This window comes from Xiphophorus maculatus, chromosome 7 (assembly GCF_002775205.1).
Source record: "Xiphophorus maculatus strain JP 163 A chromosome 7, X_maculatus-5.0-male, whole genome shotgun sequence".
Taxonomy (NCBI): domain Eukaryota; kingdom Metazoa; phylum Chordata; class Actinopteri; order Cyprinodontiformes; family Poeciliidae; genus Xiphophorus; species Xiphophorus maculatus.
The window spans coordinates 16,648,286-16,770,181 of NC_036449.1; the positions used below are offsets into that span (position 1 = coordinate 16,648,286).

The window sequence follows — 121,896 nt, forward strand, 5'->3', positions numbered from 1 at the left end:
CTCCATGTAATATTGTACATTACGGAAAATACAGAATGTGTACTGTATTTTTCAGATTATATGTTGCTTTATAGTATAAGTCAAATCAGTTAAAAAATGCATTATGGCGTGGAATTTTTTTTATTTAAGTCACACCTGACTATAAGTCACAAGACCAGCCAAACTACGAAAAAAACAGCAACTTGTAGTCTGGAAAATACAATATATTTTATTCAGCTGTGATGGAGAAGGGATGCATCTAAAAGATGCAGGATGTTAGTGCAAGTTTAAAAATAGAAAAGAGGGAGAGACCAAGCACAACAGTGTCTGCAAGATACAATCTTTCTTCTTAGAGGAAATACAGAATATGTAAAGTACCACAAAGTCTTTCCCTTTCCTAAATGGGGGATTGGTGTACAATCCAGAAGCAAATCGCAACAGTTGAGTCTTGGAGGATTCCACACAGCATCACATAAAAGAGTCACATTCTACTGACATCAAAGTTTGGCCTGACAACCTGTGGACTGGAAGACAATGGGCATCTGTATCATACCATTTGGTTGTGGGCTGTGAAAGCAGGATGACCTGTGTGAAAACAACATCCTCTCATGTTCCAGGTAGCTCTACATGACTAGATTTGGGCACCCCTGTCCTACTTTGAGTAAATTCCTTCCTTTCTTTTGCACTGTCTTCCTTCCTTGTGACCTATGTCCATTCTTTACAACTGTCCTTCTGTGTTTTACTCTTTTTATCATTAATATTTGTCTTTGATCTTTGCTTCCTTCCTTTGTTTTCCTCTTTGTGTCCTTCCTTCTTTCATTTCATGTACTAAGTCCCTTTCTCTTGTCTTTCCTTCCTTTGTCATGTTTTGCTTCTTTCTTTTTAGAGGTTTTTCTGCCATGTGTCCTATCTTCTTTCCCTCTTTTTCACCTTCCCCCCTTCCTTCTATCCTCCCTTGTCTCTTTTTTGTGCCCTTTCTACCATCCTGTTTAGGATTTCTGCCTGTTGTATATTTAAAGCTTGCTAAAATTAACATAAAAACAGACTGAGAAATCTGGAAAGTTTAGTCAAGGAAAGTAAGAATAAAAACACATAAAAACTGTGTGAATAAACCTTGTCTATTGTACATATTCTCCTGTTCTTTGCTGGTTTTTTGTACAGCACCTCGGTCTAAATGGTTATCATCATTCTACTGGAAGGTAAATCTCTAACCTGGTCTTGAGTCTTTTTCTGCTACTAAAAGTGTTAAACCATATTATCCTCCTCATTCACTCTCACCAGCTTCCACAGTTTTGATAAAGAAAACCATCCCCACAGGATGATGCTGCCACCACCATTGGTAGTCGGTCCATGTTTGGGTGAGATGGAGAAGGGTGTCTAGGTGTCTCTTCAAAAAATAGATATCTCAGTAGAGATCAAACGTGAAGACCGTCCCTTTGATGTTTATGCCTTCACTCCAGGTACTAAACACTCACTGCAGTTCTTACTTTGAACAGAAGAGGTTGCTGCTGCGAAAATCTGATTGTATTCAACCACTCCAACAACAGAAATTGAGTTCATTTTGAAGTGAAATGCAATGTTTTGTAATTAATATTCTCTCTGTGTTTATGTTCAATCATGCATGTGCTTATAAAAACCAAAGTGCGCTGAAACTCTACATGACATGGCAGACATGCGTAGTATCACAGTGTAAAGACATTTTCTTTTTCATATTTGACACAATTTAGTGATTCAAGCATATAAGTATAACTGTGTGATACTGATTTTAAACACTATTTTTTTATATAAATTCTGAATTTTAACTCACAAACACAATGTTAATTTCCATTTCTGCTCAATAAAAGCAGCACCACAGTATGATGCTGCCACCACCATGTTTTACCATGGAACCTATGTGAAGTGTTAGTCTGGACATGAGACTCAGTGTTTTAAGATAACGCTAACCATTATTTTGCAAATTAATTCAATTTACTAACTCGAGCACATGAGTTTAACAATCGGATATTAATGTGATTAAAACATATTTTTGTCATAAAATTCATATAAAAGTATTTAGCGTTCAGATTAATGTTAAAGTGTAAGTCAGCCACACAATGATAATTTACAACAATAATATGCCCAGTGATTTGTTCTTTATTGCATTGTTTAACAACTCAGAGGAATGGATTTATTTTCCCCCTGATTTTACTGTCAAACACAATCTGTGATACAATAAAGCACAACTCTTTATAGTTTAAAGCCAAGCAGTTTGTCTAAAATATGATTTGTGCTGGTAAAATGAAACGAAAGGGCTACGCTGTGTGAGGAAATTGCTCAGCTAAGTGACTTTCCCCCCTCTCACATTGCCAAGCAGCATCTCACTATATAAATAGCCATTGTCAGGAACACACATCAATCTTGGCATGTACCACCACAGAGCCAGAAGGCGAGTCGTTGTAGACTGCTGCTACCAGTCAGAAAATGGGCCGGGCTTGTCTCCTCAAGCCATCCTCGCTCTGCACGGTTGAGGCACAAACTGTGGCCATTGTTCTGAAGACTGGCTACTTTCATTAGAGAAGTCATTAAAGGAATTACAGGAGCTCGGCTATAGATTTTTTTTTTTCCGGGATTATTGTGCTCATATTTCCCTCAGTTCATCAGGCACATAACTGAAAGGCTGAAGCAGCTGTTGCATAAATCTTTGTCTTTGTGTGTGGGAAAAACAATTCTTTTCAAAGGCGTGGACATGTCATTTGTCTTCAGATTTGACAACTTTAAAAATGAGAAGGAAAGCCGGTATTTAAATATAACCAAATGTATTTCTTTAAATATCAACTAATAGTTTGGTTTATACCAAAATAAAACTTTTACTTTTTTAACTAATGTTTGCTTATCTGATTCATATGTGCTTGAGCTGTTTTGATGTCAAACTAGCACTAACATTGATGTGGACAAAGACGAAACTCTGCTGTCTGTAACAAAAAAAATCAGTAAGGCTTTATTTGTACAGCTGTTTTCATTTGTTCACCATGATTAAATGTTCATTTTTGAAGGAGTTTAAACTTGTTCAGACTAGTTCTTTCACTCAGCACTTTCTGAGTTTCAAAACAAGAATGATGTTCAGTGGATCAGACAAGAAGGAAACACTGCGGAAATTTTCCAGATCATGTTCAATCAATAAGACAGATATTCCTAAAACGTGAACAGAGGAAGTGACAGAATGTCCAGGTGAAAATAGATCATAACATACTCAGCAGCTCTAATTTGAAGAAGAGCAAGTTGAAGTCAAGCATTTATTTTGATTATATGACACAACTTCATTTGTGGGTTTCTTTTTTATAATAACTTAAATCTGCATGTTGGAGATATAGGTTATTTTTAATAGTTTTATTTTCAAGTAAAATTTTTAAAACACTGATAAGTGTTAAAAATACATAAATACATAACATCAATTAGATAGATGTTTATTCTTCCTCAATAGCTGCAGTAACTTGCAAAATAAATACTGCCTGTCTTTTTTGCTATGGGAGGAGGCAAAGTACAGCTACTGTTGATCCTTCTCAACTTAAATTAAAATGTTGCTCTTTACATATTTCCTCTTCTCTACAGCATCCACTACACTCACATGCAAATTAGTTATGACATCAGTTAGCAACAGCCAATAGCAACATTCTTCAATAATACTGGTTAGACTCTTACATGTGCATCCTCTCTATAGGAAGATAAAAACTGTTTAAACCTGTAATTTTTTTCAACCACTGGTGAAAATAAAAATGGAAGATTCTCTCAAATCCAATCCTCTTATAAAGCACATTTAACAACAAATGGTACAAAGAAAACAAAAAAGCCTAAACGTTCAGAATAACAGATGCAGCAGAATGTTAAACAAAAAAGCTTCTTTAAGCCATTTTACAAAAATACTGTAATTTATTATATCTCATTTTATTGTTTTGTTCAAGCTATATTTTTGATTTCAGAGTAATTCAAATCAGAATTATAGCTTGAGCAAAACTAATAAAGTTAGTTGTAATAAATTAGTGATTTTTTTTTAAGTTGGTCCATTTTTTCAGTGCACTGACTACCCAAGATTTATTACATGAAAACTTCTCTTGATTGTCACCAGTAAGATCAGCTAAAATAAAAAAGTAAAGGAAAAACAAAACAGTGCTTACATGCAAAACATGCAACATAAGACATAGTGATGTTTTAGGGATTCTAAAAGTATTTAATAATAAGCATAATGTTCAGTTACATGTTGTAGTAACTAAACAAACTATTTTAGCAACATTAAACAATATTTTCTTATGCTTTTGCACATGTTGTTGTCTTTTGCACTTCAGGAGCACCATCCTGAATCATCACTTATTTAGAAATGGCTCCTAACTGATTACAAAATAATGATATCACCACAAATATTGAAATCATAATAATAAAACTTTAGATTAATTTGCAGGTTTGTTTGTCTGATAATGATCAGCTACAATATCTATATGTAGTGTTTCGCTATTTGCCTCTTCGTCTCATTTTTCATGCGTATGTTGTCATGACCTAGAGGAACGTGTATTCAGGCGGATGTTTCTGATCTCACGTCCTGAGCTGTGGAATAATGTAAGAGCACTGGTGTGTTGCTGCTGTGGCTGGGGGAGCGTGTTGCCATAAAATATTAACGACTTGGAAGCCCAGCCACATGACAAGATGAATGTAATTGGCCCTCGCAGTTCTATCTGTGCATGTTAATGAGATGGGATGGTATTTAAATCAGTTGCAAACCCCAGACAGCATGGCTGCAGTGTAGAAAACCACAAACAAAGACGCAGTGAGATAGACACAGAAAATGTCAGCACAGGAAAGCCTCCGCCAGCATTTCTTCTAATTAATATTGTTTGTCTGAGCAGAACAATGTTTTGCTGCTGAGCCTTTTGAATGACTTGACGGAAATAATGAAAGCTAAATGTGAGATTTGTTTCTTTTTTTTTTTGAGCTTTTGAGTGAGAATTTAGGAAAAAGTGGTAGGTTTTTAATGGGAAAGGTTAAACAAGATCTGGATATTAAACATCTACTACTTTTCAATTAAAACCAATTTTGTGCAGCACTATCCTGCCACCGTTTAATGAGACTTTGTCTGACAAAGTAAGTTAAAACTATTATTATGAACCTAGGATGCAACTGTGAGTGCTATAAGCCTGACACCCTATTGTAGTGATGTAATTTTATTTTCAATAAAAAAAGAAGTACCGTATTTTCCGCACTATAAGGCGCACAGCATTATAAGGAGCATAGAATAGACGCTACAGTAGAGGCTGGGGTTACGTTATGCATCCATTAGATGGAACTGCGCTAAAGGGAATGTCGACAAAATAGTCAGATAGGTCAGTCAAACTTTATTAATAGATTACAAACCAGCGTTCTGAAAACTCCGTTCATTCCCAAAATGAATAAACAGCTGTTTTATTATTTTCCCCGAGGTAAAGTAAGTGACGTGGTATTTTCGTGACACAGGTTATCTTTTAACAACTTCAAGGTATAACATATAGTGGAGGGGAACTTTTCCTCGATTCAATAAACACGTAAAAAACAGTCTGATACTGTTACGGTAAATCAAACGTTAGTGCAATCACAATATATATCCACTTCCGCACCATTGATTCGTTCATGTTAAATTCTCTCGCTGCTGCTCTATTCCCGTGTTGTACTGCATGACTGATCGGCTTGAGCTTAAATTCTGCGTCGTAAGCGTGTCTCTTAATAGGAGCCATTTTGGGGTCTGTACACAAAACCCAGCGTGCACCGCGCGCTTCTTCTTCTACAGGGGAAAATGAAGTCGGCGGCTGCTTACCGTAGTTGTGAGACCTGTTATGGCTCAATATTGGTCCATATATAAGGCGCACCGGATTATAAGGCGCACTCTCGGCTTTTGAGAAAATTGAAGGTTTTTAGGTGCGCCTTATAGTGCGGAAAATACGGTAGTTATTCAAAGTAACCTAATCCTGTTGACAGTGAACTAATGAAGATGTGTTGACAACTCTTCGTTACACAAACAATGAAAAAACCTCAATCCATTCAAATTGTGCATACAAACAATTTGTAAACCCTGTTAGAACACCTTCAATGCCTTGTAAGGATCTGCTTCAGAGCGTCCTCCATGTGCTTATGAGCTCTACTTAATTTTAATGAATCTTGACAGCATTTAATTATCACCAGGTCAAAATCTGAAAGACGTACAACGATATGATCCAAAATGGCAAATTCTTCACTGAAAAAATAATTATTTAAAACACTTTTTAAGAATTAGCATTTTTGATGTTTTTGGCATAATTGGGAAATTTTGAGTTAGACTAGAATGAAAACATAGTGATTACTTGAACCTAACCTGATGTCTATGCTTGCCACAGATTTTTTAAAAAGTTGAGAAAACTTTTGATCGACTCAGCAAGATGAATTATGGGAAACATTTCAAGACACAAGCAGTTCCTTTTTTTGCTGCTTCACACAAATACACAATTGAGAACAGGCTCAAGGGGAGGAACGCAGCTGGATTTGATATGTAAATATCACATGACATCATCCGCAGTCACATGAGTGCCTCATGTGCAGAGGTGTAAAGGAGTTTACAAATGTCCTTCATTTGAAATGAGTGACTGGTGACTGAATTCGATTCATCAAAAATCCCAAAGAAAAAAATGTTTCACCTTTAGAAGAAATTCTGGTAAATTGAACTGATAGAAGAAAAATTATAGGACGTACTTCTTTACTTCCAATATGCTGACAAACCTCTTGTGTGACAGCACTGTGTGCATCCTCACACATTCCACGCTGTGAAAACATACACACGTGTTCTCAGTTACAGTCATGCAAGACGGAGTGGACAAAGGTGTGCTGCATCAAAAGGTGGACAAAAATATGTCTGTATGTTTGTTGTGTTTCTAAGTGTGTGCATGTATCTAAACCTGTTTGTTTTTGTGCAGACTACGGAGAGACCTGACGCCTGACGAGGGATGGGGGGCAGAAGGACAGATGGTCTGCCTCATGGTGGCTGAAATAAAAGAGGGAATTAGAAGACTCCAAGGTGTACACTCTGACGGCAATTACAGCAAATAGATTGGAAGTGGACCTCCAGGCGCTCAGGGAGATCACTCTGCGGGGGAGAGCTCCACCTCACTGCATCTGGTTCCTACGCCCTGAAAGATTTAAGATTAAAAACACACACACACACGCCCACATGCCTCAAGTGTTCTCAGAAGAAGCCAACTATCAGCATACCTATGTCTATCCAAATAGTGTCAGAACATGAAAAAAAGCAACAAAGAGCAAAGAAAATAATCTTCATCTCCACATAGAGTTTGAAATGGATTTCTATATTACCATTTTTCTTGAGTGTAAAGTGTTGCTGAAGGATTTGCAAAACCAATTTCCGACATCCCTGGGAGCTGTTTTTGGTTAGTTATTCTGCTGCCTGCAGGAGTTTGAAAAACAGTCAATTATTTTTGTCTTGCTTGCTTCCGCCCATCGATTCTGAAACGATTTTCACAGCACCTCCAAGTAACGATATGCAGCAATTGAATTAAATAGACCCACCCAATCAATATAAAATACGTAAAACATTCACAGTTCTCTTTCATTGCCCGTGGAAATAAGAATTCATTGCAGATGAAAATGCAAACAAAGTGAAAAGATATGTTTTATGGATCTATGAGAACATTTATGAAGTTTACTGATAGCCATCAAATATTTCAAAGATAAAATATTTAATGTGTTTCTTCTGGCAATATTTGTGCAAAGAATCTTAAGCAGAGTTTGGGTTGCAGTTTTTCTTTCCTGATACCATTTGGAGCAGTGGGGATCAGTGGATTCCATTAGTCTTGCCCTGTGGCTGAATGAGTAAAGTACCATTTAGAGTCTGTAACCCCAAAACCTTGTGTTCCCATCAGTGCATAAATGATGAAGATGGTCTAATGAAACAAGCGGCTCCCTGCTACAGCCAGTCATAAAAAGAACATTCGGGTCTCTGAAACTTCAGTCCGTTCATTAATCTTTCGAAACTTTCACTGTATGTTCCAGCTCCTGAAGTGCAGGAAGACAAACTCAAGAGATTCAATCATCACCTTATATTTTGTGAATGCTATGGTGCCTTGCAAAAGGATTCACCCCACTTATTTATTTATTTTTAAATTTAGGCACAAAATAAGCACAAATCTCTTTTCTACGAAGGGCTCGGAGATTTGTTAGAGTAAATCAGGCAACAAAAATCATCATAAAGACCAAGGAACACAGTAGACTGGTCAGAGAAGTTATAAGTTATAAAACAATGTCCCCAGGTTGTAACATCTCACAGAGCTCTGTTCAATTCATCATCTGAAAATGCACAATTGCAAATCTGCTGTCCACCCAAACTCACAGGCTTGGCAAGGAGAGCATTAATCAGAGAAGCAGCCAAGAGGCCCAAGGTAACTCTGGAGGAACTGGACCTTTATCCATGCACTCCACAAATTTGGTCTTTATCTTGGAGTGGCCTGAAGAAAACTATTGTTAAAAGGAAGCCACATGTCATGTAGGGTGGAAACTAGTTATTGTTTTAGGAGTTAACTACTCTGTCATAAGTAGTTAAATAATCAACAATGTTTTTTAAATCTTCTGTCAGTGAATCTAGTGTTTAAAGTATGGCACATGTTACTGCACTTTTTTCAAATCCCATTAACAAAACCCAACATACAGTCACATTCAATAAATTACAACATTTCAGAGAAGTTTGTGTATTTTAGTAATTCTGTTCACTATGTGGGACACATTTTATAGATAAATTACACTAAAGTTGTCTGCTTAAAGCTAATGTTTTGTAACATTAAATTTATGATAATAATATTATACCAGAGAGTTTTAATGTGGAAATGGGAGCTCAATGAAAAGTATGTTCAATGCCTGTTGAAAGCAGGCATTGAACCATTGAACTTTTTGAAAACCTAAGCTCTTGTTTCAAAGGATACTTCTATTAGGTTTTACCAGTCTAAGTGTCTTAAATTTTAAATTTGAGCTAAGCAATTGTCACTAAAACTGTGAAATAGCCCTTCAGTAAAGTGCTATATTAGATTACATCACCTCTGTATTTTTCATAAATTTACTTTTGTTCCTAACATGTTAGCAACCTTGCCTGGAATGACTTATCTTTGTCTAATCAATGGACCTCTTAAATCATTTAGAGGACACTGCAAATGTGTATCTAACAAGAAAACCTGTTAGAAACTAGAATCTCCCATTGAAACAAGGCACAAGTTCACCTTCTTGTAGGACTATACTAAGCTTTACTAAAGGGATAATGAAACAACTGAGACTAAAAGCCTAAAATTCAAGTTTTACATCAAATTATAGATCTGTTTCAAGAGTTGAAAATTGATATTTCCAGATGCTCTTCATCTTAAGCCTGAGCTTAAGCCATTTCCAAAATAAAAAATTGGCAAAAATATTTAGTCTGTGAATGGCTAAAGCCAGCTGAGACTTACCCCAAAAGGTTCAACTGCTGTAATTACAGTGAAAAGTGGTTCTACAAAGTGATACAAGGGAGGCTGAGTATAAAAGGCATGTATTTTTATTCATAAAAAGTTGACAAAATGTAGAAAAGCTCAAGGGGTGTTAATGCTTTATCCAAGAACGACATTTATAATCCCACCAAACACTAAAAACATAAAATAGAATGAAAATAATTCAACTGGAACAATGTTTTCAAGTATACAGAGTCAGGTACACAGGTCTAAATAATGTAAATGTTCATTGCTGGCCACAAAAAGAATAAAGTTCTGCATGGTTACCAACTGCATGCATTCTTATGAAATGTACACACATGGCTTAACAAGAAAACAAGAAATCAAGATTGTATTGTATAAAATGTAAATAAGGCCAACTTTAGGCCCATGAGTTATGGTCTCCCGAAGAAGCTGCTTTCCTTTGTTGCATATATGCATGAACAGTATATCACTCGGCTCTTGGAAAACAAACAAAAAGTGGGAGAAACAAGAAAACTAATGCATTAAAGATAATTAGATAGAGAGCATGTGTAACCAACAAAAAAGAGTTTGATGAACAGAGAGAGAATAGCAGTAACAAACATGGTTTAAAATTTGCAAAACTGTTGTCTGCAAACGTCAGGGTTTTTGTTCACTCACAATTTGATTGCATAATTAGTTGGGGACAGATGCAGTTAGTTTTATGTGACAGTCATGAATGGCATTATGCAAGAGAAGCTCTGATTGTTATCATGCATCAATCTGAAAGATTAGAATGAAATTTTGTCTTTTACTAATATTACTATCGAAGAAAGTCAACATTGTATTTTGCAGACTTTTTTGTCATGTTGTATGAAAAATACTAAATGACATTCTATCCCTCATGTCTGAATATTATCAGTGACGCAGTGTATTCTTCTAGATGTTCAGATTGATCACTTGGCAGAAGAATCTGTGACGTCTCCTGAAACCCAAACAGCAGGAGTTATTCAAGCAATCTTTGCAACTTCTTGATGAGCAACCTGTTTGTGCTAGCCTATATTTAATATCTCCATGGTAAACATTCTATTCTATCGCTGCTTTATGTTTTAAAGATGCACCACAGCATCAGGATCTATCCCACAGCATTGAAAGAAACCAGTTACAACCTGTTAGTACATTTCACTGGCTTGAGTCTTTTTGTTTTTGCTATGGTCAAAAGCAAAAAGACTGCAGTGTCTGACATCTTGTTTCACATGGTACGTGTTTATTTCCAGCACTATTTAATCTCCATATGTGAAGCTCTTCACATATGCTAAGTATGAAGATCTTCATTGAAACAGCCATAAAATATTTGTGCATTGCAGCACATTAAGCCAAAACTTCTTTCTATAGCAGAAACAAAGCCTTTGCAAAGATGCACATAGCTATTCTGAATACTGTTCTATCGGTTGTGCTATTTTCTTCATGTCCTACTTCAGTATCAGTTTTAATATGTTTTAATGAAAAGCAATCCTGTAATGCAAGACACTTTCCTTCTTGTGCATCTTCCAATTTTTCCATTTCTGAACATAAACTACAAAACAGATAAATAACAAAATGTATATAACTGCCAAACAAAATCCCTAAAAACTTTAACACAACCCTGCCTTGTTTTTTTTTAACCCGTTTTCATGAGTCTTCGTGTATGCTAGAGAGGATGTGAGGTGGTTGAGATCAGGATTTCAGGTGACGATTGTCATCTGGGTGTGGCAACAACATCAAGATTTCCATCAAACATTTGAGGGATGTTTCCTGAACATTTCCTTTAAATCAAGACTAAAAACCCACCTCTTAAATGTCCCTTTGACTAATGATAACTGGAAGATTGATCAATATATTTGATGCATATGTGCTTGATGACAGCGTTTGACAAAATGTAATGTTTATTGCTGGCTTCATAATTGGTGACTGTATAATATTTTAATAGTAGAAAGCACTTTGAACTGCTTCAAAGTGCAGTTTAAAGCACTTCTGGAAAGTGGTATAAAAATAACCCTGATTTAAATTCTGGAACACAAAGGAGACAAAAGGGAAAGTAAAAAGGAACACGGAATGTGCCTGGTTTCCACAGGAGTGGCAGCCAACCAGCAGGCTCTTTGAGCTGCAGGCTTGATGAGTTGATTGGAATCAGGTGTGGTTGCAGCAGAGCGAGCAGCCCCACCCTCACAGGTAATCAGCAGCACACAAGGCAGGTCAGAGTGAGAGGAGGAAGTACACACACACACACACACACACACGCACACACACACACACATACAGACAACAACCAAAGGATCATGATAGAAATCTGCTTCTTTGTGTCACTCCCAGCTGTTTGTTACTATGTACTTGTCCATTCTTATGAAACCCCGCACCACATATCAGAATTTTATTTCTATTAGAAAAGTACAGTAGTTGTTTTTTAAAAAAGAAACCTTTACCTTGCATGAATGTCATTCTTAAATGTTTCTGTTTCACCATAATCAATATACATTTTACTTATCTACTCCCCCCCCCACTCCCTATTTAGTATATTTGGGTACTTCGGCAAGTACTTGCAGCTGATTCTTAACTTGGAGGGAAAGAAAATAACCAACATTCACTGTACATGACTCATGTGTTTGTGTTGGAATCGAAACGAGTCTGAGAATTAAATTGAAACAGGCTGTTGCAGTCAGCTCGGACGTGGTCATAAATCACTGTTAATATTTCTTTGAGCAGGAACATCAGATATGAGATGTTAAAAACCACTTTAATGAAAATCATCAAAGTGTAAAATCACCACAAAAAAAATCTGTTTTTCAGTTTGATACTATAAGCTTTTTGTAGGGACTACATCATGTATTAAAAGTAAATATGCAGAAAAGATAGTTCATCCTGTGCCTCAATGGCATCATGATGACATTTTGCTGCAACCATTCAGTTTTTTTTCCATTTTATTTGTTTGTACTCTTCCACATTGTATTTGTTTTTTCTTTTTTTTTGTTTGCCGCAGCTCAGCTTGGATCTGTCTGCAGCAACCATCTGGTAATTACTAACATAAAAAAGTCGCTTTTGAAGAGAGGCAAAGTAACTAATCACTTCCATTTAACATTCATAAATAAAGTAATATTCTTTAAAATCTATTCTGTCAGGAGGCACTTTTTAAGTAATCAATCTCGGCTTCTTTCACCTTTCATCTCAGATAGTTTATTCTAAACTTCTAAGAATCTGCAGCACAGAGTGATGACAGTATATCTCATTGGACCAGAATGTTGCCTACAGTGTGGACTGGTGATGATATTACTGAACAGATACAACTATTCATGAGATTGATGGATTGTTTTCCCACAAAACAAATGCATGATGTGCCAAACTAATAACCACAAGCAGCTGGAATCAACTCCTTTTTTGCCTCAGTGGTACTAATCATAAATAAAACATTCAATTAAATGAAAAAGATGTCTTATCAGATATTTGAAGTCTTTAAAGAACTATTCAATATCCTTCCTGAGTGATTTTAATAGAGTGAGTCATATTTCAGGTGGCCTGATTTTCAGATTGTATCACAGCTCAACATTTGTCACCTGTCAAATTATTTTCCCCCCCTGCATGTCACGTTCATTTGTCAAAACGCCATTGTTTAAAGTTGCCTTCTGCTTTTTGTCCAACTAAATCAGATCCCAGAGGATTTTTATTTGGATGTCACGCTTATGGTAATGCTACAATAATAAAATTGCACGCAATTTCAAATGCAATTCATCTAAGTCTTAACGTCTTTAAGCAAGTATCAGGAATAATGACGGGAGTGACAGTGTGAGAACAAGCAGTTGAATATTTCAAAAGGGAGCTTTGGTTCTGCAGAAATGGCAGCTATCTGCCGTTGCAGTGAATGAGTAGCTTGCTAAGGAGAAACTGTTATAGCTCTGTAAACATTTTGATCCATTCGACTCGATGTTAACGAAAGCTGCAAATTCACAGAGCAAAGAACAGCGAAAGCCAATGCTGTTTTCCTGTTTCAGTTTTAACATCTTTTATTTCTGTGATGTCTGCTGGATCCAAGGGAAAACCATTTTTCACCATTTTTCTAGCCACTCAGAGTGACGTTTGAATTACGGCCGGTGTATCCGATGCACATTTATTCTTCCTCCCTGACAGTTTTATGGAACTCATTATCTGCTTTGTGGCCATGGCTGTGAATGGGGAACTTGTGGGGGTTTTATGTGTAGCCAGTAGCTCCTCCACTGACCACATTTAATGTCCTCTTTCAGAAAATAAAGAAGAAAAGCTAGTGGTGTCCTGAGGGGGCATCGAAGCCGCTTGTAGGACCAAACCCTGTGCGCACACAGAGTTCCAGCACAGTATTTTTTTTTTTTTTTCTATTTTTTTTTTTTGATGAGAAAGAGAGCCAGACCGCAATTTTATTTACCTCAGGTGCAATGGCTCATTATAAGAGTGTTAATGAGGAGCAGATGTAGTGAAGACGGTGGAGGGGGCGGCTTCAGGAGCGAGGTGTGGTCTGGGGAGAGTCTGCATGGAGGTCTGTCAGGGGAGTTCCAGCCCCCCTCTCCTTTTCAGCTCAGCCAAAACACCCTTTGTTCACGTGTTAATATCTACTCAGCAAAGGATATTAGCACTGAGAAATGCCTAGCGCAGTGAAACCATCGGTATGCTGAGATGTGTGGAAGTCGCTGCAGACATAAAGGATCTGGGGATTTTTTTGTTTGTTTGTTTTCATACTGAACTCTTGTGAAAAAAACAGGCTTACTTTCAAATATTTATACAGTTACATATCATCCTTAGAAAGCCTAATGACACTCCTTTTATATAGATCTATATACACAGCAAATTCCCGTTTTGTTTATCTATTTTACCTTGAATGGTCCTGATTGGTGACCAATTTAACAGAAACACAAAAATCTGATCACACCAAGCACTGGCATATCACTCTCACAACAATACTCTGGTTACTTCTGAATGAGGAGTATAAAGCCAGAAGAAAACTCAACCTTCTTGAAAATATAGAGACATGTTTGTGGTTTAATCAGGCAGGGCAGAGAGCAAAACTTTCAGCAGATTGAATATGTTATTAGAAAACATTTCATTTTTATTCTTTTCATTTCCAGTTACTGTCTTTCATAGAGTTGTTGACTATCTTTTATAAATTTCCAAGTTTATGTAAGTATCTGCATTGTTTAGAAAGAACACACGGAGACACTGCTAATTTTAGATACAGAAGACCTTTTAAAATGTTAACTCCTGACACATTATGTTTATGTGACTGATTAAAAATAAGGCATGCAGGAGGCTTCTGGAATTATTTTTATTTAATATTATCTAACATAACATAATGTCAGGGCTAATGGTCACAATGTTTTATGTTTATTAGACAGTGACAAAAAAGTAATTTATGTCAATAAGGTATGAAAATGTAGATTTTTTTGTGTTATTATTTATATACATAGTTAATCACATACTTATGTTAAGTAGAAGAGTTCAAAATGGAAATGAAATGGAAGTATGAAGGAACAAAATGGCAATAGGTGGCTACAAAAAGCAGATGTGAATTATCAAAGGGGAAAATTCGCCAAGATTTACTTATAAGCTTTGTTGTCATTTTTTCCTTTTGGAATATTTTAATTCTTATAAAGTTTAGACAAAAGAAATTCTAAAATGAACCATACACACTTAAATCGAGGTTGTGGTGTCAGCATTTATGACCCTGACTCATGTCACATGGCATGACATTATGCCCCCCATTTACCATAATCATAAAACCAAAATCAACACATTTACAGCTCAGACCCACTCCCTTTCATGCATGTTTTCAATCTTTCTGTGGCAATTTTGCAATTTGTTTGCACTGAATAACAATGTCCGGTGAAGCCCTAAAGCAAACCAAAATAAAAATAGCTGTAAAAGATAATACAAACTGTTTATATTTGCATACTTTGTGAGATGTTAGTACAACAATGTCAACTTGGAAAAGCATTAGCTTTGAGTTTGCTTCTGTGACATCTACAAAGCTCTTTGGCAGCCATGGTTTCCTCAAGTCCAGATCTCTGCATGCCAGTGACAGACAATAACAGTGTTGTGCACCATGAACCCGCCTCCACTGGGGGAATCTCAGTGTCACAAAAACAACAATGCTGGGAGTCAACCCCACTGTTGGCCAGTGAGTCTTTTACGTTTTTATTGGCTGGGCCTCCCCCCTGCTGCTGAGCCAAAGTCAGGCTATCAAACAAAACAATTTACGGCCTTGTCTGCATTTGACCTTGGGCGTCCTGAAATGCCATTGCTTAGGAAATATGAAGCCCATTGAATGAATGCATATCTATATATGACATCATCTGGTTTCCTCATTAGCCTCTGAGTCTGCATCAAAATTAGATAAAGTAATGCCTTTCTTCTTTGTAAAGGTCATTGTAGGTGATATCAATATATATCTAAATCTGAATGAAAAGTTTACTTTTCTGCTAATTTGTTGTTTTATCATTTGAAGGAGACTCCCAGCCTTGAACCATTTCTGTCAGTAAGGCGCAAACCTTAGTGAATGCATTTATACCTGGAAAATTTATATGCAACATGAGCTCCAAGTTAATAGAAAATAATACCAGATTGATTATTGATAGATATGAGACTGAATAATCTTATGAAAGAGACTGATTAGATTGTTAACACAAAATAAACAAGAAGCTTTGTCAACTGTTTATGTATTGTTACATTTATCACAGTTATTAACAATTTGACAAAGTATTCCCTTATATTTACTTCCAGTGTTTCCTCAGCTGCTCTCTAGAAATGACTGGATTTATTTGGAATTGTAATAATATTTTGTTGTGCTATGTTTGCTTGTTTACTTAGTTTGATCTATTTTGCTGTGTTTCTTTATTTCGGTCCATCTGTTTTTATTTTCTGTAAAACACATTCTGGTAGACTTGTCATGATAAGTTTTCAAATAAAGATTACTTGATTGATTGGTCTCTGGTAGACTGTGACACAGTTAGTTTTGTCTTCTGGTTTGTGTGCAAAGCCACAGAAATCCTTATTTATTACATGAGTGTTTTTTGTCTTGTCTGGATCCAGCAGCAGTTTGATTTCTGACAACAAGCCGCAAAGCTTTGGTTGTTTATAGCCTCAGATTTTATGGTTCATCCTTGGTAGAAAGAGCTAAAAAAAACAAAAAAACAACCAAGCTGCTCATTTTATCAAGTCAGACTTTGTGATTTGGTTTGTTTTTCAAAAATCTGATTGTGTTTAATACATATATTGTGGATACTGATGTGTATATACAGCAACATAATACAAATTGAGTCCAAGAAAGCAAATAAACAAGCTGAAAAACATATATTAAATCACTCAAACACGGATACTCAACATTTGAAACCATCAACTAAAAAACTTTAAATACATATTTTGATATTTTGAAGCTGCTGTTAGTATCTTCTCTGTTGAATTGCAGACTTACACAATATTCGTGACTTCAAGACTGTGCATTTTCCTCCTGTTTAGAAAATAGGTCCAGGTTGATTTCAAAGTTTTATGATGGCGTTACTGCAAATCATGAATGATACAATTGGAGAAGAAAAGCTTTCCTTCTCTGTATGTGTTATGGATTCTTCTCACGCATTTCCCTCTGAGACAAGGGGCTCAGTAATCTGTATCCTTTAGTGAGAGAACCCCATGGAGATGCATTAAAGAGATAAATTGGTATCATCCCCAGTGTGACACTCTCCTCATCTGTCTCTGCTCGCCTCCATTGATCACAATTTATTTTATTTGTGTTGTTTCATTATTAGGCGGAAGAAAAGCATTGCATTAATAAAGCCCTGATTATAAAGTTAAGCATAAATGCTATACTGTTAGGTAGGAAGTCAGGATCAAGGCAGGAGTCTCAGGCAAGGCTCGTCCTTGTATCTCGATCACAGGTGGGACAGATCAATCACGGATGAATGTAATTCATTTCCCAACGATTGTCCAGCTCAAGACGTGAAACACTTCTCTAAATCGTTCGGTGAAATCCAGCATTTCCTCCCTGTCATCTCTGTGTGACAAAGCACAGCACTGAACTGTAATGATACCACTAATTACGCTGATGTATCTTTATAGAGAAAACAGTTGCTCAGGCTTGTCCTTTGAATATGCACAATTAACGTTCCAAATTTTACTACAATGTTAATCTAAATTAGATTAATCTAAATATAAAATATCCAAATGCGGCTTTTCATTTCTTGTTTTAGTTGCTTTGTACAGAGTTTCTACATGTGCAGCATTCAACTTCTATGCACCACAAATCTGGAACAAACTTCCAGAAAACTGCAAAACAGTCGAAACACTAAGTTCTTTTAAATAAAGACTAAAACCCCCATCTGTTTAGAGTTGTTTTTGAACCATAATAAAGAAAACATTGCACTCTTTGAAATGTAATGTTTGTTACTGGTTTTCTCAGTTGTTGACTGTATGGTGAATCTTATGACTTTGTATTTTTTGTGTTTTTAGGATGTAAAATAAAATGTACTATACATTTGGATTGATGATTTCCACATTAAAATGCCAGACTTTTCAGAGACTGAAAATTCCAAAATGGACTAATTCAGAATATTCAAGGAATAATTTGCTAAGTGTCTCCTTTTGTCCCTTGACTACATCATAAACAACTAATATAGTAGTATTTTATAGAGAAGTCATTTATTAGTAAAAAAATAGGAACAACTTTAGTATCGTGGAGTGTGGTTGTCAGACCGATCTGGTGGACCTCACCCAAGATGCATTCATCAGAAGCAGACTAGATCATTTTTAGGTGAGAGTCACGAGATACTTTGCATTAGACCACTTGTGGTTGTATGTGGAAGTGTAGGCAGGACTTTTTCCATAAATGTTGAGGTGCAGTTGTGATTTATGAAGGGAAGATTGATTCCTGGTGTTTATTCGTATTTGGCTTTTGGAGCTTATGTGCAGTTTTAGTACAGATCCAATGCCATGTTTTATAGTAGAGACCCCAGGACTTTTCTCTGGGATTTTGTGTCTTTCAAACTATTTAAATCGGCTTACAGATGCATGGCGTTGCTTTCTGTATATTGGCTATGACAATAAAGGACTCAAATGTTTACAATTGATTCTGGTTTTTTCCAACAGCTCAACTATGTACACCAATGCTACTTATAGCTGATTCTACCACCTTCGACCCAGTTGTTTAACCTGGCAGCATTAGTATTCAGTCTGACCTTTTTTCACAGTGGAATTAAAGTTAGTGCTGCTAAGTAAATATTTAGGGCAGTGAGGAATTGCATGTTTCATTAAATTAGGAAGAGGATAAAATAACCATGTCTCTCCAGTAAAAGCACAAGAGAATATCAAAATAACTAAGCTGCTCTTATGGTCATTAAAAAAATTATTCTAACAATAAGAAATGCGTTTTATGTCAGCAAATAATTTTGGTGAATTATGGCAATTATAATAATTGCAAACATTAAAAAGACTACAGGAGCCTCAATCCAGAAACAACACATCTGGGCTGCACAACTTGTCTGTGTCAAGAGGTGATCCGGTAATGGTCTGGCAGCAAAGCTTTCCAACACCATCTTACAAGGAGCTGACTTAATATTTTTCTTTGCAACCTACAGCACTGAGGGTTGAATACGGGCCAACTCCAACTGCAAAAATTTTGATTCAGTTCTTAACAGAAGTTCATGTTTCACTAAAATAATGGTGCTTTCTAAAGTCTAAATGGTTGAGGAACTACTTAGACATTTAACTGTTTGTTTGTAGTTGGATGGATTGCTGGCCTTCATCATTCCTTGTTTTGACTGTTTTGTTTTTGTTTGGTACCCAACATTTTCGAAAAGTTACGCTAAATATATTTCTTCTACTTGGGTAACTCAAACTTTAAGGTATTATTTGCATTTTATCCATGTGTTTAACTCTTAAGAATTTTGATGTAATATTGAGAGAAACATTAAAAGATTACATATCTGATTTGATCTTGGTTTGTGACCTTTCATATTTCATAAATGTCAAATGCACCAAACCTGATTTAGAACCGCAATCAACAGAGGCAGTGTAATATACATATTTTTAAAAAGTAATGTTAAATGGAATTTTGTGTAATGTAAACCTTTAATGTTTCTCTCAATATGACATCATAATTCTTAAGAGTTAAACACATGGATTCCCAAGATACAAAATGGTTTCTTCATGGGTTTAGAATGGAAATACTGCTAGTAGAAAATGAACATATTTTTAACTCAGTTTCTTTTGAACACTAGTCTTCAAATGTCATTAATTTGTATCATGATAAGAATTTGTTCACAATAACAATAAATGATACGATAAATTCAAAAAAAAAAAAAAAGTTTGGACACCACTGGTCTGGAATGCTTAGATGCTTCAGATTTGCATAATTTGCAGGCATAAAGAAAACATGCTGTTATTATTAAATTCTTATAAGGAACCAATTAAGGGAGAATCAGTCACAGAGACTGATATTCACAAATTGTTTGTTTCAAGGATTTTGACTTGCAGCGAGGAGAAAATACAATGAGTTACACAAAATTTGTTGGCCACATCATTCTCTGACAGACAGTAGAAGTGACTGACTATGTCAGTGTGATGGTGGAGATGGTGGTAGGGATTCATCCCATGATTGGTGGGTTGGTGGTTCGAACTCCACTCTGCCTGTCGTTGTGTCCTTAGGCAAGACGCTTCACCCACCTTGGCTGCTGGTGGCCAGAGGAGGTGGCGCTGGTGCATGGCAGCCTTGGTTGTGTCATTGTGCCCCAGGGCTAAACAAAAACAGGCTATTTACCATGTCTGTGCAACAATGCGACAGTGGATGTTTATGCAAATTTGCAGATGACATTTTTCACCTCATACACAGGAGATTATTAACTTATTTCTGTGAATGCTATAAATGTTACAGTGAGCAAAGTTAACTTCCATCAGTCAAATGTCTTCTGGTTCCAGCTAGACTTATGTCGGAAAATATAAGATAAAAAAGAACATAAGGTAAAACATGCAATAAATGATAAATGAAAAATTATTTATTCAATAAATTCCAAATTATCATTTGTATTATGAGTGAAATAGATGAGTAATATTTTAGCATATAAATAATAATAAAATATTGACGATATTAAGACAAACATTGTTCTAATACATACCCATGCTTATCTTTTCTTGCTTTTGTGTGTGTGTGTGTGTGTGTGTGTGTGTGTGTGTGTGTGTGTGTGTGTGTGTGCGTGTGCGTGTGTGTGTGTGTGTGTGTGTGTGTGGTGTGTGTGTGGGGGGGGTATTTATTTGGGCATTAATAATAAAATATTATTATTAATGTTTTAGAAGAACACAGTTAATGTGAGGAGCAACACTAATTTAACATGCAAGAAATTTGTCAAAATGCAAGAAAACAAGGGACACATAGTCATATGCTGTACTAAAAGGAAAATAAAACAATAAAAAATTTGAAATTCAAAGATAATAAAATTGAAAATGACATTTTGTAAAGTGAAAATTCAGTAATTCCCCTACATATTACAAGTCAGACCAGAATACCGTGGTGAATCCCAGCAGCATGCTGCATAAACCTTGTAATGGCGCTTCGTAGAAAATAACCCTTATTTATGTTCCTGTTAACTGTGCATCACAAGGGTCATAAAGACTTTTTTCTCACACTCTTACATCTAAACAAAAAACAAGCCAAAAGGAGACATTAGAGCCGGAATAAAATGGGTGAAATAATGGTAACATGCCCTGTGAGACTTGAAATGCGTATGTGTGGCAGAGAGAGTGTGACAGAACTAGACTGGGGCACTGTGGATGCCCACATGTCATGCGCTACACACCCACATACAGCAGGAGCTCCTGTTCGGGGTTATTTTTACTCCAGCACCTGGAGGTGTTGCAGACTTGCTCTGGCCTGCACATTCTTTTCCCTGAGCACATTCAGGTGTGAGAGCAAGCGATCTTCGTTCACCGCAATTAAGATTCTGCCTCTGTCTCCTCTTGGTACACAATTACTGCTCTGCTGCTGTTTGCTCTAATTGCTCTTTCTGCAGGGATTGGTGGGAAGCCAGTGATTGTGATGGGTAGAGGATTATCTCCTTTCTTTTACTCTGGCCCCTTAAAAAAATCATGTGTAAACTCCCCGGTGTAATTACCAAGCGCCATGATTAATTGTCTATTGAAATTAGCGCTGGTCTAGCTTTCATTTTTACTGCAGCGAATATTAATTAATGTTAACTCTCCCCTTTTCTTTTCCACCCTTTGTGAAGAACATCTTTTGAATATTCATTGAGGTCTTGAAAAATGGGCACAAGCTGGTAGTTTTAGCCAGAGAACTGACTCTTGGCCACCAGAAAAAAAATGCAAAGCTGAAAATTAAAACTGTTTTTTCAGACCATTAATAATATTTACAGGAGCAGGATGGGTTAGAAAGAGCAAGCCTCTGTTTAAATCACGTCTCCTCTGTTCGTCGAGAGGTCTCCGACAATATGCAAAGCAGCACATCGGCGTTTTGTTTTTCCTCTGGAGCAGAAGGAGCATTCACATTTAATTCAGTTTGTTTGCTTAACCCTTTGAGAAATGACAAGTTGAATAAGTGCAGCATAATCACATTCTGCATATTATTTTATTATAATATATAGAACACAGAGTGACCTTGAATAAAACATGCACCAGAAGAATATATCTGAGTGTTATGGTAATTGACTCTGAATCAAATCAGCGTTGGGATATCTTCATATGCTGCTCTGGTCTCACTGGGGTGGATGGAGCACAGGTTGACAGGACAAGGTCTTGTCATATAAGTACATCACTGAAATCAACATCAACTTCAAACATATCAAGTCAAGTTTAACTTGTTTTTTTTGTTGTTTTTTTTTACATTATTCAGAAGACGTACAAGTGCATCTTAATAAATTCTAATATTATGGAAAGGTTTTCTAGCAATTCAATTCAGAAAATGAAACTTTATTGTAAGCAGTCACCACACACAGTAATATTTCTCAAGTGTTTATTTTTGACATAAAGCAGAGAACAGATTTTTTTTTCAAGACAAATAGTAAAATATAGAAATGAGCACTCATCTCATGATCAACTTAGAATTTCTTTGAATGTTGCCACAGCTTGTTCACAACTATGTATAGTTTATACTTTGCAGCAAATAAATAAAAAAAAATACTTAAAGCTCAAATTTAGAAAATTAACTGATCTGTTCTTGTACTTATATTAGCATCACTTGGTTATGCAATAGGGTTAGGGTTAGGGTAGCCCCTACCTACACTGTCATGGACTGGGGTTGTTGTTGGAGCAGTGTGGTGGTTTTCACTGAGCATTATAGTGTTCTGCCTGTCAGGGGCAGAGCTGAGCAATCTGCACCTGGCACACCTGTTCTCAATCATCAGAGCTGAGGATTTAAGCAAAATGCTGAATTTCTCACCAGTATCATCTGTTCTCCTTCTAACGCTTGGTGGAACAGGCCTGAGTAAACTTTTCTATTGCAGTTGGTCCTGATCCTAACCTTCTCTCCTCAAACCATCATTGCGCGCCCAAAGCACTGACATTCATATTTAACATGCCACTCAATTCCAAAGCTCGCTCGACCTTATACAATGTAAATAGAGAAATGCAATGTGTTCCAGAGTTCAGATGCACCTTTCAGTTTAATCCCAGCAAAGCACACAGTTTTCAGTAATATTTTTATTGTTTTAATTAAATCTGATCCAATCTAGAGTCACTTACATACCCTTATTGATGTTGAATGCCAAAAACATGAAGCTGCAATTTACTTTTGTATATAAATTGTGTACGGTTCTTTGACAAATACAGATTTTGTCTTAAAGAGCCTGTTAATTGTGCAGTGACCCAGCTTCTTAGACTCCAGTTTGTGTTCTCTATGTTGTGTTCATGGTAGAAAGGCATGATATTAGGAAATCCTACAGGATCCTAAAGGATTTACATGGGGGTGAGAGAGCTGGGTAGATGTTTGTCCTCTAATATTATGTCATTTGTTTGGTTTTGGAGATTACACTAAACTGACATCCATGTTCATAATTAGGACTATTTCAAGTCAGTCAGGTTTTGTTTCTGTTTACCTTACAGCTATTGTCTATGTCCTGCTCAAATAAAGCCTGAACAGATGCATTTAAACTTATGCTTCATTTCCAATTTACTAACTTTCCAATAACGTCTTATGTTTTTTAGAGATGGACAGCCATTGTTTTTTATGTTCTCTAAACAATTTAGCTGTAAATGAGAAAATAAAATATAATTCATTATCTGATTGTTAAAGACCTTAAAATTATATCCATTCACTCATTTTCACCACTGGACTTTTTCCTGCCCTATTGTCCCAGTGTGAAGTAAAAAAAAATAAAAATAATCCAGACGACCTTCATCTTCCCTGCTTCAATCCACATTCAGATAAAGGGATCATACCTGGTATGTCAAACTAATGCCTTCAGCCCTCAGCATCTCTCTGATCTCTGAATAAAACTGCAGCTGCTGTGAAGTAGCTGTGACATAACTTGATCCCCATAGTGACAGCACACACCACCGCTTGCTCCCTGTAATATATCAGTGCCAGGAAACAGTGGACATGGAGACACACTGATTGAATCAGGGCCCACTAAGACCCTGGGGAGGGTTAATCTATACAGAACCAGCAGCAAACACACAAAAAACCCTCTAACTGTATCTGCTATAACAATGTTTAAGGACTTAGAGGTCATTCGTTCAACTTCTTTTCTCACAGAGAAAATATAAAGTCTTTTTATTGTCGTACATTGCTGAATGGCACTCAAAACAAACTATAGCAGAAGAGAATTTGTGTTGAAGGGATCATAGTGCGAGATTTTATTTGTTAGGAGCAGTTACCTTGCATTTTAACCATTTGCACATAATGTTCAATGGTGCGCAGTTTAAAGGAAGCACATAGGTTGATTTGATCAACAAAAGCATTACTTCTCAGATCTATGGTTTTAAAAGCATTTGATTTGCAAAAGCCGAGCATCGAATTTATTTCCTGTTATCATAAACAATTCACTATTTACGACAGCCACCTCATGCTCCAGTCTTTATGTTCTGATGACTCAGACTGTTACGCATTCATAGTACTCAGACGTATTATCATCCTCCAGGGATAAATGACCAATAACTTTGACAAAACATAGTAAAACTGTCTCTCAAAGAGTGATAATAGAAATCAGATTTTCAGATTTAAGTGGCTGTAACACAGAGTTCAGCAACTGTCATATTATGATGATTACATTAATGTCCAATAAAAGAGAGTGGTCGTGAGGTTGACAAGTACTGAGCTGTTTGGGAAGCAGTAAAACTGTTTAAGACTTGGCTCTGACAATAAAAACTGAATATGATTGTGCTCAGATGTGCTTTGACTGTATATGATCTGTGAATTACTTCTTTTTCTCTGTATAAGTTACTTGTTAAATGTTTGGTAGTTGTAATGTGTTTAGAGAAATCTGTATATATAGTAAAACAATTTATTATAAAATTTATTTTAATTCTGTATATAATTCTTTTTTCTTTATCTCTTTTGGTTTTTACTATATTTATGGCACTACTCTAGAAATCAGACTAAGATCATCTGAGAAGACACAAATTTTTCAGATGATAATTTAATTGGTAAATGTTAAATGACCTGTCCTTGTGTGGCACTTTATAAAGTGCAGAGGACTCCAAAGCTACATTCAGTAATTCACACACACAGCCACACGCCCACACCCCGGTGGTGGCAAGCTACTGAATTGTAGCCACAGCTGTCCTGACACACCAGGCCCTCTGACCATCATAAGCAGGCAACGTGAATAAAGTGTCTTGCCCAGGGACACAACAGCATTGCTGTTGCTTTACTTAGTCGGAGACACATTAACATAACAGTTAATAACTGTTAGGGCTAGCAACAGGGTCTCAGTGGACCCTATGTTTGAGCTGTGGGAGGACTCTCTCAGAGTACCCAGAGAGAGCCCACGTATGTACAGATAGAATATGCATACACAATGCAGAAGAAAAACAGGATTCAAGCCCAGGTTGCTTCCAACAACCCCCCTTTTCCTTGTTAGGATATGTTCAGCTGTAAACATCTGCTGAGTCAGCTGGGAAATTTTCTCCAAGACATCCGTTAACCAGTATACATTACCTGATCTCCGCTTGGCCTGGGCTTCTCTGGGGTTGCTAGGTGAGGGGAAGTGCCTGCTGATTTGTGACATTACATTGTGAAGATTTTTGAAACAGTTTTTTCCAGACACCAAAAAATATTAACTTATTGCCAAAACAATTTCTGAGTGGTTTTTAGAGGCAGTTGAGATGTAAGTAGAAGTACAAAAATATGCAAATGTGAATTTTGCATAATAAGTCCCCTGTAACAAATTTTGGGAACTTTGATTGGAAAATTAGCAGCCAAAATGAAACTAAATAGAAACTGCTTCTCAATACAGTTTTGGCATCCAGTTAAATACATACACTATACAAAAAAGCAACCTAATGGACGAACGGCTTAATTTATGAGTAATAGAGTAAATATTTAAGACCTGAGTTTGGCACTGGTAAGGAAACCATTTACAATGTAAGTCTTGCTAGTCTGAAAACATTGATTTGTGGAGTGCACCTTTGAGAAATTTTATTACATGACATGACATCATACAAAAGTTATTTTTTTGAATTTGAGTGATGCTGTAGTACATCTGCTGCCTTTTATTACCAAACTGAACCGTACATCCCATGAACATCTCTCTGAACATATGATAGCTATGAAACATTTCCCTAGTTTGCTAATTTATTAATTAAACCGTCGTTTCCCCGGATGAAATGGTAAAGCAAACTGATTTATAGGACATATTTACTTCCATAGATATTCCTGTGCACATCAGTCATGTTTTTGTGTCTTTTCTTTGTGAACAAGGACAAGTGACTTATTTTCCTTACAAATGTTCAAGCTCACCCCTCACTGGAAAAAGCAGGCCCATCCCATCTCCTGCACCGTGGTGACCCCGATCCTCCCAGGAGTTGCACAGCTCAGTACTACTATGGGTTGCTATAGCTACCTCCTCCTGGCTACTTTGTAAGGTCTCCAGCTCTGGCGAGCTCTTCCCTTGGCGAACAGGCCTAACTAATGTCCTGCAGGTTTGGCCTTGATGTAAATAGTCTCAGTTGACAGCCCACTGTACAAATACTCAATTACGTCTGCTTAAAGGAAATGATTTGTTGTAACAGCGAGCACTCAAGTTGTGCAACATCAGTGTTGCCAGGGAAATGGAGGCTGATTGCACAGGCTGGAATTAGGTATTGATCAGAGGAGGGGGCTCAGGCGCCAGTAAAGGACTGGGAGGGATCTGCTGCTAAGATTTACAGAGGATGGGGGCGGGTGGCCAAACCTGCACACTTCTCCCAGGCTCAAAGAGCTGAAAACCCCTCAGGAACCAATTTACACACAGCTACAGTGCAATATCTGAGGCAGTCAATAATGGAAATCTGATGCCCCCTCTGCCATCAATGTGACCGCGCCGCTCCCTCTCGTTAGAGCACCTTGAAAGTTCTAGGCCAATCCATAGACACAAAAGATTTCCAATTGTGTAGGGGCATTCTGACTTTGGTATTCTCTGTTTAATTACTGCTCCAAGGCTGCTTCAAAAAACCTCTTTTCTTTTGTTGGTATCTTAAAATATCACCCTTAGTTAATTTAAGTATTGAATCATTTTTGTTCTTCTAAAAGCCAGTGGCCATTAGCTAGGATGGCTCACAAGAACCACATTTATGAATTAAAAAATATTCAGTGAGTGCATGCACCTCACATTACATTTTACACTGTTGTCGTAAAAAATAATAGGAATTTTCTTGTATTTTTTGATCCTTATGAACATAAAAGTTACATAAAAGTATATTTATGAAGGGGGAGACCTAGCGTGATGAACGTCTTATAACAAGTTGTGAACAACAATTAGGCGGCGTCTTTCCCTCATGCAATACGGATCAAAAATATTCACCAAACGTTCAGTGCCTTGCATTCACATCCATTGAACTTATAACTTATAACTTCATTGTATTATTTTAGGATTTTATATGATTAAATCCTATAAATCAGTGATATGAGATGGCACTGATAAGAATTCAACACAGAGTAATGCATGTTTGTGAAGTGAAAGGAAAATTATAAACGTTTTTCTTTCTCATGCAAATAAAATTTTGAAGAGTGGCGTCTATATGTCATTGGCCTCTCTAAAAGAATTATAGAACCACCTTTTATTCAAATTATAGCTTCAAATCTGTACCAACTATGCACAACTATAATAGACACTTATTGCCCATTCATCTCTGCAAGTTAGCTCAAGCTTTCTCAGATTGGATGGAGAGCAACTGCAGACCCCAATTTTCAAGTCTTGCCATAGATTTAAAATTGAAGTTAGAAGTTAAATCTGGACTTTGCACAGTGGCGCAGTTGGTAGCACTGTTGCCTTGCAGCAAGAAGGTTCTGGGTTCAATTCCCAGCCCAGGGTCTTTCTGCATGGAGTTTGCATGTTCTCTCCGGGTAATCCGGCTTCCTCCCACAGTCCAAAAACATGACTGTCAGGTTAATTGGTCTTTCTAAATTCTCCCTAGGTGTGAGTGTGTGTGTGTGTGGTGTATGTGCATGGTTGTTTGTCATGTGTGTCTCTGTGTTGCCCTGCAACAGACTGGTGACCTGTCCAGGGTGTACCCCGCCTCTCGCCCGGAGTGTTCGTTGGAGATGGGCACCAGCACCCCTGCTGACCCCACTAGAAACAAGGGTGTACAGAAAATGTATGGATGGATAGGATCTGGACTTTGACTAGGCCATTTAAACATTTGAATATGCTTAGCTCTAAACCATCCCAATTTTGTTCTGGCTGTATGGTTTGAGTTGTTGTGCTGCTAAAAGATGAACCTGCAAGTATTTTCAAACTCTATTGGGTTTTCTTCCAAAACTGACCTCCATTTATCTCAGTACTATGAAGTGCCCAGCTTCTCTATTTCCCACTTACATTGGAAAATTAGCATATTTTACAAATAAAAGTGTATAATATGGAATAGTGAAGTGGCTCTTTCGCTACCAATTGGCTTTGAAATTGTCCTTTTCTTTTCTCATCGCTATTTGATGTAAAATATGGTTGTCACAATGAATGCGACAGAATAAAAAGCTAATTTTGTTTTCTATTCTGTTTTGCTCACTGAACAGTTGGACTAAGTGCAAAAGCCTGATGCAAAAGATTTATGGAGAAAGTGTCAAACCCATTCCTGCTTGAACTACATTATGGAGCCATATAACAATGCACCATTGTTGTATAGGAAAAAGAAAATCACCTTTTTCTAAACATTCCTTGTTTTGTCCAAAGCAATGTAACACATCTGAGAAAAGTTAACTCTTCAAAGTTCACTGTAGCCAAAATCTGAAAGTAGATGTCCATGCAACAAAAGTTAGGGTCAGTTCATTCCACAGGCCTGGAGCATGTCATCCACCTGTCAAGAAACAGGAATCACTTATGGAAAACATTTACCATCATTTCATAGATGCATATTAAACAAAAGCCTTGCAGGAAACTGAGAGGGGGGCTTTAATAAAACCCAGGTATCACTGACAATGAATTCCTGATCTGCAATGTAATGGAAAATACTGCTGAATTCTCTCGAAGCGCTTGAGTGGAATCTGAAATGCTGCTGTTGTTGAACTGCATCTGCTAGTCAGCAGCTAAATTCAGGAGTAAGGGGCTGAGGTCCCTAAATCTACATATTAAAACAGAATATCACCACCAAACCAATGGAAGGTTTTTAAACTGTCATTTAACCCAGATAAGATTTGATTTAATCTGACAGAAAACCTCAACCCTATAGGACCTATAACGGTCCAGTTTTCTGTTAGATTACATAACTCACAAGTCAGCAGTGATATATCTCCAACGTGATATGAGATGGCACTGATAAGAATTCATACCTCATACTTTTGTGTCCACTCTTTGAGAATCTAATCTATGAGGCACCATGAAACAAAACGTCTGTCGCGTATTTGCATTTATGACCATCGTCATCTAAACGCTAAAGCATCGATTAATTTTCTCCTGTTTGCATTGTTTTGCATTATTGCACATTTGCTGGCACTGCCGTTTTAATATGTTGTGCATCTTTTTTTGTCTCATCCCTTATTGTAGATTCAATGTCATCTCTTTGTTGTCTCAAAATGCAATCAATGAAGGTCTTCCCACCCCATCCACTGAAAGTCAAAGCCAACCTATCTGGGGCCACTCAGTGCTGTTCTGTCAAATCTGTGAATCAAGCCCATATTTCTTGAAGTCATGTTGTGCAAGTCCTCACTCCAGGTTGTGTGTGCTCTCGCACCTAATATACAAAGTATCTATTGAAATATGCATGAGAGCCATGATGCCTGCACTAAAAATACACTCAAGCAGGGAATACATTGACAGCTCTGTTATTGAGCTCTCCTTGAGCTTCTTCTGACACGGCAGCCACAGATCGCTCTCAAGGCTCATGTATTATCAAAAACATGCAACAACTCTCACGCATCGCTCTTCTGACACATTTCCCCACTCTTACCGACAGTCACCCTTTTTTTATCTTGATCACTCTGAAACCACAACACTTTCCAAATCAGCCTACAATAGTTATTAAATCAATAAAAACAACTTAATTTAAATCAATAACTTGTTGCTCCACTTTGAGAAATATGCACTGCAAAAAACTGATGGGTTAAAACATCAGTTTTCTGTTAGTTTTGTTAACACCATCCTGGGTCTAATATGGACTGGACAAGCCTGAGTTAATTACAGGAGGGTTTGTTTTCAGGTTTGGCTCAGCACACTGGATAAAGTTTTCCAACACAAAACATTTGTCGAAGTCACATCATTTGCAAATGTTTCACATCATCACTGACTGAGGGAGAAAAAGCTTACCTTATTGGAAAATAAAAGTTCTCCGGTGATTTACCAGGTCTTTTGTTCCCGTTTCATTGTGCAAACCCTGGCCTGACTTTACATCAAGAAATCGCTTGAATAGAACATCTCTAGCAACATAAAATAGATTGAAATGTCTTATAAAGCAACACATTGTGCCCCAAAAAACAACAGCACATGAGAAAAAAAGTAACTGGCACCTATCATTCTACAATGGGTTACAATGTCATTTCCTGGGGCTTTGGGTCTCCAGCAAAAATGAAAACATGGAACAATGGATAAACTTCTCAGGATTTACCAATCTACCAAAAGTACTTCAGGAGTATATCAACAACACATCCAGTAGGTCACAAAACAACCCAAAACAAATTTGCGTCAATGTTAATGATTCAGCAATAACAAAGAGAGTGGGCACAAAAGACATCCGAAACTTAAACTACTGATGACCAAAAAGAAGAAATGTCTGGGACAATATTGTGTGGACTGACAGGCAAAGGATAAACTTTGTGGAAGATGTGTGTCCTGTCATATCTTTAAAAAAATAAATAAATAAATAAATAAAAACAGAGAAAAAGCCCTTCATTTTGTGGGTTGGCTTGTGCATTTCAACACATCCACCTCTATATTAAAACAGAGTGCTTTGTATTGGCCTAGTCAAACTCTGGACTGAATTCCATCTGAGATGCTGTGGAATAACCTTAAACAAGCCTCCAGTGTGACACATTGGAGGAATTGATGGTCACAATAAGAGCAAGTTTCTATAAGCTCGTTAATAGTCAAGTCTGAAAAAATGCTGTATTAAATAGCAAAGCTTTCTTCTGGGCATTCGTGCACATAGCATGCGTGTGCATGTTCATGTTCATGCAAGCCTATATGAGTGTGTGAGCATGGTGATGGTGCGGGGAACAGAATTTTTGTCATTGCAATATCAAGTTTAAAAAAATTGAAAGTGTAATTTACTCTATTTGTTTCAGTATTTTTATGTGAGCTTCTCGTAGACTTTGTCCATATGCAAGTTTGCCCATGTTTTGTACTGCATTACAAAGCATGGGCAAACTTCCTTACACCAGGTAGGTGATCAGAAATTTCAAACACATTATATTATGTCACCTGCATAAATTAAGGTCAGATTGATTGATTGCACACATTAATTTGTTGACTTTCTTGAATATTTATAGCCAACGATGGTGCACAATTTAGTGGTTATAAGAAGAAGGGAGGACCATACTTACACAGGTTTAACTGCGGTTCAACCTCAAGTCAACATGTGTGCTATAGTAAAGGGCAGTTTGACCAGCCATCTTTATAGTACTCCCCTGAATTCTTTGTTAATGTGTGTGAGACCTCATTTTTACTGCCGTAAATGTTTTAGAGGGCAGAGTTTTATGCCACATTAGCTGCTGTTCTACCATAAAGGGCATTAAGAGGATAGACATGATCTGCATGAAAGGTCACCTTGTGTTTCAAATAAACTCGTATAAAAAACCAGGACTTTTGTTTTTCAAATCCTCCTGTATTATTGGTTATGTTACAGGGTTTCTTCATCATGATTAAATTTCTGTTAACTCCACTGTTTAAGCGAAAAAGTTTTTCTGTTTCAGAGTTCGGACTACATTGGAAAACGTCGGTACTAGCTGCACTTCTGTAATTGGTCAGAATTTAGAAAGGTGCTATGAAACAAATTCGTGTAACTTTAATAAGAGTCCATGGCTCCAGGTTGCAGCTCCCAAGGTGCTGCTCCGAGTTAGCCAACATTTATCACATAAACATCTAACACCACTCCTGCTAAAGCAGACAAATGCCTTCCTGCTCTGCAACCACTTCCCCAGCCATCAGAATCAGGCCAACAAATCCAGCTTTAATAGTTATCTATGGACTCTCTCGCATGTAATGAACACCCACATTTATTTCTCTGCTTTCTCCCGATGAGGGTAAGTGGATCAATTAGTGAAGACTACAAGTTCAGCATCTTTACACATAGTATCAATTGTTAAGCAGAGCAACAGAAGGTCCCAGGATTATCTCAGATCTGTACCTCCCCTCGCTCCCCAACCTTTCTCTGTTCTCCTCCAGATTTAAAGCCAGCCTCATTACAAATGATCCACTGATACACACAACCTTGGCACACACCTTAGCGCTAATGGCCCACAGATTGATTTTTAATTAGTATCACTTCTGGATGGGCGCCAATTCAGCTGGACTTTTATGAAAAACTGATCACTTTTTAACTTTAAGCCTTAAGAGGTGGAAATTAAATATTTCAAGGTTTAACAAAGTTCAAAAGCATGAAACAAATATTCCTAAAGTTTAAAATCCTTTTAAGTTATTGAATTTGAAGTGTTTCTTAAGCGAAAAACCCATGTATTAGTGCAAAGGTGACGCTAAAGACTTACAAAAGTTAAGAGAAGAGTGGCTGTGCAGTAGATGAAAAATGGGTCAGGTCAGATACTGTCTCAGGGTTGCTGAAAGTTTAGGGCCAGCTAAATGTCAGTTCGCATTAGCCAGAGTCTGTATCAGATGAGCTAAAAAGAGTGCACCCTTTGAGTTCAGCTGGCTCGCGTTCATTATTAAAGTGCGCCCAGCTTGTTCAAACTGGGCCAGTATTTATGATAGCAAAAAGAGAAATGAACAGCATCTGTAACATTTTATATCCAGATGGACTCAGTGGGGAAAGCTGTATGGACCCCATGACTTGTACTGCACATAAAATTCAGAAATAAATTATTTATATTGGGTTTTGAACAGATTTCCCAGTTCATCGATTTAGCTTTATCATAGGAATTCAAATCATCAAAATTATGAATGTACTCAAATAAAATAAGTTAATTAGCCAAGAAGGAAGGGCTTAATTTGGAGGTAGCTTAAAACATCCAACAGTCAGTCAAAACACAGTGCAGGCTTTGTAAATGCATAGACCACAATCTCAGAACATCAGAGTCCGACATGAGGACCCTTCGGGTTTTACATGACACAAGGAGGCCTTAACAGACTTCTGGCACTAGGGATATAGAAATATCCCAGTGGCTCAGTGTATGAAGGTTCTTGATACCTGGGAAAATTGAAGTTGTGTTGCAAGCAATCACTAAAAACATGATATCTGCATCTGTTATCTGGATATTGGATTCTTTACAACATACTGTCTTGTCTTAAACCATACCTCAAAAATTCTGCATAGAAGATGCACTGGTTAAATGAGACCAAAACCTTTTGGCCTGCATGCAAAACATTATGTGTATCACCTTAAACACACCATCACCCCATATTGGTGACAGCATCATTGCATGGGGATGCTTTTTCCCATGTGAGGACAGGGAAGCCAGTTAGAGTTGATGGGAAAATGGATGCAGTTAAAACTAACACCCTTAAATAATCAAATGGAATAGTTAAACATATATTTGTATATACTGCAGATGGTTTCATTTTTTACATAGAATTACATAAAAAATATATAGAAGCATGTGGTATTGAATGGATCAGACTCATTTTGGCCCAGTCAAAGTCCAGACTTAAATACATTTTTAACTTTATGACCAGAATTAAAAATCAATGTTTTCAGTTACAAAGAAAAGCTGAACAACTAGTCTCCAGACATGCTTCACTTCACAAGTTTGAGCTACTTTGGGTTGGTCTAACTCGTAAAATTATAAATAGTATACTGACTTTTGAAACTGTAAAGTGATGTACTATAAATTATACATAATCAAAAACTCACTACAAACCCTCCCCCCAAAAAACATAGATTAAACACTGGGTTAAACACTGGCGAGATTCCATCACAGGGAGCAGGTTGTTGAAAGAGGAGCTAAAATCTGTTTTCAGCTGTTTCCTCAAACTAACCCTGTCCTTTAACATCAGCTGAGGTCAAGGTCTTCAAGCCCTGTTGTCATTGCTTTCCAAGATCCAGCAGTTCACTGTGTTATTTGGCTGGTGAACTAATTTCTGTACTATAATGCTATCTACTCTTCTTGTACGCATTTTGTGCAAACAGTAATAATAACATGGACAAAGACATAAAATTAAATTATACAGCTTTTTCTTCTAAGCCAATTAACAGCTTGAGACTTCATATTTATTCTTTACTCTTTTTCATCTAGTGTAATGTTTTATATGTTGATAGCATTTTATCTTTATTATCTCGCAATTATAAGAAGTGTTCAATTGGATTTGTTGCTGCTGTTTTTTGGGGGGTAACTTTGTAACACCTGTCCCGGAACAAGGAATAAAAACTATCATTTGAATAAATCTAGAACATTTACTTTATTTAGTCACTAATATACACAGTGTCTATAGAGTCAGTAGAGACTAGTAGAGTAGAGTTAATTTAGAGATTAAAAAATTTACTAATATGAATAATGAAAACAATTCCTCTACAGTCAAAACAGATTCCTGCAGATCACACCCACTACACTTTGTACAGCTGAAGTTGATGAGCAAACAGCCTTTCAGCTGCTGTAGAGATTAATTTGAGGTTTAAATTGGTCCTTAATGTAAATTAAACTAAATTAATTTTCCCAAGAATCACTTCCATAACTCAGATATTCGTATCTTTATCCCACATGGGAACCTTCTTGAGAGTTACTTCACAATTGAGTATTTTCCGGGTGACATGGTTTCTTTTTAGGTGCATATGAACTATTTGGTAATAAGAAAATGCTAAAGGCAAGCCTGGGATTTTTTTTAATCAAATAAACCTTGTCTTAAATTATCAATCATGAAAATAACCTGTCCTGGTTGTTTTTAAATGTTCTTGAGTATAAGTTACATTACTTTCATTCATGCCGCATTTTCTGCAATTTAGAGTCTGTTTACCACAGCTGTTTACATTTCACGACAAATTTACTATATAGAACTGTGTACATCATAATGTGTGTTTTTGGTCCCCATGATGCCTTATGAAACAACAACACTGGTTCAGATTTATGAGCAAAACTGAACACTTTCAGCTGCTTGAGTTGCTGTGATTGAGATGGTGTCTCCTCTCCTCTTGGGGAAAGTTTAAAGACCTGTGCTGCTTCTGTTCTTCAGCTTGACCTACTAGTTTATCAACAACTTGTTTCATTTGCTGTATTTTCATATTACCTTTGTGGTCAGGTCAAAATAAGAAAGTGCTTAATTTTCCTGGTTAACATCTATGTACAAAATTATTAACACCTGTCATTCAGTCCATATAGTATTCTTTCATTCTCTTACTTTTAAGACTATTTTTTAAAGAAAGGGATGCAATTTTAAACTACCTCGTTACTGGGGGTAGTTTAGAATTGTCTGAGTGTACTGGGAAACCACACAGCAATGCATCCGACCTAACAATTCACTCAACAGTAATTTATTGGTGTGATCCATCATTATCATGTTTTATTATGGCCACCGCCAGAGATATAATTCACAAATAGGCACACGTTTGTAGAGATGACAGCAAGGGAGAAGAATGTCCTTTACATTCGTCCTCTGCAAGGAGCCTTCAGGAGTCTCTGAGCCCTGTTCTGCAAGAGAACCAAGCTTAGAAAGAGCAGGGTAGCCTGGGATCTGGGGAGCAGGAGCCAGGCCTGTTAGCCTACTACATTTTGGGCCAGCAGGACTCCCATTAAGTGCCAGTGAGGGCAGGAAAGAGAAAGACAGATAGAGCACAACACAGCAGCAGCATAGCTGTGTTGGTGCCACGTCACATGACCACCTTTTGTATCCTGTAGCCATAACTCACTGCCGGTACACAGGAATTGATCCCAAGCTGGACACTCCCATGAGGAGCCTTGGCACTCAGCGGACTTTGATTCGTCAGATTAATTCAATGGGGATTCCAGGCCTTTGTCTCCAGCCAAACACTTAACATCCCCCGAATTTGTATCCAGCAAAGGTTGGGTCCCATGTTTATTTGGGTAATGAATTGCTGTAATTAATGCACCTATTGATTCCCCCTCAGTGTCTCCTACAAAGGCCAGTCCGATTTCTAATTTAACGGGAGTAGGAGCGTTAGCAAGAGGATAAGGGAAGGGGAGGAGAGCCTGGTATAGGCAAAACAATTGCACTGTGTGCTCGTGGATTGGGAGTGTAATTGTTCAATGAATCACATTTGAATACATTCAATTAGATACGTTAAATTGTGAGTTTGATCTCAGTCAGCATGTCTTTGTTCCCCCTATCTTCTTGTAATAAAAATGTAAATCCTTGGAGAGCACCTGAGCAGTGGCGGCATTTGCCAGCCAGATAGCGTCTCAGAGCTCTGGGGTCATGCTAATAACCACAATGCAATTTTCTCACACAAACAGGCGAAAGTACATTTGCATATAATCCCCTGGAATTATGACTGTAGTAATTTTTGTCATTGTGCCCTTCAGAGTACGTCTGCACAAAAGATTTAATGACTTGACTTCCTCTGAATGAGATGAGAAAACAAGCATTTATAGGATTTTCTTTTCTTTTATGCAATATTAAAATTTTTGAAACTTACCAGTATGTATCTAGTGGAATTTTATGTTTAACCATTTTATTAGGTGTTTTATCTCGTTAAACCATTCGCATACATTGTGTTGACCTATCTCTGTTACAGAATATGTTTCTTTATTGTCTGAATGCAAAATGAAGGAAATGTGTTGTACTTGGCATGTATTACTAATAGTAGACAGTGCATATACCTATGTATGTGTGGTATATATAAAAATATAAGTACTTGCCTTGGAACACCTAATGTTTCAATTATCATTTTTAAAAAAAAAAGAGTAATTCTGGTGCCTTTAATTTTGTTTTGGCTCTTAAGCTTTAAACAGTGTATCAGACTCCTTGCTTTTTCTGATCCAGATCTTTGTGTGGCTCGTTTAAAAGCTGTCCATGTCCTACCTTGCCGTGAGGCTGTGTGGCTGTGCCCTGCATAAACACCTGGTCACTGCCACTATGCAACATCTGACCAAAGAACAATGGACAGCCAGCTGGTCCATCTATTATTGTTTGTTGCTGTTCACCTTAAGAGCTGCTTCTTTCCCCCTGTGAGTAATTACACAAAAACGAGCCTTTGACCTTTGATTGCGCATTGGAAAAAAACTTTAGGGGTAATATTGTCAATGTGTGCATTGATCAGAACCGTAATTACAGCTAAATACCTTGACAATCGAGTGGTGGGTGGCTTTTCTGTGGGCAAGAGGTCAGCTGGGGAGTAATAAATTAAAACATGGGACAAAAAGATAAGATTACTCTCATTGTGAAGTAGATTCATTCTTGCTCATGTGCAAGATTTAAATCAGTTTGATATTTAAAGACACAACTGCTTCTGTGAGGCCCAACAATGAAACAGACTTGCCTGTTCAACTCATTAATAATATGGTTTAACTAAATCATAGCCAGCAGTTCAGTCTATTGCTTGGTTTTCACCATTCCACCGTCAGCGATAATGAGTAATGATTCATTCTAACATCCCAGATTTTCTCAGAGCCTATAGCATGCTTTATTAAAGACAAAATAGGTAGAAAACTAATTAAGCTGACCAAATAGGAATGACGGCATGCCCAACTGCCAGAGCCAAGTAAGGGCTTGAAAAATGGCTCCCCTGCAATTTCAATTAATCAGTTGTATTTTGCTTAATTTTGTTTGACGTTGGCAGAGGATACGTCCTCCGGGAGTATCTGTCCTTTGACCGCTAATGCTTTAGTAATTCCCCCATCAGTGGAATCCATGATTGAAACAATTCAAGTGTGTGCCTACCCGAGAGTATGGGTGTGTGTGTGTGCGTGCACATTTAGGAGAGTTTGCACACAGGTTTTATCCTGCAGACCGTGACGAGTATGGAGGTTGATTGCAAAGCCCACACAACTGAGTGTGGAAGCTGATTAACCTTACAGTGACTCCAGAAACATGTGACCACCATCTTTTCCTCTCCTCACCAACCCCTAGCCCAGGAAAGAGATGTTGAACCTAACCCCTCCAGCAGTGATGAATTAACAATAGAACAATTCAATGCCCTAGTAATTACAAAACACTTTGGACAAGGCGACATTTTTCAGCTCTGCCACACAGGTTTTGTCGACATTGGTGGCTTTCACCTGGAATGCCGGGGCTCTTTCCTCTCCCTAACTTTGTTTTCTCTGACGCAGATTAGATCTGCCACCCCATTACAGATTCATTTTCCTAATTTTTCATGTCTGCGCCGCGCCCCATCTGCACAGGGCTGATAATTGTGGGGACCAGCCCTGGTGATTAACATCAGCAGAATTAATTACGCCCGCCATTAAGGCTCCAGGTTGCACACAATGATCAAGAGAAATTAACTTTCTCCCAGGCCCCTAAATCATCTCACCTTCAAGTGGAGTGATGGCAAAGAGACAGGCCGAGAGTTCTGGACCCCGAACAGCACCTTCTTAACCAAACACGAGGTGCGCATCCTGTCTCTAACCATAGAGATTATAGCTGCAGCTGATGTGTATCAATTACCCCACCGTATGTGATGGGATGAGCGAGGGGTGTCCAGAGCCTGGTGACTAATGAGCCTGGGTTACAGCCACCCTGCAACTGGAGACCAAAGAACGGACAGTTCCTTTGGCCCAAGAGTACCCACCAGATGCTAAAAGACTCTGTTTACTGGCCAGCCAAACAGGTATACTGTACCAACACAAGACTTAATTTACATGCTAGTGTGACTCTGAAATCTTTCATCCAAAAACTTGCTGAATTACTTAATTACCAAAGTCCTTGGTTAATGCTTAGTTAGTTAGTTAGTTAGTTAGTTAGTTAGTTAGTTAGTTAGTTAGTTAGTTAGTTAGTCAAAAATTGTGGCCTAGTTTTTTGGGTGATATAGGAAACTGTGAGGAGGTTCATCAAAGATTGCCATTTTAAATAGACTGATAGCAACTATTCAGAACCACCTACAAACCAATTTTCAAAAAAAGGACTTGTGAAAAAAATGCTGCAAGTAGTTGGCTTGAATTGACATGAAAGTGTATATTTGTCAGGATCTGTGTTTTTCTGTGTTTATTTAGAGTTTTCCTTGTCTTTGAGTCTCTTCGTTGTCCTGTCCTCCCCTTGATTGTTCCCAGGTGTGTCTCGTTCTGTGATTACCCTCCAGTGTATTTAACTCCACCTGTGTTCCTTGTTCCTCGTCGGGTCCTCGTCTCATTTGGCGTCTTGTCTAATGTGTTCCGAGTCCTTCGTGTTAACCATTTGTTTTAACGGTTACTACCGGCGTCGAGCCCTGGTTTCTGCTTGGCCGTGCTGCCCGTTGTATTGGTCCATGTTGGACTGAGTTGTTCTGGACATTATTCATGAAAATCATTCATTTATCGCATTCCTGGGTCTACAGTGTCTGCCTCACCACCTCTCACCACCCGCACTTCATGACAATATTGTACTTTTAAACAAGTAGAAGGTGGTGCAGAGGGCCTCTTCCCTGTCCCTAAGTTGTCACAGGCAACCTTGTGCTTTTTTCTAGTAAAACTAACATGTACGTAAAGTATTTGTGATTTGTAGAGTTTTTTTCTGTAATTGTAAAACAAAAAAATCTGTGACTAATCAGTTCCTTAAAAATATTGTTAAAATATTAGTTTGTCTCATTGTTGTTAATCCAGGGACATGTAATGTCTCCTCTTATATTGTATCATTATATCATTTATCGAGTTTATTTACCAAATTCATTTGTTTGTCTATAAATGAATTACACATTGTAAGTTTATTGTCTTTATTTTGTACCTCATAATTTTGAATGCACAAGTGAAATAAAAACTGAAAATCATATAAATGATTTGCAGTGTTTCCTCAGAGGCAAACTGTGAGACTTTTCTTTTTTATGCTTTTCTGGGACTTTTTGTTTTTATGCTTTTCTTAGTGTGCAGTCGCACCTCTTACCCAATGAACGCTGGAGATTTCAACCAGCCCTGTCAAACTACCCTGCAAGGATAAAATGGGGACAGAAAATTGGTGGATTGAAGTTACTTCACAATTAATGTAATAATTCTACATAAGTTTCTGGCTATTTCAACCCGCTCTTTGGAAGATGAGAGGGGAAAACACATTAGAAGAATCAACTATTGTCATCTTGTTTAGATTTTAATCTAAACAAGGGTTGCTTAAATTGTTTAATAAAAAAATTAGAATGGAATTTTTTATGCAAGTTTTTTAAGTCTAACCAAATATCAGGAAACAATCTTTTTCATGTCAAAGAAAGCCAATTAGATGGCATGACTTATTTCTTAAGCAACGGGGTGTTTACTGTATGTGTGCTCTTGTGTATACTGTATGTGTGCCTCAATAACAGAAAGCAATCTGTTTGTAAACTATGCTAATGGAGAGGACCTCATGTCCCCCACAGCAGGGAGAACAGTGGTAATGTCAGGAGGAGATAAGCAAATTGCATCTGTATTGTATTGACTTGTCAAGGTTAAGCAGTATGAGTAGGAGGAAGGAGTAAAAGGTGAAAACTCTGCAGCGTTCTTAGCCATTGGTTTTTAAGCTGAACAAGAAGACATGAAAGACTATGGGAAGCTGGTGAATATAAACTGGAACAAGAAAGGACAAAGTGATTCTGCTTTGATAGAACCATGGTTCTGTACTGCAGACTGAGTCCTGTTGTGATAGCAATCATGTAGAGCAGACACACGTTTGTTTGGGGAGGGTTCAGCTCTCTGCTCTCGTTTAGACTGATTTGATTTAGCTCCACAGGATCTAATTAAGCTCCAGCCCAAAGCTCTTCAGAGTTGCAGCAGTCATATTGTGAACATCAGGTTTTGAAAAATGGCCACGAGTGATTAGACCTGTTAATGTGTGTGTTTTTTTTTTGTTTTTTTTATGAACAGGCATCAAAATGATAGAATAATAGCTGTCAATAGATATGTGGCAATAAAACTGACAATTGTCAGGCAGGAGGATCGTATAAATTTAAATGATAGGAAAGTGCAAAGGAGGGCTGTAAAAAACAAAAAACAGAAACTGTAGCAATAATGACTGTGCCAAGTTAACTTGGACAAAAGTGCAAAAAAATCAGTGTGTGCATAGCCTGAGGTTCATCCCATGGTGATTGTCACAGTGCCTCCTTTTCCCTCTAATTAGCTGTTGCAGCTTTGCTTGAATTTGGTGTATAATCCCCTGGATGAGGTGCAGTCAGCATCTTTTCCTTTTCCTAAAAGCATGAGAGGTGCAGTATCATCAACTCTATCTTCTCTCCAACACCGCCTCTGGATGATTTAATAAGGTTAAAAGACTAGTCAGCAATTACCCCCTGCTCAGTGGAGGAAAACTCTGAACGCACAATTGCATTACAGCTGTAGATAAATGCCAGACACTACATCCACAAAGAAAGTGGCTATCTCCTCTTTTAAATAGCTTTTTTAGTTTCAGGGAAACTGATGGGCTATAGGACTTCTGTTAACAAGTTTTATTATTTTTAATTCCCTGAGTGTGGTGGTGTCTCTGCATCTGAACCTGATAATGGTCCAAGTGAGACAGTCCAGAGAGTGTCATGGAGTGACATTTATTGCCTCTGCTGTGTGGAAACAGGTAAGCAGAGCACACCATCTACAAAGTAGTCCCCTTTGACACCAGCACTCTACAAATCAGGGCTGAAAGGGGAGCTGCAGGCCAGAATGGGGGCACTGACACAGAGGTCCTTTAGAGTTCCACCATGACCCAGGAATGTAACGAAGCAAAGGCAGAACAAGCAGACATCTGGGATTTGTCTGGCAACGCGTTAGATTTCACTAACTACACCTACAGAAGGGAGAGATGTGTCCAGTCTCTGCCTGTCCCACAAAACTTACACCAGACTCTCTTAAAAGCAGTAAAAGTTTTTAACTGGGTTATCCTCACAACCGCAAGAAGATATGAACGGCCGCGTGGTGGGGGGTATCGGCTCCATTGAAATTAGCCCTCCTTGTTGCTCCCATTAGATAATACTTCCTGTATTAGTGGGGCAGCACTGATAGCAGGCAGATTTACAGCTCTCTGCGGCAGGCAAGCTCACTCCAACATGGGGTCGTGCTCATTAAACAGAGGATGTCATCACTCTACGCCACCGCTGCATGTTACATGTCACACACATCCTCAGAAAGGCCAGCCTTTTGTCCACCTCCGTCCACAACATCCTCTAAATCTGTCACTGCCACCTGGACGAGGGACGTGTCACCGAGGCAAACCCTCTCCTTCTTCGTACCGTGGACATCGAGGGAGATTTGCAGATGGAAGCTCAAAACAGCCAGTCTGCTTTATGTGTGGACGGATGTGTGGGAACAGGGTGCCAGCCCATCCACATGGGGCGAGGTGTGGGCGTGACGCTCATTGCAAAACCCAACTCTGTACACCGGCCAGATAAGCAGAACAAGACGAGATAAGAGAGCATGGCTGAATACAGCAAAGCACTGCAGATACTCTGATTCTGCCGTCAGATCAAGCAGCCTGTGCACCCCGTCTAAACATTTACACCACTGTTTAGCCATGAGTATATGAGTTATGATAGCGTGACTTTAATTAACTACTTGCTGTTGTACTTTAGTCACCACAGGAGAAAGTTGCTTAAATGTTGGCTTTGCCAAATGCTCCATTTCTACTGTTATGTCTCTAAGAGAGCCAAGCAGCTAAAGGCTGATGTCACTATAAGAGATTTTTAAGGATTTTTGAAGTGTATCTCTGTTATAAGGTTATGGACAGTAAATTATTTTTTACCTGCAGTTAAAAACTCTTGGCATCTTCATTTGGTATAAATCCAGAATAAAGTATTAGAAAGGTTGAAACTAACAGCCAGCCAAAACTAAGGTCAGAATCACCATAAATCAACTTCCACCTAAAAGATATTATAGCTTTCTGTGTTATTTTATTAATCTTTAAACAATTACTGTATTCATTTTGTACATTCTATTACAAAGCTAGATCTGGAGGCTAAAGCTAATTGTTAATCCCAGAGGAACTGAGACCACAGGTGACGTCTACTTCCTTAAAACAATATTAATTGTTTTGAGAGCATCCTCATGTTCTCCTTCTGATATGTAGCATGTATCAACATAGATGAATTTGGCGTTTCTGCATTAGCTTTTACAAAATAACATTGATATAGCGCTTTAGTGCCATAGGATTAGCACAGCTAACTTTTTAGTTAACAGTGCTTACCACTGCAGATAGGGATGGTAAAAACCAAAGATATTACAGCAGTAAGTCCACAGGTGTGGTTGTGGCTCAGTCCTGCATTTGGAAAATGGTAGGTTTTGATTTCTGCTTCTTCCTCTGCCACATGTCGATATCCTCCTAAGTAAGGTACTTGATCCAAGGATGCCTAGAAGTTTGTTTTTTTATTGGTCTGTTGATAGCACTGTTACCTTGCAGCAAGAATCCTCTTTATCCAAATCCTGCCCTGGGGTGTTTCTGCGTGGAGTTTGCATGTTCTTCCTCTGCATGTGTACGTTCTCTCCAGGTACTCCAGCTTCCTTCTTCACTCCAAAAACTGTTCGAACAATAAAGTGCGTGTGCATATTTCTTTGTCCTTTTTGTTTTGATGTTCTCTTTCACTGGATAGGTGACGTGTCCAGGGCGAATCTTGCCTCTTGCACAATGACTGCTGCAGATATGCACCAGCCCTGAAACTTCGTAGGCAGTATAGACAATTGACGAATGTTTCTGAGTGCAACCAGGTCAATGTGGCTCTAGTGTAAATTGCTTTGAGTGGTCACCATACCAGTAAATGCTATAAGTAGAAGTGAAGTAAAAACAAATCAGATAAAAAATATTTATAATTGGAGCTTTATCCTATTATTTTAAGTTGTGTTAAATGTAGAATGCAAAAATGATCAAGATCAATATTAAAGGGATATACTGTACAGTAAATGGGGCTGCTTTGGCTGGTCAGACCTCAGAATAAAGTCTGCTAAAGTCATTTAACAGTATTGAATTGGCTCTATTTGAAGCAATTCAAATAAAGTGTAAATTACACAGCCTTAATTTTCTCTTGACTAACTATTCTGGTGGAAAACCCTACATGTTATGTTTCAATGCATGTTTCAAACATGCATTGAAACATGCACAAACTAATCTGAATTTATGCTAAATGAACATACCACAAGAGCTACCTACAGCAGGTAAGATAGTCCTGCTTATAACCTATTAACATCTCATTTTAAAATCACAAACTAGACACACTGAAAGGTCAGTGTTATTAATATTTCATTTAAAAAAAGATCATGTAGCTCAAGATAAAGAGAAAAGTGAATGGTTTCTTGAGGCTTTCCCTCAATACTCAAAGACAAGTAAAAGAAATTAATAGTGAGCTTGAAGATCAACATCAGGCTTAAGGCTCCCTCCAAAGTTGAATTTAAGCACTGCATGCGGATTCTGAAGAATATTGCAAGCCACCCCTTTGTTTTGACCAGAGCACCTATCAGAGAAAAAATTCAAGACAGAAAATGTGAAGTTATGTCTTGAATAAGTTCTGTCAAAAGCATGCGATACGTTCAGGAAAAATAATTGGTGTCATATTTTTGTTGTGGTGTTTTAGAATCGATGAGGCTTTCCTCTTGAAATCTTTACAAACCTTGTTTGGATTTTTTTTCTTATGAGGACATAATGAAAACTGTTTTCTATAAAGCTCACTGATAGTAATCATAATCTAACTAGATAAAGGGCTGTGGAGTATTTGCCTGGGTTGACTTGCAAAATGACCCACGCCAGCAGTGGTTATTATACCGCATTAGTCACCGACTCCTGGGACCTTGCAGGCCTTACGCTCATTCGTCCTTAAACAGACTATTATCTAATTCCAAACATTGTGAAAACGCATGCCTCTTCTTCCTGCAAATTCTTGACTGAATGAGAACTGCTTCATGTTTAGGAATCCATACACCAGTTTTATAGATTTTTGAACATGCCCTCATGTCCCATGAGGTGCAAAGGTCATATTTCATCTGCTTGATAATGATGCAGATTGTATATATGGAGTCCAAGCAGTGGCATCAGACCTCATGTTTACAGAAATGTAGCTGCTCTCTCTCATCATCAACAGCACAATCATTCTCAGAGACGGTTAAGCGCAGGGGAAAGAAAAGGAGTCGACCCTTCAAGATGGATGTGTGTTATTGTTTGTGGGATGACAGTTTGTTTCAATCAGGTCCTTGGTGCTCTAATCCCAGGTAGGGCTCTTAAAGTGCTGAGTCAGTTACTGCCTCATCGATCCATCACAGTGGGTTAGTGGTGGGCAGGTGTACTCCGCAGTACTCCCAGGAGACAGAGGAAACACCTGCCCTGTGCTGCTCGGGACTTCATCATCCCGCCGTTCCTTTGTCTCGTTGTGCCTGGAGCTCAACGTCGGGCCACAGAAAACTGTGAAAGCAGCACTTTTGTGCTCGTTTGTTGCTCCGTGCACAGGAATTAAGGGACGGCAAAGATGGTTTTCCCCTGTCTCCCCCATCCTTCCCCCCTTACTTATTTCTCACCCAGGAAGAAGGGACACGCATTGAATGGACCGCACACAATTGCCTTTGGGCTGCACAGATCACTACGAGCTTTTAAAAAGATTAGTCTTACAGGGTGGCACAGAGGAACAAACTGCGCCTTACCCGAATAATCCTCGTACTAATAAATACATCCAGAGTAATCAAAAGGAATACTTCTTAATCTTACATGTGTAAAGGTCAATGAATTTCAAAGTTCAATAAGAGATTGCATTGTGCTTACTATTACATCTGAGACAAGTGTGCTGGAGAGAGGCAGGGAAGAGAGTCTATGTTTCTCCTGCTGCAGGCAGTCAATTAGTGCCAGAAGGAAACACAGCACTCCTCTGTTGCTCTCAGCTGAGGAGCTGTAAATAAAGACTTTTATTACTACACACTATCTGTGTCTCTTCTTTGGACATCAATAGGCCAGTGCACTGGACGGTTTCCAGGCATAATAAACTTCTCTCTTTTTTTGTTCTTTTAAAATGACATAGAAAGTTATTCAAAAGTGAGAAAAAAAAACTAATATTTGATTTTTTTTTTTTGTAATTGTATCAGAATTAATCTCAGAAAATCCATTTCATTTGGAAAAGGAAATCCTGCAAATATGAGCTGTTTTTTTTCCCGTTTGGATCATCATTTCACTACATGCATTCATTATTTTTTAATCAAAAATGTTGCACACCTTACAGAGATGCACATAATTTTATTTGATTTAGATATATTTTGAATTTTTCCACCATTGGTGTACAGTACATGAATCCTTTAAACCCTTGTAGAAGATTTAAATAAAAACAACCAGGAATTTTGGTTAATAAGAAAGGAAGAACCCCAAGAAAACAAAAGAAAGCAACCTAACTCACTGGAGTTATATTGGTGACCCAGTCCCTGGTCAAATATGAACTCACAAAGCCCTGACAGTATTTAACACAACAGGACTGGATTATAGGTATGACACAGTATACAAGGTTATGCTAACCAACAAATGGCCAACAAATGTCAAAAATTAATGTATTTTGTTTTGGAATGGAATGGAAATGCACACAGAAGGAAGGTAACTTAATGAAAAGCTTAATTTAATAATAGAAAGTTCAACAAACCAGCATGGCTGAAATACTGGGAGGTATATGAGGCAACAGGAGTGGCAACAGGTATGGAAACAAGCAAATCCAACATTGACTGAAAACAAACCATGAGAATGAATACCAGGAGTGACTACTGGGACAACTAGCAGATGAGCGTGATTAAATGATTCCAAAACCATAGAAAGTGGCTGTCCATGGGGAAAAATACATACACACGGTGACTGAAAGAGAACACAAATATGAGTAAACACTCACTGTACAAAATCCAGATAACTAAGCTCTGAACCAAAGACAAAACGGAGCCATTTTTTATAGTGGCAGTCAAGGCTACCAGCATTACACTGAAAAGAAATAGACATTTCCAAAATTAGTAAGCAAGAAATATTTGGGTTAAATTGATCCTATTTATTTAATATTTTTGACTCAGTTGTGCATAAAAACGTGTGCTTTTATTGATAAATTAACTTAGCCATGAACATTTATAATTGTAATACTGTAATTATAAATATTCGGTGTTTTTTTTGGGATGGGGGGGTGCATGTTGGACTGCCTAGCATTAGCTTGCACTAACTACTCAGCTAAATGACTAGTTATTTTTCATCAACACAACCTATTAGCATGATTATACATTATTCTACCATGTTAGCATTCATTGCTGTGGACGAGGTTCTTTGAACTCTGATCCAATTACATTTGAGGAGGCTCCTGCTGTGCTTTAAAATTTAACACAAAGATTACATTGAATCCAAAGTTTCTAAGCTAAAGGACGTGAAGAAAATATGATCCTTGGTTCAATATACTTTAGATCATTGAGGCTAATCAATGCAATATATTTAATTTACCTGAGTAAATTAAATATTACTCATGTAAATATGAAATAATTATTTAAATAATTTTTTATTATTTCTCCTCGTACAGCAGGTACAAATTTGGGTGTCTGAAAAACCAAAACACTGTGGAACAGCAACCAACTTTAGCTTCTGAAAAATGTAATCCTGATTCTATTTATATTTGGTGTGATTTACACTCTGTTTCCTTCACACAGAGCAAGAGAGCAGGAAACAGATGCTAGGAATTGTTCTGTCCCTAAATTCCTCAGAGAGAAATTCTTGTCAACACCAACGTGTGAGGCTGGCTTTGTACTTGCATGCGAAAAGGTAGTAGACAGTGACTAAATTGACTCCATGGTTTCCCTGCTCCAAATGTCCATTTCCTCACAGTTTTCCACTTGCGTACGTCCGTCCGTCCAAGCCCAGGTTAGAGGCGACACGGTTCCCCAGAGGAGTCATGCAGCCAGTCTATGCTTTCTCAGGACAAGGTCAACCTTAACGCCCTCAGGCACAAATAGCAGGGAGGGAGGCTGTATTTGAAAAGAGCATTAGGTTCACAACATCATCTCAGTGACAGAGATAACAGTAACAAACAGTGCGAATGTTTTTAAAGCTAATGAGCAATACTTTAAATGAATAAATCATTTGCAGGCAGTATCCCTCAAAGGAGGATCCGCAATGCAACAGCTAATAGGTCAATAATAAAAATGAACTCCCTCGTAATTATATTAATGGCAAAAAACTAATAGAACAACTTTAATTAGGATTTGGAATTATTGCACATAATCAAGTACCCAGACATTTGACACAGGGGGAAACAGTAATTTCCTATCAAAGAATATTGTTTGACATTTACAAGGTGATATGATTTGCAGCTGGAGGGCCAAAGGTTTCATGGACCATGGCGCCATCTAGAGGACATCCAAAACAAAATGTGGTTCTGGAACAACTTTGGTGTTAGTTAAGAGTTTATCATTTTTGCAGGGGTTTTTTGTTGTTGTTTGAGTTACATCCTGAAGTTTGAGTTTGAGGAAAGGTTGGTTTATTGGTTCTTAGTAACCAAGTAATGATGAATGCTTAATCATGTCTTAATACTGAATATGGATTAACCTTTGGAGATTTTGGAGTTTATCTTTTCTTTTTTCTGTTTTACTTTTTGTCACAAATCTATCAGATTATCAAACAAATCTTAAAAGCTGTATAGATAGGCAGATGAAATATAAAAAGTAGAATTCAAATGATGGTTTCATTTATTATGGCTCTCCAAATCACCTTAAGTGGAAAACGCAATTGCCCTAGAAACCTTATGACTGAATGTGTCTCTCTTGGCAGCAAAACTGCCATAAACTTTTTGCAATAATTTATTTAAAATATTTATTTCTCAAATTGCTTTGGAAGACTCTTTACCCAATGAAGATTTTCTATTAATTCAGCCACAGTGAGGTCATATGGGAATGAACTTAATCATACACAGCATCTAAATTAGACCAAAACCTGGACTTTGACTATATCACTCCAAAACCTTAAAACATATATATATATATATATTTTTTTTTTCAGTTATTCAGAAGTGGGCTTGATAGGTCGCTTTGAATCACTGTTCTGCTGAGGTTCACCTTATGACTTTAATTAACCTGGACTTTCTGACAGAATCTTCTGTCACAAAGATGAACTCAACTACAACAAGTTGTCCAAGTTCTGAAATGGCAAACCTGAGCAAACTTTGCCCAGTTTTGTCTCTTCAGTTCACTGAATAACTTTTGGGAGTCACTGTGATGTTTTTGGCAAATAGGAAATGACTCTTTGGTTTTTTTTCTTTTTTTTCTTGCTTGTTTGTTGTGTTTGGGTTTGTTTTGCTTTGGGGGTTTATATCAGAAGTATTTTTAGCCTTGGAATCTTTTTTCCAATTGCTCAATCAGAAGCATATGCTGTAACTGAAGCAAATGAGGCTTGCAGCGCTTTAGAAGCTGTTCTGGATTATTTTGTGGCATCTCAGATTCAAACTGTTTCATGATTTCTCCAATTGTGGAGAATAACTTAGACTGGGGTCTTAAAGCCTTAGAGATGATTTAAAACTATCTGTTTCAGACAGATAGAAGCCAATGTTTCTCATTTAATCTTAGATTTATTTTGATTACAGTACAATGTGTAGCTTTTTGAGATCCTCAAGCCTACTTCATGCTGTCAGACAGGCTCTATTAAATCTATTATTTTTATTCAAAAGGTCTGTCATTATCCCGGTCTTGATTTGGTAAATGAAATGGACCACAGGTTTTCAATGGATGTGATTAATCACAGCTATCTCGTGTTTTAAGAAGGGGAGGGAGCTATTTATATAAATTAAGAAATTATTTGAAAAAATATTGTCTTTCAGATTATCTTCGTCTTGTATTAAAATCTAAGCATTCATAAGTATATAAGTAAAACAATATTTTAAAACAATTTAAAATGTTTGTCATTATGCTGGTATTTGGACAGCTTAATATTTCCTGAGTGCTTGCATGATATAGTTTCAGAATCACTTATATTGAGAATGATGATTTGGTGCCACCTACTGTTGGATAATTCTCTCTGTCAACAAAGTGAAAAGGTAATCAAAAGAGCCTTCAACACAAAGACCAGAGCTTCTGATTTTTACCTTGGCCTCCTGATAAGACTGAAGGGGAAAAGGTTATATTCACCTCAAAGATATTTTGCAGTCACTGACTCCTCCCTCTAATGATTTACTGCACTTGAATTTTTTGCTGACACGGTTCTCTATAGCTGGCTTTGCGGATTTATAGCAAACCATAATTTGTGGGCATAAAATAGGAATAAAACCCTTGTTAATTATTTAATCGTGGTTCTGTGGTAAGTACTGCCTTTCGGCCCAGGCAAGGATATCATCCCTCTCTATCTCAGCGGGACATTATATCACTCATTTGTTGCTGAAGAAAATTACTGCCAAGCCCGAGACTGTAGGGTTTTATGGTAAATTGGGGCAGAGAACACTTTTATGAGCATAATTAACCAACAATTTTGGTCATTTTCTTTTTTATTTAATGCAAATGAACTGCTAATTGAACCTAAATCCCACCTCGGAACACCCGGGATACACATTTGTGGTGTTAAAACAGTGGCTGTGTGATTTGGAAAAGTAGCATCATGTGCAGCTGTTTTCCTAAAATGTTTTCTGAAAGTCAAAAGCAACCTCCACAAGAACACTGAATCGAATTGTCCGTGGCCAGCAGAGATGTGTGGGACCGGTGATGTATCTTTGTGTCAGGGGGCAGTTAGGCATAAAGACTGAGGGGGTGTGATCAACAACCAAACAAACATGTTGTGCCGAGGCGAGGGCGAGAAGGTGTACGCCGAGCATCCATCAAACCACATCTGTGAGAGGCTGATACTGCCCTGTTTACTGTTGCTGCAGTCGACTCGCTGAGCTCATCTCCCCCTTGCAAATCCCACACACAGAGTCTCAGCAATGAGACACTGCAGCAATGGCTGCTGAGCGTGGGTTTGTTGTGGGCACTGGTGGCTCTGGGATGTAAAAACAAGCCACCGGGTTTGTTGTGTTTGATTGTCCTACTGGATGCCAGACCAAATTCGTAGAAGGACCTCTACATCCAGCCATAAATGTGTCCAGTTTTTATTAATATAATATTAACATAATTTGAAGGTCTTATATAAAACATTGAAATATGTTACAAATAGAAGCAGACAAAAGACATTATAGAACATTACCTACATAGCTTAAAATCACACTACTGACCATATTTGACAACTTGATTTTTTTAATCTGATCAAGTTGCTTATTCTGATTTACATAAGAAGCAGATAAAATATTCCTCGATAGCTAATCTTCATTAAGATGTCACAATTTACAACCTTGTCATATTTATTAGACTATATTTGCAAGCAGCCAGTTCAGATTATAGGGTTGAAAGGTCAAGCTTTTGTCTTACAATGAAATGCATTTACAAATGGTTGAGCAGTACAATCATAGAACTCATGTGGCTTTTTTTTATTATTGTGAAGGATTTCACTTTGGTTTGATTCACAATGGGTTAAATAATATTTGAAATAACAGGTCTCAGTGAAACAATAATTATCAGAGTTTTTAAGTCCCAAACACTTAAGACATTGTTCTATATAGTTTTACTAAATGAAGATCTTCATCCTGCTCTTTCTGTATAGCAGATATAATGTTGTGTCCTCATCATTATCATAATTTGAGTTGCTATAAACTTTTTAATTATTGTTTTCAATTAAATTACAAACAAGGTTTGGCAAGTAGCTTTTCTTTCTACCAGTTTCCTTTATTATCAAAAACTAACTTATTGCCTTACTTGAATTGCATGTTTCTTGTGTTCCTGTGTTTATGCTCCATTACTACTTAATTAAGTTTGAGCATAGAGATCATTTTAAGAGCTAGAACTAATAACTTAATCCTTCAGTTCTATTGTTCTATTGTTCTGGATTTCAATGGTTATGCTGCCTTTCATTTTAATAACTATTTCTTAATGCAATATTTATTTTTTCTGCTGAGGCAAGGCCCTGCAATTAAAAGTTACATTTTTTGATGACCACTCCAAAAACATTGACTATGTTTCCTCTACTACCTAACTAATTGATCAGTATCCTTAGATATAACTATTGGCTTAATCAAGACAGAAAGTTTAAAAGTAGACAGGTGTGTCTGACTCATAAACTAAAACTAAGAACTGTTTCCACAGAACAGGAGTCTGACAACTTAAAGTTCAGCCTGCCATTCTGCTTTTAGAGACTTTTTATTAACTACCAGCAAACCTGCAGTCTGAGGCCGAAGTGCTCTGCTAGGAATATATGAAACAATCAGATCTCTGATGTCTGACGGAGCTTAATTACTAAGGGCGTTATATGTGAGACTACGGCAAATATGTGAGTGATTTATTACCATTAAAGTCTCCAATACATTTATTATCTAGTAACGGTCAAACAGGGTCCTGTTTAAGCCAAAGATAATGTTCACATGCTTATGCAATACAATACTTTGATATTATATAAGTACAAATATTGTACTAAACAATAATGCCTCAGTGTTTGGGCAAATGAAGTAATTGCAGTGGACTAAAAGAATCAAATCAGACATGCTCTTAAATTTGAACTATGGACGGATCATAAATAGTCATCATTAACTGTGTCAGAGAAACATTACCCCTTTTTATTGGGGCTGTATTTTCCTCACATACTACTATAAAGTTAATGATGGACATTGTTTAAACCGTAAAAGTGTCATATATTTTGAAGATGCCAGTCAGCTTCAACAAGGCTAAGTAGCATCTGGCTCATGCATCATATTTTTTCCAGTCGAGTATCTTTCTTCAACCTGTTCTGAAAATACAGATGGAAAAATATTATGCAGAACTGCAGCTAAAAAGAATGTAAATGTTTTCTGTCAATTTCATCGGATTTGCAATTTGAAGAAATTATTCCTAAATCCCAATCTGCAAAGAAGTTGGGGGGGGGGGGGTGGGAGAAAGTTCAGAAACGGATATAAAAGTCCCTTTCAGTGCAAATTATGTAAGTTTTAAAATTAAAAAAATGAGGTTTGTGTTGTTTATTTTGGAAGTACAAATTAATGTCTAACATGAAAAAAATGCAGAGGGAAACTGGAATTTTGCTGTAGTTTAAAGTCATGGGGGTTTACTGGCAAGTTACAGTACTTTACAAAGAAAAAGTCTGAACATGTATTTTAGTTTGTGTTGCATGTTGTACTTTCCTCCATCATTTTTTATGGTACTAGGATTAACAAATTATCTATTAAATTTCAGCACACTATTGCTGTTTGCACTCAGTACATTAGAAGCAAGTTCATAGAGTTCCATAAAGTGCCCATGTCAACTGATTAATGCTGCCTCAACTTATCTCTAACATTTTGTACATATGTCCAAAGTTATCAGACTTTTCATACTCATAGAGTCTGATAGCTCCTCAAATATGCATCACAGGTGTAGCTATTGACAAGGAAACAGTAGATAAACTAGCTTATTCATACATTTTAAGAGCACAAAATAGAAGTGTGCTTTATTGTCCCATGAGAAATTCAGGTGTACCAGCAGCAAGTTAAAGATAAATAGGAGTGCACATATTCAAACTAAAGTAAAAGATATTAAAAAAAAAAGTATGAGACTGCATAGTAAGGGAAAGTTTACAACATAAAAATATACTGTAAAGTTATTAAAAAATAGCATATTCTGTTTCAAAGAAATGTGCGTGTGCAACTGAGTACTGTCATTTAAAAAAATTTACCAAATGTGCATGTATACTTGTGCAATAAAAAAATATTGTATGGATTGTCAGTAATTAACTCGTGAAAAAGCTGTGTAAATGAGGCTGATACTTTACACATTTACAATTCTGTGTAAATGACAGTACAGATATTTGAAATTATAACATCCCTGCTTTATCAGACTTTTCCTCTTCCAATTCACACAATAACAGTGGAAGACACTTGTGACAAACTTTTTTTAAAACCAAAGTAAAGCATTAAATTCAAATTTCAATTAGAGTATAATAAAGGCAAGAAAAAACCCAGCAATTGTAAAATTATATTCATCCGTTTATATTATATTCATCCACTTATGAATGCATTTTTATTTTTACATAAAAAAATATAACATTAGCAATAATTCTAAAATTCATTTTAGTTTTTAAATATATTTTCTGGAAAAGAAAAAAAAAACGTGGATATTTCATCTTTGAACACCACCGCTGTTTACACGAGACACACTCAAGGTGTTTTTCATTTTTAGCCAGAAGGTGGCGACAATTCTTATTTTTAAATGACCACAAAATAGCAATGACAAGGCTACCAATCATCATACTTCAGTTTTAATTGAACTGAAGTCAAATGGTAATACGTATAACAATTTGTGCAACTTGCTCAATGCATAAACCAGTCGTTGTCGTCTATATTTAAGGTTTTTGTTGTAAAACTTTTAGAGAAGTACCACAAGCTAACGTAAGAAGGTCACGTGATACATTTAACGTCTCCGCCCTGCATATCTGCAAAATGGAGGTAAGATGCTGTTAACCATTAAAAACAGACATATACATGCATAAATATTTAAAGCCACTGTTTCTATTATGTTCAACAAAAATGTAAGATTTAAGAAAAGGCTGCATGTCTCTACCCGCGATTTCACTCCTTCTCGGTACCTCACTATGCCTAGCAACGTTGTTATTAGCTAGCGCTAATGCTAAGCTAACTTCTTCATAATTACTACAGCTAGCAGTGTACCTAAAATAATGATTATTTCCTGACTTTAACGCTTAAAACGGACTATAATATGTCTCTTTATATATGTGTGTATCTGTTATATATTAGTATTCTAACCCGCAGCTTTCATGTTTGCAGCAAAGGGATGTTAGCTACTGCTCTTACCGTGCTATTCTTGTTGCAGCAGCCATTTTGACATGAAATACGATGTAAAGGCAGGTGACACTTCTCAAGCTAAGCTATTAAGATTCTTCAACGTAATATCTGAGAGTCTTACTCCATAGTGAGTAAAAAAGTAGCTGATTCCCATTAGTTTTGGTTGCCTTATTTAAATTTGAAGGACTTTTTCATTATGGGATTCTCCCTGTCAATAGTCAAAAACAAGTACTATAGGCAGTTCCTGCAAAATATTTGTTGAGATTTAGGTTGATATACGTTTGTCCGCTTTTGCTTGAGCCTCGCAGTGATTAAAAAAATGACCAACAACAGTGGGGTCTCTAGTAAAGTTCTAGTGTTCAGCAGGCACCCTATTTTGTCTGTATATATGTTATTGCATTACTTTTGATTCATCTTGACTATTCACTGAGCATACTTACATACACCATAGTTCGTAGTGAAACAAAATGTGTAAGAAAAACATGATCACATTTAAAAATGCTTTCAGTTTTTCTACATAAGATTTATGATAATAATGACACATTTTTGAGAATGTGTCATTATTATTCAAGTGTTTACTTTAAAATAAATGTTCAAATGTAATTCATATTTTATTACCTGTGTTATTTTTTTATTTAAGTTTCTATTGAAACAGATCCCATCATAGAAAGTAGACTTTATTTGAAACTGTATCCCTATAATTATCAAAAACATTAAATCTAAAAAATATGTCATAACAATTTTTTGGCTATTTTCTTAATACTAGAAAAAAACTATATGTCAGTTTAATAGGTATATGCACGTCCAGCAGATCAGGCATGCTTTTGAAAAAAAAATTGTTGCTAATTTCAATCCATAGTGAGTAAAAAAGGATATTGGAGGGAATATTATTACCAGATTGCAAAATCACAAATTGCTACATCCACATTTTTTTGTAATAGTGAAAACTTTATTGGAGTCATTATGGTCTATTACTCTTCTTACACACAAGAAAAGTTATAATTTGTTGAAATGTAAAGAAACTTTAGTCACATTTTAAAGATGAGCTTCTGAAAGGGTTAACATCAACATAAGACTGTATGATAACAGCCTCACACACACATTGATATTTTCAATGTGTGTTACACCGCAACAGTGTAAAGTTGTTGCTGTGCAGCAACTTTACACTGCGTTTAAGACATCATAAATTTCACCGTTTACTCTTGTGATAAAGTATCTTGCAGAGGGTCAGCACAGCTGGGTGCCTTTTTTCCCTTCCAGACAAACAAAGAACAGTGTGCCTGTTTCAAAATATTCTGATGCCATCTTTTCAGATCAGTGTTTCTAGAGCAAAACGTTTTTAAAATGAAATTAAAATGAAATTCCATCCTGTAATTTGATAGCACGTGATGCACTATTTGCTGCATGAGAGCACCTGTAAGATTCAGCAACTGCAGTAAAGCAAAATGTTGTGTGTCGACTTGGAAAATAACAGGCTTGTTTTGTTTTTTTTTGCTTGTTTATCAGTCTATGTAATTATAATAATATTCCTATTTATAATGTGAAAATGTTTGTTTTAAGGGAAGGCCCAGTTATTTACAGTTTGTTCATGTCTGTACTCTTGCATTTTTTTGAAACACTAAAAGTGTCATGTTTTGTTTTTCAGCAACTGTCTCCACTTGTATAACTTTCTGCTGCAATTCTTCTTGTGTTTTGCTTTGACAGGACCATGAGGCGAAAGAACCAGAACAGCTCCGAAAGCTGTTTATCGGAGGTCTGAGCTTCGAAACCACAGAGGAGAGTTTACGGGCCCATTTTGAGCAATGGGGATCTCTGACAGACTGTGTGGTTTGTAGATTCATCATAGTGTATTAAAGACTTTCCCACATAGTAATAACACAAGCAATTTACTTGCACACAATTGAGTCTGTCTATTTTTATATCGCATTTAGGTGATGAGGGATCCTAACAGTAAACGATCCAGAGGGTTTGGTTTCGTAACTTACTCCTCTGTAACTGAAGTTGACGAGGCCATGAAAGCGAGGCCTCATAAAGTCGACGGGCGAGTTGTTGAACCCAAGAGGGCTGTGTCCAGAGAGGTAAAAATCTACACCTCAAACCAGACTTCAGATGCTACAGCTGTGTTGGTGTGGTTGGCACTCAGTCGATGTTCTCTTAAAGGACTCTAACAAACCTGGAGCACATCTGACAGTGAAGAAGATCTTTGTTGGTGGTATCAAAGAGGACACAGAGGAGCACCACATTCGGGAATATTTTGAGAAATACGGAAAGATTGACTGTATCGACATCATGGAGGAGCGATCCACAGGAAAGAAGAGAGGATTCTGCTTTGTGTCATTTGACGACCATGACACTGTGGACAAAATCGTCGGTACGCACTTGTTTTAGTTAGAAAATAAATTTTTTGTAAAAAAAAAAAAAAAAAATCTGTCTATGATTATGTGTTTTTGTTTTTCCATTTTTCTTACAGCGCAGAAATTTCACACAATAAACTTTCACAATTGTGAAGTCAGGAAAGCGCTATCTAAACAGGAAATGAATGCTATATCCAGTAACCGAGGTGAGTTTGCTAAAAATGTAAAACTGCAGCTATTTATGCCCGAATTGTAGGTGGCAAGTCAGCTGTGTAATGAATGTTTCTAAAATGTCACCCATCAGGAAGGAGCGGAGGATCAGGAAACTTCATGGGCAGAGGTGGAAATTTTGGAAGCGGCGGTAACTTCGGTCGAGGTTTGTATATGTCAGATGTTATGTTGTTGACTTTAATAATGATTTGGAAAGAACCTACTTTTGTTTAGAGAAGGTCCGATATGTGAAGAATTTAACCTATTTTAAATGCACTGTCTGACAATTATGTGCTTTTTTGTCCTAGATGGCTACGGAGGACGCGGTGGTTATAATGATGATTTTGACAATGGTATGAAACTTAACTTTAGTCTCATTTAGAATTAAATTAGTACCACTGCCACCATTATTTCTGTGCAAAATGCTTGAAGTGCAGCTTAGAATGTTTTTAAATGAAGTGCTGTGAAATTAATATCAGTAGTAGCTCTCCTCTCTGTATTACAGATGTCATCATGCAGTGAGTTTTTAGAGAAGTGATTCAATCTCCAGGGCATTGTAAAACTAAAACCATTTATAACTTGTATCAGCCCCCTGATCAGCTGCATATTAAAAACCTAACATATAAGAATGTGAAATATCATGGTATTTGATCTAACAAATCGGGAGGGTTCCAACTTTTCACAGACGTTTGCAGTCAAAGGGAGTCAGTTGTAATGAACTCCCACTCAGACCGCTCACTTAGTGGGAGAGACCTGAGGACGGTGCATCATGTTCCTATTAACCCGTTTATGATTAATTATGTCATGCAAACAGTAAACTTAATTTATGAAGCTGGAGAAAAGCTCTTTTTATAAGTTTTGTTCTCGTAAGTTTAAATTGAACTGAAGAAAGAACATTTTATCAACAAGTTATAAAAACAGCTGGAGGTTGAGGGCCAATGTTAGTCTGTGGTGTCTGAAAATAACTGTAGTGTGAAATTATTTTTTTTTTTGAGGAACAAAATGGTTTAATCTAAAAAAAAATGGAACCCTCAGTACAGACTGTAACAGCTTAGGGTTGCAAATATTTGTATGCATAATGTACTATTTCTTTTCTTCGAAGGGTTTATATATCACCAATTGCTCTGGATATTTTACTTAATCTAGAAACAGAATTAGAATTAGACCTATATATATAAAGATTAGGATTCCCTGATGTGTATTAACTGCTAATGCAGGGTTATATTTCACCAACATGACCATAATTTGAGTCGTTTTAAAAAGTTAAAATCAGGGATGGTAAGTAACTTCATTAATACCCATAGGTGGACTGGTCTTGTAAAAAAGAGAGACCAGCTTCTGTTTAAAATGGAAGTAAAGAAAATTAAAAATTTTTACAAGCTAGTACTACAAGCCTACGACAGTTAGATGAACTATTATTGCCTACACCGTCACAGAAATAAGAACTAATCCTTTATCATTTTGATGATGTTGCAGAATAAGGTTGTAAACGGTAAGGCAGTACCGAATTGGTCATTCTTTACTTTCCCAGGTCCGGGAGGAAATTATGGCGGTGGACCTGGTTATGGAGGTGGCCGAGGGGGTTACGGTGGTGGCGGACCAGGCTACGGAAACCAAGGCGGTGGATTTGGTGGCAGCGGTGATGGAGGTTATGGAGGCAACCGGGGAGGTAAAAATGTTATCCTCTCAAAAACAAATGTGCCACTTGCACTTTGAATGTATTACTTCAAATTTGAGTTACCTTTTCAGGATATGGAGGGGGTGGAAATTACAACGACTTTGGAAATTATGGTGGACAGCAGTCAAACTATGGGCCAATGAAGGGAAATAACTTTGGTGGCAGAAACTCTGGTGGACCATATGGTGGTGAGTTCTACCTTTAAAAGTCTGCATAATCCAGACTTTTAAACACATATCTGGATTAAGAACAACATCATTTTATGGCGATAACTCCTTAATTCCAGGTGGCTACAGCTCCGGAGGCAGTGGTGGAGGCTACGGCTCACGGCGGTATTGAACGCAGCATGTTTTCGGTAAGCGGTGTTAAGTCTCACTCCAGCCTCGTAGCACAGTACAGAGTGAGCCTCATGAAAGTGCAGATTAACTATTTGTTCTATCCTGTATCCATTCAACAGGCTTCAGTTCTTAGCAGGAGAGGCGAGGAGGTGAGCAAAGGAATTGTCAGGAAAGCTGCAGGTTACTTTGAGGCAGTCATCTGAAAGCATTAGAGGAACACAGAAGTCAGACTTAACTGCAGCTAAGTCGGAGAAGTTAAAGGAAGAAGGACTGTAAGAACAAGACATGAGTGCAGATGATGCCCTTCCCTAATTGTGCTAGATGTTTCCCTGCTGAGAAAGTTTTTCCTTTTTTCTGCGTCTAAAGTGTGTGTGTATTGTGCCTATGGTATTGGGGATAAAAAGCAAAAAAAATTTAAACTTCAGTCCTACATTTTTTTTTTACTTTAATTTTTTTATGGCTTGGTTTTCTGCCAGTCAATTATTTGTCTTTAAGTTGTTTTTTGTTACATCAGGCCTTTAGATGAGCTAGAATTACTTCTTTCTGAAGTTATTATGATTTATTGATTGCAAGTGTCAAGTGTATTTTAATTTTTGTATGTAAAGCACAGTATGTAAATCCTTCGTAGTACCAGTGTACAAGTATAAAGAGCCTAGATTAGAACCAAGAGAATCCCTTACTCCTTATGTTCCCAGCAAACCAGAATCTAGATTGTTCACATATTTTCATTAGATAAAAAAAGACTAAATAAAATTGTGTAGTAAAGTAACATGAGGTTCGGTGCATTATTGGTTCAGCAAAGATTTAAATAAGCCACAGATTATTGTTTTTCCATGTCAATGAAATGTTGGTGTAGCCTGTCGAAATTAACTGTGGAGGTTTTATAAGTAGTGTTTTCTTTCCTATTTTGTCCCGTTACAACTACGAACTTGCATGTATTTTGTTGAGATTCTGTACTATACACCAACACAAAGTAGTACATAAGTGTGAAGTGTAAGAAAAAATATTTATGGTTTTTGGGAAGTTTACATACCAAAAATCATTTTGAAAATTGTGGCATTCTTTTGTGTTGAACCCCATCTACTCTCAGATCCTTAAATAAAATAATCGAGTTCAAGCCGTTGCCTTCAGAAGTCACCTAATTAGTAAATAGAGTCCGCCTGTGCCTAATTTAATCTCAGTATAAATCTAGATGTTCTTTGATTGACTCAGAGGTCCGTAAGGAAATATTTGTGATAAATCAGCATTATGAACACCAAGGAGCACAACAGACAGCTCTGGGAGAAAGTTAGAAAACAACCCAAACTTCTTCTGGAGAAGAACTCTTAAAATCTTTATTTCAAATTAGCAAACCAGTTAAGATGTGGCAATTCACCTGAACTATTAAGGACTAATGAGACCCATGGCTACTCTGCAGGAGCTGCAGCAATCTATAGCCCAGGTGGGATATCTGTCAACAAGACAACTATTAGGCTACATTCACACTGTAGGTAAAAGTTACCCAAATACAACTTTGACATCCTGAACCTCATAATTAGATGTTCTTCAATTAATCGTCAAAGTTTCACAATAAGGTAGAGAGCTGGAAGATCAGATGTAAACAGACAAAACAGGTTTGGTAGGCACCACTGATGGAGCTTATCAGGATGTTGACAGTTATTATTGTGCAACGTTTTCAGATTGTTGTAGAGTCACGATGTGTACTAGCCATCTTTTAGAATGCAGGTCACTTGAGGAATGTTCACACTGAGTTCTGATGGCAGCCGGATTAGAATTATAACATGTACAACGACTCGACGAGCGCTGTTGTTGAAAATAAGCCATCGGAAGTCTCATTTGTAGTTTGCCTTTAGCCATTTAGCATGTTGTAAAAACATAAGTGCAGATAACACATTGTGTTCACATTCAAAACCACATATGTGGTGTATCACCGTGAAATGTGGTGGCAGCATTATTCTGGGGTGACGCTTTTCTAAAGTGTTTGAAAGGAAGTGCTGTAGAGGGCTACAAAAGGCTCGACGGTGGTTTACCTTGTAGCAAGACATTAACCCAATAACATACAGGTAGAGTAACAATGTAACAACTTACATTAAAGCAGAATGACCAAAGTCCAGACCTTAATCCAGTTGAGAAACTGTTTTCTAAAACTTGAAAAATTATGTTCACAGATGCACTCCATGGAGTCGGAAAAAGCTTGAGCTTGATTTTCAGTATCTAGATGCTCAAAGCTGGTGGATATACTGTATCGCAAAAGACCTGCTGCTGTAATGTCAGTGAAATGTTCTTCTGCAATCTAAAGACTTGGGGAGGATAAATACAAATGTACTACACTTTTCAGATTATTTGTCAACTTCACCATTATGAGTAACTTTGTGTTGGCCTATCAGCAATCTAATATATTTACTCTGGAATTTGTTGTTGTAATGAGACAAAAAGTTCAAGGAGTATCTCTTTGGGTGACTGTGGTGTGTATGTTTCCATACAGTATGTATTTCCTTCTTAATGTGTATAGGGTTAATGTAAAGGGAGGTTCTGACTCTAGAAAACAGCTCATACAAATGACAGTGTTTGGAGAGGGGAATAGGACTGAAAGCTACAACCTCCTGCAGTTGGGCCCTCAGCATCGCTAGTGTGGAAGGATTGCAGATGACTGTCAGACAGAACACCTTCATCCCCCAGCACAGTGGACCAGTCAGCAATTTGAGAGAGAAGGGAGAAAGCAGCACGGAGCACAACACCCACGGAAGAAGCTTGCAGTGTCGTTCCTGGTAGTGAGCATCTATCTCATTTCCAAGGCTAGCTAAGCTCCTCAGCAGATGGTGCTAGCGAAGAAAGACTTAGGTCCTGGACACACTCGAGATCCTGTTGAGTGAGATACAGAAGTTTAACCTTCAAATGCTAGATGTCAGACATTAACAAGAAAAGGGAAGCGAGTATTTCACAGAAAAAGCTGATTCGAGAAGAAGGAGCAGGTAAGAGTAACCACTTTGCTTGATTTACAGATGTGGAAATGGGCATTCTCTTCTTGCTGAAATGCTGTAAAGGCCTGATAACATGGGAGGTTCTGGATGGGTAAGACATTTTTTGACATTATCAAAGGTTTTCCAATGTCATGTATTAGTGCTACTTGTTCTGACTAATCATCTTATATAAAAATGTGTCTTAAAGAATGTTGCCCAGTGTTTGACTTTTGTTCACCAATTCTTGATGTTTAATTGTTTTTTTATTGCACTTTAATTGTCAGAGATCCTAATAGCGATGAAACACATAATTTGTTGGCCAAAAAAGGATACTTTTCTTTTATATTCAGTCAACTTTATCACAATTGTACAAAAGAGAACATGTTTGAACAGATTAGCTTACATTTTGCTAACATTTGCCAAGGTACAGTTGAGATTAAATACACCATGAGTATGCTCAGTCTTTATGTGTTTGGTCTAATTCTAAAAGCATGTTTTAGTTTAGGATGTAAACAGCAAAAGCATCCCGGTAAAGTACAATTTTGCAACATAAAAACTAGTTAAAGAATCAAAAGGTCTACATAAGTGCATAGAAAAGCAATGGACAGCATCAATCTTATTACAGTGTGATATATAAGGGAATATCTATCACACTGATATAATGTATTTTGTTATATTGGCCAACCCTACTCAGGTATAAGAGGCAACAGTTTTTGTTGTATAGATGGATAACAATTTCCGGGGAATGTTACTTCTAGGTATTATTATTAAAAGATGTGTTTACATAAGTAATGTTGAATCTTGAGTTGCAGACCAAACACATCATGCATTTAAAGATTGTCAGTCTTTGGAACAAATTAAGTAATTAAATTTGGTGCTCAGTTTCACTTAGCTGGCCAAAAACAGCACTGACATATTTGTATCTTTAAGTTCACAATAATCCCTAAAAGAGCCCTGAAACATCAGTATGCCAAACAGGTCCAGACTGATCGTTGTTTTGACAAACCTCTACATGCAGCTCTGAGTCTGTGCTTTTAGAGCGCTATCTGACTGGAACAACCTGTTCTCTTGTTACCAACAATATTTCCCAGCTCCTCAACAGCACGACAGTGTTTATCAACCGCTCTGATTTTCATGTAAACTGTGATGTGTTGTGTTCATCTTAATAAAAGGTACTTTTTTTCTATTGGTGGTTGTTTTTATTTATGAATTGGCACCCAGTGTGATGTCGTAGAAGCTCCTTTATAGTGTGAATAATGCTTCATGATATTTCATTCATTCATAATTTATGAGGTTTAGGTCATTCCGCAGACATGTGCGAATCAACTTTCACCTAGAAAACGAATTAAGCTTTAAACAAGTCGCAACTTTTCAGCTTTAATTTTTCTGCTGCATGTTTTTTTCATTTGATGGTGGGGTTTTTTTCGACCTAAGCTGATGACATCCATTACATTGTTAAAATGAGACATTTCCAATTTTTTTGCAACTATACCTTTCATGCCTCCCTACCAACAATAACCACAAATCAACATTTTATAGTTAACAATGTTGGACATTTTTGTCTTCATTTGCATAGTGTGACCTTCAGCTTTGACATTGACTTGGCTAGCTTTAGCTCCAATATGTTGAAACCAGGTATGTATTTTCACAGTAGGGAAAAAAAAACCTTTTAGTATGATATTAAATCATACTACAGGTACATTTTGTCTTAGTTAAGATTACCAAATGATTTTTTTAGGGCAGAATATTTTTGTTTGTTTCAGATTTACAGATATACATACATTTTCTTAGGAATGTGGAGCATTTTTAATTTTATGACTTTGGATTCTCATCTAAAATCCTTGAGAAAATAGTTGCTAATCAAGTGTGTGTGCATCTAAATAGAAATAATCGTTTTGAAGAGTTTAATCAAGTTTCAAAGGTCATCACAACACTAAAACAGTATTTATGAAAGTTACAATTTTCTCTTGGCCTCAAATAAGGAACTTTTGTCTGTTCTGGTTTTGTGAGATCTCAGTGCTGCTTTTGACACAGTTGACCACAATATCCTCTTAGAAAGGCTTGAACACGTAGTTATCAAGGGAACAGCACTAGTCTGGTTTAAATCTTACGTTTCTACTCATGTGAATAATAAATTTTCATATTCCAGGGTTACTGGTGGAGTACTACGGGGCTACGCACTTGGACTATTTCTCTTTATTATTTATGTATGATTCCAATGGTTAAGACAGTGGATACATTTCCAACCAGAACCTTGCTGATGATATTCAGCTATGTCTTTCAATAAATCCTGATGAATGCAATCTGTTAGGTAGATGACACGCATGTTAAGACATAAAAAACAGGATCCTTTTAAATTCTGACAAGACAGATGTTGTCTTTGGACCAGAACCTCTGAAAAAGAAACTGCTTAGTCTACCACTTTATCTGGATGGCAATAAATTGGCCTCCGATAATAAAGTAAAGACACTTGGTGTTATTTTTTACCTGGTTATGTTCGCTAAATCCCATATTAAGCAGATTTCTTAGATTTCCTTCTTTCTTCTCTGGAATATTGCCAAAATTAAAAATGTCCTGGAGTGTTACTGAAAACCTATTCCATGAATTTTATACCACAAGGCTGGACGACTGTAATTATTTAATATTAGGAAGTCCACAAAATGAGGTCAAACTCCTTCAGCCGATTCAGAACACTGCAACAAGAGTTTTGATGAAAATGAAGAGAGATAATATTTACCCTATTTTAGCTTCCCTTTATTCTGTTAAATTCACAATATAGTTGAAGATAAAGCCCTTAATAACCAAGTTCAATCATACATCTTTAGGTCTTATGGTTCTACAGTATATGTTTCTAAAACAACAGTTTTTCTGACTCCTGAATCCTATTCCTCCTGATAGAATTGGTGTAACTAAGTCACAATGTAGGCTGCTTTGTACACACACACTTTTTCTGTGCTGCCCCAAAATATGATCTTATTAAGATCAGAGTTTTGTGATGACATCTCCTTGAGTATACCTCTATACCAGACTGTTGGGATTGTGTTTCCAGACTTGCTAGGATCCAGTTTTACTTTCAATTGTAAAAACAATCATTACAGCCAAACATTTAATTTTTTGCTTCGTCAGACAACAGGGCACGTCTCCAAAATTAAGGTCTGTCCCAGACACTGAGTGCATTTACAAACTCTAACCTGGTTTTTAAGGTTAGAGTGCTGAGGTGTGGCTTCTTCTTCTCTGAATGGCTTTTTAGCCGTTGCTGTTACAAGACTTACTTCATCCGGGATCTTCCAAAGTTTTTCTGCTTTTCCGTAGGCATTGATTCACATATTTCACACCAAAACACATTCATCACTGGGGAGCAGAATGTGTCCCCTTCCTAAATGGTATGACAAGTGGATATGTTTATGGTGTTACAAATGACTGAACATATGAACATGGCACCTTCAGGCATCTGTGAATTTCACCCAAGGATGAAGCAGACTTTTGAAAGTCAATCAATCAGTCAATCAATTTTATATCATTAAATAAATTTGACTGTATCGAGGTGAATCATCCTTATCTAACAGGACATACAACATAAACATACAATAGATCGAATGTGATTAAAAGTGACCAGGTAATAGAAATAATAAAACAAAAACATCATATCTGAACAAGATAAGAGAAAAAGAATAAAGACAAAAACTGTTAAAACTACGCTAAATCAAATTTTGGAGACTAATGGCATCAGGGACAAAACTGGGTTTATGGCTTAGTTTCATATTTAGAGGTAAAATTTCTGTGGAGGAACATGGCCTGAACTTGCATTGCAGAGGGTGAGACACGGTTTCTAAGATGAACGCAGATCATTTCTCTACCTTCCTGAAATATGTCTCTGGGTGTAGTTGCATCTCACCCATCCACTTTCTTCTTCGTATCTTGGCTGATGTCTCATGAGTTTCCATGATGTCACACGAGAAAGTATGTGAATACATTCACAGGTGAATGAAAGCATTCAGAGTTCATTAAACTCAACCATCCTAAATTAACCTATCAGAAGCTTGCAAAGTCATGACATCATAATCTGGATTTTCCCAAGGCATGCTAAACTTCTGAAATTTAAGAAAGCAAGTTTAAAAATCTGAAAATCCGAACTAAAACAGGAAATTTGTCTGATTTGATGTCAGACAGTAAGAAGCAAGGAAATTCCATCCACCTTACTTCCTCAGTTTGATAGTCCGCCATGTTCAGTCCTAGCTCTGCCTTTTTGAACAAACAGAAGGTCGAACTATTCTGCTTATACTCTAGCTGGTTTCTAGAAAGATATTGTTTGATTGTGACACTGTTTACAGTCAATCCCTGTGAGGATTTATGCGTGTGGTTTTTCAACTAATTTGAGCTTCTCTGTTCATCTCAAAGCACTCACTGCATTTTTGCAGGTAAGACTCTTCAGTTTTATAACAACAAAACTGATTTCATTAAAGTGCTCTTTTCTCCAGATAAATTTATGTGCACAAGCTGGGCTTGGTGATCAGAGGTTCTGTAGTATCTGAGTGTGAAAGTGTGATCAGGGGTCAGACTGATTGCATAGGCTTTCACCTTTGACTTTGCCAGCTTATTGCTCAATTGTGGAGCTGTCACGCAGGTAATCACTCTGAGCATGAGCTCATCTTGCTAGCAGTTGTGCTCTTTGTTGCGCAACATAATGACTGGGGTGGGTATGATTTTTAGGCAGGAGCAACTGAATCAAGAGTCAGGTTACTGTCAGATAAAAGCTTGATCTGATAAAAGAAAACAGACTGGCGCAGTTGCTCTCTTGTTTTTCTGCTAAATTCATCTTACTTGCTGCTTCTTGTAAAGGTTTGGTAAAGCTTCCAAGTTCAGAACTGACTTTTACCATGCGGTGTGTTATGCAACAGTTTATTAGACTCTCAATGCATCTGGCATCCATTTGTGTCAGCCTGTGCCCCGAGCGCGAAGTTGTGTCTAAATCACGAGAAAACAAGATGTACACTTTTATATTTAGTTTATTTAAAAGCATAGAAGACAGGGTTAAAAAAACTGGGCAGCAAATCAGAGGGAAGTTACAAAAGAAATATGATTCAAACAATCATGAGCATACAGAAATATATTTATATATTTATATGTACACACACACACGATATATATATACAGATACAGTAACATTCCTAATCTCAGAAGCAGGTAATGTTTATATTTACAAACTATTGGTGAAGGAATCTGTGAGGATATAAGAGTATAAAAGTAAAATATCAAAAAACATTGGAACGTTCAAGAGGAGTAAGCAGAAATTACAACAGTTCTGTCAAGCTGCTAAAGTTTAAAGCTGAGTGAATACAAAGTTATTGCATAGTATCCTATAATGATGCAGTACCAGGTTACAAGGGAGACAAGTGTTTTTTTTCACTCCTGAAAGTCTTTTTAATGCGAGGGACGAGGAAGACGGTGCCATCTGTCGACTGCTGCAGAGAGTAGTCCGACGAAGAGTACGAATTTCCCTTCTCGTCTCTCAGCATGCTGAAGACCTCCAGGTACAAGCTGTTCAGCTGCCGCTTCATTTCCTTCAGGCTCGTCATGTTCTTGCTCTTCTCGTTCAGCAGATGATCTCGCTCCTCCTTCAGCGAGTCCAGTTCGCCCTCCAGGCCCACGATGTTCTCCATCTTGCGCTTGCGGCAGTTCTGCGCGGCCACCTTGTTCTTGCCTCTGCGGCGGATGTCACGGACGAGGGCCAGCTGGGCTTCATTCAGTTGGTGCTTAGACATGAGCTCATTGAAGTCATCAACGGGCAGGTTGATTATCATGTCAACGGTGAAGGGGATGTTAAGGGACTTGGCCCTCTGCTCGTCTCGAGTGAGACGCACATCTGAGCGTTTTTTGGGTTTGTCTTTGGTGAAAGGAGCACCGTCATGGCCACTGTCCTCTGCCAGGTCTGCATTGAATTGTTTGGGTTTCTTTTCATGCTCTTGTGGCTGCTCGGTCATTTCTGACACTGGTTCTGATACCATAAAGTGATCAGGTTCAAAATTCAAGGAAAACATCTCAGAATAGTCAGACTGTACACTGCCGGGGTTCTGGTCCATCTCTTCCATCTCTGAATCACTGTAACCGAAGGACCCGCTTCCGTACATAGATCTGCCCGGTGATCTTTCATTTGGACTGCCATTAGTGGAGACTCCTGAATCCGAGTCTAGATGCTCTGCTGTCAGACTCTGTTTGCTTCCGTCGAACGAATCTCCAGGGGAGAGGCTGTAAAGTTCCATTTGCGTAAAGGCGACTTTGTTTGGAGAGTCACACATTCTTTCATTTTCTTCTTGGCTGTGCTGACTCCTGCACTCATCCTGCTCAGTTGTAGGATAAAACACCCCACCAAAACCTTCTCCACTGAAGCTTGTATCTAGCTGGGGGGTGTCCACTTTGATTTCTCTGAAAGCATTTGACGGAGCCACGCTGGGAATGGAGCCATCGAATGTATTCATAAACTCTGCGGGGCCAACATTCAGGCTGTTTGTTTTGACATTGTTGATGCTGTTTAGGGGGTTAAAAATAGGAGCTTGGACTTGGGGATAGTTTGGGTAGCTTGGAGTCTGTGCTTCAGGGTTGGCTGGGAGAGGGTATGTTGTGGTCTGCAGCGTGTCTTCCATTTGCATGTTCAGACATTGCTGGAGGGAAAAAAAGTCAGATGAATTAAGAAAACAAACTTTTAAGACAGAAATTAAAGTTAGATATTGCTAATTTAGATGCAAGGATTACTTCTAAAAATGTACACATTTATGCAACTTTTTGCCTTGAACACACCATCCCCATAATGCTGCCACCACCACAGGCAATAAAAAAATAGTTACAGGCTGCAAAAGACTTTAGACTGAGAAAGAGTTTCCAGAGCTACAACAGTAGTTTAGAGTAATGTATCTGTTAAATGGCCAACTCAAATTCCAGACCTAAATCCAATTAAAAATCTGCAACCATACATTAAAACTAATGTTTATAGATGTTCTAAATCCAATCTGATTGAAGTTGAGCTGTTTTTTGCAAAGAATGCAACAAACATTTCAAAACTTGAAGCTGTAATTGGAGTGACAGGTGGGCCAGTATAGAAATGACTCAGAGTGGATGAATATGCATCCTACACTTTCTGGAGTTCTATTAGTAAAATCTTTCTGTAACCATGTATCATTTTTCTGTAGTAGTAGTCAAAGTCAAAGAATCCAAATATAGTAGAATAATGTTTATGCTGGGAATTTGGCTAACTATGAGAAATTTTATGCAATGCATTAGCTGATTTCTGTTTTTATCATCACACGAGTGTTTACAGTTTACGGTGTCTTATCTAAAGCCATTTTTGGGTAGTGAGACCTGAACAGGTTCCACAACTTCACTTATGTCTGACAGGAAACAGCTGGTGAAGCTAATTTTTACCACATGCCATCCAAATATATAGAACAATTTAAATGACAAAATGTCATATCTTCAAGTGTAAAACTTTCAAGAACTATAAAAAGGTATCTCCTACAGTGTAACCTTTGTCACATAAGTGTTACCAGTAGTTCAACAGATCTGGGACATTACATTGTGATGTCACATTGAGTAAATTAACATATACCTCCCATGAGGCTCGCTTGTCACATTAAAATTACCTTTTAAAAATAACAGGTATAAAACATACTTTTAATTTGTCCCCAAATTATGTATTAAAATTTTTTTTTTATTGTTCCGATGTAATATTCTTATCTGAAATGTGTTTTAATAGCTGTAATTAACAGAAATAAAGGCTTTAAAGCATAAGTCTGTGTGTAATTAATCTATATAATGTGCTTCATTTCATGAGTTACAGAAATATGTGAACTTTTCAGTAATACGTTGCTATATTGACTGTATGGTAAAGATATTAGCTCAGTCTACTGATTGGCATGTCGCAGCTGCAACTGCCAGTCTGCTGCACCCATTTGCTGATGCAAATAAGTGGTGCAGCTATGAAAAGGTACAGTACGCAAATCTTCACCTTTCCACCAGTGAGCAACGGCTACACGTCTGCCTCTCCCTCTCTGGTTCTACAACCTTAAGCCAAAAGCTATTAAATCAGTTAAGCTACACTGCAATGTAAGTATATCCATCTCTACTTCTTAAAGGTCCCAACAATGAAACCTGAGCACGGCGGAATGAGCTGTGAACACGTGACTTATATAACCCCCACCTCCATGCAAAAAAAGCATTTGTCCCTTTAATACCAGGCTCTGGCTACTCATGCATTCTTTACTTTTTTGTTCTACAACACAGGCCTGCGGTGTTACAAACCCATGTACTATAGCTCATGTATTATACCTGCAGCTCAGGGAGTGACAAAAGCTCCATCCAAGCCTCCTCCAGATCGGGAGACATTCTCTGTGGCGGAGTCGGCTGACCTGAGGACAGGGTGGCTGGCAACAGAACCGGCTGCTTTGGGGACATCATCATGGGTACTGAAACAGCAGGAGCATCCAGGCAAACCGGGGGAGTCTGTGAGATTGGAAAAATGTGTTAGAACCAACAATTCTGCTTTAGGCTGAAATTTTGGACTTATGTATGTCTCTGTTCTTACCGGAGTTTGCTCTACGGGAAACGTCTCTGCCAGGAGCTGCAAACACTCATCAAATGACATGCTGTCACCTGTGTCCTGTGTGAAGCCGGCATTCTGCAACAGAAGTTGGCACAATAGGCTGTTAAATTCATTGTGGGACAGCATCTATTTAAAGATGATTTTGCTTTTAAACAGTTTAGGTCTCCTTAGAGAAGCCTTTGGATCACATTACATCGATGCAGAACTAACAGACCCACCTAAGTGGCATTAATTATGCTAGAAGAAGAGGTTACCAAGCTACAGCAGAGGAGCAGCCTATCAGATGAGGTGGGAGTGTCACACTCCTAGAATGAGTGATGATGGTATTTCTTGTACCTGAGTAACCTCCAGGGGTGTGATGGTCGGCTGCAGAGGGGCGCTTGGTGGAGGGCGGGGTATGTACTCTCCCGTTTCCTCATCCAGCTGCAGCTGTGCCAGCAGGGCCTTCTCCTGCTCCTGCATCAAGTGCAGCTTCTTCTCCTCCTCAAGCTCACGCTGCTTCTGCAGCTCATGCTCTTTCTGGCGGTGGTTGATGTCGAACACCTCCCGCCTGGCGCCAAGATCGATGTCCTGATTCCACAGAATGTCTATCAGGTCCATGTCCTGGGAAAACAAACACAGATCACCTGAGAGTGCTGCGAGCCTCTCTGCAGTTCTGCAGCGATACCACAGGCTGGAGTGGAACAAAACCGAGTCCCTGCTGTGATATACGTGGCTGCTGCTCGTGCCACACCCTGTCGCCGTGTATCAGCTCACCGACAATAGAGCTGGCACGAGTGTCAAGGGGAAGAAGCCGAATGAATAATAAATGTACTTCTCTGTTTCCACTGCTGCCATCAGACACCCTTGAAATCTGAATCTGATCCTCGTATACCCATCTAATTATACAAAGGTGTGAATCCTCTTGTTCCACAGAAAAGCTGATGTTAATGCCATAAATGTTTTCAGCAAGGTAGAAGCTAAAATGATAACCATGACTATATTACATATTCAAATTGCTTTACAGATATAATATATGGATTATACATATAATATAATATAATATAATATAATATAATATAATATAATATAATATAATATAATATAATATAATATAATATAATATAATATAATATCTTGGTAAATATAGCATTTATTATTTTGTTATAGGCTTCAGCAAAAAGAAAATAAATAAAGACTTGCTTTCATGCTTAGAATTGTTCAATATGGTCATTTTCAGTTAGATTTCTTGGAGCTTTTTTGTATTTTCTATGGTTTACGTTTACGTTAGAATAAAAACATTAAACATTAGTTGGACAAAACCAAATCATCAGATCAGACCTAAAAGAAAACTGGACAACTAACTACCATTACTTTCTGCTGCGACAGAGCCGGCAGTCGGTTGCTCATCAGACCTGCCACTTGTAGAATTAACCTAATGAGAATGGGAGCTCCTTTAGTTTACACACCATAACTGTCTGCACTTGTCTCAATTGAAATAATTTCTAAACAGGTGAATTTGTGTTTTTGTAAATGGGGAAATGTGCATCAACAAGTAGAGGAGAGGAGAGGCAACCTTACTCATCTAGTCTTTTCATACAGCCTGAAAAAACATGATCACCCCTGCCTTTTCTCTTCATCTCATTAAAAAGACTTTAAACCCAGAGAACCATGTCATAAAATTTCATAGAGCACCTTAATTAAACAAAAAGACACTAATGTTGAGTTTGACTATATTCAACTCCAAATTGAATAGTCCTTTTATTACAATGTCAAAAAAACATGTCGTGACTAGAGTTAGCAACTGCTGCTTTACACTGCATTTCCCTTCCCCTATATGTTGCTGCGAACTGTCAGCTGGATGAATGAAGGCTAGTATATTTTGAAATATTTCCAGTCTTGTTAAATACAGGTGTTGTTTAAGTATAAAGTACTAAAACTATTATTAATATATGTTAGAAGTAGCATTAGTAATATTGTAAAACATTTTTGCAGCAGTAAGAATAATTTTTGCTTCTTCTATTTTAAATAAAACTGATTTGATCTTGTTATACACAAACATTTAAAACGTTTGTGATTCAGTAAAACATCGTCCTCCTGCTATTTTTACACAGACAAATCTTTTCCCCATGATTATAGTCACATCAGCCCACGTGAAGCTCAGCAAGACAACAACCATGAGAATAAACTGTTTCCTGTAGATTTCTCCCCTCATGGCTGGATGTTATTTGGCCATTTTTTTAAACAACGGTGAGAAAGATAAATTATTCTGCAGCTCTCCTTGGCTTTTTCACTAGACTTTATTTACAGAAGGAAACAGTTTCACCAAGCTTCAGGATGTTGCATAAACACGAGATAGGGGCGTGCATGGAGACCACTGAGCATGTGACTGATTTGTTCCTCTGTTTTGCTTATAAAAACCCACTTAAGACTTGAGCTACTTATTATTCTGTTATATGAGCAGGAAAAAGGAAACCGAATGTGAACTAAAACAGAACAATGGCCTGTAAAGAGGGTATTGTTATTATTATTATTTTTTTTTGCTTTTGACAAAAGCCTTCTTTCTCTATTAATGAAAACCAAAAGATAAGTACCTCTATATATTTTTGGACACTGTTGACACACTCTTTCTGACTTTGGCCTTGCAAAATAGGAACCCTCTAACCCTCTTTGCCTCAGTGTTGCATCAGAACCATGACCGCTAAATGGATTACACATTACCATGGCTGCCTTGTATAAATCAGACTGCTGGACTGAAAGGTGAGAGCACAACCAGAAATTATGGCATCTACCAGAATTAGGAAGTCCACTGAAATGTGTCTGCAGGGTATCTGAAGGCACAGTTGTGGTTGTTGATGTTTTTCCAAGCTTGAAAAAAAAACAGTGCGTTCTGTTCAGTTAGTCATGCCTTTCAAGCACATCAAACAGGTCATACAAGTTCCTGAAAAACACCCTGACCTAAAAAGCTTGCTTACACAGTGGAAACACTTCACACTTTTACTATAAATGTGCAATTATACAAGTCCACCATGTCAAACATTTCTAACAGTGTATTCCTTATGTACAGCACATGAGCCAGATACAGCATTTGGCGGTAAAGACGTAAAATACATTCATTTGTGACATAGATTTCCAATCTGGCACCAGAATACGGAAACGACTCAAATTTCCTAATGTCTCTCCTTGACAATATGCAGCCATACCAGTCAGGCAACTATTCCCAGGGATTAACATAGGAAAAGGAAAAGTACTATTAAAATACTATTCACATCAATCGATTCGTTGATTATTTTCCACGTCAAGTCTACGTATTAATTGCCTTTTTTAAATTCATTTATCTAACCACACAGACCTCAAACGCTGATGGTTTATTACACCTAATTTCATTGCAGCTCGATGAATAATCCACCCTTAGACCCACAGTGATGAAACTCAGTGAGCAGGGGCGGCTCCAGAAAGTTTTTAAAGGGCCAGCTACTGATGATCTCAAGTACTGAAAACCATTATACAATTCCAAGAGTTTCATCATGTGTAGGTGTGGGCAATAGCTCTTAAGGAGTAGGTCACTAAAATTAACTGCATTTAATTTATTCAGAAATCTGGAAAAATATACCTAGTCAGCCTTTTCATGGATTATGGGTTTTATTCAAACTGTGTTGGTACTAAAGCCAGTAAGGACATTTTACATAAGGCCATTGAATGAAACTGACTATCACAAACAGTACCTCATTTCCAACACTTAACAGACCCATGTCTATATATTGGTTTAGAAAGTAAATAAATGTTACAAATGATTGAAACTAGTCTCTTTCTTTCCTAAAAAGACCAAATATTTTTCATATATTTACCAAGATTTTTTCCTCAGTCTGGATCAGTCCAAAGTGGGCCGGGGCTCACTTCGTTTCCTACAGGACCTACAGTATTTAGGTTGAGTAAATGCTACCCACCTCAGCAACACCAGTGGGGCAGGCTAGGTAGTGCTTAATTTCAAATGGGCATTAAAAAAAAATCATCTCAAAATGTGCAAAACATCCCGCTTTTATACAAAGTTGTTCTGATCAAAACTTATAAAAGGTATGTAACATAGTTTCCTTTATCCAACCAGATACAACATGCGGCCAGCTGACAATGCCATCTGGGGCTCATTATTTAGCCCATTTCCTACCTATATGGGTTCCATAAGTAAGTGTTTGCCTAAAAGATCTATGAGGCTATAAGGGAGGCCAGCAAATTTATAGGGGTGGCTACTGCCCCCCACCACCTTTCTGTCATCACTCAGCACAAGTTCCAAAACAACCTTTTATGGTTTCATCAATCTAAATAAAGTCAATTTAAAAGCAAAAATAGCTCATATACACAAGAAAAAAACGTCTTCAACAACACACATGTAAATAATTGTGTTTTTGTGGACTTTTTTTTTTTTTTTTTTTTGGAGTTACAAAGATCAGCTTAAAAAAAAGCTGAACATCAAAAAGATCATATGCTGTAAAAGGAAAAAAAACCTACACTGTGGTTAGAAGAAGCTTGTGTGAATCAGATATGGGATCACATGCCTGAAGGGGAGGAAGGGGGAGGAGGGAGCATAATTATGAACAAACACTCGGAGTCCAGGTTGTCTATTTACCAAGCTTCACCTCAGCGAAGAAGAGGATACATAGAAAGACCATATATTTAAAACGCCCGAAACCCTAATAAGACCATATATGTATTTTTATTTTTTTTAATTTCCTGTCGGGGAATAAACGTCACAAGAGAATGACTCGCAGAACTGAAAGTGCAGCTTATTTTAAACTATCATTTACTTTGACAGCGATTGGTTTTATATTTATACATTACTAGATCATAACTAAGAAACAAGTGAGCAACCATGTCTCGAATAATTAATTGAAAGACAAAATAAATAATTACTTTAAACAGTTTAGCAGATTGTATAAGAAAGGAAGTTGGGTGGGAAGGTTTATCTCAAGTAGGAATCAGTTTATTATATATATAATTTTATTTACCTTCTGAGTTGAATGCATCACTTCCATTTCCATCATCATGGAGAGTTGTCCTGTCTCTTAAAGAAAAAAAACCTTGTGACCGATAAATAAGCGTGTTAGTCCCCAAAGGCCAGGTTCAAAAATGGCGAGCGGTCTAGAGCCAGTCCTGTCCGCCGGGGCCGCCGCAGCTGACTTTCGGGAAACCTTGCTTCCTCCGAAGCTTGTGAATATTACGGAACCGACGGTCCTGCCCACCGAGCTACGGCGCCGGGATCGTCCCACTCACGACGACCTATGAGGCTGGAGATAATGACTCCGCGCGCATGCGCATAGAAGCGACTGCTAAATTACTGTTTAACACACTCACTGCCAAGCAGTGATATTATAATATACAATTGCGTCTATTTTTAACTTACTAACAGACTTTAACACAATAAACTAAATAAATAATATGTCGTCTGTATCAAATAATGTTTTTTCTAACTGACTTTGAGAAAGCTCACAAAACAACTGGAGGGTCTGTCACATTCTTACAACTCTTTCATCATGCAAGTATTATCTAGCACAATAGCCCCCCCTGCCGGTGAGCTGTTTAGAATGGAAGTAAACGCCTCGGGGCTCAAATGGCCTCTGAAAGTCATTCAGTCGCTCGAATTTTCTTTTGCAAAGTGGCACAAGTGTGGCAGCTCATTTTACGTTGATCCCGCTAAAAAGAAATGCGGTGCAACAATTGCCCTCAGACGTAGAATTAGAATCAACCTGTGTCTAATTTAATCTCAGTATAAATGCAGCTGTTCTGTGAAGTCTTTAAAGTTTTTGTTAAAGAACATTAGTGAAGAAACAACATCATGAAGACCAAAGAACACAGCATGGCACAACGGAAAATAAACCATAAACCAAGGTATCTTGGCAAAAGTATTTACACGGCCTGAATTTTTTTTCACAAGTTGGCATGTAAAAACCACAAACATCAACGAATTGTTTTTTATGTGTTAGATAAACAGAGGTGACCAAGAAGTTACATTTACTCTTTCACAGTTACTTGAGTAGCATTTTTGGGGGAAAAAATACTTATTTATCCAAGTAGTTTTACTTAAATAATATCATTTTGAAGTACTATTAACTGAAAACTATGTTTGACTACTTTACCCACCAGTGATCATTTTACAGAGTAAAGAAAAGGCACATTTTAACCAAACACGCACAGGCACACCTAGTTTATGGTAAAGTGATACTCCTTTTATGTTCACAAGCAGTTTTGTTCAATGTTATTTTGTATCTACAGGGCCTCCGGTGCAAATTGACCTTATAATATTATAGTATTTCTTCTCTTCTTTTCGCTCTGGAAGTATTTTGAATTTTTGTAAGTTTTTTTAACACCAGAATTAACACATTATTTATATCTTTTTCATCTCATTACATAATGTTTAAAAAGAAAAACTAGCAGTTTCTCAGAACTTGATTATTCATTTCAGTAAATATTTTTTTACTCTTCCTGAGTCATTTTGAATGATTAGCTTTTACTTCTGCTTGAGGAAAGTATTTTAAAGTAACACTTGCCTTACTTGAGGACAATTTCTGCATATCCTACCCATATCTTAACAACACAAAGTTGTGCTAATTATTAAGTGGATCTAAACTGATATGAGTGTCTGTGAGGTTTAACTTTCAAGTCTTGCCACAGATTTGGAATTGAATACAAGTCTGTACTTTGACTAGGTCATTGCAGCACATGCATATGTGATTTGATTTAAACCAAACCATTGCTCATTCCATTTTTCATTGTGAGGTAAGTCATTTCCCACCTTTAACAGGTTTTCTTCTTATGTAGTTCAATCCATCTTCCTGTTGATGCTGACCAGTTTCAGTATCTGCTGAAGAAAAGCATCCACACATCATAACTCTGCCACTACCATGTTTCACTGTGCAGGTTCTATGTTCAGGGAGATGTTGTGTCCCCTGCTGTGTCTAGGGGAGACACAGTAGGTCTCTGTGTCTCCCCTAGAGTAAGTACTTGGCAACTTCTTTGATCTTTTTGCTTGACTTGTCATTTTAGGTGAGTAGTTGTTCCAAAGATATTGTTTTAGAACTTAAACCACTCCATAACCTTCTGACCTATCTGCTGGGTGATATTCATGGTGGAGTCATGGAGTCTCCAACAAATCTCTCAGGGCTTCAAATTATACACGGGTGCAGTGTATTAACTACTATTATTTGCTCTTTTGTTCCTTCATTTCTTCCTTCCCTCCTTATTTCCTTCCATTCCCTTCTTCCTCCTTTCTGTCCTCCCTTTCTAGATTCTTTCCTTTCTTTGTTCCTTCCTTCCTTATTTATTTCCTGCTTTCTTTCCTACCTCACTTCCTCTGGAATATGAAAAGGTATGGATTTGTTTTACCTTGAAAAAGTATAGGAACCCTTTTATCTTATCTCAGTATTTGGTTACAGGAACATAAAATGACTACTAAAAAGCTTTAAAAGACAAAAATAAAACAAATCTGAACATAAAAACAATGACAATGCTTATAATAATAATAAACACAACACCAAATCAAAACAGGGAAAAATTGAAGTCATTCAATGATTGATGCTGTTTATTCTAAATTTAAAAGGATACCAGTCACAGTTCACAGTTCACGCTTGTGGGAAAGAGCCCCTTGTGTGCCTTTCTTGTATGATAAAGCTGTTTGAGCCAGGGGAAGTTATGCGTAAAAGGTGCTTTACAATTACAACTTGATGCTCCACTAAGCGGAACTACTAGATCACTAAGCACCCAAGGAGCCTGACCATAGACATTTAAAAATACAAAAAAAAGAAAAGAAGGTAACAGTAACACATTGTGAGCACAGTGTCTAATAACTGAAGCGGCAGATCATATAGCCTTCTCCATTTCATGATTGCTGCAGGTTGCATGTTACACAGTAAATAAAATGAGAAAGAATATTGCTGAAAGCATTAGCAGCATGAAATGGTAGATAGTTCCTGATCAGTCTGTATGTATGCAAGTTTGCTTTTGCAACTCTGTTCAACATCTTGATATGCTTGTTATATTAAGTGAAACTGCAGCATGAACTCTACTTCTGAGACATGTTTGATGACTTGCCCATTTATTTTTAGATATTAATCATTACTGTCAAAGATTTGACCTTTTGAGGAAAAAAATGAAAACTGATAGTTTTTAAGATTCAGTGATCTTCAGTAAAATATCTAAAACTTACTCTGCATTTAGCTGTATTGGGTTTGCTCATTGTCAGAACTGGATCTATCTTAATTCTTGCATTTATGATCTTAGTTTGTGTATGCGGTTATTTACTCTGGTTTCCAGCTAAATTACACATTGTTTATAGAGAATAATAATCATAATCATTGCTGCAATGGTGGCGTATTAACTTCTTTTTAAGGATGTGTTTCACAGAATTTTTTTCTGATTTTCTTCATACCTACAATCATAATATCACCAAAACTTTGATGTATTTTCTTGGTACTTCAAGTAAATCAATACTTTACATAAATGTCAACATCTCATAGAAGAAAATGTATCCATCCAATTACATTTTAGATATCTCTTTCATTTAAAACCTGAAAATAGAAATAAAATTGTAGTTCTTCAAAAATGCAACACATTTCCTTAAGTAGATTCTTTCTGAAAAATTATATGTTGTCTTTTTTCCAAAGGTCATGTAACAGTTTTGGCTTTAAACAAGTTCTATTTAGCTGGACTCAGGACAAAGATGACATTTTGGATTGTAAACATCAGCACCATGAATACCTAAAAAACACAATGGCCACTTTTACTCACTATGCTTCTGCTTCTGTACTCTCCAGTGCTGGATTATTTGCTGTTATGAAAACTTTTAACTTCATGTTTTTTTCTTCACAGAAGCTCCACTTGGTCTGCTGATCTGTTTCTCTGTGACGCCTTCCCGAAGGAGGGCATCAGTTGTGCTACTGCTGCCAACAACCCAGTGTTCTCCTTTGTTAGATGATGCACTTGGCACTGTCTTTTAGCATCTAACCTTGTTTCTCTCTATGGCTGTTGGTTGAACTTTTACTGCAACTAACTCTACAGAATATGCTCTCTTTCATACTATAGACTTGAAAACTTGGTAAGAGCTTATCTGTTTAACTGTACTTTACCCTAAATTAAGCCAGTTACTACTGTCATTGACTTTTTACTTTTCTTTAACATAAAAGTAATCCTGGATCAGTGCTTCTGCTTTCTTTTGTGTGTGTCTGTCTTCTCAAACCTCCTATCACTGGTGGCACATGGCCACTCACAATGAGCCAGTTTCTGTTCGAGGTTTCTTCCTGTTTAAGGAGAGTTTTTCTCTCCGCTGTCGCTATATGCATACTCAGTGTGGGAGACTGCTGCAAAGTTAACGACACAATGCAAGGGATTGTTCACTGTCGGCACATACTCATCCAGGAGTAGTGAATGCTATGCGTCTCACCCAATGACCACCGGAGATAGGTACCACTGTACAGACAACTGAAGGCTGAATTAAACACATATGAACTTCCCACAAAGCACTTTTAATTTCATCATCTGAAAATAGAAAGAGTATGTCACAACTGTAAATTCTGTGAAGACATTCACTTAAACTGACAGGCCGGGCAGAAAGAGCATGAAAGAGACAAGAGTCCAATAGGGGCTTATAAGGGGGCTACAGAGACCCACAGCTCAGGTAGGAGGAATTTACATGGCAACTGTTTGTTGTGCACTTCACAAATCTGACATCTAATGAAGAGTTACAAGAAGAAAGTGGTTAAGGAAAGCCATGAAAAGACTGTATGAAATGTAAACATCTGATTAGATGTGACCAAAATTTAATGTTTTGGATATCAAAAATGCTACATGTGGCCAAAGAGTAAAATCCCGAACACCCCATTCCCTCAGTGGAATATGGTGGTGACAGCATTATGCTTTGGTGATGCTTTTCTTGAGCAGTGACCAGGAAGCTGGTCAGAGCTGATGGGAAAATAAATTGAGCCAAACACAAAACAATCTTGGTAGAAAACTTGCTAGAGGCAATAAAACTACATTCAGATGGAACTAAAACGGAAGCATATTCTTGTATTAAAATGAACAAGTCAAAGTACTTACATGAATTGGTTTGAGACTGTGTGGTAAGATTTAAAAAATCAGATGGCCTCTGTCCAACGTGCAAAACTCCTAAATAAATAGCCTGCCCAAATCTTTGTTGCCAGATTTGCACTAAAAAGTGATTTTACAAAGTAATAATTTGGGGAGACTAAATACATAAGAGAAGGTTTTTAGATATATTATTCTACCTCTACTACACAGTTGTGCTCCACTTTGTATTGGTTTATCACATACAAATCAAGTAAAATACACTGAAATGTATTGTTGTAACCTGAGAAAATACGTAGAAGTTCAAGATTCATGAATACTTCTTAACTGACACGTATAGTTGTTGGCTATATTTTACATTTCACATGTTAAAATTATATTTTGCATTTATAAATAAATTCGTCCACCACTTTCTTCGTTGTTTTTCCCTTATACCAAATAAAATTACTCTTCTTGCTTTAGTTACCTATCTCATGCTCCACATTCCAGGAATTATAAGGATGTAAAAAAAAAAAAGTAATTAAACATACAAAAAAAAAAAATCAGTTATTTGCATCTGAGTTTTTCTGACTCATCCGTGTAAGAAGTGAGATCGAAAAGCACCCAAATAAAATACCAGGTTTCTGAAACATGCCTGGGTAAAAAGAAGGACTTAGTCTTGGATTTAGCACTCATCTGTAAAAAAAAAAAAACTTCTCACCAAAGTGCAGCTCGCTACGCGGCTGCGTGAAATTACCCTAAAAAAAAGCACCCCTCCTTCCCTCCTCTTCTCTCCTCTCAGTCTGTGTGGTGCGCGCTCCTGAAGTCGCGTTCACGTTTGGCAGCTCCACGTCGACATTCTTCCAGCTGCATATAGTGAACTGCTCAGCACAGCACTGGGGGAAGAAAAGGTAAAAGCGGAGCTAGTCACCTTAAGATCAGAGCGCTGCAAGTCCACACTCGGACATTTACCGCTCTGAAAAAGGGGGCTTTGCATGCAGTGAATCTCTAGCTATGGCTCAGCTCGTTTTCAGTTTTCTTAGCTTTTTTTTTTTTATTTATGAGCTTATCTAGACCACCTCGTGTTGGATTGCAGCTGGTTCATGTCGTCTACCTATTTCAGGTACAGTATTGCTTGCAGAACTAACAAATTTATGCATCACATACTTTGGAAATCATTGCCATGATTTCTGGTTGAGACATTCTGCTGTTTGTTCTATGATATGATTTTTGCATAATTGAAGTTGCTGCCAGCTGATAAGTCTCCTAACTATACTCAAACTGAAACAACTTGATACTCTTGACCTTCTTCAGCCCATTTTTCTTCCTCTGTCTAAATTGTTTGGGGAATAGCTCATTTTCAGTGGCTTTTCTTTAGTGTTGAAAGTTGGTGAAGTTCAACAGGTTGAGCTGTGGATACACAAGAATCTAATAATAATGAGAAAGACATAAGCAGACTCTTAAAATTTGAATCATACATGCCAGTGTAGAGATTGTGCAGATGTTAAGTTTGCAACCACCCAGATGTTCAAGCCTGATGCACTTTATCAATGACGGGCCTTGATGAAAACTGTGCAAACTAAAACTATATTTAGATAACTTATTTCTGTAAAAAGATCAAACCTGTCTGCCATCACTGCGTGTGTGTGTGTGTATGTGTCCATAGGGTAGCCACATTGCAGCTATGCTCCGCAGGCCCTGCTTCTCCAAGCCCTTCAGCTACATTTTGCTCCATATTTCTTCACAAATTACACAGGACAGTCAACATGACTGTTCAGCATTACTAGGTTTTTTTTCTTTTTCTTTTTCTTTTACCTGCAGGTTGAAGGAGCACCTAGTAGTGAAGAGACTAAGGTTCCACACAAGGACAAACCTGTGAGGTGGCACTGCTGTGGCTTTCCAAATAAAGTTCTGTGATACACTCAGACTCTAACTCCCTGCAGTCAGTGCATTACAGAACTTTGTTTTGGGAGTGAATGCATCTGCAAACATTTGGACATTTCACTTTCCAGTATAACATGGTGTGATTTATATGTTTAACATGTTGATTTATTAAAGTTTTCCTAATGTCTTATGTCTTTTTTGTGTTCTTAGTCTTATTTTTTATGGAGAGTTGGGTCGGTTCTGTGCTGTCTTTTTATGTGTGTTTCGTCACTTAAACACTATAAGCTTATGTTAAAGTATTACTTAAAGGAGAGGGAAGGTACCATATGGAAACACTAATCACACTGCTCAGGTGACTGAGGAAAGGTGAGGCAGAAAGGTAAACAGTTCTGCCACATGTTTCAGAATGTAATGATTCTGAACTAAGTCAAACAAATGTAGATTTATTGGGTTCGGTTAGGACTTTATTTTCATAATCTAGTATTATACGTGTCAGTTTCCATTTACATTCCTGATAATTGTGCCCAGAAATAATTTCTATTTAAACTGAGTTAATTTTGAGTAAAATATCTTGACATCTGCAAACTGGCTGTAATAGAAATTCCAGTCTCCACAGTCTGTGGAGCATTTTCAACCGGTAATAAGTAAGCAAGGCATGCTGGGAAGTGGTGCCTTCAATGGTCTGTCTCATTTGCTATTTAAACAAAGTGTTAGTTTTACATCTGTGAGGAAACTGTTGCTTGGAAGAGGAAAAACCCTAAATTGTAACTCTTTGATTTTGGCAGCTACAGTAATTACAGGCACAATTGAATTTCTGTTATGTATAGTATCCCTTCCCAAATTAAACACATCTAAAAAATGCAATATCAAAGAATACAAATCTACAAAGGGCTGGTGCATTCATCTATATAAGATAATTTCCAGTGCTTTAAGATGTGGTGTTGTATATTTTGAAATTTACTGCCAAAAGATGACAATTCTGACAATTATGTCTCTCTTTTTGCCTGCACAGACCATATCTACAATGCCTTTTTATTAAAAAGTCTTAAAATAGTTAAATTAGTATTTACAATTGATTAGAAAGTATTTCAAAAACAATGAGTCAAAATTACAGATGTGCATTTTTTAATGTGGCACACATATTTACAAATACTTACAGTTTTACGAGGTAAATTAGACTTTCATTGAAATTATAACTATAGTAAAGCAAGCATCGGACAATTCAAAGTGCTTTATCTACACTCAAAACAAAGGAGACAAAATAAAAATGTAACATAGAAAAACTATTTAATTAAAATAAATGAGATTTAAAACTGAAACAAAATAATTATTTGCCTTCATGGAAAAGTTTAAGTAAAAAGTAACATTTTTTTCCTGTTTAAAAGAAGCTTTGGTGAAAGTTGAGGAACTGGTCCCGCGTAGATAATGATCTAAGTCCTTTACACTGTTCATTTTGTCAAATTACTATATAATAATATTTATATTATTTGAATATATTGGTAATCATCTAAATTTACTTTAAAAAGTTATTGCATTGTCTCCAACATCAAAGTTACAAACATATATTATTAAATGTTTTTTTTATATCTTTGCTTTGTTTCATTATAAAAAGTAAAATATTAAACATTGAAAGGCCATTTTAAAAATAACACTATTAATAAGATCAAAATTTAGTGGCTTAGTTTTATATCACCCTTTATATCAGAAACTCAAAATGGACAAGCAAGTACAGCAAAACAAGAGTTTTACTTATCTGTGAATGTTGTTCACTAACCCAGCCCAATGAATAGCACAGCTGTAGCCCATATTCCTGTTACATCTGTTTGTGGTGACTCTTTAAGAACTGACTTTGCTTTGTAAGCTAAGCCCGTTATCCCTGTTAGTTGTGCACAGTTTTCTGCCATACTTTTCCCTTCCACTCAATCTTCCATTCTTAAGCTTAGAGAGATTTATCTTTGGACAGTCATTCAGCAATAACTTTTTGAATCCACCGTACTTGTGAGAACTGTCAGCTGGGTAACAAGTAAGCTGTTTTTTTCATGTAAGATAACATTTCTGTAATTAAAATCCTTTTTTATTAATTTTAGTTAGACGTGAGAAAAAGCTTTCAAATTAACAATATACAGAGGTTTGAAATATATAATCTTTATGTAATAAACATTTAAATATATGGATTCACTTCAGCTCAATAAAATATACTTCAAGCCAAAGGGAAATTAAATGTTGCAGCAACACATCTTCCAAGTATCTTCAAATAGTCATTGTGGGATGCTGTGGCTAGGATGGATCTACAAAGGCGATCAATCTTGCAACAAATTTTGAGAGGACATTGTTGATGTATGGCAGTCTCAGGACTGTCAAAGCATGCTAACAGATCAATATTTGGGCAGTGAGGACAATGCTTCACAGAAATATGTTCTGGATGAAACCATCAATTGTTGACAAGCACTGCTAATCCACCCCATTTGCTGTTACCACTCCTCTTTAAATGTCTTTCTGTCCGTATAGCTGGAAAGCAGGACAGAGAGAAGTTGGAGTCGGGGATCTGATCCTTTCCCATTATGATTGATGGCAGACTTCTTTTGAACTTTCTCCTCTCTCTTTTTGACCCTGCTCAGCATCAATGAAGCTTCCTGTTCAACTCCCCTGGGATTTGGAGCAGATACTGATCAGTTGCTCCTAGTTGTAAAAACAGTAACATGTTGTCCGCGGCTGTGCATTATAACTACTGTCTGACAGAGTGAAAATCTGATTTTTTATTTATTTATTTATTTTTATTGAATGCACCTTTAAATGCCTTGCCAACGTAAACATTGTGGCATGAAAGCGACATTTCCTGCATGATGTGAAGGCAGCACACTTTCTCTGCGCTGACCTCTGACAGGCGAGCTCCATGAGATCAGTTCCCTCCCTCCACAACACGGAAGCAGCATGGCGTCCAACAGCAGCGGAGACGAGTCCGGCAGGCATCAAACAGCACGGCACAGACTAAGCGTTATCGCCGGGCATCTACAGAGACCCTCAGACCGTAATGCGGCCCTCCTAGCCGTGGACTGCAAAGCCCAGGGGAGCAAACCGAATGTCAAAACCAGTGACAGGGACGAGGGGAGGACGGTGCCTAGGAGGAGGTACAAGGCTGTGATGGAGCGGTCCAGCTACTGTCCATCCTTCTTAGCTTCTGCTTGCTGTTTAGTTTAATTAACATGCTAGATAAGACATAAATGTGCATCGCTTAGCCACAGACTGATGCACTCTTCCTCTCTGGACTTAAACAAGGCTGACGAATATTGATAAAGCGGATATAGGTTAGCTTGACAGGCTAGGCTAACGCGTCTCTACTACAGAGAAGCCATTCATTTGCTAGTGAGTGGGTGCGGCTTGGAGTTTGGTGTAAACTCTCCATGAGCTTATTATATGGTTTAATTTGTCATGTGAGACTCCCTCGGAGTCAGCAAAGTTGTCCAAGCCTGCGGTATATGTTGACATAACGGCTTATTCCATGTTTAGCTCCCGAGATGGCAAACATTACGAAACTAGTAGGCGGAGTGCCACTTAAACCTCCCCAACTGGTTCAAACATTGAACGTTTACTTAAGCAAACTTTTTTATCTTTTTTACCTTCAAATAATTTAGGACTAGCTACGGTATTTGTTTTGTGTTAATTTATTGGGTGCTTTATAAATGTTTGTTGTAAAATATGTCAGCAATAATTATGTATTACAACATATCGCTCATATGAATGTCAAAAACTTTAGTCCTCTCCAATGATCTGATTGGCCAGGGCTGGTGGTGGCCTGACTTTCAACCTATTATCAGCTGAGTTTCTGCTGAGGAAATGCCTCCACTATGTGCTGACATCTAGTGTTAGTTTAGGATAATGATTGTGACTCCAAAATGTCATAAATTGGCCTTGGTAGAGAGTACTGTCATCATGTTGTGACCCACATGAAACTGATATTTTTTACAATATTTTGTCTTCATCCCTATCTGTTTTTACACTGCGATAGCTTGACTGTTACAGAATTTGATTAAATATTTGTTCATTAGTGCTGATATGTTTCTTTAAAAACAAGATTTTATTAAGCCTTGAGATTGTGTCAAGCTTTAGTGAGGCAATTAAGTTAGCCGGGATGGAAAAACGATACATCTTCAGTTAATTTAAAATTTTAGTAATCCATATACTCTCAAATCTAGACAAGTTAAAATATATTCATGCAGCTTCTGCATGAATATATGTTTGCATCATTGAAGACACTGCTCCAATCTGTCTATCTGTCTCCCGCTCCATATACACGTCTCAGTATTATTTGCATAAGTATTAATAAGTTGCAGAGAAACCACTTTTAAAGTCACCAACCAGGTTCCAAACATCTGCACCACTTTTCTTTTTGTCACAAATTGATTTATTCAATTGGTGTGTGTTTTTCTGAACATTGACCTTCAAACCTAGTGCTCTCAAACTGCAAGAGTCCTGCCACTTTTAGATCTGTCCCTTGTCCTACACACTTGAGTTACATGATGAAACTGCCTCACTTGCATGCAGTCATACTCTACTGAGCTCATGAGCTGGTATAGGAGCCAGGTGTGCTGAAGCAGAAAGACATTTAAAAATTGCAGGGCCCTCGAGGACTGCAGTTTGAGACCCCTGTTCAAACTTTTGGCAAACAGTACCTGTTTGGGATCTTCTGTTAATTCTAAGATAAAATAAAAATGCTGAACATAAAAACAAAATTGGCTTATAGAGCAAAATTCTAAACTTTTGGTGGACTACCTCCATATTCATGTTGAATCAACAAGTAGGAGGCGGTTTAAACATTGGGTGTTTCAACATCGCAACGACCCCAAACACATCCAAACTTGTTTCGGAAGGGAGAAACCAGGTTATCTCAACGCCTCTATTATTACCCTAAACTTATACCTAAACTGTTTTGAAAGTCTATGAACAATGTTTAAAAGCCAGCTCCATGGCTAAAAAAAATATTTAATGAGCTTTGCCCTTTATGAAACGAAGAGTGAGAACATATCTATACCCGTAATTTGTTATGCCAGGAGCATGTTGATGGTTACACACAGGGTGTGGTTTCTCTGCAATGTGCTAAAGGACATTTAAGCTAATATCAAATTCATAGTGGAAGTTATAAATTTGAGGTCTTTGTATAATTTTGACAAGCACTGAAACAGATTAAATTTAAAATTCATTCAAAATTTTCACCCAAATTCATCTTTTTGATTTTTATTAAAAATTGTTTGCTGTGTAACTATGGCATCAACATGAATGTCGCTTTACATGCGTAACTAAAGTTAACCTAAAATGAATGCAGATGATGAGTTGTTGGAGCCTTAGCTGTTACGGTGTGTTCAGGTCCACGAAGCAGTTCTTGCATACAATCTTTCCTCTTTGGCTTTTGCTTAATTTTGCATAACCAAATACCTCTCTGTGATCGTAAAATATGTTTTGAGATATATCCTTACTCGGACTGTTCTTGCATTGTTTCTTAGATGCTTTCAAGCTAAAACAATCCTGAATTGCAGGGTGTGCTTGCTGTTGGAGTGAATGCTTCAGGCACTGCAACTTCCACTGATGCAGTGTTAATGGGATGCTTCCTTTGCCAAAGTCAAAAGCTGAAGGCAGACATAGGAGTTTAAGAGCAACGACTTGCTTGAACTGAACTATGTTACAGTAAACCTGGTAGATAGAGGAAGTGGTAGTTTGATTTTGATGCAGCCTAGACTTAAAGTGCAAAGGAAAGCACTGAGAAGTACCTTGGAAAGGATCCTTCTGCCAGATGCTCACGCTGAGCCCCATTTGTTAACGTTCCTTCATGTTGTATCTAATGATTAATTACTCTTCTTTTTTTTGTCATTAACAGCACAACACCTGGCATCCTTTATTTTTTTTTTACAGCTTAGAAACAACAAACCGTGGTGAAGGATGGGGTGCATAAACTTCAAGAAGAAAACTTGAGTTCACATCTCAAGTTGCAGAACCATGTGACATAAACTTGCTTATTGGTTACTACACAGCTATAACCCAACATTTTGGCAGAGACACACAAATGCAGCTTTCAGAGCTCAGAGTTTTTTTTGGCTTCATTAGCTTGAACAGAATTATCAGTTAACTTTATGTCTGCATTTTATAATTGGAAACACACGCAAAGTAGGGAAAGACATCAAACAGTAGCTGAGCTCATAAGAAATACAGCAATCATTCAGGCAAGGATCAGAATAAACCCATTTTCCCTTGACTGGCATTGATTGGTCAAAAGCCAAAAAATCCCCATTTCCGCTCGTCACTAGATACTGAAACATTATTTTTAGTCCAGATGCATTAACCAACAGCATGGATTTTTAAGTTCAGTTTCATTTCATTTGTATTAATGAACATTTTGAGCAACATTCTACACATGAACTTCACATTTCTAGAGCTAATTAATCTTTACAGTCTTATGATGGGGTCAGTTTGTTTTGACTGCAGCAATCTATTTTTATTTCCACAAACAAAGCTTTGAATCAGATGACCTGTGCCAAAGTAATTTGTCAGAAATGTGAACCGACGTTTCTCCTGACAAAGTTTACTAGTTAAATAGTAAAAATAGTAGAATAAAAATCTAAAACAACCATTTCTTGTGCCATCGTTTTGTACAGTATGAGGGTAATTACACTGAAACTCTGCAGGGCACATACTGTAGTTGCACAGCTACACTGGCTGATTTTTGGACTTCTGTAAACTGACTTCATAATGGTCTTAATGGTTGGCTGAGAAGGTCCTGCTAAATTTCCCTCAGCTTCAGGTTTGGCAAACAGGTACATGAACAAGATAAGCAGTGACAAATAATCTCCCTCTCATAAGTTTTCACTCCTTTTTCTGTCACTTTTCAGTACATTGCCTAAATCTTCAGGTTTTCGGGAAGTCTTTGCTAAAATCATAAGGATTAGAGTTGATATTTAAGTGTGCTTCATGTTCCAGTGCCTTCTGGGATTTAAGGTTAGTTTTAAGTGGTTTCTGTTTAATCTGGTGGCCCAGATAAACTCGTGAGCTGTGGACCTTGAGCTTGACGCGTCTGCAATGAAGCATCACCTTCACATGGAAATAAATTGATGTTTACCTCAAAAGATAAACATCTGTCTCGACCCTTCATGGTTCCTTTTTGAAGAATGTAGAGTAAGAAGAACTTTGTACTTGGAAAACAAGACGGAGATAGAGGAATTTCTTATTAGTTTAGGTCAAAAATAGGTAACATATTAAAAAAAAAGGCTTAATGAGTAGGCATTAGGTTCACACAGTATAACAACTGCAAATGAAAATACTAAAATCGCAGTATTTACTCTAATTAAGAATCATCCAAGTCCTTTTTGTTAGGACTTAAAACAATAATTGTTCAGACTTCTGCCACAATAATGGTTTTGATTATTGCATTTTAATTATATCTGGTCAATTATTTCAGATATCTGCTCCGTTACTCAGTCTGAAGTTATCTGCTTCACAGAAATGGCACTTGCAGTTTCAAAACTGCTTTACCATGATAACAGTAATTTATGGCATGCACCCTAACTGTTTTATTTGTTTTTTGCCACCATTTAAGTGTTTTTGAACAGCTGGATCTATTTTTATCATCATGGTTGAACTGTTGCAGCCTTATTTTAGCCATCTGAGTAGCAGTGCTCATGTTGAGGAGAGGCAGTTTTTGTGTTACTCTTTGCTCTAAGCAGCTGTAGAAAGTTTTGGTTCGTCAGTAGTGTGTAGAGTCATCATTTTCTCTGTAGAAACAGCATGACGAAAGATTTGAGCATTTATGAAACCTTAATTTTGCATAACCTCAGTGCCAGGACTAACTCATCCCAACTTACAATTCAGACAGCTCTTTCTGTAGATGGATATTCTGTTTTCATGCGTTTCCTTGGTATTGTGCTTTTATAAAGCAGTGTGTAAAATATTTTTGGTTTGATAGCCACCCAGAGGATATAAAATGTTTGCCTGCCTGCCAGATGCAGCCTCCTTCACTAATAAAATGGCTCCTAGTCGGCCTGTTTTTAGATGAATGGAGAAGGTTTCACCAAATTTCCAAGACTGTAATATTTTCTTAGTTCGACACACAGAATTAGGGTTTTTCTGTTGTCAAAATAGAGATTCAGAACATATACAGTTATTTGTCCGTTTTGTTTAGAAGGGAAGAAGCTTGACAGAAATGTGTGGATCCATTATTTATTTAAAAGATTGAAGATTAAATAATAATATGCAAAGGTTTTGACAGGTTAAGGTACCTTAAAATAACCGTCACATGTTTTTTTTGTTTTTGTTTTTTTGTTTAATACAATCTGCTCTGATACTTCTAGATCAAGCTGAAGAGGACAAGTGGCTTTACAAACCTGTGCCAATATTTATTTTTCCACAGGCAGGAGATTATGAAATGGAACGGCTGGGGATACAGCGACTCCAGATTCCTCTTCAACAAAAAAGGCCAAGCAGAATTTACTGGGAAAAGGTAAAATGGAAAACAAAATCCATTTCTCTGATCATTCTTATCAGTTTGCGACTCAGAGAGCCATGTTTGCTCACTTTATTCAAAATTTTTTAAGCTTCCTTTTGTCTGTGTATGACTTACAGCTGAAGCAGTGCAGTGATCTCTTTCACAGTCCCAGCTTTGAACTCAGCTTGTGAAATTAATCAAGTTCCTCCTTCTCTCACAACAGCGTGGTGCTTCTGCCACCTAGTGGTTGGCATTTAAACGGCTCATTGTCATTTGAGAAGGTCATCAGTTGTGATTCTTCAGCCTTCCTAAACTGTTGCTCATTAACAAGAGCGACCTCTCACCCTGTTCAGTTACTAATCATTTGGTATTGGGTGAAAATATTTAGTTTACAGGAACAAAGTACCAGTTTAACTGGATGGAAGTGGACAGAAATGAACCCTGTTTATCCTAAATGTTTAGAGTAGAAAATGATAACGTATTCAAAAATCTACGTGCCTTCTGCAGTGTTGGCAGAATTGGAGCTGCTTCTTGTTTTTGTGGTCAACATGGGCATCTTTTGTTTTTTCCAGGCAGAAACGAAACACAGAACTAGAATTACATACAGAAAGATGTACCTTCATTATTATCTAATCAGGATGTTGCATTTCTCCTTTCCTGCTGTCGAAGCACGTCCACCTCTTCTCCTATTCACCTATCTATGACCTGTTACAAAAATATTTACACAACCTGGATATTTAGGGTCTTAATCTTACTGGAAGGTGAACCTCCTCCCAAGTCTTAGTCTTTCCAACCTCAACATTAAGATCTGGTCTCCTGCTCCTCGGTGTTTGCTGTGACAGAAGGTTTATCAGGATGAAATCTGCTCCTCGGCGTCTTGGACTCTGCTGCTCCCTGATGGGCTGGCCCAGTCTTTGCCAGCAGCTCAATTATGCAAGGAACAGTGAAGGTGATCAGAGGAGCAGGACTGTCACTGCTGTTCTGCCTGTCTAACCTCTCTGGACTTGGTACTCTTTAATTAGTCACCGACTCCCCCCCACCCCCCACTCAACTAAGCCGTGAATGCACAGTGCTCTGGTGAGTTTATACTCGCATTGTTTTTTCTAACTCAGGTATAGACTGAGTGGGATGATCATCCCTGGCCTGAAGGACTGGATGGAAGGCACGTTTGGTGCCAATTTGCAGCATAAAACTCAAGCAACAGTGAGTCCAATTCTTTTTTTTCCCCATTCTTTCCATTGTGTCTCCAGTGAATAGAAGCACACAGCAGCTGAAACCACAATGTTTTCATTTGTCTCAGCCTGTTCTGAATACCAGTGCTGTGCAGCCTCCTATGCTAAATGAGGCCTTTGTGGAGGAACTGAAGTCCACAGGTATTCCCTTCTCTCATGAAGCAGAAGATCGGGTGTTTCGTGCCCACGGTAAGAAAACTCACTTTACCATTTCAATTTTTGGTGTGAAAAAGTTTTATTCATAAACGTCACACTTTTTTTTTTTTTGCTGCAGGCCACTGCCTACATGAGATCTTTGCCCTGAGAGATGGAAAAATCGGCCGTGTTCCAGATATGGTTGTGTGGCCAAGTGAGTGGAAAAGCATCATTATGGGTGGGAGGTTGTTTTTCCCTCCACCCACCTAGCATAACTGATCCTCCTGCTGGCTTTGGTGATTTAAAGGGTTAATCTCTGCAGAGGCAGGAATATTAATATGTATGAGTGGAGGCTTAATAGGAAGCGTCAGGGGGGAGGACTGTTGTCATCCAAGCCTCCACAGTCTGGCCCTCCACACTACAATCATGAATTATGTTTCTCAGATTGGTTTTCTCTTGTTATGGCTGGCACTATTTTATCATGCAAATGAGTGTTGACTGATGGCTGGAACTTGATTAGCAACCTCCCAAATGGGCAGCAAATCACGAAGAAACTGCACCCAAACTCAGATGGAAACTGGTGTGGAATATTCACTCTCCAGCCCTTTGCAGCATGCGTAGTTATACGATTCAAATGATTATGCTTGATCTATGATTTTTATTCAGGGTTTCTCCTTACATGGAGCAGCGTATTCAGTCAAGAAAATTATAGGAATGGAAGCATTTCTCATCACCTTTTGAAGCACTCGAGGGCAGTCGAGCAGAGACATTAAAAGATAGCCAGTGTGACTGCTGGTTGCTTGATGTAATGATTCAGGAAATATTGAGTAAATTTGTCTTATTATGTCGTAGTTGCTTAGCATGATGATTATGTTTCTGTTGTTTCGACTGGTGTTTTTAAATAATGGTTACTTTTCTTTCAGATTGTCATAATGATGTAGTGAAAATTGTGGAGCTGGCTTGCAAACATAATGTTTGTTTGATACCTTATGGAGGTAAGTCATGGAATCAAAAGTCTCCATCAACCTTGTAAGTTTTTGCATTAGTTTATGCTTCTGAAACATGTTTCAAAGGCTTTTTTTTTTGGGAATCTCTGAGATTTTCTGAGATTCCGTAAAACAGACTGAATGTCTCAATTGCATGCAAACTCTCTACACATAACACTGTATATAAAGTATACCAGCCATCAAATACTGCATCTCGTGTTCTGAAATATTGTTTTTCATTGATACTGTGATGCCTTTTTTTGCGATACCATTGTGCAGTCATAGAAATTTTAACAAAGTTGCAGAAATAAATTGGTAAATTGCTCTTCTGACAGTGTGTTGTTAAAATAGTGGCGCACACAGCGCGGCTATTTTGCTATTTTAAATTATACTAAATATTTTTGGTACATATTCCTTTAATGTATGAATTGGAATTCCATGCTTTTGTATTTCCAAAAGAAATTTTCTCCACAACTCCCCCTGGATTTTTAATGGGCAACAAAAATGCACTTAACTCAAAAGGGGCGTCATACCTAAAGTTATAATATCCAAGACATTTGAGCAAAGCATGAATCTAGAACTTTTGGACACTGGCCTTCAATCACAGTTCACAGCTTATTTAAGAGCTTCTCCCTCTGACCTTTTATGTGAGAGTTTGTCTCGCAAAAATATTTTATTGAAGATGGCTGTATTCCGGTCAACAAAAGTTTTTCTTTTCTAAATTTCTGTCTAATGTAACCTAAACAATCCCTGATTCCACTTGCACAAGCCTTACTACGACAAGACCTGTATTGAGAAAAATGTGTGTTTTTAAAAGTGTTGTTTGTCTCTCTCAGGAGGGACTAGTGTGTCTAGTGCCCTAGAGTGCCCACCAGAGGAAACTCGATCGATTGTCTCTCTGGATACATCACAGATGGTGTGTAATTACTGGCCTATGTGTATGAAATAAAACGCACCACATATTGTCAGAACTATTTAAGTAAATTGAAATTTCAAATCTCAGATGAGTTTGGCTAAACAGTTTTGAACAAGTTTTTTCAGTTTGTCAATAAAATGTTTGCTCACTGTATGCAGTAAGGAAATAAGAGTTGATTAATTAGGAAATAATACTCAAACAAATGCCTTCAATAAAATACAACGTTAAGCTTTTCAGCTGTCACATATTCATTCACGTGCTTTTCTAAGGAGGGTTTTGGGGCATCATGCATAGAAAGAAACATTTGGGTTTGTGACCATTTTACTTAAAAGGAATTTCTCTTCACCATTTGCTGAAGAGAAATGTATAAATATTGCTTTTTAAAAGTATCCATTCCCATTGAATTGTTTCAGATTTTGAGATGGTACAACCATAGCCTTTCAGCCTTTTATAGGAACACTTATTGGGTGCTGTTTTGCAGAACAAATAACAATCCAAAAAGTGTGGCATGCATTTGTAAACAAACCCATTTGTTTTGGGTTTGGATGGAACCAAGATGTCAACCTAGAGATTCTGTGAGAGGCTCAGAGGTTTGTAGGAGAACAATAGTGAACTAAGATCATAAAAACCAGGGAAACAGCCAAGAAGGCCATCTCAAAAATGGCCGCCATGTAAGCATGGTGAGACGAAAGCCAGTATTGTCTTGTCTTCTTTAAAGTTTGCCACAAATCATGTGCAGGAAACACCCAACATGTTTAATAAGGTGCTCTGGTCAGATCAGATAAAAAAAAAGAAAAAAATAATATCCCTAATACAAAACACAGTATGTGGAAGGAAACTTAACGGTACAAATGGCCCTGATCACGGCCCTCTGAAACCTGGTGGTGGCAGTATCATGCTGTGGGGATGCGTTTCTTCAGCAGAGATGTAGAAGTTGAATGGAGCTAATTAAGCTAAAGCTTTTTGCAAAAATGGAAAAAAATTGCCTCTAGATTTGCAAATCTGGTTCAGACATGTCAGAACAAACTTGCCAGCGTAACTGCAGTGAAAGGCTGTCGGTCAAAATTCCGTCTCGGGCATGAATACAAATGAAAACCACATTTCTCAGATTTAGGTCTTTTTAAATGATCCAGAAGAAGTCACTGTAGCCATGATAATGCTTTATATTCCACTATGTAAAAGCGCACTGCAGCCCTTTGATCCAGTGGTGATATACAAGCTGTTAGGATGCTGTTAGAGTTGTTTGGTTCCATAGACAGCAGTGATCAGTGTTGGGTGTCAGGGGCCAGAGGTAAAGCGGCAACCATGAAATCACATGAAAGTAGCAAAGTGATAGGAGCATAAAGTTTATTACCTCTGAGGAGTGATTGATGGCAGAAATGACATGACTTCCTGCAAGTATGGCTGAGCTGCATGCCCAGGGGACTGAACAAGAGGCTTGTATTTGAATTCAAATGCTAACTTCAATTAAGAGAACTGTTATCTTCATCCTGTAGCACATCTGCATGCTGTTACCCTCAAATACCAGTGGAGAAAATATGAGCATCGTTTAAAGAATGGTGTTAGCCAACTCTTTCTAAAGAGTTGACCAGGTCTGAGGATTCTTAGTGGCACTTTTGATTACAGCCATTTAAATGACACAAAACCTTTTATATTTGTTTCTTAAGGTTAAAGAATTTGTTTAAAATTTTTAACTTCCTCAATAATTTCCTTGTTTCTTCCAGAACCGTATTTTGTGGATCGACGAGAAAAATTTAACTGCCCACGTGGAGTCTGGGATCGTTGGTCAGGATCTGGAGAGACTGGTAAATACAGTTTATCCATCTGTAATGATTCTCACAAAGAGCTAAGACAGAATACACCAGAACTACACCAGTGCCCCAGCTGTGTCTCCTTTTTGATGCTGCTGGTTCTTGCCTGCTGACCTTGGCTCTCTTTGCTCAGTAGATTTCCTGGGATTTAGGAAGGTAGCAGAGAACAGAGTGCTGAAGGAGGGAGATTAGTGAGTGAGACGGTGGTCGTGAGCAGATGGCACCATCAAGCTAATTCAGAAAAATGGAGCGGGAGCAGGCGTTTGATGTACAGGAATGCGTGAGCAGCATCTAAAGCAGACGCCACCCCAGCATTTAGACTGAACTGAGGTGATGGAGCAGATGGGTCTGAAATATAAACTGCTTTCCAGAGGGTGACTGTGATAAAACAAAACCTGACTTTCCTTTGGTGCTTCTGGGGAGTATTGTTCTTATTGTTAAAGGTCTTTGTTCTCATTACCGTTTACAATGATGGCTTAGATATTCTCCTAATGACCTAAACAATATCTTGAGGGACCATTCATGAATACCATCAGTGGTTGTTTTTAACCTCTCTTGTAAGGTTTGCTTTTCACAAATCAAGTGCATTTTGAGGTGCATTATAAAATTGCGCATAAAGTTTACATTGCATTAATATAATAATCCGTCAGAAAAGGGACATTAATATAGAGGGAGAGAGATTGTCCACACCCTGCCCAAAATTTTGGATCAGGGTCCTGACCTATGCCTTTTTACATGATCATTATGGGAGTCCCAGCAAAAACAGTTGTCATGTTTTATTACATTCAAAGAAAAGATTCATCTTTTAAAGACAAAAACTTTCATCTGTAGTTTTTGTCTTTAAAAACACTCAAATATTCTGTTTTAGACATAATTATCCCCGAGGGACAATTAATTTACAAAAGAATAATTTAAAACAGAGTAAACATGGTGATGTCCAGACACGCACAAAGTCTTTGTTACTAGAGGTGATTTTATTGAAAGCTTACAATGTATTTTTTATGTATTCTTTTGATTTATTTTATTTTGTTTTTACACATCAAGCTTCAGCTGTATGCATTAGTCAGATATATCTTTAGAACCATAAAGGTATTCAGTTCAAACTCAAAATATCTGCAACTGTCAAGAAAGAGCCATACTGGTGCACCCATAGTACCTCTAGTGAATGAGTAAAGTGAGATGCAATCACCAAAGTAGTTTAGACCAGGTAATACTGAGGAAATAGTGCTTAATTCTATTGCGCTTCATCGGTAGTGTTTTTAAATGTTTACGTACCATTGATTTTTTTATTATTATTGAGGCTGAACATGTTTTGCTGTAGGTTTATAAGAAAGTCCAGTTTAAAGCCTTTGTTTTATATATTATATTAGTGCTACATGAAGACTGTTATTGTTTGCTTTTTTTATTCCTCTTGGGTGACGTGAAGTTGCTGTAAAAATCTACAGAGCTATAAAGCCTAAGTTTATACATTGCTGTTTAACTATAATTGCAGCTACAGAGCAGTAATTATATTTTCCCCCTCTGCTTGCTCTTTTTTTTGTTTGTCATAAAACTTTCTTGTGGCTTTACAGCATCAAATGTTTCCAAGCATTTTTTGCTTTTTTTTTTTTAAACTACCACAACAGACACATGCTCCTTCACTTTTATCGCAGCTTAATGAGAGCGGCTACTGTACGGGGCACGAGCCCGACTCCATGGAGTTCAGCTCCCTGGGGGGGTGGGTTGCCACGAGAGCATCGGGCATGAAGAAGAACATCTATGGCAACATTGAAGATCTGGTGAGTCACCTCCCTTCCCTTTTGCCTTGCTGTGTGTTTGATCCACACCACGCAACGAGGGAACACAAGTTACTGCGCAGTAATTAGAGAGAACATAACTGGCAGCAGGGTTTTTGACTCAGCCTTCACTTCTAAACTTATATTTTGCAGTAGTTATGGTATAAGTTATGAAAAACACACTACATGAGGGGTTGGTACACAGTCTGGGAAAGTGATATTTATGGAAAAAATAGCTCCTTCATGCTTTTTTTTTTTTACTTCCCTCTAGTTTTTTTTTCTCCTTCCCTTTAGTCCTTGTATCCTACCTCTGTTTCCTTCCCTTTGTCCTGCCTCCATTTTTTCCCTTCCCCTCATTCTTTTCTTTCTTTCTTTCTTTCTTGTTTCTTTTCTTCCTGTTTGTAGTTTTTCCATGTTCCAATCCTTCCCACTAAGGAAATGGCCATTGTTTCATGCTTAAATTTTCTATTTTCTATTTGAAAACAAAGAAAGAGAACATAAAGCTCTGCAAAAGTATTTGATTGTTTTGATGTCCTCTGATTGAATAGGTCGTCCATATTAAGATGGTTACTCCTCGAGGCGTGATTGAAAAGAGTTGCCAGGGACCACGGATGTCCACGGGTCCAGACATTCACCACTTCATCTTGGGCTCCGAAGGTTTGCTAACTGGCTTGCGTGTTCTCAGTACACATTAACTTGTGCATATCTGTGAGGACTTTGAGATAAAACAGTAACACCAGGACAGTTCTCAGGTGTAGCATTTTTTTTTTACACATTTACTAGCTTTGGTTTAAACTCATCTGAAGTGGTATATGTAAGGAAACAAGGGGAGGGGGTTGTAAGCGCTGCTGCACTCCATCTGCAGTGCCCTGTCCTTGTGAATGCCCACAGAGAATAGTGCCATATGCCAAGTTTCCCTACATAATGAGGGGGTTCAGAGAGGCTTGGCATTGCTATGTTAAACAGCTGTGGATACCAACTTTATATTGGCTGTGCAAAGCTCAACAATCTGCTGCCTGGTTTGGCTGCGGATTGCTGCATAAGTCTCAATTTGTGCTGATTGGATGTGCAAAGCAGTATGTAGGATCGAAATCACAGAAATGTAATTTGACACGGTACATTAGTTTAATACACAAGTAAATCAGCTCTGCTCTTCGTACAATAATATAGCGGCGATACAGATAGACTTGTTACTTTACACATTTGAATAGCCAGGGTTATTTTTTCTCTTTTTTTGCCAGCTTTACTTTCTGTATCCTGATTGTGATTGGTTGTTTGATGCCAACTCCTCCTGCTTTATATGCCCACACACACACACCCACACACACACATGTACACACCCTCACGCACACACACACGCATTTAAAGGTTGGCAAGGCTGCTTAGCCTTACAATTTAGCAGCCTATTTATTGTTTAGATACTTAAACCAAATAATTTCTGGGTACGTGAAATGGGCTACTTATGGCCCTTTTACACCGAGAGCTACAACCTAGGTTGGTGCAGCTTGGTACACTATTTTGTGGTCTGACGTAAGGGTTGGCAATATGGACTTAGTTTTTTTTGGCATATTTTGTGTTGCTATTGTGATAACAACAAAACTAATGACAAGAACTACCCATTACTTCTATTTTAGGTAACTGTATGGCTGTAAACGTGTGGCAGAGCAGTCATATCCCCACAAACACAAATACTGCTCTTAAAAAACATTTTAAAAAATTTAATACACCTTTTTAGGACACTAGTTAAATAAAGAAGTGGGATTTGTACCGCTAGCCTGCAGACAGTAACTGCACTTAGAGTAAGTGTATTTAACCTCCTAAGTTTGTATCATTCATCTTTCCATCAACTCTGACCAGCTTCCTTGTCCCTCCTAAAGAAATGCTCCCCCACAACATGATGCTGCTACCACCGTGTCTGACAGTGGGGATGCTGTATTCAGGGTGATGTGCTGTCAGTTTTCCTCAACACTGTGGTTTTGCACTTTGTCCATAATGTTGCATTTTGTTGTCTTCTCACCTGAACACATTTTTGCACATGCTTGCTATGTCCCACTCATGGCTCTGGAAAACGTAAACAATACTTTTAAAAGTATTTTGTAAACAATTACCTTCTTCATTCCACTCTTATATAAATGCAAGATCTTCAGAATGCAGGACTAGTAGTTGTCCTGTTGAAAGATTCTCTCTTCTCCTGAGCTGGGGATTACTACCGCTCCTCCTAAGTTACCATTTGCTTCTTGACTGCTTCTAAGATGAATGGTTTTCGTAGCTCTGCAGTTATGGCCATACTCTTTCCATTTAAAGATGATATATTAAAGGTCAGATTAAAGGTCACTTAATCTCAACCTGTCTGCTGTGTTCCTTGGTCTTCTTGATGCTGATTGTTCACTAATGTTCTCCTGCAACTTCAGAAATCTTCCCACATAAAATCCCAGCTGGATTTATACTGAAAATAAATTACAGCCTCAGTATAAGAATATAATTTATGTGGACTGTTAATTAGGAAACCTCTGGAGGCAGTTGCATGCATGGGATTAAATTTAGGGGTATCAGAGTAATTCAGTCCTGAAAACAAATGCTTGCCAACTTCTCAGATTTTTATTTGTAAAAATCATTAACTGATTTTCCACACGCTTTATTGTCAGACAGAACTTTGTGTTGCTCAGACACATAAAATGCCACTCATATATAACTACAAACTACATAGAAGTTTGTAGTTACTTTTACAACAACTACACAATATTTGCTCATATGACAACTTTATGAATCAGAATTAAAATCATAAACAACTTTTATTAATGCAAATCAGCTCATCACCTCCACATACATCCCAAGTTTGGGTTTGAACTTAGAAAAACCAGTTGTTAAGTTGAGGTAGAAAATAAGCTGGCTAAATGGGGCCAGTGCACAACATAGAGATGGAACAGGACTAAATCACGTTTCTTGGACTTTGTGTCTCTCTGGGAGACCTAACATTGAAGCTAAAGGTCAGCCCACCATGTAGCCTCATTAAAATGATCAACCTCCTCAAGCTAAGAACGCCTTGCTGCAGTGTGACCGTAGGCCACTTAAACAGCAGCTACTCTGCACCAACTATGCCCTGCATGCTAATAGCACCACATCCATTTTATTAGGAATTTGTCTGGAAGCTTAATCTGCTCATTCTCTGCACAACAAAGGGAACTGTTTATCTCTCTGACCTTGGAGTAGCCTGAATACAAAGCAGTTCTTCCTCCTGGTTTCAACCAGGAGGAAGAAGTATTGGATTGATCACTAATCTCTCCAAAACTCCTTTCAGTGAAACAAATGAATGAGCTAATGCTTGAAGCCAAATGATTATTACATGAGGGGAGGGCGTCACTGAGGTGATTGTTATGGAAAATCTTGTAACACTTTATTTACAAAATGTTGCTGCATCACAGCATTGGTTCTTTGTATTCTCTCTCATTTACCTCCTATTTATCCTCACTCCCACATCCTCCTTCACTTTGTTGCACTACAGCTCCTCCCCACCTCCTTCCATTTGCCCTTTCTCTAAATCCCAATCCATGCTCTGGCGCTCCTCGTGCCTATGAGGAGGAGCGATTGAAATCATATGTTTTCCATTGGGCCACTAGAGAGCAGCGTGTGGCATATATATCCACTTTACAGGCACCGTAAAAGCCACTATATGATCCAGAATGCCTAGTTATCTGTAATATAATTTAGTAATATGGAAATCAATATATCCATCTAAATAAATGTGTTGTATTTATTACAGACTGAGCCAGAGTAGAAGAGCAGAGAAAAGTAGGGACTTAAAGATAAGCGTTTGCTATGAGCCCCTGAGGATATGTGTAAATTTCCACACTTATGTCAAAAGAGGATACATAACCGGCAAAATAATACAAAGGACTCACCAAAACTGTAACAGATTGACAGATTTCCAGATGTATTTGATGGCTTGCTTGTTAATGTGTATCAATCTCAGAAAAAATGATGTCTGAAGATTTAAAAGGCCAAAATATGTACAAAATGGTGTACATTCCAATAATTGGTTCCTAATTCATTATTACCATAAATGTTGACAGAAGTTATGATTTTATGTCACACTATAAGCTATTATAAAAATACTTTATCTGAGGGACCATGAAAAATATTCTGCAAGTCTAATTGATATGCAGAAACTTTACCATGGTTGCTGAACATAGGTTTAACGGTAATAAAATTCTGAAATGCTTAACCCTCTGAGATTATTTTACCATGGTAACCATTCCTAATCCTCTGAATCCGGTGTGTTTATGTGTTGTATGGACAGATATGAGGTTCTCTATTCTCAGGGATTCCTATTGCTGCAAATATAACCCAACATATACATTACAATTATTTTAATGCTCTCCACATCACAAGCTTGTCATTTTATTACTTAGTGATAACATGTGGAGAAAACACCTGCTACATTTGTTAGATGCTCTTAGGTAAAAGTGCTTATTGTGTATATATATATATATATATATATATATATAGCCAGTCTGACATTCATAAAGGAAATCTTAGACTTGGATTATAACATTATGTAACATTATGTTTAGTTTGTGAATTAGCTAGGCTACTTTTTATTGTAACCAAGAGAAAAGTTTCTCAGTATTCTTTCAAATAGATTATTGACAATCTGGCCCAACAGGTGAGCGAGGGGCAACACTGTAAAACTCTATGCTCTATACAGTTGGAGTAAGCCTTCTCCACCCTATTGCTTTATTCTGGCATCTCACTTAAATGACTTTAAACTGTTGGACCTGTATGATGGAAGATTAACTTAACGTTTTAAAAGAGAGCTTTGTGTCTTTTTCAGCAGGAACTTGAAAAAGACTTTTGCCAAGGTCATAATGTCAGCCAGTGGCTGCTTTACGTGTAAATATGTTGCTGTTGATGGCCCCCACTGCCCTTGATAGGGACCCACTTTATTTCCTCTTGCATTTGTGCAGATAAATCTTAGCTTTCCCCCTGTGTGTGGTAGAACACCAGACCTACCGTGAAATGTGAGACCAAGGTCATACGAATGACCCAGAGGACATGTACCGGAGAGCCTTGTAAAATACTTTTAAACTCTGCTTTAAAAGGTTCAGCTGGTGTAAATTGCATTCAGATACAGAAAAACTTTATTAGTCCCAGGAAGGCAGCATCTGTAGCTTAACCATAAACAAGCCTATGCTCAGGCATGTTCACAATAATCAGTGTCAAACATAGAGAAGGAAGAAAAAAATAAAAATGTTTGCAAGTAGATTGTAAACAAATGGCTAATAAAGGACAAAGTTAAACAGAAATGAACACTTTTGACCCAGATCTGAATCAAGTTGCAAAAATAAAAATCATGTTCAAAATATGTTTTTTTTGTTCCTCTAGGAACCCTTGGTGTGGTTACTGAGGTAACAATTAAAATCCGTCCCATACCAGAGTATCAGAAGTACGGCTCTGTGGTGTTCCCCAATTTTGAGCAGGGTGTTGCCTGCCTACGAGAGGTGGCTAGACAGGTATGAAGGCCATCGTTTCTTTATATTGTTCTTTGTTACAAACCTGTATGCATCTATCTGGTCACCAGTTTTTTTTATGTTTTACTTATTTAGTGATGTTTTGGTTTTCTTACATTATAATAAGATAACCTGATCTAAACCTTCAACCTGCTATAACATCTACACTGTTTTTTGTTATATAATGTTTTTTTTTATGTATTTGAGCTTTATTTTGCTTTCCAGAGGTGTGCTCCAGCATCTATACGGCTCATGGATAATGAACAGTTTAAATTTGGTAAGTTTAGTTTGCTTCTTCATGGTATGCTCTAATCTGTCATATTTCAAGTATGTTGTTATTCATGCCATAAATACTGTATTTGATCACTTTGACTACTTGTGAGTATGACGATCCAAAACTTGAAACCAAACGCTTGATTAGATTAGATTATTTGTGGCCTCGGCATTCTGTCTTATGTTAAGTGGGAGGCTTTAAAAATCATCAAAGATATAAGAAGCAAATTGAAAGGAAGCTTTTATAAAAATTATTTTCAAGATGTCAAGTTAATGGTTCTTATGGAGAAACCATTAACAGATAACAGCAAGGCCGAGTTGAGAAGAGTCTTTTTTTTATCCTTTTGCGCTTTAATACATCCTTTGCAACAGCACTTGCTGGTTTTAGAAATGTTGGCACCTTTTGGAAAATCTTAGTTAAGGTAAAGAAATCTTTTGGAACACCCATTAAGGTTACTATACTAGTAATGCTAACTGTGCTATTCATAGTAGCAGTATAAGGTCCTAAAAGTAGCTTAAAATGCCATCTTTGTTTTAAAATTGTGAAGCCTTGTTTTATACCTTTGTTTGTCACTCATGGTCTGAGACAACCTCTGCTTCTATGAATAATGAACCTTTCATGGCTGAAAGAATAATTTTAGCTGATTAGGGTTTTTAATAAAAACTTAATAAAAATAAAGAAACAACCCTACTCAGTTAAAGACTGTGCTACTAACTTACAAAAGTTTGTAGTATCTAGCTTTTGCAAATTAATAATAATAATAATAATAAATCATGCAGCATTTAATCTCCAGATCAAAAAATAGTAATCCATTTAGTTTTGCCCCAAGAATTCATTCTGCATCAACCACTAGGCATGTCCATCAGCTAGCTCGGCCCTCATGTTTGTTCTGTTGTTTTAAACTAGTTTTAAGAAAACTGCTGCCTTAAAGATCCAGCGTTCCGCTTTATAAGATTTGATACCTTAGTAGTTACTCAAAATTACCACATAAACCAGCTCTGTAGATTTATGTAGATATTATTTGTATTTGTACCCAACATATCTGGTGCACTTTGGTCAGTGTTTAGTGTGTTGAGTTATTTCTTGTATGGAGTATGAAGTTATGATTAAGGGTTTATTTCTTTACCACTTCTTTGTAATCTATGATATGTCTACACAAAGAACGTGGCAGCTTTTAAACTACAAAATTCTTTATTTTAAATTGAGTTTTCTCAAACATTTAATTCATGTAAATGTACGTTTCAATAAAAGAGTGCTGCAAACATTCATGTCACTTTCTACAGCTCCAAATTGTTAATCTGATTATTGTATTTGCAGTAAAACTGCAGCATGTGTACGGAATGAGACCAGGACTGAAGGCATAATGACAAATAACCTGGGCCAGAATGAAGTAGTTGCTCTGTTGAAGTTTTATGATGTTGTTTCCTGAGGTCTTGTGGAATGCATCTGGCATTACCGGAGATCTCTGTAAAGTTCCCCCGTCCCCAGGGATCTCGTTATCTCCCCTGTATTTCCACTTTTCATGGAGTAGGCACTTCTTAGCATTAAGTAGGAAAGATGAGGTGACCAATGGTTTTTTTTTCACCCTCTCCTTTTTTTTTTGTATTTGTCTTTATATATTTATCTTTGACCCCTACATCAAACACAAGGCTCTTTTTTGTATTCATTGGTTTTAGTGTTTTCCCTCTACTTTTAATAATGCTGGCTACAAATACCTGCCCATTGACATCACCTATACATTTTTTGTATGCTACATCATTTAATTTATATGTTAACTAAAACATTCTGTTGAAAGAAAGGAATAAATAAGAAACCTAGAAACCCAGAGAAAGGAGTTAAGCGAGCTTTTGTTTGTGTGTGCATCATTTTGTATCTGGATTTTTGAGTATTTAATTAATGACTTTGATAGCTGTGAGAGACCCCAAGACCCACAATCAAATTTTGGAATGGAAACAATTAGGACACTAAGTGATGAAGAGACTTCGGCATGGGGGGAAATAAATGAACTGTTAAGTCTCTGTGACATCACCCATGACTTCCCTGCTGTGATTGATAACCATCCCATCGGCCCCCAGCCCCTCATTTTCGCTTGTCCACAGGCGCTTTTGTGCGTCCGATCAGGAATAAATCAAAAAGTGAGGGTGAGGAAGACTGATATCACTGCGTCAACCCCACTTCCCTTTGGAAACTGCCTGATTTATAGTTGCTGTCGCTGGCAGCTATTGGGCCTGTTATGAAGTTATTCAAATGTTACTATTTATATTTCCTATTTTTTTGGTTTGTATATCAGACCATCTCGGCCTCTCTGAATGGGAAACGAGGCAGCCGAAATAGTTTGTCTAAAAATCAGACAAAGGTCAGTTTTAGTTCAAGATTTACAGAATTTTGAGGTCAAATATGTGATCTCCGTTTTTTTTTTTTTTTTTTTTTTTTTATCAAGCTTTGACAGCACCAGTGCTGATTTTGGAGGATTACAATTTCTCTTTAAGACTTATGGTATAGGGAGAAAAATATTCTTTGTCTTAAACTATTATCTTATCCCCTATAAAATCATTAATTATTTACATTAAATTCATAGATACTGGTGTTGACCGACTTTTTTTTTTTCTTTAATCTTCCTTCGTGAGTAAGGACTTCCTTACCAAACAGTGTTAAAATTCAGCAGAATCTGTGGGCTTTTTTTTTGAGTTTGCAGTTGTCATCAGTCTTGGTCAATCAGCCTGAAAATTCCAGTGAAAAGTTGATTGTTTTTAGTGTCTGATTCACTTGAGTAATATTTCTTTGATTTTTTTTTTTTTTTACAGGTCATGCCCTGAAGCCACAAGTATCATCAATTTTCACATCATTTCTGGACGGACTAAAGAAGTTTTACATCACCAAGGTAAAAAAAAAAAAAAAAAACACCATAACATCATTTGGATATCTTTGCCTCTGGTGTTTTCTGTAAAAAAAAATAAAAAACATTCTCCTTTTTAACTTTCAGTTCAAAGGGTTTGACCCTAACCGCTTGTGTGTGGCCACCCTGCTGTTTGAAGGAGCCCGTGAGAAGGTGCTGCAGCACGAGAAGCAAGTTTATGACATTGCAGCAAAATTTGGGTGCGAACACTTGGTCTATTCTATCCTTTTAAATGTATTTACATGAGGGGGAAAACAAGCTAAATCTCACTCATTGCAGGCTAGAATAAGGAGTAGCAGTGACTTGGGTTAAAAGAAAACTCTTTTACAACCTACTGCGTCACAGAAGTGTGGATCTGTGTGGACTGTTGAGTCACCTTTAGATGTCCTTTTTCCAGCACAGCTGTAATGTTAAAGCGAGTCTGCGGAGGGAAGTGATAGTAGAGCAGCAGTCCCCTGAGGACAGCACAGAGGAAGATGACACAGCCTGGTAGTCCTCAGCTGATATGATTGATCATGTTACTGAACAGCTGGGACTTCCCACTATAGAGGAAACCACTGTCCCAGCCCTCCTTTTTAAAACACCGGCCTGTTCAACAAGTTCAACCTAAAGTTGCTTTCCCATGTTCAAGACCTGAATTTGAAGTTGAAAATAAAAAGGAATACTTTAGTTACAACTTCCTATTTATTTTTTAAATAATAGCAGACATTGCAGTTTAAACAGACAGGCTTGTCTAAATATTTCTTTAAATATTTCTATTAAGGTTTCTTTTGGGAATAAAACTCCTCCTCTTGCCATTTATTTTCTGTTCCCTTTCATTTGTTTTCAGCAAATTCTAAGAATCTCTGAAGATTCAACAGAATTTATTCAAAATTAGTTTCTTTACCTAAGGGTCAAACAAGACAGACAATGGAAACTGAAATTTGCAGCTTCTAATGCAGCTGATTTATATTTATTTATTTGTTTGTTTTTTAATAAAGTAACAATGGCTCACAGCTTTGATCTTGAAGAAATATAGCAGTTTATGTAATCACAACATCTGCATCTGATTCGACAACTTTTATTATGCTGTGTCCTAGACATTTATGCAATATATACTGTGGATGACTGATGACGCAATAATTATCACATACAATTGAGAATTAAATATTACGACAAGAATTAATATTAGATATTAACAATAACCTTTAATTGATGTTTGGCCAAAAGTATAAGATTCCTGCCACACCGTGCCTCTTTCTGAAAGGTGTATTTTATTAGTCGCATAACCGCATTATAGAAATCTGTTTTAATTCATTTGTTGTCAAAGTAAATATAAAAAGTCCACAAAGAAGATAACAGTCGACTCAGCAGTTGGCTCCTTCTTGTCCCTATAAACGTTTTCCACAAAATTTGAAAAAATAAAAAGTATAGTGAAGATGTAAAATGGCCCAAAAACTGCTTGCATAAATATTCAGCTTTTACTGTAAATAAGTGTGATGTATTTGGTATTTACCATGTACCTTAAATGTTTAACACATTCCAGCCATCAACCTTATGAATGTCAAAAACCTGTCTCTGTAGGTTACGCAGTGTTCAAGCAATACTTCACCTGTCAATGACTTCATCTTGGATGATGCTTATTTCTAACATCCTTCCTTTCTAGTTTTACTCTGCTGCCTTGTGCTCAGACTTCCAGGCTTCCTTGGATCATAGAAAGCTATTAAAGCAGAAGAGGCGCATCAGTCTCATGTAGCATCCTCTCCATAATTGCATTATTTCAAAGAAATGGTGAACACCCATCAGATCAAGTGTCAGTGATGGATTACTTGGGTTAAGCCAGTAAGGAATGCTTTCCTCTGGTGTAAGGAAACAGGAAGACGGGTAAAAAAAAACAAAATCAATATAGTGATTTTCTAATGAGCTCGGCCTGATTAGTTTGGATGGTAAATGAAAATGTGATTACCCACAGCCAGTGATAGATGTGTGGCTGACCTGTGGCGATGCGTGGAGCGCAGCAGCATTGATCTGTACATTGTTGGAGTGACGAGCTCCAGGACAGCTGTTGTGAGGGCCAGCAGTCTGGGCAACAAAGCTTGAAAGAAAGGAGCAGTTAAATATTAACCATGTTGTGTCTTTCTAGGGGCTTGGCAGCAGGAGAGGACAATGGACAGAGGGGCTACATGTTGACCTTCGTCATTGCTTACCTCCGGGTGGGTCACTGCTCTGGCTTTTTCTCCGTCTGAGCTGATGGGCAGGGAGGCTGAGGGTTGACAGAAGATAGGATAGAAAATGAAGATGATGGGCTGCAGAATATGACCTCAGGAGGTCCTCCATCGGTCACAGTTATCAGTGTGTCTAATGTTGTGGAAGGAGGGCAGAGTGGCTCCTGACACAATAACAATAGAGAGTTACGCAGGTCAGTCCTGATGGAGGCCGTTCTGATGAGCACTGGTGTACATTTCAGTAAGCTTCTTACTGACAGCTTTATCCAAGGATCTAAATTTGAATTTTAAATGTGAGATAAAAGGGGAACTTATTGGATGTGTTTTCATCATAAGTAATGTTTTTTGTATTTATGAATTCAAAAAAAGTCATTGGAGGGAATAAGGGGCTTTATATCTTTATAGTTTTTTGTCACTTCATCTTATTTTTTCCATCTTATCTTTCAGTCATTAGTTTGACTGATCCGTTCACTTCTTTGGGGTTCAAAGTTGAAGCTGTCACAATATAATTTCTTCGCTGGATTCCTGCTAGTCTTCCATTCATTCTAGTTATAGGACTTCTGCAAATCCAAATAACAACAAGCTGTGTTTGATGACATTTGCTTCATCAAATGAAGTTACATTTGCTTCAGATATTGTTTCCATTAGAGATCGAGTTTTTCCATTCATTGAGGTTTTCTTTAGCTTTGTTTTAAAAAGATTAGCTTCTATTAAAGAGAGAGTCTTGGAGGGAAATACAAATGGGGGCAAATTTGTTTACTGGTAAGTGTAAAAAAGTCCTTAATCTACTGTTACAGCAACACAAAAGAATTTTGAAATGCTTTGATTAATGAAGTAAGAAGCATTAATATCTTTCTGCTTTTAGTTCATAGTAAGCATAAACCCCAGATAATGACAAAAAATACAATTACCGTAATTACGGTATTTCCATCTCAAGATTTTTATTAAAGTTGCATCTGAACATTTGATGTTTTGATACTGAAACAACTTATAGTTTCTTCACAACTTGGCAACCTTACCACCTCTTTAGCCTCTAAAACATGTATGCACTGCATTAAACAATACGTGCCACCAAATACATTGCAGGCATAGAAAATCAGAATTTATTCTTATCCAGAATAGATTAGAATAAATGTATTCTAATCCAGGCAGTTTTTAAGATAGACATACTGTCTGCAGAGATATGGAGAAAATAATAAATTTGTGATATATTTTGCATCTCTAGGTGGCTCTATATTTGACACTGCTGCCCTTAATAACTCATAAAACCCACTTATGCCAATAAATTGTACGGCACTTAATTCATCAGGAGCAGACACAGAGGGGTTCTATTTTTCATCTAGGGACTGAGATGGTCATAGGACAAGATGTATATATATTTATGTTTTGTATCAGTATAATGCTGAAGCATCCGTTGACGAGCTATTTTCTGTTTAACGGCAGATTATTATTAGAATTTAGTTGCCACATGTTCATAGATTTAGAACAGAAACAGACCCACAGGATCACAGATCCTCCACCGTACTTAAGTGTCTGTGAGTTGCTTTATCACATATTCATCCCTTGCTTCAGGCAAAATCCACCTGATGTGTTACCAAAAAAACTTAATCTTGCTCTCATCTGACCAGATATATAGTTTTCTGTTAAAGTAAAGAAAGTCATTGATTATTAATTAAAATATAACAGAAACTTTGATCCCTTATAAAGGTAAAGTATACTTTATAAAAACTTCATTTATTTTAAAGTAATTGTAAAGGAGACCAACAGTTGTTCCACTACTGAAAACTATTATTTATTACATAGAAAACACAACTTTAGACATGCTTTAGCTATATTTCGCACTAAATCCCACAAATTATTTTGACTAGGTTAAAATCTTTTGAAGCTACTGACCAAAGGGTCAAAAAGTGATTTCTGCCAGGTGCATGTAAATATGCTGAATCCATTAACTTTGCAGACTCCTAATGTTAATATTGTATTCTATACAGGACTTGGGAATGGACTACTATGTGATAGGGGAGTCTTTTGAAACCTCTGTGCCTTGGGACAGGTAAGTGCATTAAAAAGGGCTGCAGGCTTTTCTCTGTTAATTTTTAATGCATTTTGTTCTTTACTCCTTCTGAAAGACCACTCTGCTTTCTTGATGACCCTCTTTCTCTTTCAAATTCCCAGCCTCTCTCTTTGACATTCACCTTCATGTCTGCTTTCTCTAACCATTTAAACAACTGCATCAAAGGCCATTTTTCCTTCTCAGCATTGCTGGCACACGCACACACACCCACGCAAACACGCATAAATATAAAAGGACGTGGGTTTATCACCACATGTGCTGTGTGGGGGCGGCGTAACGTGTATACCATGAGCCGCTGATCTTCCTCAGATCCATGTTGTGAGATCTGCAGTTCCAACATGTTTTATTACCCTGCTTTCTCACACAACAAACACGAGCACGTGCAGCTCCCTGTTGTGTAAGATGCCTGACGGGAGAGACCAAGAGATCAGGCACTGAGGCAAGCATATGTGCCTGGCTCATTAACCACCCTCCTCCCCATCCTGCACAATCCACACCCGGCTGCACATGCTTAGGACTGGCGGCCATTTCCACACCAGTGGGAATCTCTCGCTCAGTGGTCGTCTTGTCAGTCAGTCTGTTGTCCTCCTCCTTCCTGGCTTCCTGCCTTTTTTCACAAAATTAACCCTTTTTATGCCATTAATGAATTTATTCATATGGATATTCCTTACAAGCAAAAAGGGCTTAGATTTGGTAGTACGAGAAAAGAGCTCTTAAGTTTTTATGTCTTTCACATGAATTTTCTTTCAGGGTTTTGGACATTTGCCGGAATGTGAAGGCACGCATCATACGAGAGTGTAAAGACAAAGGAGTTCAATTTCCACCTTTATCAACTTGCAGGTAACAAAAAAACAGCTTTCTGTGAAAACTAAAGGTGCACAGAAGTGATGTTTATGTGTCACGTAAAATTGTCAAATGAAACTAGAGATGCAGAGATTTTCTGGCCTTCTCCTGCTGTCATGCTACAGTGTGGAATAGCAGTCTTGCTCTTGCTCACTCTTTCTAAAATTTGCCCTAGTGCATTGCTTGAAAAGCATTTTATGGATCCCATTTTCAGAAAAAATAAAGGTCTAAAAATCTATCTATAATTTTCAATATTAGGCCTGAATTCAGGACTTATCTTTTATGAATATTTTATTATTTCATATTAAACTGAATCACAAGCGTCCAGTAACTTTTATTCAAAAGCAGATTTTGATTTACTCATTCCTTTAAAAATGGCTAAATACAGCTGAGAGTGATCCATAACCTGTTGATATTTCTTGCTAAAGACTATAGAAAAAAATCCACACAAAACATTTTGACATTGCTGGTCCCTTTTTGGGTTTTGGTTTTTCAATGATTCATAGATCCTTTGCCTTCAAAAATCCATCTATCTTGTTTTATTAAAATAATAAGTATTTAATTTATTTTTGAGAACATAAAAATTATTAAGTTCTTTCAACTTTTGCCCCACTTGTCAAAAACTTTGGACACTTTTTCAATTAGAAATAAAATGGTACTTCTGTTAGGGTTTTCTAGTCATTATATATGAAAATCCACAATACAGCAGTAGCATGACTTGACTTTTTCTTTTCCTTCTTTTAAAAATCTTTTTTTTTTTTTACTCTTCTGTAAAATGAATATTACATTATGAAGGCTCATTTCTTTCCACCGGAAATGGTTTGTTCTGTACTCCCATCCCAGTTGCCTTGATCAGACGGACAGTGGGACAGGCTGGCTGGCTGGCTGGTCAGTTGAGGAGCACCAGGCTGCCGCTCGCAGATTGCGTGCAGATTAAGCCTCGGCCTGATTATGCTGCAGCCATTCATTTCCCGGCTGCAGTCTGTCACATGATTGATTTGTCCATTTAACCTCTAGAACAGTCAGTGTGCCACGTGATGGGCCATGTCAAATGAACAAGGGCTCTGCACCCTGCGCCTCCACAGGGAGTAGAGCCAGAAAATAAAACCACACACAAACTGGAGAGTTTTGTTGCAGCACAGCGGCTGTTGAACTTGTTACAACACCTGAGCTGTTTGTTTTGTTAAAATGCAATGCAGATGGATCTCTGACAATTGACTTTCTCCTATTGAATATGGCAGTGCTTTAAGATTGTTTGTGGTTTCTAGTATGAATGAAATTGAGGTCAAACCTCCCACCTTCTCATTATCACTATTATCCCTGCTATGGCAGACAGTTAAAAAAAATTAAAACACATTAAATTCAAATGTAGCCTATTAGAAAATCCAGCTGCTAAGTTTCTCACTGATGTGTCCTGTTGTGCAGGGTAACTCAGACGTATGACGCTGGCGCCTGTGTCTACTTCTACTTTGCCTTCAACTACAGAGGACTCAGTGATCCGGTGCATGTGTATGAACAAGTGGAGGTGGGTTCAGCTTTGGTTTCTATTGTATTCTTTGATGGACAAGTTGGAAATTCTCACTATGTTCCATAATCATGAGTGAAATGATCTTGCTTTGGTCTTTACTTTCAGCATGCAGCTAGAGAAGAAATCCTTGCCAATGGAGGGAGCTTGTCACATCATCATGGAGGTACTGCAAGCTGAAAATTTTACACTCAAAACATTATCAGTTGCTCCAAATATACATAAACCTTCCTATTGGATAGTCCTCTGTCCATCATATACAAACATGTTGATCTGGGACCCGCTGATAGCGATGCGGGCTGCTGCATGCCATGAAGCCGACCGTGCTCTAAATGTGCGTTCGGACCCTGCTTCTCTTCACACGTCCAGAATCTGCTCCTGCAGCTCAGATGAATGACTCCGACTCGTTTGTTCACTTCAGCAAAGCGTAAGCGCGGGAGGCCAGCGAAACGACTCCATGGGCCCCATCAGGGATAACCGAATCGGTTGCCTTATCTATATTGCCATCCGCCTTGCTGTTTTCATACATCACTTCAGGCTATTCATCACACCTGTCCAAAACAGTATGCAGTGAATCAGCTGCGATATTAAATCACAATTTTTCCCGAAGGCGGGGACGGGTTCAAAATTAAAAGATTGCTAATAAAAAGGAGGCAGTGGGTCGGGGTAAATGATGCCGCCGTTATCGCCGGCTCTACGCTGACCTCCAAGCGGTGGCCCCGTCACCCCCGAGCGGCATGGGGGTGGTGACGAGTGGGGGAGAAGAGGGGATATTGATGCAGCTCCTGTGTGCGAGGCCCACTCTGTAATTGTGATTAATACCAGCGGGGCTCGCTATCTGAGTGCAGACAGGCCGGTTTGTCTGCCCACAATCAGCGCTTGACAAATGGAGCCTGTTCCTGCAGGTTTTGTGTATCAAACAGATGTAGTCAAGAATGGTGAGGTGGGAGGGCACTGCAGGAAATCTACATTTCTGTGGCCCCGTGTTTACAACAGGTCACTGCTGTGCTGAGTGGGCAGAGGAAGGATTTCTGAACACTTCCTCTGCAGCTACATCGCTCGGCCACCTCGCTCTGTTCACTCCTGTTTGACAGAAGTATTTAAAAACTCAGGAATCTGCATTTTAAATAAAATTATAGACTGGTTGAAAACCCAAAAGTCTAGGGCCTCATGTCATCTGTAACCAGGTCACCATGTTGTAGTTATGAAAAGTTCCTCAACATCAATCATCAATCTATTAACTCCTCATTGCAGCTTCTTGGACAATAGTTCCTGCTTGTGTCCTGGCCCCATTTTGTTAGTGAGGCGCAGTGTTGAGGAACGGAGGCTCATCTAACGTTCTCTTTTCTTTGCATGAATGAGAAGAACAGCATAACTTCAGGGTGGATTCCTCTGCTTCTGCACTTCCCCACAGGCCCAGTTCTTTACTTCTTATTAGGATTATATTTGGCTTTATCTCATAAGCCAACAGTTCTTATAAGTTCTTATAAGAACTTATAAGAACATAACTTATAAGAAGTTACAGTTATAAGTTCTTATAAGAACTGTTGGCTTCTTAAAGCTAACAGTTCTTAAATGTGAGGTGGTTTTCATCCAGCCACACCTCTGCAAATACATACACAGTGCTCAAAATTACTGTCATTTTCAGCATAACAGTAATTATTCCTGTACAATACTATTACTAGAAGCATTATATAGTGAAATTGATGACCGGGATATAAATAAAAAAAGTGAGTAAATGCAGTTTCCCTCCCACAGCCACCTATTTGGTGTAATGGAGATGTTGTGTTTGTTTATGTTCATCTTTTGCGCACAGCAGGCTCAGGAAAACCAGGGAGAACAACATAGGCAGGACTGTTAGCATGTAGCATCAACTCATGTGGCACAGACCGGCAAAACAAAGCTGGGGACAAAAGAGGCAGGCTGGAACGTGCGCCCGTTGACTGGTGGAATATTTAGTGATGGAGTTATTCCTGGCAGTTGGTTGCATTGGAGTTTCTTTAGGTGCTTCATTGGAAAAACACAAAAGCACGTCACACTTTGTAGATTTTAGATTTTAACTTGCAAAAAAAGTACAGCTATTTATTAGTTCACATCGCTTAACAAATATGTTCTACGTACGTTGTCTGTAACATTAAAACACATTGAACACTGAGGTTTGTTGTGACATGTGAAAATGTGGGGAAAAAAGATTTTCAAGGTGCTGTGGGAGGCAAATAAATGACCTAATTTAGAGAAGTTTACTTCTTGCCTTGCCGGAACTTCTGTAGGCTTTTCCACATGTGAAATATGAATTTCTTTCTCTGTTTCTTTATTTTGGGACAGGTGGGTTGGGGGGAATCTCTGAAATAGCTACCTGCTCTGCTTTGCATGTCTCAGCTGCACAGACCAGGTCTAGGGAGATTGATTGCAACAGAAAGCAAAAAGGAGAGAATATGACAAGATAGATGTGTAAATTATCACAGTGATGGAGGCAATGATGCAGTCCCAGAACCTTCTGTTTTCTTTCCTCTTTCCTGAGAGGAGGGAGGGACGGAGGTGGGACAAGAGAGACGGAGTTCGGAGGAGGAGGTTGTTGTAGGGGGCGTGGTACTTTCTTGGTTATTGGGCAGCAGCTGATTGGTCCCTCTGCCACCATCTGGAGGTCTGTGTGCTGCCGAGAGTCCCTGGTGACCCTGCTGTCGGCCCTGTTTTGTTAGGAGACAGGCGTTGCTGCCCTCATGGCTGATCCCCATCTGGGTTTCCTGGCTGCTGTGTGATATCATGGGGATGTAATGTGTTGAGGGGAGGGTCCTTCCCTTCTGACACTCTTTCAAAACTGCGGCTCCCTGCTAAGGATGAGGAAGAAATCATCGCGCTGACTCTGTTTCAGGCTTTTATATCTAATCTCAGGTGTTGACTCTGAGCAGCACCTATTTAAGTTTCTCGTTTCTGTTTACTTTGTGTTTCTTTCAGTAATACAACTTCGAATTGTTTATATTTATCAAACTATGGTGGCATTTTTGTACACTCTTTTCTTTCCTGTGCTTTTCAGTAATGCTTATGTTAGTGGAACCACAGATCCTTTTCTTTTAAACTAAAACTTTTACCTTAGGAAACAGTGTGGTTACTCAGTAATTTAATAATGAATTAGTTTGGCTCTACTTGGCGTGGAAGGATAAATCTATTTGTTAGAGATTTATCTTTTTTCGCTTCTCTATAAGTAAGCTCACAGGTGTGTCTAAATTATTTCATTTCTGTAGTTTGAAAAAGTGATATGTACATTATATAAGTTTATTAGACAGTGATATATTTACAGGGCTTATTTCTTTTAATTTTGATCATCACTCATTGGAGCTAGTAACCTGAGATTTAGTTTGAAAGAAAGTAATGTTACTATATAAGATCTGTAAGAAAGAAATTACATTAATGTATAAAAAAAATGGTATGTCAACAGTTTTTGACACCACGCATAATAATGGCAAGTCACAAAAATTTATTCTCAGAGAAGCTTTATGCAAGCAAATTAATTAGCATGTTAAGTGGAAAGATAAACATTTACAAATGCGGCCAGAAGAGGATCTCACTGGATACCTCCATCTACTCTAACTAAATTTGAACTATTTTTCAACAAGAAATTGACAAATTTCTGTTTCTACATTTGAAAGGTTTACTGTTTAAACTCAATTTATTGAAAAACAAAAACAAACTTCAATTCTTTTTGGGGATTCACCTGAGTTCAACCCTGCTCATACATGACCTCAGTTGATGTGGGGAAATGATTTAACCTTTGAAAATGTGCATTTAGTTTCTACATACTGAAGGAATGAGCTCCAGTTGGCTGTAAAACAAGGAGTGAAGCAGAAATGTTTTGTTTTTACTTCAGAGGAAAATTAAACCCTGTATTAATATTTGTTTATATTTGCCCAGTGAAGCACCATCAGTTGTACTTGAACCACGGTTAAGGACTACTGCTTTATATCAAACAATAAGGAAAACCATTTAAAGCACAGAAGGAGTCCTTGGCTGCTGTGCAGTTTATCTTAACAATATCAGTTTTCAGCATCACATTACTCTCACTTTTCTGCCCGATGCTGAAAAAAGTAAATATTTTAAGTTATTCAGCTTTATTGACTTTATAAACAACAAGAACAAACAAATGGTCTTGGTTCATTTCTTTAGCATACTTCAAAGTTCCCAACCAGACCTCCTGCTGGTTGCAGATTCTCCACTGGGCGCTGACTCTGGTGTGTGTGTGTGTGTGTGTGTGTGTGGGTGGGTGTGTGTGTGTGTGTGTGTGTGTGTGCGTGTGTGTGTGTGTGTGAACAGCTGCGAACCTCCCAGGCAGCCTCGCCAGGTTTTGTGGTGAAGCTGCTCTCCCTCCTCAGGTTTAGGTTTCATAGGGAAGCTCGGCGGTGGCGGCAGAGAGCCAAAGTCCTGCTGACACAGGAACATAGAGCCAGTGTGGCAGCTTCTTGGCCGTCATGGTAACGCCAGGGAGCAGAGCTCAGGACAGCTCGGCCCCGTAGGTCAGAAAGAGCGATATGCTCGTATGCAGGGAGGGAGTTTGACTTTAGCGGGGGTCTCAGTGAGGGAGCCGGGAATGGACCGCCGCGGCCGCCAACTGGCCCCTCCTCTGGGAACACACAGAGCCTAATGAGTTTGATAGTCTGCTGAGCTCCATAAATCATGCCATGCAAAACATTTCTCCTCTCTGAATAAAAGCATTTATCACCCTCTGTTTATTCACTCACTCTCACAAGATTGATTGGCTCCCAGCAGCCTGCTGAGCAATCAGCCATGCCGATTCCGCCGTTTCTCCCCCATGGTCGTCTTCCTCCACTTATTTATTTTATTTTTCTCTTCTGCCATTCAGTGGGGAAACTTCGGAAGGAGTGGATGAGGGAGACTGTCTCCAATGTCGGCGTGGGGATGCTCAAGTCTGTCAAGGACTATGTTGACCCAAATAACATCTTCGGCAACAGGAACCTCCTCTAATTCCAAGTTCCCATCTGTTATCTCACCTTTTATTTTTTCTAAAAGCTTCCTGTGCATTTTGGATTAACAGCTACTAAATGTGAATTTAAAACACAGATCTCCATCAAACATGTCTCTCGGTGCCATTTAATGATTCACTCTTCTCTTTTACCTTACATCGCACTTAATCTGCTCAGCTTCTTCTAACAAGATTCAATGGGTGCAGCAAAACATTGACTTATCTCATATTTGCTTCCTGAACGCCTTTGCCAACATAGAAGAAGCTGTGTTATGATCCTCCTGTGGGGGTGTGTGTGTGTGAGTGAGTGTGTGTTTGGCACTACTTTAGTGGTAAGTTTCTAAAGCTGTGCCTTTCTAAAGCTTGTATCTGCCTTTCCTTCTCCTTCGTGTCCAACATGTGTCCTTTCTCGTCTCCTGTCATTCTGACCTTATGCCATATTAGACGTGTTTCAGGACCGCGTGTATCTGTGGGTGCCTGTCCTTCCGCCCAAGCAGTTTGGGTCCACTGATTCCAAGCCCATGTTTCGTACGATTGCTGAAAGAAATAAGCATACCTTTGTGTGTTTAGTTTTTGTACTGAAAGCTTTTACACGGAGTGGTTTGTAACTAATGAAGAGAAGTGGAAATGAAGCCATTTTAAACATGTTTCTGTTTTGGAGGGAGGGGCCTGTAAACGGCGGTGCTCACGTCGAACCAAAGACTTGAATCATCAGATTGTCTGATGCAGTGCACGTGAGACGTTTACTCATCATTGGCATTAATCTTGATTTTTGATCTCTAATTGATTTCTTCCATCTTGGAATGCTTATGTGACAACTTCAAATAATTTTAGAATCAAGAATTAGATGAAGACATTAAAAGGATTCAGCAGGATTCTTTGTGAATTCAGACGTTGTAGCATAGTCCACAAATTTTTGCTATAGTTAATGTAAGGGTTTTTTTAAAGCTCAGTGTTGCCTGCTTTATGGACTCTAAAACTAACTATAACCATTTCCTGTTGAAATCTCATTATCTGACTCAATCTTTCACCCTCAAATGAATGATAATTGGAATGAATGATCAGAAATGATCCAAAAATCACAAAGAATCGAGCCGACTGTGCACTGGAAACGATTATGAAATCAGCGTTACCTGAATTGAAGACCCCAGAGAAAACCTTTAAATTCTGATATCAGGAGTCAAAGTCAAACCAATTGTCAAATATGATGCATCATTCTGTGGGGCTGCTTTATTACTGGTTAATTCCACAAAGTAGATTTGAATAATAAAGTAACTGGACTACTTCCTAATCCTACAACCTCAGCTTACAGCAACAGTGATGACTGGAAGTTGGGAACTAGAATTTTCTACAAGACGGTGATCGCAAAACCACCAAATTAGTTTTTGGTTCAGATAAAGCAGACTTAGGTCAGCTTTTGAGAATCTCTGAGTGCAGCTGGAACAAAAAGCTGGGTTATGTTTAACAACCAAGAAGCCTATCAATTTAAATCAACTTTATCAGTTACACAGTTATACCAAAGCCACTCTGGAGAAAGGTTTTATGGTCAAAGGGAACAGCAGTGGAGCTGTTCAAAAACAATCATGAGATTCATGTTTGGGGGAGTCTTCCAAACTGTACCAAATGCCAAGCGTGATGGTAGAAGCATCATGTTGTGGGCTTGTTTTGCTGTCATACAGTTGGTTCCAAAAGGACAATGATCCCAAACACACATCAAACTGATTCTAGAGTACACAAAGTAGGCTAGCATTAAGATTTTGGTTATTTAAAGGAAAAATCTGTTATTAAACACGTTTTTAATTATGGAGATTTCTCTCAATGATGAGTGCAAACCTCTTCGTGGCACATCCTTCATTGTCATGCAGTCACTTCATCAGCTAAACTGTATTTTTTCCTATTAGTATATGCAAAGATTACCATCCTGACATGTAAATATTTATGACTGTTACACATGCTAAAACATTCTGCTCAAACCACACGTCTTTAATAAGTTTGTCCCTCGAAAGATTCCTTGAAGAGTCGAGTAGTTTAGTGTTTCTATATTGTCCAAAAGCTTTTATGAACTGATACTGTAATGTGCTACATTTTGATACTGATCTTGTACCCATTTAGCTGCTCGTTCTCTGATCTTTGCCTCATTTTTTCTGGACCACTCTGTCGTATGTTGATTAAATACAACAATAAAATCCTCTCCAGATAAATTAATCTCTGAGACCTAACTTTTTACCCCATGTGTCAAAAAACTCGCCATTGAATGTTGTAGCTTTTACCTTTTTTTTGTCAAATTTCCACTTCTCTTAACATCAACATTGAGTACATTTTGTCAATGCTGTTTGTGCAATAAACTAAAGTAAAAACATCAGCATTGGGGCTTTTTTTTATCATCTCAGTACACGCACAATCACAGGGCAAAGATGTTCTTGCAGCTCTGAAGTCTTAATTTATTCTGGCAGATGTGCAGCGGAAGGTCAGCAGAAGCCTGAAAGCAGGTTTGTGTTTGTTCTGCCTCAACATGCACCACTCAGAGCTCAAGGTAATCCTGCACAGCAGAGTTGAGCAGAATCCGCCTTTTGCTTCCTGTCAGGAAAAATTCGCCAACCCCCCACCCCCATTCCTCGTTCAACACACACGCTCATTTGGGAGTCGTCCTCACCCACACATCCGCCCACACACAGCTGACTGACGTCACAGCATCCAGCAGCGGCACAGCTCAGCCTTGAGCGATGAAATTCACTGCAGTTTTGCCTCTATAAGATTTTGTGAATGGAAATAGCTGATCCCTACAGAAGGCAAAGGAGCATTCAAATCCAAACATTTAAATAATTACAACAGTCTTATAATTAAAACATATTAAAATAGTTTAAAGAAAGGTCTTAATCTTCTTTTGCATCATTGCCCATAAAATTTCAAATGTATTTCAATGAAATGTGCTGGAATCTGCAGTGTTTCACTAATGCATTTTTTAAGTGCAGATACTCATCAGTCCACAGGAGGTCAGCATCACACAGAGAGAAACCTCAACTTTGAGGCAACCATAGTTGTTTTTTTCTCTTTATCCTGAATAATATTATACACATTTTTGCACAATTTCTGAACAAATCGGTTTAAAATTTGGTTTCTTTTCAAGCCAATACATATGGTTTGTACTTTAAGCCAACTATTTCTACAGACTCTCTGA

General features: G+C 37.8%; 3 protein-coding genes across 5 annotated transcripts; 2 read left to right on the top strand and 1 right to left on the bottom strand.

Annotated features, from left to right (window-relative positions):
* Positions 1–54,578: 54,578 nt before the first annotated feature.
* On the top strand, positions 54,579–63,783 carry hnrnpa3 (heterogeneous nuclear ribonucleoprotein A3). Of its 3 annotated transcripts, XM_023337548.1 has the most exons (12): positions 54,579–54,698; positions 56,760–56,882; positions 56,987–57,133; positions 57,216–57,426; positions 57,526–57,615; positions 57,714–57,785; positions 57,928–57,972; positions 59,151–59,288; positions 59,369–59,485; positions 59,584–59,652; positions 59,755–59,784; positions 62,638–63,783. In XM_023337548.1, exons 1-10 carry the CDS (start codon positions 54,693–54,695, stop codon positions 59,634–59,636), a joined length of 1,002 nt encoding a protein of 333 aa, XP_023193316.1. In that variant the 5' UTR covers positions 54,579–54,692; the 3' UTR covers positions 59,637–59,652; positions 59,755–59,784; positions 62,638–63,783. The 3 variants fall into 3 exon arrangements, with proteins under 3 accessions (XP_023193316.1, XP_005806327.1, XP_005806326.1); XM_005806270.3 differs by lacking the exon at positions 59,755–59,784 and having other exon boundaries at positions 54,580–54,698; XM_005806269.3 differs by lacking the exon at positions 62,638–63,783 and having other exon boundaries at positions 54,582–54,698; positions 59,755–60,752.
* A 3,800-nt stretch (positions 63,784–67,583) lies between these two features.
* Positions 67,584–76,395, bottom strand: nfe2l2 (nuclear factor, erythroid 2 like 2). Its single transcript, XM_005806271.3, has 5 exons — positions 76,171–76,395; positions 71,525–71,791; positions 71,171–71,263; positions 70,915–71,088; positions 67,584–69,254 (listed from the first exon to the last, which is right to left on the bottom strand). The coding sequence occupies exons 1-5, from the start codon at positions 76,207–76,209 to the stop codon at positions 67,974–67,976; spliced, it is 1,854 nt and encodes a 617-aa protein (XP_005806328.1). The 5' UTR covers positions 76,210–76,395; the 3' UTR covers positions 67,584–67,973.
* Positions 76,396–85,996: 9,601 nt separating this feature from the next.
* Positions 85,997–121,080, top strand: agps (alkylglycerone phosphate synthase). Its single transcript, XM_023336911.1, has 20 exons — positions 85,997–86,229; positions 91,494–91,583; positions 92,681–92,771; positions 92,869–92,989; positions 93,075–93,149; positions 93,859–93,930; positions 94,758–94,837; positions 96,562–96,642; positions 98,301–98,426; positions 98,972–99,080; positions 103,806–103,933; positions 104,156–104,207; positions 107,009–107,085; positions 107,188–107,300; positions 109,223–109,292; positions 111,293–111,354; positions 112,126–112,215; positions 113,644–113,743; positions 113,852–113,909; positions 118,599–121,080. Exons 1-20 carry the CDS (start codon positions 86,033–86,035, stop codon positions 118,718–118,720), a joined length of 1,914 nt encoding a protein of 637 aa, XP_023192679.1. The 5' UTR covers positions 85,997–86,032; the 3' UTR covers positions 118,721–121,080.
* The last annotated feature ends 816 nt before the right edge of the window (positions 121,081–121,896 follow it).

Coding starts and splice junctions, on each gene's coding strand:
- hnrnpa3 (XM_023337548.1), top strand. Junction 56,883..56,986: donor GATCTCTGACAGACTGTGTG/GTTTGTAGATTC, acceptor TATCGCATTTAG/GTGATGAGGGATCCTAACAG. Junction 57,786..57,927: donor CGGCGGTAACTTCGGTCGAG/GTTTGTATATGT, acceptor TTTTTGTCCTAG/ATGGCTACGGAGGACGCGGT.
- nfe2l2 (XM_005806271.3), bottom strand. CDS start 76,209: ATGATGATGGAAATGGAAGTGATGCATTCAACTCAGAAG. Junction 71,792..76,170: donor TGATGCATTCAACTCAGAAG/GTAAATAAAATT, acceptor TTGTTTTCCCAG/GACATGGACCTGATAGACAT. Junction 71,089..71,170: donor TTCCCGTAGAGCAAACTCCG/GTAAGAACAGAG, acceptor CCAATCTCACAG/ACTCCCCCGGTTTGCCTGGA.
- agps (XM_023336911.1), top strand. CDS start 86,033: ATGGCGTCCAACAGCAGCGGAGACGAGTCCGGCAGGCATCAAACAGCA. Junction 104,208..107,008: donor TAATGAACAGTTTAAATTTG/GTAAGTTTAGTT, acceptor TTTTTTTTACAG/GTCATGCCCTGAAGCCACAA. Junction 107,301..109,222: donor GACATTGCAGCAAAATTTGG/GTGCGAACACTT, acceptor GTGTCTTTCTAG/GGGCTTGGCAGCAGGAGAGG.